The sequence below is a fragment of the Desmodus rotundus genome, chromosome 5 (genome assembly GCF_022682495.2).
Source record: "Desmodus rotundus isolate HL8 chromosome 5, HLdesRot8A.1, whole genome shotgun sequence".
Taxonomy (NCBI): Eukaryota; Metazoa; Chordata; class Mammalia; order Chiroptera; family Phyllostomidae; genus Desmodus; species Desmodus rotundus.
The window spans coordinates 135,877,441-136,021,619 of NC_071391.1; the positions used below are offsets into that span (position 1 = coordinate 135,877,441).

General features: G+C 45.4%; 1 protein-coding gene across 24 annotated transcripts; it reads right to left on the minus strand.

Annotated features, from left to right (window-relative positions):
* Window positions 1-8,861: 8,861 nt before the first annotated feature.
* Window positions 8,862-106,117, minus strand: BCL11A (BCL11 transcription factor A). 24 transcript variants are annotated; one of them, XM_053923720.1, is made up of 6 exons: window positions 104,962-105,002; window positions 104,316-104,488; window positions 97,168-97,497; window positions 24,693-24,794; window positions 18,951-19,093; window positions 8,862-9,369 (listed from the first exon to the last, which is right to left on the minus strand). In XM_053923720.1, exons 2-6 carry the CDS (start codon window positions 104,368-104,370, stop codon window positions 9,268-9,270), a joined length of 732 nt encoding a protein of 243 aa, XP_053779695.1. In that variant the 5' UTR covers window positions 104,371-104,488; window positions 104,962-105,002; the 3' UTR covers window positions 8,862-9,267. The 24 variants fall into 24 exon arrangements, with proteins under 24 accessions (XP_053779695.1, XP_024408535.1, XP_045045345.1 ...); XM_024552767.4 differs by lacking the exon at window positions 104,962-105,002 and having other exon boundaries at window positions 17,351-19,093; window positions 104,316-104,858; XM_045189410.2 differs by lacking the exon at window positions 104,962-105,002 and having other exon boundaries at window positions 17,199-19,093; window positions 104,316-104,857.
* Window positions 106,118-144,179: the final 38,062 nt, after the last annotated feature.

The following is a 144,179-nucleotide window of genomic DNA, read 5'->3' on the forward strand; positions in this document are numbered from 1 at the left end:
TAATGGTCTCAAGGTGCAAGAGTAGTGATGCTGGCAATTTGAACATGCCAATGAGAAGCCATGAAGTGCTTCCTTTAAGTGAAATGGTGAGTACAGTACAGTAAGATTTTGAGAGACACCACATTCACATAACTTCTATTACAGTATATTGTTTTAATTATTCTGTTTTTAGTAATTGCTAATCTTTTCCTATGCCTAATTTATAAATTAAACTACCATAGGTATATATGAATAGGAAAACAACAGCATATACAGGGTTTGGTACTATTCACAGTTTCAGGCATCCACTGGGGCTTGGAATGTACTCCCCCCCCAGATAAGGGGGGGGTCTTCCATACTTAACTTTTTCAGCTGTACTTTACTGTATTTCAGTGCAAAGGAAAACATGGACCATATTATCACAGTGTATAATGTTCACACCTCAGGGAGCATCTCCACTCGTGTTGAAACCCTTGGGCAGTTCCCAGCCATTTGCTTATGACTGATCCTTAGCATGCATTTGTATCCTAGACAGCCCTCCTAATGGGAGGGGCCAGTGCTGAGGTTTGTGGCTGTGGGCATCACAGGAATGAGGAACGGGGCTCTGGGAGAAACTCAGAAAGTAATTATTAATGTGCCTTAAATGTTCTGACTTCTGACACTGGACACTCATAGACCAGAATTCCTTCCAGGAGAAAGAGGGTGATGGGCAGGGAGAAGGAAGGTATAGAAGGTTACCAGATGGTATGACTGCAATACAAAAGTCCAAAGGTCTCTATTTTTGAAACAAAAGCTCCAAGAGAGGGAACCCAGGCCCGCTTAGCCTTATTTTGTGCAGGGAAACTTTCTCTAATACAGTCTAAACATGATTGCTTACTTTCAGTTCGTGCTTTTGTGATGCAATTAATCTGATGCTGTGGCCAAATGACAATAAAATTGTGTTATAGGACCTGGAATGTATCAATAAGTATACAACAAAGAAGAAAGCAACATAACATAACTTTTACAAATAATCAAGAGAATTAAAAAATTCTTAAATCTCCCACCCTCCAAGAAAAAACTGGAATCTTTGGAGCCCATTGACCTACAAAGCTCTAGTAGTTTAATGTTCTTTTTCCAGTTAAGTTTATCATTATGCTTGAGACTTGATGCTAAAGTGTTAAAGGCTTGATGAGACAGGATGTTTTCCTCTGTACTATAAAAATAGTCAATCTCTAGGAACTAACTGACCTGTTTGGGCCTCAAGGTTTTTATCTTTAAGCTCTTTATTGTGTGGGCTTCTAACAACAGTCAATATGTAAGGAAGACCTTTTGTTGGCTTCCATAGACTGTCTGGGATTGGATGTGGACCAGGGCAAATGGGGAATTTAGACATACCATCGAACAATGGAATCATTGTCTGCTTGAATGTGGTAAGGGTGACTACATAGTCTGACCCAAATATTCATAGCAGAACCCTTTCTGCAGGAAATTGCTAACACCTGCAAGGGGCAGCCTCCTATTGGTCTCGGTCTCCTTTGAGTTTGCCTTCAATCCATCGCAGACCCTGTTATGTTCTTCCTAAAACTTTTCTACTGACATGACTTTGAAAAACTCTTTCACTTATAATCCCAGCCCGTTAGCTTATCATTAAAGGGCCTCCATAATATGGCTCCAAATTACTTTTCAGCCTTACCTTCCGTGATTTTTGTAGACAACCCTTTTTTTCCTGCCACACTGGGTTGGCCGTTGCCCTCCAAGCCCCACAGCGCTGCTTTGCACTGGTTTGCCCTCATGCTTTCTCTTTATCATCTAAATCCTAGCCTGCCTTGGGTAACCAATTAAAAGTCCAAGACGTGGGCCCCCGAGTAATTACCTTCCTTCACATTCCTACAGCTTGTGCCTCTCACTTCTGAATTAATCTATTACATCCTTTCATTGTGAATTACCTACTTTTATGCTTGTAATCTAACCTCACCCCATTAGGACCAACTATAATCCCTATGAGGACAGGGGTTGGGTCTCACACTTCTTTACAGTTGCCCACAGTCCCTAGAATAGGACCTTTTTGCACACCGTAGGTGGGGGAGACAAACCTGGCTTATGCTGATGATCTGAGAGAACTCACAGGACTGCACATAGAAAACGTAAAGGGTTTTTTTTTGTCATGTTCCATTTAGATTGAATTGGCAGCAGGTAATCTGTTACAGATCAGGTCAGGGGTTTGAAATACATAAGCTTATCCCCTGTATATCTCACTTACTTCGACCATAGGATAAGCACTGTGTTTCTATTACTACCCTCCTTCTAATTCTAAATCATCTGCTGTTATTTTTTACAAGAAGGACTGTTCCAAATGCACAAGGAAACATCAATGTATACGCATCCCCACCATTTGAGAAACAACTTGTGTGTGTCCTATGGATAAGATATAAAGAATAACATCCCCCCCCCCAAAAAAAAAGAATAACATCCCCATTCATTCAGGAGCTCCAAAGGCCCTTGCCGGAGACTGCTATCTACATTGGCAAAGTGAATTATATATTAGCATTTTAAAAGGCCCACTGTTCTCACCACATCAGCTTAACTGAGACTAGTTATTTAGGAGGATTCTAATTAATTTAATTCTCCACTGGTGGCAATTTCTGATGGGCAATGACTGTGCCTTTTACCTCTTTGCATTCCTTCCCCAGCACTTAGCTCAGTAGGTTGCATATAGCGTGGACCTAATAAATATTTGTCGATTGAACAAATGAAGGAGCCTTACTGCAGATGGAGAAGATGCAGGAGTGAACGCAGACATGCCTCACAAAATCAAATTCCCAGCGCCGAGGATACACAGAAATGCAAGCACTATGGGAAATACTGACTCCAGCCTTGCTCAATAGCTAACAAGAGCAGAAGCCTCAAAGCCAAGCCAGCCTGAGTATGCTTCCTAATCTGCTTAATTAGCACTGTTGTCATTGTTTTCACATGGTACCCTCAACCTTCACACTGCGTATGGTGACAGAATTCCTGAATGAGAACAATCCTGGAAGTCAACATGTAGAGGTTAATAGTGAGAATTCTGGAGTCGCATCACAGTGGTAGTACCAGTTGTATAACCCTGGACATGTTGCTGAGTCTCTCCAAGCTTCAGCGAAATGGGAATAATCATAGTACCTACCCCACAAGATGATTACAAAGAAGAAATAAGAACAAGCATGGAAAACTCTTACCACTGTGCCTAGCACATAGTAAATTCTCAGTAAACATTAGCTGATATTATTATTTCTACTTTAACCTATATCTTGCCCTTTACCAAGCTCTAGGCAGTCTGCCAGCTAAGGATGGGAAGGGTTAGGCGTTCAATCAGAGATCACATTTCAGACACCTGCTGACCCTCACATCTCCAGGCAGCAGATGTGTGGGCAGTACTCCCGGTGGGATGCGCAAGGCTCTGTGGCAAAGGGCCGTCCCCCAGGGCTACCCTCCAGCAGGGAGGGGGTAGAAGGGGACCTCCAACCTGAAGGTGCTCCACAGTAATAAAATGTACCCCGTGTACTACAGACGCAACGTGAGCATTTTTAAAACATGATAACAGCATTAGATTCCAAACAAAAATCACTGCTTTTTTATTCTGTGATGCAAACTTATAAAGAAAGTGGGTTTACTGACCAAAAGCAAAGGAAAGTTCACCCTTAAGATGGGCCACAACCTCACTTGCCCACAGCCATCAAGGCTGGATGTCAATGACCTCAAATCTTTCGTGGGGCCCAGGGCATTCGAAGGGCTCATGCTGTTTTGACTGTTGTGTCTGCTATTTAGTAGGTAGGCAGGAAGCAGGGCGTGTCTTTCCACTTTGGGAGGGAGTGACAGGCCTTGAATGGGATCAAGTACCAACACAGGGGCACGAGGTGGATGAGCATGGCAAAGACAGAGCCAGCATTACAACCCCAGGCTGCCGGCTCAGACACGGCACCATTCGCCAGTCGGGACTAAAAAGCCCCAGAGTCCACCCCCATCACAGCCTGTCAGAGAGGAAGAAAGTGTAATCTCAAAAAGGCTGAAAAATAAAAAGCACTCCACAAATAAGGCAATGTGGCTACAGGCAAATCCACACAAAGGGGTGCACTTTAAAGGCAAATGTCTTGCATTCCTGAGTTCTGAGCTGTGGGTGAGTTTCTGAAGAGGAATATTTGCATTTTGGTTTCTCTCCTTTGTGTGGTGAAGTAAGCAACAGGTGAACGAGGGCACTCTGAAATAGGGGTGTGAGCAGCTCCGCCAGTCTTAGAACCGAAAGGCAGATAATCTCCATGTGCTTCTTCACAGGGTTTCAAGGTATCTGAGCAGAGAGGACACCTCAGCAGGGACCAAGGAGCAGAAGAGACAGCGAAGGCAGCAGGCACTGCCTGTTTGCATTGCTGTCTCAGGAAATTCAGGGAACTATCACTAGGGGGAAAAATCAGGCAAATGACTTCCTCTCAGACCATCCTCAAAAGGAATATTTATTTGATTTGCTTTTGCCGTAGGAGGCTTCCCGCCATCCTGCTCCAATTTCAGGAATGACTTTGCCCGTGCAGGCTCTAAACAACTGCTACACGCAGCAAGTACAACCCTGTGCAGCCCCAAGATATTAAAAGTCAACCCATGTCCATACAAAAAAAAGTACACGTGAATCAAAGGGTGGCTGGCAAGAAAAGAAATGGCAGCAGAAGAGCTGAACACAGCAGATCTAATAAGGGTGAGGCCAAATCTGTACATTTCTAAACAGAGCCAAGGACCCGATCAAAAGGGAAAATGAGTATGATTTCATTTTGCTCAGAAAAAGACTGTGCAACCTAAATAGGATGTTAAGTGGAATAATTCCCACAACTGAGAGTTGTATACCATTTCGATCAATCCTCCCTTTAGTTCATTGCTACTCAGCACCCTGGAACTCAGAATTAAACATCTCCAGTAACAAGATTCAGGTCATGCTATTGGCTATATGGATTCTCTAACAGGATGGGATACAGCCTCAAAATTCATATTAAGTGGGAGCTCCTCTTAAATCCTGACTGGAGAATGGAGCAGATTGTGAGATCTATTTAAGTCATTTAAGATGAATTTGGTTTGATGAGTAGTTGGGTTTTTTTTTTTTTTGTAATGTCCTTTTAACTTTAAAGTTCGTCTCCCAGCAAGTCCTGGTCCCTAAGTTTATTTCTACCATCAGAGGGTTGAAGAAAAGGAGGAATCCTCCCTGGTAGTGACCTAAATGCTTGCTGTCATTGGGATGCTGCTTAAAGACCCTTGAAATATGGGATATGCTTACACACTCTCCACTAGGACTATCATCCAAACAAGCTTTCGACTTCATTCTTAAATCCTTCTATAATGCACACTTTTCTGCCATGTCTGCTTCCAAATTTAGTTGGCCACGAGGGAGAGACCTGCAGCTTGAATTCCTTTGTACAGGAGCTGGAGGCTTGGGTTCCAGTTCTGGATCAACCACTAACTGTGATTTCAAACTAGGCTCTTTCTTTCCCCACGCCCCCCCCCCCAAGCTGTGTGATCTTAGGCCCTTCACTTACTCTTTGGGCCTCTGTTGCTCTGACCTGTAAAATGAATGATTGCTGTGTTTCCTTTCAGCTTTAGTCTCTCCTTGTCCCACCTAATTTCTAGAATTACTAGGAAAATTGAGGCTATAGTGTCTATAAAAGTGCTCTATAAATCTTAGGTATTTCCTGGGAGAATTTTTAAAAATATAAAGCAAGGGGAAAGGTAATGTGATTTAACAAAAAGTATCTTAATTTGCACTAAGATGTGAAGGAAAACAATTGCTGTTTCTGGATTTTGCTGGAAATGAGAAGTTCTTTGGCTTCATACGATTTTGGGGGAACTACAAACTGAAGAGGTCTGTCTCTACTAGGGAGTCAGAGAAAAGAAACATAATTTATTGTTTCCCTGTTGGTTAAGAACTCAGACAGGATGGATCCCTTGAAGAATGTGTACTTGCAACATTCGTTGTTTGTGAACTTCCCATGGAGCTTCTCAGGGACTTCGCAACCAATATGTGAAGTCCTCAAATCTGTTCCCTCACAGTATAAATACCCCTATAGAAGCCAGAGCTATGAGGCACGTAAGACGAGAAACAACAACCTACAAAATACTTCAATTCTGAACCTCTCTACCTCTACTTTCTGGGGATATTGATTTGTAAAATAAGAATTCTTGACAGTAGTAAACATTAACACTGAGAGAAATATGTTAATGTTAATAATCATCTTCTTCGACATTAACCTCACTATCTAGACCTCAAAACAAACAAACAAACAAAACACGTCAGTACACACAAAACTTGAAAGATATTCCTCACCCCTTCAAAAGCTTGGCTCTAATACAAATGTTCTTGAAAACTCTAAGCAAAAGTGACCAGGAAACATTCTGCTAAGATTGGGGCCTCAGTTAGGCCTCAGTAGATTCCAAGTTTGTTCTCCCTGCCTAAAATTTTTCTTTCAATGACCAACAACTTTTGGTGCAATCATTTATATTCAAAAGGCTGAGTGCTAGGTGCTGCAGAAGCCACTGAGTCTCTGTCATCATGAACCCAGAAGTCCAACAGACCTTTGTATTTAGTGTGACAGTCTGGACAGACCACAGAATTAAAGTTCATCTGCCAGGCTCGGTGGGATAGGAGCAACAGCCTGTATTTTGTCCCCACCCTCTTGAGCAGCCGAGACTGTGTCCTCCAATCTGTGCTTGGCGCACACTAGGCAAACAATTAATCTCTCTACAATGGAAGTTCCAGTCTCAGGAGAGGGCACAGTGAGAGCCCCAACCAGATTTGTCAGTCCCTTCTGCTACTTCCACCATTCACAGATAACCATGACCTTGACATATCACACAGGGAAATGTCTTCAGTGATCATCAATCCTGTGTGGGTTTTCAAAAGCTCTAGCCCCAGGACAACCCCAATGTTTCATATGAATTTCGTAAATGAATCTTTATTTTCTTTCTACTAAAAAAGGTATGGGGGGAGAGATGGTCCTTTTTAAAAAATGACGGGTCTTTTTTTCTACAAAAGACAAAGGGGAAAAGAAGATATCCTCTACCCACTCTCTCACTCCTCCCCCATTCCCACCCCCCTAAAATCCCACTTCTAGAAATATCCATTTATTTACAAACTGACTCTGAGAGGAAACAAGAGGGGGAAATGGAAACACAGACCAGAAATGAAAGTGGAGTGAACACCAAGTGCATTTGCCAAGGTGAAGTTGTCCCCAAACCCATGGTTATTGTTTCAGTAGGGCCTCCCTTTTAAAGTGGCATCACTCTAGTTAAATCAGCAAGGAGCTTAGAGCATTCAGGGAGGAAGTCATCACAGAATCCCTTTCAGTCTTAGGTTTCAACAACACAGGCAGAGTAGGGGTCAGGGAGAGTGTTCCTCCACGAAATAACTTGTCTGGAAATACCCTCTTACCTAGGTTTGGGGAACTCTAAAAAACTCATGAAGGCAACTTAGTCAATCAGGGTATTTATATGTCATGGAAAAGCCACTGGGGAAAGATGGCAAGAAGGGACCCTTATTCCCAGATCCCTCTTGCAGTACACACAGCTGTTAGCAGGAAGAGACAACTTTGCATGCTCTCACCAATGGACATCCTTGATCTGTGTGTGTGCGCGACAGCCATACATGCATGTGCTCATGAACACTTAGGGCATGTGTGCTAACACAGGGAGAGCCATGCCCTTTGATCATTTAGAGTTCAGTGGAATTAGCTCTGGACTAGATACCAGAACACCTGGCTTTTCAGTTCATGGGAGTGGCCTTGGGTAAGCCCTTAACCTTGGTAAGCCGCACTCTCTTCATCCTAAAGCGGAAGTTGTGAGCTATCCCAATGAGGATCAGATGAAATGATGTACATGAAAGCACTATATAAAGTATAAGGCAGCACACTACCGGAAGGAGTCATTGTTCATGATGCATAAACAAGCAGGAAAGAACCCAGATGCCAATTATTTTATCTTCTCACAAGGCTAGGTAATCTAGCCAGAGGGTAAGTGGGTACGATTTTCCCCACTTATGTGCACAGCCAATGTGTAAATCTACAATACACAGGTTTATTATTTATAAACCTATTTTAATATGCTATATTGTTTCTAGTTTTCTGGATCTCCAGGCAATGGAAAACACCCAATTGAGAGAAGTTCTTCGCAAATTAACTGGGCCAGAAGGAATTATCCCGTCTGTAGACACAACGTATTTGTGTCACTGATTTCTAAGGAATGGGGCGATACTATGATTACAGTAGTATGTTCTGATATGAACCTCTTTCCTCCTACAATTTTCCTCCTTGTAAAAGCTGCTCCAAATTTCTTGATGTAAGTAATAAAGAAGTTTTGTGTTTGTTTGTCTGCATTAAGATATATTTGCCAAAGGTTTGGAAACCTAAAATTAGAATGTTTAATAAGCAACTACTGACATTTATCACCTTCCTTGGGATTTACCACTAACCCAGTGACATTATCTTTCTTGAGCTAAATTAAAAGACAAATTCAAGTCCTGCATGGTAGCCACCAAAAGCATATATTTGAAAAACAGAATTCAGCGTGCCATATTATGCATTATTTAATGGTATGCAAATTATCAGTCAGACAGGAAAACCACACTTCAGCATTAATAAACAGCAATACTACTACTACATTAATTATGATATTGCTATGATTTATTACCAAGTTTTGCATTTTGATTCTCCTTGAAAATTTATTCCATCTGATAAGCAATAACCTATTTCCCCTCCTACACCTCCTACCCATTCCTCAGATCTGTCCCTCCGGCCCACCCAATGGGTGTCTGCAGGAAATGGGTACAGAAATACAAAGTCACAAGCAGCTGCATTGTCTTATAAGCATCAATAATTAAAGAACAAGCAAACACCACCTAAAGCTCCAACATTTATTGTGTCAATGTTAAGCACACTTTTTAAAAGACAACATAGAATGTATAGAAACAAGGGGTCGGGGACTCATGCTCATTTCCACAATACGGGTAATTAGGTTGGCTGGTTTCAAAAGGGCCAGGACGTCACTCGGGACAGCGGCGGTCCACGAGCCCTCTCGATGGGACTGATTCACTATTCCAATGTGGGTCTGTTTTTTTGTTTTTACATTTTATTAAAAAATATAAATAAAACGGCACTGCAGGCCCAGGCAGGAAGGACTCTGCAGGACTCTGTCTTCGCACACGGCTTCTTGGAGGCTACTGTCAGGAAACATCACAAACTAGCAGGGTGACAGACCACGCAGATGTCGGCCGGGCGGCACGCGTCCACCCCGCCCCTGGGGGCTTCAAATTTTCTCAGAACTTAAGGGCTCTCGAGCTTCCATCCGAAAACTGCCACACATCTTGAGCTCTCTGGGTACTACGCCGAATGGGGGTGTGTGAAGAACCTGGAAAGAGAATGGAGACAGAGGAGGGGGGAAAAAAAAGTACAGGTGTGACTTGGCCCAGTGATTTTCTGTTCTCTAACTAGCTTTTTACAATTATAACTTAAATCAACCACAGGTTGAGCCACTGGCATCTTAAACATGATTTCAAACTTAATCTCCCCCCCCAAATCTCTGACCTCTGAGTGCCTTTCCCATGAGCTCCCTCCCTGCCTTCCCCCAAAGGACCCAGGCCCTCTACCCAATCATATGATAGTCCTAATAAACTCGGGACACACCTGGAAAGAAACACTTTCCCTTATGACTGAGAAAACTTGAGTAGGAAACAGTCCTTTGGTTGAGGAGAACAGGGGAGGAAGGAGGGAAGGGGGACGTTTCCTTAAAATAATAATAAAATTATAAAGAAACAAAAAATCAAAATTGATGTAAAAGCAGCACAACGAAAACATGAAATGTCATCAAGTTCAACGTCAAAGCAGCCAACGATTTACAAGAGGCGAACAAATCTCTGAAGAGGAAAACCAGAACCCAAAATAGTTGCTCCCAAATTGCACCAAAAACTGCCTGCAGTCTCTTTCAAACATGCAGTTGTCTTTTCTTTTTTTCTTTTTTCTCTTTTGTAAGGGGGAAAGGCAATGGTGAAGGGAAGAAGGGAGTGGTTATTTTCCTCCGGGGTTCCTCCCTTGCTGTGTGTACATTGACTTGAAGCAGCAGAACTGGGAGTCCGGATGTGCCGAGGAAGAGGGCTACCACTGTGGCATTCCAGGCCTCGTTGCCATGGTGACCTGAAGCAGGGGCCTGGGGCCTCCTCTCCCCTGACTTGGCTCCGCAGGAGGCCCAGGGTCTGGAGCTCAGCTGCTCTCAGGAATCCCCCCCTGAGCAGTGGAGACCTGGGCTGAGGGGCCTGCTGTGTCCAGGTGGGCTCTGGGAATCCCGTTCCCAGTCCAGCCCTAAGTCATTGTCGTTGAGGCCCCGTTAGGTGATAGCTCATCAAGTCCCTTTGTGAGGCCTGCTACCAATATTGAAAAGCCTAACAGACAAAGCATAGCACGGGCATGTACCACGTTGACTGTTATTTAAAAGCACAGCCCCCTGTGGGTTTGGGGGGTCCTGATTTAAAGGACAGACTTTGGAAAAATCACTTACATTGCCTTTTCTGCTGTCTCGTAAAGACCTGATACATGCTCCCTTTAAGTAGTCTTTGCCATTTCACAGAAAGGAAAACCAGTGTTTGTTTCAACCACCGCGTCGTGATCAGCCGAGTTTCAGTTTTGAGTACAATGACCCGTGTGAACTACATTGGTCTCCTTCCCCATTAGAAAGGGGGAATTAATCGCATCCTACGACCACAGATGACACTGGGAAATAGAGAGAGAGAGAGAAACAGGCCCATCCCCCTAAAGGCTGACTCACTAGCCATGCGTTTTACTAAATGAAACAACGCGCTGATGGGATAACGAGATGACAGCACGAAAACGTGCACCCCAACAATCCCCGTCCTCAATTTGTAGCTGTAGCAGCCCTGGAATAAATGTATGTAACCCCAACTCTGCCTATGTGTTCTCACGTCCATTTCTCTAAAAGTGAGCTAATTTATTCTTAACTGGGAGAGCTGCAGGGTCTTAGGAGACACTTAGGAAAATTTGCTAAGTGGCTCCTGCTCTTTCAAAGTTAACAGTCTTTTTAAAAAACATTTTTCCAAGCAGGTTTAAAGAACACCGCCAATCCCATCCTCATACCGGCAAAATTCTCAGAATTTTTCTTTTTTAAATGGGAAGTTGTCTGAAGAAAAAAGCAGAAAGAGAGAATGGGATGGGTACATTCCTGAGCACACCAGGTCGGGCACAGTGGAGCAACAGAACAGAACCGTCAGGAACACACGATTACAACACAGTCCTAAGAAATCATGTTTGTGTGTGTGTATGGAGCGAGGGAAGGAGATTTAAAGAAAAGAAAATATTGTGTTTCCTTCCTCACTCTCTCTGAGTAAAGTGTTTGAAACAGGACAGAATGGGGCCTGAGGCTTCTCCGATCCTTTTCAGGAAGGCTTGCAATACCCCAGTACCTTTTAACAAACTTCAAGTGTCTGTGAATAAACCACCTCATTTCCTTATTTCTCCAAATGAAATGATATCTAACCCTCACCGCCACTTCCTTTCAAATTCTCACCTCAAGTATTATGAACATATACAGTATGTACTTATTACATATACAAAAATGGTATTTAAATAAACAGTGCTGTCACAGAAGGCCCTGGGGAAAACTCAACTACTTCACACTTCCTGCCATTGCTGGCACAAATGCAGAACCCAGCGATCACCTCACTTTTTAGCAACCTTTAACACGTGTTCGTCAGTCCCGTAGGTCCTAAACACAGAGACAGTAAATGGTCTCCAGGTGGAGGTAGTCCTTGCCCTGGGAGAGTTCCTGCAAGTCTGTGAGAAATAGCATTTGCTGTATTCCTGTTTAAGGTGTTCTCAAAATGAAGATGAAGAGGAACATTTTTGTAAGTGGCAGTTCAGGTATGTAGATAACATTGCATCAACACATCAGGAACATCATAAAACTTTATTTAAAAATTTTGAAAAATGTTAATGTTCTTAGCATTTCCTCATTTTTAAAGGATATCATGAATTCATCCTACTGTTGAAAGTGATTTTTGTTATTTTACATTAATATTTTTAATTTTAGGGTTCCAGATACAAGATGTCATCTATAAGTTATATTCTTGTTGTCTAGCTTTTCATGCTTCCATTGTTCACTCAGCTTCAGAAATAATATTTTACAAGAGAGCTTCGATAAGCCAGGAGACTAAGTACCCTGAAGAATCTGTCTCCCAATAAATTTATTTAACTTTGGGATCTTGTAAATCAAACATAATCTGTGATTTACTACCAAATGTTTGCACCCCTCCCTATTCGCCATTTGATTTAAGAAATGTGAACATATAAGTATACAGTATCTATCATTAATTCTATCAGTGTGAAAAAAACCTAATTACACTAAAAGCATCATATACTGAGAAATTAATATGAATACTGTATATACAACTTACATAGCAGCACGCTAGCTCTTAAAAGAGTAATAGGGACACACAGCAATTTTAAAGACATTTAATAGAGTGGAGCATAAGTCACCATGTCTAAAATTGGCCTGGCACTGGGGAATATTTCTATCTGTCTTAAACAGCATTCTGGATTCAGTTGTGAAGAAACCTAATCTAAGACACTGCTCCCCTCGGTTCACTGCCAACTGTCAAGTTCTACAGGTTACCACCCTTGCCCCATCCCATCCCATCCCAGCTCTCCCAAGACCCCTCTTACCAGATTCCTTTCTGCTTCCCACCCAAACGGGCTTTAAAAAAAATAAAGCCTACTAGTTTCTCTTTATTTTAGAAAGATAAAACTATTCTTGCCTCAGATAAAAGGCTTTATAAAAGGCCACCTCATAGGCACCAGGGCATAAGAACTGAGCAACAACAACAAAAAAAAAGCTACCACAAGAAGAAGACAACAGAACAACTTTTGTTTTGGTTTATACAAGAATAAAAACAATGTTGTATCCATTTGTCTACACTGGGAACAGGGAGACAGAATCACAGAGGTAGGTGTTATAATAAAGCAAAGAGATGCTGCAACATGCAGTATTTGTAAAACTGACAACACAGATTTCTGAGGAGGGGTGTTGAAAATAGACCTAACTTGCTTTTCAAAGATGATGATTCATTTCATAAATCGGTTGATTGGCCAAAAGTTAATTAATTTAAGGGGTATTCCCACCCTCATTTGCTATCTGCCAAGAAGACCCTATAAAAACACCTAAAAGATCTGTCCCGTCTAGGGTCCCTGGCATGTCCGAATCACAAGGCAAACCACCACACAACTCAGAAATCAGTGGCCAGTTCCACAGATTGGGCCACATCTGGCTAAACTCCCGGTTATTGCTTTCTCTCTTTTCTCTCTCTTTTTTACCTGATGCCGTCATTTCTGGATTTTTAGATTTGAGAGGTGTGTTTATTTTTGACATGAGGAAAGATTCTTATATGAAAATGAAAAAGCTGATTTCTTTAAAAAAAAACAAACAAACCTTGTTAACATTATGCTCTAGGATAGGATGGGGATGTTAGAGTAGAGAAGAACTTTTAGACAGCAAGAACAGCAAAAAATCCAAAGGAAATAAAAGCTTAAGATGCTATTACCACTAAGTTTTTCATTTATATCCAAATGGATTACTGCTAAGAGATGGAGGGAAAGTTTTTAACATCAGACTGAAAATTATTCTAGAACTATAAAGTCTGAAAACTATTTGCATGATTTGAGATATAGATATTTTAATATATAGTAAGTACTTTATGTTCCTTTAGGGTATAATACATACATCAAAATGCCCATAGAGATAACCCTGAAAAAGACTGACTGGCCTTCTCTTAAAAACCTGTTATTTTCTTGAAAGTAATTTACAGAGTGTGTCAAATGAGGACACAAGAAGCTTACATCGTGTACTTTAATTTTTTTATTTTTTTCAATAAAGGGACAAAATGGGTGTATGAACAGGTTAATGCAGACAACTGCCAAAAAAAACACAGACAGTGGTTTTTCCAATAGAACTTAACAAAGACCAGAAACAAATACAATAAAAAGCCAGGTTGTAATGACCTTTGGTCATCCAAATAAAAAAAATAAAAACAAAGAAAAATAAAAGATCAAATTAAGTGCCTCTGTTTTGAACAGGGCACATAAGCAATAATAAATAGTGACTCCCATAGTAAAAGATAAAATTTCAAGTTACGACAAACAGCTTTCATTACAGGAATAGAAAAGGCCAATAACAAAATATTCTGCATTGCCATTTACAAAAAAGTATTGACTAAAGCGGGCTTTCTCTTTAATATGCTTTGCATATGAAATTCTTTCCAATCTAAATATAAAGCACCATTTAGTTTTTGGCAATGAAAAAAACTGCAAAACATTGTGGGTTTTTTTTTCCTTTTTTTCTTTCTTTCTTTTACTGCATATGAAGGTAAGATGCTGGAATGTAAGGGTGATAGAAGGAAAGGGACAAAAAGCACACTACATAACAAACCAACGTTATTCGCTTGCAGTACTGCATACAGTATGGCAGCAGGAAAAAGGAACAAAAAAGGATATGTACAACCCCTATGACAGCCATCCGTGTGACATTCTAGCAGGCTCCCCCAAACCGCCATTATATGGCTTCTCATTTGTACAATGTCACACTTTTTTGTTTCTCTCTCTTTTTTTTTTTTTGAAGCATACAAATAATTTGCACTATATTATCCTGCCAAATTAAAAAAATATACTGTGGCAGCCTGTCTTTTTTTTTTCCACTACCAAAAAAGGTACATTGATACCTTTTAAGAGAACAAGCAACAGTTAAAAATACAAGCTTCAATATAAATACTATAGTGCCTAACACTAGATGAACATTTAATTCAAATACCATTCTAGAAATACAGAAAAAAGACCATAAATGTGTTTTAGCATAGGAATCAACATGAGTGTGCATTTTCCTATATTTAAGTACTATATAATCTTAAACCTTTCCCCAATGTATGTTTTTTTTTTTTTACAACCTGAAGAGCGGTGTGTATCCAAGGCATAGAATTTCCACTACCATTTTTAAATGGATAACAAGTCTTGTAACACCACCAAGACAATAGAACCCTAAAATGCAGTTCCCCCCTAAACATAATGAAGTGTTTTTTAAAAAAATTTTTTCTTAACATTTATATTTAAAAAAGTTTTGTACAAAAAAATCCTTGCACTGTAGAAGCGAAAGCAATCATTCATTTCTATGTTAAGTGTATTCTGTTTTCCATTCACAGCGCTTGCAATGTTGAGTCCAAGTAAGTAAGCTCATTAGTCAAGTAAATGGCTGGCAATGTTTTTTTTAGTTTTTTTTTTAAATGCTCATCAATGAGATTGTGTTCAATTTTTTTTCAGCATTCTTGCAACTTTTCCCTTAAGTATAGACCTGTAAACTGGGAAAATTGTACAGTGCACTTAATTGTCCTATCTGAGCAGGTTTATTTTATACTCAACCTCTGTATCTCTGATTAGAGAAAAGATACAGATATTACAGGCAGAGTCAAGTGCTATTTGAACACCAACTGGGGCAGATGCTAGCTTAATAAAAAGAAAAAATTTAAAAAATAAAATAAAGACAATGAATCCTCTTCCATGTTAACACAAATAGCACACAGTGTATGGAAAAGAAATGAAGTACAACTTTTAGGGAGCACAGACACATATACTGCTACTCTTAAAATTCTTTCTCTTCTTTTTTTAAGAATGTCACATTTCAACGCATCTTAAGAATTCATAGTTAATCATCATTGTATCAATATTAGCTTATACACCTGTTCTAGTTTAAAATGGCAAATAGTACTATGTTGTGCTAATAAATCACTTATTTTTTCCCTCTGTTACCCTCTGTCAAGCCTGTTGTCAGCCTCTTCTCTTCAATATGGTCTACGAGGTCTTGAGGTTTGTCATCTGATTGTCCCTTTGACAACCAAGTGGATCTGGATCTATTTCTTTTGGTGCCAGAATTTTTTTAAAAGACATTATTTAAACAAGTATCTTCATGAAATGAATTCCTTCCTCATGTATTTAATCACGTTCCAGGGCTTTTGCACGTTGCACATTCAATGTAATCATCATTTTTTTTTAAACAGCGAAAACAAAAAACTTTGGGCAAAACAGCCCATTTCTTTTAAGCTCTCACCAGGAGCAAAACAGCTTTTATACTGGTATAATCAGTTTTGCTTACAAGCTTAAACTAAAGGGGAAATGATGATTAACTAGGACAGAATGGGTCATATTTTAGGTAGCCATTGTTGTGAGAAATACAATATAGAATTATATGACAGGTCCTAAGGTTTATTACTTTACCCAATGCTGAATTAAGCTACAAGTTTATAACAAGTAGAAAGAACCATCAACGTGGTTTTAATAGATCCAAGGCACTCATTTTAAAACCAAATGATAGAATAAACTTGTTTTGTTTTTCTATTAATTTGTCAATTCAAGGCCTTTTTTTTTTCCTCTCCAATTAATACATTTTAACCCTTTAGAGACAGACATTTAGCTCATAGAGATTTTCTTTCAGCACTACCTATTCTGTCTATAGAGGGTTAATCCAAAGACTCTTTTTCCTCCTCACGTTATAAAATAAAACTGTACATGATATGTATTACAGAATGTATGCAGCATGGTCTTTTTCTCTCTCTCTCTCTTTTTCTCTCAGAACGAAACTGGAAACAGCAACATTTTTGCCCAACAACGAATTGGGGACAATTTAAAATAGCCATAACATACCATACATGCTGTCTAAGTTTAAAAAAAAACATACACAACATGTAAATTATTGCACAAGAGAAAAGGCTCAAAGTTTGCGTAAAATGCAATAGTATTGCCCCATACAGATCATGCATTCAAACGGTGAGAACATAAAGGAAAAAAAGAAAAAGAAAAAAGAAAAAGAAAAAGAAAAAACAGGTGTGCTGGTGATAAGCACTCTCATATTCTTAGCTTCCGTTACTTGTTTGCTTGTTTGTTTGTTTGTTTAAATCACATGGGACTAGAAAAAAATCCTACCGGGAGTGGGGCTGGAGGGCGATGGGGAAGGGGGATGGTGAAAAAGGAGGTGTCAGGTGGGAGTGAGGGAGGGGTATTAATATACCTCTATTCAGTTTTTATATCATTATTCAACACTCGATCACTGTGCCATTTTTTCATGTGTTTCTCCAGGGTACTGTACACGCTAAAAGGCATCTTACAAATTTCACATTTGTAAACGTCCTTCCCCACCTGGCCATGCGTTTTCATGTGCCTGGTGAGCTTGCTACTCTGGGCACAGGCATAGTTGCACAGCTCGCATTTATAAGGCCTTTCGCCCGTGTGGCTTCTCCTGTGGACAGTGAGATTGCTACAGTTCTTGAAGACTTTCCCACAGTACTCACAAGTGTCGCTGCGTCTGCCCTCTTTTGAGCTGGGCCTGCCCGGGCCCGGACCACTAATATGGGGCGTGCTCCCTCCACTTCCCGTGCCGCTGCGCCCCGAGATCCCTCCGTCCAGCTCCCCGGGCGGTGTGGAGAAGCGCAAGCTCCCGTTCTCCGAGGAATGCTCCGACGAGGAGGCGAAAGGCGATTGTCTGGAGTCTCCGAAGCTAAGGAAGGGATCTTTGAGTTGCCTGGAGGCCGCGTAGCCAGCGAGCCACTGTGAGTACACATTCTCAGTGTTGGGCATCGCGGCTGGGGGCAGGTCGAACTCCTTCTCGAGCTTGATGCGCTTGGAGAAGGGGCTCAGCGAGCTCGGGCTGCCCAGTAGCAGCTTTTTGGACAGGCCCCCGGAGGCCGATTCGCCCGGGGAGCAGCCGCGACCGTTAACAGTGCCATCGTCTATGCGGTCCGACTCGCCGGCCACCGAGTCTTCGTCACAAGTGTCCCTGTGGCCCTCAGCCTCGGCCAGGTGGCCACGCTTATGCTTCTCGCCCAGGACCTGGTGGAAGGCCTCGCTGAAGTGCTGCATGGAGCTGAGCACCATGCCCTGCATGACATCGGGCAGGGCACGGCCCTCGTCGCCCACGCCCACCACAGCGCCCCGCGAGCTGTTCTCGTGGTGGCGCGCTGCTTCCAGGCTCAGCCCGAAGCCGTAGTCCACCCTCTCACTCTCTGTCAGCTCCTCCTCCTCCTCTTCCTCCTCTTCTTCCTCTTCCTCGTCGTCCTCCTCTTCCTCCTCGTCCCCGTTCTCTGGGATCAGGTTGGGATCGTTCTCGCTCTTGAACTTGGCCACCACGGACTTGAGCGCGCTGCTGGCGCTGCCCACCAGGTCGCTGGTGCCGGGTTCCGGGGAGCTGGCAGTGGAGAGGCCATCGTCGGACTTGACGGTCATGGGGGATGACTTGTGCATGTGCGTCTTCATGTGGCGCTTCAGCTTGCTGGCCTGCGTGCACGCATGGTCGCACAGGTTGCACTTGTAGGGCTTCTCGCCCGTGTGGCTGCGCCGGTGCACCACCAGGTTGCTCTGAAATTTGAACGTCTTGCCGCAGAACTCGCATGACTTGGACTTGACCGGGGGCTGGGAGGGAGGAGGGGCGGACTGCAGAGGAGGGAGTGGGGGCGTCGCCAGGAAGGGCGGCTTGCTACCTGGCTGGAATGGTTGCAGTAACCTTTGCATAGGGCTGGGCCGGCCTGGGGACAGCGGTGGGCTAGACGTGTTCCCTGCCAGCTCTCTAAGTCTCCTAGAGAAATCCATGGCGGGAGGCTCCATAGCCATTGGGTTCAACCGCAGCACCCTGTCAAAGGCACTCGGGTGATGGGTGGCCAGGGCCATCTCTTCCGCCCCCAGGCGCTCTATGCGGTGGGGGTCCAAGTGATGTCTTGGTGGTGGACTAAACAGGGGGGGAGTGGGTGGAAAGCGCCCTTCTGCCAGGCTGGAAGCCTCTCTGGATACTGATCCTGGTATCCTTAGCAGGTTAAAGGGGTTATTGTCTGCAATATGGATCCCATGGAGAGGTGGCTGGGAAGGACATTCTGCACCTAGTCCTGAAGGGATACCAACCCGCGGGGTCAGGGGACTTCCATGTTCGCTTTCTAAGTAGATTCTTAATCCATGAGTGTTCTGTGCGTGTTGCAAGAGAAACCATGCACTGGTGAATGGCTGTTTGCAAGTTGTACATGTGTAGCTGCTGGGCTCATCTTTACCTGCAAAACAATACAACACCAACATCAATGTTTAATCACCGAGGAGGGCATCAGCAATTGCTTATTTATGTTCTGCCTCCAGCCTGCCCTGCCCCCAGCCCTTAGCCCCAAGGCCTGAGCCCTTCCTGACCTATCCCTTGTGCCTGGCACATCCAGTGGTTGGTGCCCAATAAATATTTGTCCAATCAGTCTTCCTGCCACTTAATGAGTTCTAAAACTTTTAAATCCAGTCTCCAAAGCAGGAGAATCTAGACCAATTTGAGCTTGAGGATGATGATCCCTACAGTCTAGGGAACCTCAGCAAACATCTTCTAAACTATCCAGTCTTCCACCAGCTGTCATTTGGGGACGCCATTTCCTCTCTGTGCCTTCGTTTTCTCATTTAAGTAAGAGACTTGGACAAGGAGACCTAAGGGAAACTTTTCTGCTCCCTAAATCCCATCGCTCTATTCCCCCCCTGGGTGGCAGGTGAACTTTCTAAATAGGCAATCATTTCACAGAGATATCAAAAAAGAGAAGGTCAACTCATTACAATTCTCTATGGCCCCAGAGATGCTTTTCATCTTAGCCTGAAACACATTAATTGTTGATATTGTTAAAAATGAGAAGGCACTCAAAAACTAATCCCACGGAAGAGAAACTATCAACATTCTCACATCCCAGCCTGTGTAAGGGTCAACGAGTCCCAATTCTGGTTCCACAATGCCCCCTGAGGACTCCCATCTTTATCTCAAGGGATGTTGTGAAAAATCTCGAAAGAGAAATTTAATTCGGATTTAACCAACTGGCCATGTCAAATCTTTAGGAGTTACCCCCAAACAAACGTAAACCTGGAGTTAGGAGGAGAGGCTAGTGCCACCTTAGGCCGGCACCACGTCCTAGTTTAAGGACAGTGAGAGCAGCCAGCGCCGTGACTGGCGGCAGGCTGAGAAATGCCACACTATCCTCCTCCTCATTATTTTGAGAGGCTAACAACGTGAACCAAATTGTACAACATCCTGCACCCTCGGCTGTGCCTCAGCTCCAGTTGAGAAAGAAACAGAAAGATACAGTTCAGCTAGTCAACTCTTTGGCTAGTAGCCAAGCCGTCTGGAGAGGGGCCCTGCTTAAGTCACATTATTTCTCTCTCGTTGAAAAGAACCCGAGAGTGGTAAATGCCACTTTGGCAAAGAGGGGCCAGCTTGACTTCACAATCATTCATATTTGGAGATAGCTAAATTAAAAAAATCATATATACGCCAAGGGAGTAACTAACAGTTTACCAGTCAACTGCAGCATTAAAGAGGGCGCAACTGTCGGTGGCCAAAGGACAGGAGGAAGAAAATAGACAACTTCCCAGGGATTCCCAAAAAGACAGTATACAAAACACAAATGAGAAATAAACTTTCACCCGCCTCTTAAAAGAGGGGCCAGAAAGGTTCCTGAAAGCCTTGGCTAGTAACTTTTTAAAAAGGAAAAAAATTCATCATGAGCTAGAACAGGAATGAAGAATTAGCTCAATTATGATCCCTCTATTTAGCAAGTCCGAAAGAAAAGCTAGCAGGGCCTTCTCAGGAGCCCCAAACACTCATATTCCAAAACAAGCCAGCCTCACTCAAGCATTTGTCTGAATAATGGACTCCCTGCCCTGACCTTGTAATTTACTTTACAGTGCATTTATAATCTCACTCAATATATCCCACTCCTGGGTAAATCTCTTTAACAAGATTAGATGATAAGATACCAAAATTAGGTTTTAAACATTTGCCTAATGTGGAGGCAGGGGTGGGGGGTGGGGGGGAGGCAGAAAGATTTTGAAAGAAAATGCTGACATTAGTATCACATTATCTGCCTATTTTTGTTTGCCTCCTCTCTTCCAAAGGAAATAGAAAGCATCATTGAGAGTATTTTCATAATTTTTTTTTACTTGGGTCCTAAATATAAATAGGCAGGAAAAAAACTATCTGGTTCCAACTACGATGACCCTCCGTGGCTTTCTCCTTTGCCTCTCTAGGACTCTGAGTTATTATCATACATTTAGCCTGACAATCTGAACTGGGTAAGTGAAAAAGGAGATTTGCAGCTGAAACAAGTCCTTAACGCTTTCATCACCCCAAATGCCTTAAAATCACATTTCTCCTTATACTATCCTGTTGAAACCCAGCACGGGACGCATCGCCGTGAACACGGCCCCTCCACTGGTACCTGCTGAGATCCGCAGAGCGCTCCCTCAGGGACCTCGCCTGTACCCTTGGCTCAGCTGAGAAAAGTCCATTTTATTTTGCTGCCCTGAGCTCCCTAAAACTTTGTTTTCGGAGCCCACATAATCACGCTACAGTATGTTAGCACTGTGCTGTTACCCTCCTCTCTCTTCCCCATACATCAGGTCAGAGAAAATGGCATTTCATCTTCTAATGAGCACACAACATACAGTTTTCACTATCACGTTTTAGTATTCCCATCAACTAGATATCCTAGACCATGAGGGCAGCCAGTGTAATCATAATGTCAATGAGAAGGGCTGTTACGATTGAGACTAAAGATTACATGGAAAGAGCTGCTTTGAAACTGGTAATTATTACCAGTCCACTAATAGCAAATGATGCATTACAGTTTCCCCATATAATCTGTATTCACTCAGCTCATGCCAGTGTACCATATTATATTACAGTGCTCACAGATTCTAAATTCCTAAACTGCAGTCATCAATAAATGTGTTGCTTGCCATAATTTGTGAAATTACTTTGTTCATAACATCTTTGATGGTTTAGAAAGACCAGAATTGATTTCCTGCATGGCAAAATTAGGGCTACATTGATTTATTGACTTGTAAAATATAATAATATTCTTCATTTACTCTGATGAAAATCAACTTCTCAATTTGAGAGCCTCATTGGGCAATCACAGGGCTTGTTTTGATTTAGAGCAATAAGCTGAGACCTGGCCCCAAACACAGGAAATCAAGGCATCAAAATGGTTCAAATGAACTATTAGCTTACCTACTGGCTTTTATTTTATTTCACTTTATCATATAGGAAGGAATGATCCCATTTCTAGTTTGTCAGGAGATTAAAAAGTCACATGATCAAAGCCTCAGGATTTAAAAGAACAAGGAGATCTGATGCTGGACCCTGGGCACTATTATTCACTAGTTTGTGGCTCTGGGACAGTCATTTAATTTCTCTGAGCCTTAGGTTTCCTATCTGTAAAACGAGCATAAAAACAGTACCTTAAAGAATCGTGAGGCTCAAATGACAGGCAAATATAAAAGCCCTCTGTGAACTATCAGGTCCAACATGAATGTGAGTTTCCATTACTACCAGGCTTGACCGGTTACCTAGCACGATGACTAACCACATTACACACCCAGAAGGGCACCCAAGGGAAAGCTGGAGTCTAGAATCCAGAATCTGGGTCCTACTGCAGGCCAAGGGGAAGCCAGGTTAAAGGAAGGCCGGAGGGGCTGTTTTAAGAACCATGACTGTGCCCACCAGAAGGGAGGCCTCAAGAGAAGTGCTAAGTGGTCTGAAATCCTGGTGAAGGCCGCTGAGTGGGGTGGGGATCAGCTTGGCTCTAGAGCTTTCCGGAGCCCCACAATCCATTTCCACATACCTTGTTCTGGTCATTCCTAAACTGGTCCTGCCAGCATGGGCTCCAGCAAACTGGGCGCTCTCCCTTTGCAGGGAACACAGGGGTTCCACATGAAGCTCCTACTTTCCCACCCCTCAGATCAAACCCCCTGCCCCCAGGAGGATCAGTGGAAGAGAGAGAACTAAACTGATCCCCAGGCCAGCAGCCCTTGGCTACTCAGCTCTACCCTCGTCTCTACTGCCCTACTTCCCCACCTTCCTCTTCCCTCCAAGGGTGGCTCTACTCCCACAGCCAAGTGTGGGGACCCAGGCACCCCCAGCCAAACAAGAAGCACTCTCCCCACCCAGGACTTAGTCAGCCTATAGGGACTCGAAACCATGAGTCCAACCCCCTAAATCTGCAATCTGTGACCTAAGCAGGCTTAGGCCCAGCTTGGTGTGGAGGGGATGGGGCGGGGGATGGGGACAGCCGGAGGAGGTGACTTTAGCCCCTACACCATCCAGCCCTCAGGACCCAAGGGCTCATGAAAGTCACTCAGTAATTCTTTGTTTCCTAAGATTACCTGAGAGTTAACAAAAATAAACAACTGGCTGTGAATCTGGTCTCAGGTGCACTCCTGCCCTGCAGACCCCGTTCACTGGTCAGATTGCCTCCCGTCTAAAATCCAGGCCCCTTTTGTAGCCTCGACTCCTGCATCTTGCTCTTCGGTATTCTCTCCTATGACACTTTCCTTTTCTTTTTTTCTTTCCACAACAGGTCATTTTTCATTTACTTTCAAAACAAAAATACATTCCTTAAACAAAAACTAGATGTCACACTTGTTTTTTTCTTGAACCTGCTTTTTCATATGTTTGAGGTAGAACGGCCCCCCCATCCACCTTTTTAGCCCTGCATGACTCACACCATTTATTCCCACATAGAGAAGCAAGCTGTGTGACCCCTGGAAACAATATCTTCCAAAAACATTTTTATAAAGATACAAATCTAAATTTCATAAAAAGGTCTCCACTATAAAATTTAGCTTGAACAAGTAGTGGTTGAGGTAGTGATGGTGGTGCTGGTGATGGTGGTGGTGATGGTTGTGGTCGTGATGGTTGTGGTCATGATGGTGGTGATAGTGTGGTAGTGGTGGAAATGGTGGTAGCAGTGGTTGTGGTGGTGGTGGTGACAGTGATGGTTTGTGGTGATGGTGGTGACAGTGATGGCGGTGGTGGTGGTGGTGGTTGTGGTGTGGTGGTGAGAGTGATGGTAGCAGTGGTTATGGTGGTGGTGGTGTGGTGGTGACAGTGATAGTTGTGATGGTGGTGACAGTGACGGTGGTGGTGGTGGTGAGTGACGGTGGTAGGGGTGATGGTGGTGGTGTGGTGGTGACAGTGATGGTGGTGATAGTGGTCATGGTAGTGGTGGTTGTGGTGATGGTGGTAGTGGTGGTGGTTGTATCTCTGAATTTTAGCCACAGTGCTGTGAATTTTCCCTAAAACTAGGAGAAAAACAAGTAGAAATTACATATGTATGCACATATATAATGCACCACATATATATATATAAAAATACACCATTTTAAATACACATGTAAATGCATATATAACATGCATGAAAATAACTTTGGAGTAACTCTAAACTGACTCCCTTTGGTTCCGGCCTCTGCTAAAAATGGATGCCCTGGAATAATTCGAAGTCTTAAATGAGGCCATGGGAGTGACTGTCCAGCAATAAAATGGACTCTGACCATTTGCAGACATATGCAGTCACCAGCCATAGACCAGGCAAGACCCTGGGGAGGAGCCCCACAGGGACAAGCTGCTCTGTGCTCCCTCGTGCCCTCAGTATGGAAGGAAAGAAAAAAGGGGAGGGAGAAGCTGAGTGGAATGGCGGACTGGGTGCCAAGTGAGTAATGGAATAATACATATGCGAATGCCAGTCTATTTTGGAAGTAACTCCTTTCAGTATTTAAAAAGTAAGGGTAATTTCCAGAAACTCTCATTTCTATACACATGTACATTTGTAGAAGAAATAATGCTCAACTTACAAATACCCTGCGGGGCATATTCTGCACTCATCCCGGGCGTGGGGATTAGAGCTCCATGTGCAGAACGAGGGGAGGAGAGGCCCCTCCAGTGCAGAAGTTTATCTGTGAAAGAAACCCAAAATCAAGCACTGAAGCTAAAAACAATGTGTACCGTAAACCACAGGATATCACATTTCAATTCCATTCAAATAAATTAACATCATTACAACAGCCTTGCAGATAGTTAGCAGGCCCAACACCTGTATCCAAAGAACAGTGATGACTTATTTCCCATGGTTTTGTTTTATTGTTAATTTTGGTCTTTTTGACAAAAGGGAAAAGTTCTGTTCTTTTATTTGGGGGGCTTTTGTAGGTATTGGGGGTGGTTCTTTCACTCATTTGCTTGTTGGTTACTGCTTGATGATTGTTTTGTAGTAAGATGTGAAAATAGCAAGGGGAAATTGGTAATATTATGGTAATATTATCATAGGCTGGTAAAATGGGGGATTTATCTGCAAGGCTGGTTTACATACATACATTTACTTCACTTTCAAGACAAGCCCAAGCAAAAACAACATACTAATAGGAAATGAGTGGGTTCATAAATCATTCCTTCTTGGAACAGATTCCCACTCTCCCTTCCATGTCCCAATGCCCCCTCTGTCTGGGCTGTAGTTATGAAGCACCTTCAATGACAGGGAAACCGTAGGCATTTCAGGCCTAAGTTGAGCGGCACTCCAGGCTCCTCTATCAGCGGAGTGCCCCATATAAGCACAAAGCAGTGGAGAACAGAGATTAGACTCGTGAAGTTAAAATAACTTTGGGCAATTCTCACCATGAGGGTGAGGAATCCTCCCATTAAATGATGGGAGGAGAGAACCAATTTTCCGACATAGAGGAACCTAGAAAAAGCGGCTGACCTTCTCCGTTCTATTGTACCTTGTTGCACTCTGGTGAGGAAAAATGACTTCTCCCACCAATAAAACATAAATCTAGCAGTAAATCAAGCATTTCTAGCACTGAAATTTTTGTGAGAAAGGAAATATTTGGTTTGTGCAACCTGGGGATTATATGGTTGATGTGGTGAGTTCCCAGCTTTTCTAAGTCCACCTTGAGCTAACCAGGCATGCAGAGGTCAGCCTTGAGACAGAACAGAGGACAAATGGAGCAGGAGGCGCTCAGTGTGTTCTAGAGGTTTGGAGTTTGTGATGGTTGGGGGAGGCAGGAGAGAAGAAAAACAGACTTTGATGGTGAGTAAACAGAGTGTGTTCTCCATTAGCTTAATATTAAAAGCACTTAGGAGTGTTGTTGGACTCCAGGACAGCGGGTCTCAAGTATAAAATACATCCTGTTCTCCTCACACAGGCCACATCACCGAGAACAGCCCGGGCAGGAGGCACAAGGTCTCCTTTCATGGGGACCTGGTGGCTACCATGGCATGGGGCTCATGGAAGCTCCTCCCCGGATGCGATGGCAGAAGTCTTGTCACCAGGGCTGCGACAGGAGCCTGCTGTGGAGGCTCCACCCAGCCCACGACCATCTATAGAGGCATGTCTTCCCCTCCAACCCCGGACAAAATAAGTGCCGCAAAATGAGCCAGCAAAAGTAGGAAGACTGGACTCAAAAAAATAACTATGTCTCCACTGACTGTTTGTGTTGAATGAATTGAGAGTATAGGGTAAAATTAAGTACAGATTTTGTCATAGTGTTTTTCAATGAGAAATCTGCAAATTCATTTTTCCACTTGTTCTTTACTCAGCTATTTAATGTTTGTCTCCAAAACTAAAACCCTTTTCTAAGGTGACTCACACAACTGAGGTACCTCTGTGACCCCAGCATGAAAGCAGCAAGGTACTTGGACCTTGTAGGGACATTCAGGAGAGTCTGATTTCAAATTCTCTGCCACTCACTCTGGGAAGAGACCTTGAGGTGAGTCAAAAGGCCTCTAGCAAGAAATGGGAGAACTATTAACCTAATCCAGGCCTGACCACTTGCACGTCTCTCTGGTTGGCAAACCTGCCCACAAGCCTGGTGGCCCTGAGCACACTGAGCTTCAGGGCCAGCTACCCAGTTCTCCACAGCACCATGAGGGCTCATCACGGACAGTGCTGAGTACCTGGCACCATGATTTGGTTTGGTTTGGTTTGGTGTGGTGTGGGTTTTCTGAGTTGTAAAAAGCCTGAAAGATCATCAAATCCATGCCTTCATGTTACAGGTGGGGAAACTAAGACCCTGAGAAATTAAGTGACTGGCCCATGGCTATACTGGTGCCACAAAGCAAAGATGAGAATTAGCCTCCTGACTCCCCATCCAGTGCTCTTTCCTGGGATGTCCATCTATCTCCTTCCCCTCTGCCATTCCTGCCCTGGTCTTCGCTGACTAACAAGGGCCAGGGAGGAGGGCTCTCCTTCTCCTGACCCATTAGGAGAAACAAACTCTTGTAACATCTTGGGCAAGAATGAAGCCCAAAGGTGTTGAGTGGGACTTTCAAAAGGTCCCAGTGAACTGACTTGGTTTCAGAATTGGACAATAACACCTGATCTGCTTCCTGAGACTCCTGGCTCACCCCCACTGCTTTCACCCTCTACCTCTGCTTCCCCTGTAGAGTTAGTCAGCTGAAGAGAAACAAGCCACTCCTATCAGCCTAACGAGCCACTGACATTGTCTTTGTCAGACAGACTCGTACTCGAGTTTCTCTTCCTCCAGGAAGTGTCCAAGCACAGGCAGCGGGGAAGCCCGGCTGACTGCCGCCTCCCCACTGCACAGCACGACCACCGCACTCTCCTTGGTAAGGGGAATCGACATTCCCACAGGAACTGGAAATGCTAAACTGTTAGCAGCCTCCCTAGCATTTAACTTCTTGCTATGATGCTTTCAATTATCTCATCACAGTTTAGGCAAAGTCTCACAATTAATACTTCTAAGCATCACCCTCAAAGTGCAGCTCTGCCTTCCCAGGCCACCCCTGACTGAAGGCTCTTCTCCCACCTACACTGTCATTCTGCCCAGGCAGAGGGGGGCTCAGGCAGCCGGCTAGGAAGTGGGTGGTCCAGCTATGCTCTCTGTGTTTCCTTGGTCATACTCTTAGGGCAGAGGTTCTCAAAGCGCAGAGCCTCGCCCAGCATCAGCATCGCCTGGAACTTGTTGGAAGTGCACATTCTCAGGCCCCACCTCAGGCCTACTGAGTCAGAAACAGGGTGCAGGGTCAGGGGCAGCACTCTGTTTAGCAAGCCCTCCAGGTGATCAGATGCACAACCCAGTTTAACAGGCACCATCTCCGGGTACACAGAAGCATGGGAGCTGGAAGTTCTGATGTTCCCCTGGCAGAGACCCATGGACTGGGAGGCTCTGTCCCTTCTGGCTGGGAATCACCTCCCTGCTTGACCAGCACAGGGAAGAGGCCCTGGCTCTCTCTATCAAGCAGGGAACACTCTTTGCATAAGACAACATCCCAACCAGCTCACACCAGGCAGGTGGTGTCCCCACCACTTCCGTAAAAGCTGAAATGTTGGAGCTGTGGCTCCTGCACAGATGGAGCAAGAACTGGAACCCTGTTTCCCTGCCTGGGCTCTCAGACGTGGCATGGCTCTCTTCTGAATCAACCTTTTAAATGCCTTGACTCCTCTGGTGAAAGGTGTTTTAACCTGTTCTGTATCATAAAGGTCTCTTCAGACCCGGCATATCCACTTGGGCCACAGAAATGCCTTATGCATTGTTAGGCTGCAGTGTTTCCTATAGCTGAATAAAACATAGTGAATTTTTTTTCAGGTCTCATTAAAAATATGCAACAAATTAGGTGGGATTTTGATTTAATGTTACACTTTGGTCCCTCTACAACTCTATACAGATTGAGTACCGGCTTTTTATGCAGAGCTCTATAAGCCCCGTTGAATGTCCCTGGAATTTATGGTTACTCAATCAAGTTTCAGGTTTCCTCGAGATCATCTCAAAGATCCCTTTACTATTGGCACACTATTCATCTCTGAAATTAATCACTGGGTGTGTAATACATCTACATGACTGTCTACTAATCACCGAGTGATACTGCTCACCTACAAATGTGCCCAAACAGCGAAGCATAAGGCATCATTTCCAACACACTAACAACTGCCCTGGGTGCCCAGCTTCCACCAGGTGTTAAAGCCCCAGGCCTCTCTAGGAGTACAGACACGTCCAGAGGATTGCTCTTCACTAAAATGTATGTGTATATACACACATTTTTTTCTTAAACTTATAAATAACTTCCCTGTTTTTACAATGAGACAGGGCACAAAAGAAGTCAAGCTGTCCCCAAGAAGAATGGCCACCTTCTGAAGCTGCGACCTCCTTTCCACCCCGGACCTTCAAGAAGAGAAGGAAGACAACCCACCATGATAGAGAGGGATCTCTACATTGGAGACAGGCCAAATTAAAAGAACATTACCCCTTCCAGCTCCAAGATTCTCAAGTCTTCTCCCCAACCAGACAGTAACTAAGTTCTAGACTGCACTTAAAATGCATCCTGAAAGTTTGTCAAGTTCCCTGAAGGAACCAATTCCAGTTCTAGCAATATGATTGGATCCAGGCCACAAAAATAACAACAGTGCAACTAGTCTGAGCTAGAGGCTTAACTAAAAGCAAATCCACTGAACATCTTTCTAGCTCTTGACCCTGAGTTTACAATAGATGCCAGCTCTCCTTTCTCAGATTGTGACTCAGCAGAGTCTTGGAGAGCACACGCGAGCTATGAGAGTCCCATCAGTCTAAACTGAGCATGTGCCAGCTTCATCATTGCTAACAGACTTCTCAATCAACCTTCCAATGTTATCAAAATCACATTCCCTTTTGTCCTACACATGAACATTCCCACGAGCACTTCTTCCATCATCACTGCTTGTTACTAGCTAAGGTTTTACCAAATCGTGGTGCTCTTTGAAAAGCGCGTCCCGCACAAATGAAAGCGAGAAAGAATTCTAGAGATACCACACTACAGAATGTCTGCACTGAAACTTGGCCGTGGCTCTTACACTCCCTGATACTCACTTCACGGGTGACTTTAATTTCATCAACCGCTCGTTTTCTCTTTTGGCCAATTCTGTCCTCTCGGGGCCTTCATTATCTGAACACCACGTTACTAACCTCACCTCAAGAGTTCTCACCCTACGTATTCACTCTATGAGGGGGGATGGAGAGACAACATCTTTCATGCCCCTTTATCTATAAAAATGCAAAAAATGCACGCCACCAATCTGTCAAGCCTAAACAAAATTCTCTGCAATCTGTGTCTTTAACATAAGCAAAGCATATAATTCAAAAAAAAAAAAAAAGAGCTTGCTTTTCTGAAGAATAACTAAGCCAGAGACATTGTGTTCCATCTTTGTGTTGAAATGCAGATTTCCCACTAAAAGGCAAATACTTCATTTCAAAAGGTTGAATAGGATGCTACTTAAAAAAGAATTCCAGCTGGTTAAATTTAGGGTGTTGAAAAAAGTTCACTCCAATAATATTCTTTGGCTCTGGGCCCAAAGTATTTTCACTTGATCGTGAATTAGATAAATTTTTATTACACATTACACGTTTGCCTTAGAATGGTAGAACTTATTGAAGAGACTGGAAGGGCAGCTGCATAAAAAGACAAATTGTCTTAAGACAGTTTTTTTTTTTCTTTGTTTAACTGTGTACTTTACTATGCAAAACATATGTACCCAGGATACATTCCATTCATTCATTCTTTCATGCATACATTCAACAGTTATTTACCAAATGCCTATACTGCCCCAAGCAGTGGGCCAGCCTCTGTGGTTAGCACCAGGGAAACTCAAACCCAAACTATAGGAGCCTTCATCTAGCAGAGAAGATAAGGCCTGGACAGAACTCTCTAAACTCCAATGTAGAAAGTGTGTCACCAGAGAGGCACAGACAAACTGCTGAGCAAATTCAAAGGAAGAAAAATTACTTCCATTTGGAAGAGAGGAGAGTAGATTTAGGGATGTGGTAACTTAGGAACCATACCTGGAGAGCCAAGAGGAAGGACTTTCTAGACAAAGGAAAACACAGGTATGGATGCCCAGAGAGAAGCAGAGCCCAAAGTGCTCACAAAGCAAGTGAGGCCCAACAGGCAGTGACATTTAAATCAAAATATTGTGCATTGATTTATTCAGTTGACAACAGAGGACGTGGCCATCTACATGGCCCTCTGAGGACTTCTGTGACATCTTCGGCTTTCGCACGCTACTAGTTTCAAATACCACATTTTTCTTAAAATCAGGGACACAGCCATGTGGACTCCTGTGAAACTCTACGAAAGTTCATCTGTCCTGCTTGGTTTTCCCCCACCTCGGTTTTCTTCCCCTGATGAATGGTGGGTGGTATCCAAAGGCGCAATTCACTGTGTTTTATCCCTCTGAGTCAGACAAACAAGTGTTGATAGCCATGCTCTTCTTTGCAATCCTGCCTCTCTGGCTTAAATAATCTATTTCAGATGTATCATTGCAAGTTTAAGATGGGCTTGTACTTGCTGACACATTTTCAACAAATGACTGTGCAAGAAACGTGGAGGTTTTTCCTATACTGCTTTGTCTCTTCAATCATCAACTTGACCTTCCCTCCAAAATCTCTCTTCTTTCTTCTCTTCTCCTCTGGAGGGGAGGTTGGGGGTGGGGGTGGTCACCTTACTGCTGCTGACTCTTTATTTCAGGATTTTGTTTGTGTATGATGAAGTGCGCATGTGTGCACAGGCTTGCCTCTACCTGAGTTATTTTTCAGGTTATTTGGGGGGGTGGGAGGGAATTGGGGAACTACTTGTAAAGATGCCCTTGCCCAGTGCATCCCCCCATGAGTCCCACTGCACCTCACTCTCCAGATTCTTCTCTTCCTTTAGGATGTGAGGGACTCATTCCTCTGGAGAGACTGCTGAAGCAAAGTCAGGAATCCAGTTCTTCAGCCCCAACTCTGCCACTCACCAGCTGTTCGTGACCTTGAGTAAATCTCTTCCCCTTTCTGGCCCTAAGTTTTCTCATCTTTAAAAAGAGAAGACGGGCTAAGGTGAATGACTTCTTTTTTCTGTTCCCCACACCAGTTACAATCTCCTTGGGACCAGATTGAGGGCAAGAGACTTGGATGAAGTTAAGAGACCTACTATGGGCCATTCCAGAAGCCGGCCCTGATGGGCCTGTGTCCCCTTCTGAACTTGCAGAGGTAAGGAGGGACCTACAGACCTGTGTGGGCTGGGGTCTGCCCCCAGGTTCATTCTTAGATTCCGAGTGGAAACCTGGTAGTGGATTTCGGGCACCGTCCTGCAAAGCTCACTCGTCTGAATGTTGAGGAGGAAACAAACTTAAGTGGGTCCTGAGCCAAAGAGGCTGAAGGTCAGAGAGAACCAGGAAGAAGCTTCCCACAAACTCAAGCTAAATGTCAAGGGGAAAGGTGTCTGCTGCTGCTCATGCCCAAAGGCCAGTGGCAGAGCCTGGCACGCACTGCTCACGAAGGCACATGCTGGACTCTAAGGCCAAGAGTTCTAACCCAGCCACCTCAAACCAGGGAGCCAGGTCCCATCGTCCTGTGGTCCTTGCCCTCAATCACCGGGAAGGGTTCCTGGAAAGTCATGTGTAAAATGGGTTTCTGTAACGTGAATCACACTGGCTAACCGACGTGATTCCAGAGATGTTTCATCACCCTTCCAGGCTCATCGACAATTGGCAGGGCTTCTAACAGCTTACCTTTTAAGAGCTTCCTCCACCACCCCCTCCCCAACCTCTCTGTCAAGTAGTTAATGATCTGTAAACAAACACTTTAAATTCAGTGGGGGAGCTCACTATTTAAAGAAACCCTGTGGCGAAACCTTTTGAAAAGTTAACAATCTTTCTGCAATGTGAAAAATCACCCTCTAATTTACCAGTTTCCATTGGTGAGATTTTTGTGTGTATTGGGCTTCCTTCAGGTGGGGCTCAACTTGGAGCACCTTTGCAGTTAGAAGAAGAGGTGAGGGATGAAAGAAGCTGGCCGGGATGGGGTTTTTCACTAGAATTGTCCAGCCTCACACAAATGTTCAAAGACTCCACACACACCTCTCTACCCTACCTCAGAAATGAAGAGAAGGGTGGAAAATCATAGTCCTAGACACCTGGGAAGCTTTGAAAGCCACGTGAGCGTCTCCTGATTTAAGCATTACTAGATGCCTGTGGAATGAGCCCTGTCAACTGTGGGGCTGAGAAGGCACTTGGGCTGTCAGGATGGAACCCATGAGACTGACCATTTGCTTAGCGAACATTTAACTCTGATAACACCACCCAGGGCAGTGGAGGACTTGTCTATCAAAGGCAACAGAACGTGCAACTCCCAGATTCCTCTGAAGGGGCACCCCGAGCCTTTTTATCAGCATCCACTCACAACAAACATAGTTAATGCCTCTGTCTCACCATTTTCATCAGTCTCCAGAAAATACCAGAATAAGCTTCAGAGAACCAAGCTCAGTACTTATAAAAAGACCCTTGATATTTTCAGGTGTTCTCGGTACTGTGGGAGGCCGTCGGCCAGGTGGGGACACTGTGCTGCCAGAGTGACTACAGACGGGGGAAGGTGTGGTTGGAAGACAGGAGCAGACCCAGGTGGCCCTGCCACCCTGTGAGCTGCGGAGTTTCCTGCTCTCATTTCCCAGAATGAACGGTCTGTGCAACCCGTCCACAGCAAAGGGCCCAGGAGTCTGGGCAGCCTCAGGAAGGCTCTGTCAGGCCTCCAAGCCTGGCCCTTCCTGAGGAAGTATGTCCTGGGCTCTGTGGGAGGCTTTACCTGCTGCTTCCCAAAGCCTTTTCCTCACATTCTGGCACCACAGCAATCCTGTGGGTTGAGGTAAGGTGTTATCCTCACCTCTCCAGCCATGATGGGGATCAGGAGCGTCCTACAGAGGTCTCGAGGGCAGGGCTGGAACTCAGTGTCCTGCCCACCTTCCTGGGGACCAAGCTCTGCCCCTCGCCACTGCTCCCCTTGGGTCCCCTTGGGGTGGGCCAAGGCAGAGTGTGCTGCCCAGGCAGCACTAGTCTCATCCTAAGCTCCCTGGGATGATAAAGTGGTGTGTGTGTGTGTGTGCACGGGGGGGGGGGGCGGGGGGCGCGTGGGGAAGGCACACTCTACCGGCCTAATGCTCTGTGACAAGCTTGGCCAAGAGATTCTTAGAACTAGAACTGGCCATTTTCCAGAATGAAAACCTATTATGTCCTATGGTTAACACAGAACTACTCAGAAATTATGAGAACTAATTTAAGGCTTTCAAAGCTCTACACACTTTTAAAAAAATGGTCTAGCAGGTCAGGCTCTGACATTTCTTCAGGAACAAAACTAGGCTGCCCTCTCGCCCGAGGTGAGATTGAATCAAGGAGGGTTCTGGTGATGTGAGGCCAGGCCTTGTCCCAAGGCAGCGAGTGCTTCTTTCAGAAACAGGCCTTTGCCTGCCCACAAGCCCCCCCAGCTCTGCCACCGTCCCCTCAGTCCCTCCACACCTTCCCCCCTCCCAGGCACACAGCAGCCCAGCTCCAGCCTCAGCCCTAACCTCTCTGACAAAGTCCCACAGAACAAAGGCGAGGCTGAGACAGCCTATTTATTTGAGGCCTATTTTCTTGGCTTCATAGTTATTTTCCTGGCTTCTCACCCCATTCCTAGTCCTTCATGTATACTACTGACCAACGTGGAAAGAGTTTCCTGAATAAAAAAGAAATGCCCACAGGTATAATCTGTAAATATTCAAGAGGCCCCAATCCAGCCACAGAATGGGGGCTGCTGGCTATTCTCGGGTTTACTAATTCTGTTGATTCGATGGGGATAACCCCTGAAGTCATCAGACACCCCTCCCCTCAAGCTCCTCTAACCAGAACGCACCCATCTCAGCTCCTTTCCGAGTACTGGACAGGTCCACTGTGAACTCAGCTCACGGGGACAAAGGGTCCACAACCCCCCTTTTCCATCTCCACAGGCATCAAGGGGGCTAAAGGAACCCCACACTACAGAGGAGACCCCAGGATCGTTTTCCATTTTGAGTCTCGCTAAGATTCAATGAGATTCTTCAGTCAAGAGCTCTCACATCTACTAGGAACCGGAGACACTGCACTCTCCCTAACAAGCCCCTCAGGCTGAAATCCTTTTGCTTCCAGAACCTCAACTTTCGACTGCTGGGTAGAAAGGCCCGTCTGTCACTGGCCCCAGATCTCCGCGCCACCGCTCCAACCCTGTCAGGCAGTGGGGAGTGTGGACAGCAGGGCTGACACCATTTCAAAGAGGCCGACCAGGCAAGAACCGTCCTGTACTCCTGCCCCGGCTCTAATGCAATAAAATGTCTTTTATCAGTGTAATTCAAGGCAAAAAGTCAAGGGTCTGTCACCATTTTAAAGAGGCTTATTACATGGCCACAAAAATTTGCCTCAGGCTCAAACCTGGCATGTAAGGTATCAGCGTGGGACAAGTTCTTTTGATTTTATTTTATTTTCTTACAAAATCCGAAAATGAAACGCTTCTGTCCCTCCCTTCCACCAACCGTTTTTTGATTTATGGAGAGGAGGAAAGAAATCTGAAGTTGACAGGTTGGGACAACTCCACTCAGCTTTCTTACTCAAAAGCTGCTTTTGTTAAACCATACTTTGCATTTATGGCCTGCGGCTCTTGGCAGATGCAGGGGCAGCTCCTCCAGTGTGGAGCAGGCTGCGGACTTCCCCAGAAGGAGGCCCCGCTGAGGGTCCTGGGGAGCAATGCAGCTGGGGGGGGGGGGGCTGGGGGCACAAAGGCCCCCCGGTTAGACAATAGCTAGGATGGCAAGGACATGCCACGGTCTGTCTCCCACTCTCCACTAAGTCTCTCTTGGGTCCAGGGCTGCATGCGATCACCTTGCATCCACCAGCACCAGTCCCCCAGCTGAACTCCAAGCCTTCTAAGAACCAGGACTGTACTGTCCACTTCTTAACTCCTGGCACCGTTCTGGGCAAAGAGCTTCAGTAAATACTCAGAAATTGAGGGCTGCTCAGAGGACTTTTCTTCCCACTAGAGAGCTGCTTATTCTAAACGACCCAGCTGGAAGAGCGGCCACGCAGCCAGCAATGACCAGGGAACCTTCCTTTCCTGAAGCCGTTGAGGTCTCTTCAGTAAATGATTCACTAACCAAGGAACCTCCAGATCAGCCTTGACCCAAGACGTGATTACAACGCCTTGAAAGTGGCTGCTGGCCCATCAGTTCACTGCCCAGTCTGGCACTCTGTAATTGTGTATTTACTCAGTGGTTGTTAGGGACGATCGGGTTGTTAATAATTCACTGCCCAAATGCTGTGTAATTACACAGTTAGAAGAGTTACACTAGATGTCAAATTTCCCTGTGTCTTCTGATGAATCAGTCCCAGATTACCTAGTCTGGGTCCCTTTCCTCTCCCTCTCTCAAATTTTTTTTAGAATCCCTCATGCTTCTTCCTCTATTCTTACCCCCCACTACAACCCCATCTTTCTGCCCCAAGAGGAAGAATAGTGTGAGGTCCTTCAGTTCAAAAATCCTATATAGAACTCCTAATTTTGCTCCACTAAAAAGGGTTTAAAACAAGGCTAGAAAGCTATCCACGGCAGGTACACGAAAGGCTGGCTGGGTGATCTCACCTGTCTCGCTGCCTCAGATGCAGGAGAATACCTGAGCCACCCACACCTCATCACCCAAGTTGCACCAGATGCCGGCACAGCCCAGGGGAGGCCCCAAGGAGAAGGAATGCAAAGTCCTGCTGTGCTCTGTGAGGCTGGGGCATCCCAGCAGAGTCATTGGCAAGGGCCCTGGAATATAAAACCATATGGGCTTAGGAGACAACCCTGGCAGAGAGTCCACCTCTGCTTGGGACACCCTGAAAACAATGGGGCAGGGATCCTGGGAAAAGTAAGAACAGTCGGAACCCAGGGCTTCCTGTCTGTCTCCCAAGGGCCCTTCGCACCTCTGCCCTGTGGTTTTTAACACACTACACACCTCGCCCACCATAAGCACACAACCTGCTTTCAAGGGTCAAAACAATTTCTGCTCCCCTGTAGGGCAGTGTGGTCAGCTGACCTGGCCCATCCCAGACTGGAACTGAAGCCACCAGGCCACAAGCTGCAGGGCCTGGCAGAGAAACCCAAGCAAGACAAGGGTCCTTGAGCACAACTGCTAAAGGGAGGAGAGGGGACGAAGGTGACAGGGTTGTCCCCACCCAACTCCTGGCTAAGAATCATTGTGGCTGAGACAGTGTTTATTCTCCATGCTAATGGGCTGGTATTTTTTTTACCCCATTTTTTTTATCTTCCACCCCCTACATCTTTCTCCCACATCCTCCAGCACATACAACCCAGGGCTCTAGTAGTTTTAAAGGTACTGGGATTTCCCACCCCCCGCCCCAGATTAGATTAATTTTCTGACAGGCCCCCAACACATTTTTTGTTGTGGTAGGAAGTAAATTGGGAAAAGCCTGGACAGGGAGCCAGCCACACAGACCATTCTTGAACTCATGAAATCCATCTACATAGAATGTCTCCTGAACCTGTAGTCCATCCTAAGCTTCGTGTCAAAAGAACATGAAGGGACTCACGTTTCCCAGCTGAAGGGTTGGCTGTCACTCTCAGGTCTCACAACCCCACTCACCAGGAGCACTCCTGTTGCTCAGGGTGGGGACAGGCTGGTTATGAGGGGATTTCTACACGTTCAGAACATTTGGGACCATTCTCTCTAGGCTTTAGTTTGGTTGGCATTTTTGTATTGTTTACCCAGGTTGTGGTTTCTTTTCCTCCAAAGAAAAATAAATTGGGAGCTGTATTTGTTTCCTGTCCATGCACAGAAGGAGGGAGTGCAGTGGAGGAGGTGTGTGGGGAGCAGGATGATATGGAACAGGGACAAGAATATCCGGAATTGGAGAAAAGTGAGAAATGGAGCTTTTTCTTGGCTTCCAAACAGTTGTAATTTCTACTGCCACTGCTTAGATCCTGGGCGGGCACCAGGCATGGAGAGTGGGAAAGGGGGCATGTGACAACGTCGCAACAATTCAGGATTTGGCATTTAAATCCACAGGAAAAAGAGAAATAGAGGGACATCTTATTTATAGATTTGCAGATGAGTTGAATGAGATAACCAAAATGCACTTCTCGTGTATGTGAGGAGCAATTCCATTTTCAGACTTGGAAAGTTTCCCATAATTGAGTATCACCCAGCTCCGGCAGCACGCTGCATCCCAAGGTTAAGATCAGCTTCCTGAAAATTGGGCAGAAGGCTGCTGCTTCGGTGGTAGCTCAAGAATTCCCCTTTGAAGGACAGGTTGGTACCATACTACATTTAACTGGATTCAGTTCATCTGGTTATACAGTGCCTCATTTTCTAGAATATGTAATCATCTCTTTCTGATGACATTTTAAATGTCCAAGTAGACAAATAATTGCAGCAATAATTGATAGCAGAGTCAAGCAGGAAGATCACTGATTGGCAGAGTCCCCACCGAAACATATCTTTCTTTCAAACGTTATAGAAATGATGCTTAAATCTAACTTTTGCTAATAAATGCCCCAAATCTGACTTACTGATAAAGGCACTGGAAGAAAACCTGCACCTCAGCCTGTGACTACTTCGTGAGCTGTTGGAGAAGGATCAGGCAGCATAATTTATATTATCTTCTTTCCCAGGAGTAATTGCAAGGATAGTGGGTGTAGTTTGGGGAGAATCAACATGGGCAAGAGTAGCATGTCTCCTAATGCTGCACCTCCTGCACAATGCTGGGCAACCATCAAGTTTATAGCCTTTTCCCCTCCCATGCATCCCTGGGAGAGAAACGGTCTGGAGTGGGGGTCACACAGAAAGGAAGACACGCAAATGATCAGCTCAGCTCAGGTCTTTGAAAACTGGTTTCAATCCATACCTCAAACCAGGACTCAAATTCCCCTGCCCTGTGCAAAGAGCCCTGGACGTAGTCAGGAGGCCTGAGCTCAGACAAAAAACCCACATGATCTCCAGCAAGTCCTGGGAAACAGCCTCCACCTGCTTCAGCCCCGGGTCTGCTTCTACACCCAAGGTAGAACCCAAGTCAACTGTCTCCATCATGTGTTTGATTATAATATTCAAGTTGTTAGCAGTTTGGGGAACTGCTTTCAACAACTCAGACCCTGAGGATGCTTGTCTCTGGGAAACATAGAATGAACAAGGTGGAGTATTCTCAGACATAGATTACAGGAGGTGTATCTGAACGCTTCGACTGGCAACAAAGGCAAGAATTCAGAGAAGGTGGTCTCAGCATTTGCCCAAAGCACTGGGATGAGAATATCCTTTCCCTTTTCTACTATTTTCTTTTTTCTTGCCTTCCCTCCCTTCTTCCTTTCTTTTTTTCCCTTCCTGCCTTTCTTTTTTCCAAGGTGGAATGCTTTTTCCCCCCTTGAATCTGAACCATTATAGGTGAGTTCGCCTCATAGCTTCTGTTAAAAATCAGAAGCTTGTTAGATGTAATGATTATCTGCGGCGTGACACCTACCACATACAAGGGGGCTTGTCAAACAGCTTTGCTCTAATTTAGAGCTCCTCCGTTAATTAGAAAGCCCTCAGATTTTCTGCAAATGCAGGTCACTATCGACAGCTCGTGCTTTTGATGCTTTGCCTGTGACAGTTGTTGGGTTGCCCTTCTAAGGGCTGGCAGCGTTGTCCAAGCTCTGACAGTGTCAGAAAATTCGGTCACCACGGCCGCTTCGCAGGAAGTTGCATGCAAGGTGACTGTCCCTACACAGTCTGTTTCTACACAGCCAACAAACCTGATGAAATTTGCATCACATTCAGCTAAAAATAGCTCCCATTTCAATACTCTCTCCCTTCTCCTTTTTCTTCTCTTTCTCACCTCTCTCTTCCCCCTTCTTCCCATCATCTTTCCAGCATCTCCCTTCTCTCACCTTCCTTCCCTCCACCCCTCCCAGCCATCGGGGCCCTCTGCTAATGAAAATGGTCGTATTCACCAGAAAGGGAAGTAGGTCTCACAGATAAACCAAGTTGCTTTTTATTGAAACAGCAGTGATTGTGGAACAGAAACTGCCCCCCTCCTATAGAAAAAATATTTCCTATTTTGTGTGCCAGTCAGCTGCTGCACCTGGTGAGGTGGAGGTCAAGTCTACACTTCCAGCAATGCTCACATGTTTTTGTCTTAAGGGAAGGGGAACCTTGAAGGGGGGTAAAAAAGGAGGAAGGAAGGGAAGGTTAACAACTCAGGCTGAGGTTGTCCACCCTTATCACTCTTCCAATGTAAGACCTTAAAATTAGAGGAATTCTCACTCAGGAATAACTTATTACGAGATATGTGCTGGGAGGAGGGGGGCAGTGGTGATGTGTCCATGACGATATGTGTGAGTAAACTTGTGTTTATTTCATCAAGTTCAAGCCAAAAAGGAAATCCTCTGTGGCACTTGACTAAGACTTGGCCAAAATAGAGACAGTATTTAAGTCAAAATAAGAAATGGAAGCACTATTTGCACACCGCCTCCCCCCGCCCCACCCCCACACAATTCCCAAGTCAGCTCATCTCACCAAGCCAAATCCCAAGGCCCTCAGCAGACCCACTTCTTCCTTGAGGTCCCTGCAAACAAATGCAGGAGGCTGTGGCGAACGGGAGCCTGGCCTGGCAGTTGTTGGCCTGTGAGATGCAATGGGTTGGGGTCAGGTGGGATGCCATATGCTACAATTCACACAAACCCAGATTAGCTAAAGCCACAGCAACTGGGCAGGGCGGAGCAAAGCGACCCCAACAAGAATCGCAAGGACGGCATCCTCAACAAGGGACTGCTAACCCCACCTCCAGCCACGTCCCGCTACTGACAGCCTGGTCATCAGCCTCCAGACATCAGTCCTAGGAGAGCCCTCGGTACCATTCAGCTAACTGAAAAAAACAAAACAAGCAAAAAACAGAATTATTTAGATCCTGCTTGTAAGGCAAAGAAAGAAAAAAACTAGACCCCGAAGATAATCTGAAAAGTGGCAAAAGCCGATCAACTCATTTCAAAAGAAAAACCCTTCAACCAGCGTCACAAACTGCCGACTATTAGGTTCCTCGGAAGCTGCTCCAGCAACCTAGAGGTGAGAAACTACTCTCGCTGCTCGGAGGTGCGAAGGGAGGTTGCCTTTCACTCGGGACTGTCAAACCTGGTCTTAAATGCAAGTGCTGCCCCTTGTGAACAATGGGTTGGCCTCAGCTCAGAGAAGGCAAGTGTTTCCTTAACGTCACACAGTAATTCCAGGTCCCCCAGATAAACCCCTTCACCAAATAGATTGCTACAAATATATATTGCTACACCTGATCCCCATTTTCAACAGGAGGGCTGAGGAGTAAGACTGTATTTTAGTGTTTCTCTCCCCTACTTTCTTTCTCCTGCCTTCTGCTCTGATTCTCTCCTCCCCCAACACACACACACACACACACACACACACACACGATCTGTTTAGTATATTTAGGGATCTATTTCCATGTCTACCCAATATTTCTAACACCCTTGTTTTGTCAGCTGGCCAAGAGTAGAGGACAGCGGCAAGCTGTTCTCCATTCTGAAACGGACTTGACTGAAAGGCAGCTGAAGGGCAAGACATCCTGGGGAGACAGGTACTTGCACAGGTCATTGCCCTGTGGGTGAACCAGGGCTCCCTTCCAGAGCATGACTTGTGATTTGTTCTCTCCCCCTCACATCAAATGGAGACACCAATCACAGCTGTGATAGCCCACCTAGCCCCACCTCAATTTAGTCGTCTTCTCACACAATGAGAAGGGGACGGCCCAATGTTACAGTCCACTTTATGCACATTCGTGCAGTCAAGTATTGGGGTAAGTGAGAAATTCAAGAAACCTATACTTCTCTCACACACGCGCGCATGCGCACACACACACACACACACACACACACACACTTTCACAGGTAATTTCTAAAGACCGATCTGTGACATGGAAAGAAAGTGGCTACGTCTAGCCCGGAAAAGCCTTGCAATTGTTCCTTTCCACACACCACAAGCCCTACGGTAGACCTGGGGTCCTCGGGCTTTGAAATAAATAGTGCACAGACACGTGCAGCTTGAGGGATTAGCTGGCATATTATGACCAGACACATGGAAACTCCAACTCAACAACGGGAATGGGCCTGGAATTTCTTTCAGGAATTAGACAGGTGGCCAAGGCATCAAGGGGTGACAGAGAAGCAGCACATGCTCTTAAAATGAGCACATCCCTTCACAGAACATTCCACCTGATGCCCTGTGCATGGCGCTCACGGGCAGCCTGCGCCAAGTCGCCCGTCTCCCACACCTGGTCGCCACTCTGGCCACTGCCCATTCCCTCTCTCACATAGTCACCCATTCCCTGCTATCAGAAATGGAATCCGAACAAATTAACATTTAATTTTAAAATTACCATTCTATCAGCATAAAAAAGACTTGGGTAATTCAAAACTAAGGCAAACCCCGCTCCTATAAATCTAATTGAGCTATGCAGACGCTTCCCAGGTCTACGAACAGTTGGGTCTTCTGGCCTCAGTCCGTTATGTGCAGGGGCCTCTGCCACAGGCAGGAGGGGAAAGCCTGGCCTGCTACACCTTCCAGTGTGTGAAGTTCTAACCTTTTACCCATGTAATGATCTACTTAATATAATATTTTGTCTTTAATCAGGGAAAGAGTAAGATAATTTGATATCCCATAAAACTCCCTAACCTATATTTTGCAAGTCAATTACCCAGTGCTTAATGTCAGCACACCCCACACTGCACCTCCAGGCAGGCGTTCAGGTGCCTGCGACCCACAATGCCACACACCACAAGTGTAAGGAGAAAGCGCAGAGTGGGGGCCGGGAGAGTCCTGCAGTGGGCAGCTACTTTTTCTCATCTAAACGGAGATTGGGCAATTGTCTTCTCACATGGAGATTATCTTCCCTTGGGGTCCTTCTGAAGGGCTATAAATACTAGAATATACCAACCAACATTATATATTTAAAAATGAATACAGAATCAAATTGAATTATAAAACTAAGTTATACTGTTATAAAATCCAAAGCAGAGAGGAACATGAAAAAGAACTCTTAGCTAATCCCCTTAAATTTAGCCCTATCCCCTGGCAGGCAACCCATCCTTAATAAGGGTATTTAAAGTAACCATGTCTCACTCCCTTATTTCTGAGCAATAGAATGCAGAAGGCAAGAGCCTTAATTTTAATGCATTTCCAATCAACCACCCTATCTCCAGAAGCTACAGAAAGGTGAAGACCTGAAATCCAGATAAGAATTTGGTGGAAACCTATGAAGAGGAACACGGACATGTGGGGCAAACAAAAAACACAGATTTTCCAACTGCAGCTGTCCAATAACTTCTGTCTCTGATGGTTTTATGACTCAGTTTCCCTTCTCTAAAATGGAATAGCTAACCAAATCTGGGGAAACATTAAAAAAAAAAAAAAAGGATGTTGCCCTGGCTTGTGTGACTCAGCGGGTTGGGCATCATCCCTGCAAACGGAAAGGTCACAGGTTCAATTCCTGATCAGGACCCATTCCTGGTGTTGCTGCTGGTTCCCTGTTGGGGGGGGGTGTATGAGAGGCAATCAACCGATGTTTCTCTCTCTCTCTCTTTCTCCCTCCCTTCCCCTCTGTCTCTAAACAATAAATAAGATCTTTTAAAAAATGTATGTTCCACTCTCTTTGCTGTTACTTTTGACCTGGTTTTAAAAACAATAATAATACTTATACCACATTTTCATTATGCAGACACATTAACATTTTCCCAGAAGAGTCTGTCTGACTGGCTGTTAAAAGAGAATGTTTCTTTCATTCTAGGAACATCAGGAGTAAATCTAGCTACTTCATCAACGCTTGTAAAAGATACCTGAGTCATCACTTTAACGGAACAATTTCTCCAAGAATTCCGCCTATGGGAGGAGGAAGAAGACCGTCTCTTGGGAAGCACCACTGTGTTCTCCCTGATACCTCTCCTCTGTCCTTGGCAATCCAGTTACGATCTGACAGCATTTAAGGATGACAGTACTTGGGGTAATAGGACAATGCCGTAACAGGATTACAGCAAATGTGAAAGAAAGGACACACGTAGGTATTGTCATTTAGGTAATGTCATCTATGATCAGTTTTTGTTTCATTTTTTGCTGACACAGAAGTCAGTATCACTTACACAATTCATTGTAAACCCTGTTATGGCTGTAAATAGTTTGCTTCCCCGATGAAAGGAAACATTTATTATACTGCAGGGGAATTCGGTGAAACTTTCTAGCTTGGCTGATGTAAAAATAGTAACAAAATAATTTTCAAACCAATAACTAAAGATTCAATAATAGCCTGAAGTCGCTATCACCCAAAATAAATTTACCTTCAAAGAAAAAAGAAAAATTTCTGTTGGTCGTAAACAGCAGGGGGCCAGGAGCGTTCTGAACAATGGCTGAGACCCCAGTGAAACTGCTGCTTTAGAGACATTGGGGACGATAAGGTGGAAACACCAACTAAAGTCACACGGGGGGCGCCAGCCAACCCTGGTCTAGCCGCCAACAGGGGCCCTGTCAGTCACCGACACCACTCCTCATTCCATTTCCTTCATGTTTTTTGTGCACAGCACATCCAAATCCACATAATAGGAGCCTTTGGAAGTCAAGTGTACTCTACTCTCTAATTAATTTCTGCCACTATTAGTTTTTCCCAAATCCACCACATCTCCTAGAAACTGTTCTTCTTTTGCAATGAACACAAGGCTGCCCTACATTCAGGTGGCTTCCTGCTTGTCCAGGACAAGCAGCCCGCTGGCTAGTGGAGAAAGGGCCATGAAGGAGGCTGAAGAGATGTTCTGACCATTTCACATCCTAAGGGAGACTCGTTCTCTAGAACATTTTGGGCTCACTAGGCTTTCTGCTGACCTTCTGACTTTGTCCGCATCCCTGGCTCATCTCCTAAGCTCCCAGACCTTTCCTCTCCAAATGCCTATCTACTAGCCCTTTTATCAATTCTTCTCCTACCCCATCTAAAAAAAGTTCACTCAAATTCGGGCTAGATTAATTACCTCCAGGGTAGGAAGGTTCCGTTAAAGACCGTTCATAAGGATACGAATTTTGGTGCCTGCCTTGTTGCATCACAGGCCATCAGAATGACAAATGCCATCATGAAGCACTGCCCATGTCCTGCACAATTCCCCAACACGCATGGTCTGGAAGACAGGGGCAGGGGACAATGTGGAACCTGATCGACTCTTGCTTCCAAAATTCCCTGTCCACTCCCCAGTGAAAACTTTGCAAGACTTCACAGTTCTTCTGCATTCCTAACAGACCCATTTGCTCCTCCCCTACAGTGTTTGGCTCCATTCTGCTTGTGAAGAGAAACCCTAAGGTCAATTAACTCCACCCTCTAGAACATGTATTTCAACAGAGGGGCGAACTTGGCAGGAAGGACATCAGGATTCCAACAGGCCTCCCCATCCCGCCCCTGGGCAGAGTCCTTGATTTACATCTGTGAGAACGCTGCCTCGACCTCTGCTCAGCACAGGTCCACAGACTCGCAGGGCTGGCAGGCTACAGTCCAAATCCTTCACCTATCATTCCGGAGCTCTGTGATCTAGCCCCAAATTTCTATTCCAGCCTTAGCTCCCACCACCCACAAATGAAAATCCTCTGCTCAATTAAAAATCCCTCCCATTCTCATTTCTGGTCTGGCTTTTCTTCTTTCTGCCTGACTTCCTGGGATCCTGTTCACATTGAAGGCCCAGCTAAAGGTCTCCTAGTCCTCTCCACATGCTGACTCGATTTCTCCCCTGTAGAGTACTCGCTCCCTGCACCGCGCTAGCCTCATATCCCCAGCTGCACTCAACTGCTTACCTCTCTCAGCCTCTACCTAATTCCATGATTTCCCCATGTGCTTCGTAAGTGCGGGGATTCTGTCTTCTACTTATTTTTATTTTATTTCTAAGTAGCCAGCATAGGACATGATATGATACACACATATCCTAGGAATCCAACGAAGAGTGGTTACATGAGTGCTTTACCTTCCTAATTTTGGGGGAAGTCATTTTGCCAAATACCACTTCTGTTCAAAATGGTAATTTAAACCATCTCTGTACCCACAAACAGTTCCCTTCTGATATCTGCTTGAACTTCCAGATAAAAAAGGCAAGTGGCAGTAAAATGTTATGCTACCCAAAGATTAGCATTCCTATCCACCCTCTTTAAACAGCCGCCCCACACCCTGGAGAAGAACAGTGCATGCTCCAACCGGAGCGTGTGCCAAGTGGATCAAGTCTGGGTGTCAGAGTTACCAAAATATATATATACACTCTATGTGAAACCCGACTTCAAGCTTGAGCAACTCTCTAGCTGTACTCCAGTCATCTGCAAAGAAGTTAGGCTCAAGCAGGAGCAAATTCTGAATGCAAAGGCTAAGTTCTGAAAACATATTTTTCATATGCTTTTAAATCCAGCACCCCTGAAAAGGACTTCATTTTGATGCCACAGAGCAGTGAACATGGATGGTGTTGGCTCCCTTTAGCTACTGGGTGTGGTAAAGGAAGGCCTAGCAAAAACTAAGGCAGCCGTTAATGTAACTACCATTTGAAAAGTTGCCTGCAATTCTCCAGGCTGGGCTGACTGTTCCTATCAGAGCGCCCTGGGTAGAGGGGAATGAGGCCATGCAGCCAGGTAGGACCCTGCACTATGGATGCATGAAGTTTTCCATGGTGAAGACCCAAACCTACACAGCCTTACCACTGAGCTGGGTTCGGAAAAGGCACCCCACACAAGTCTGCCACATAAATGAGCAAAGTTCAGGTGGTATATTTATGCTGACTAAACTCTGCATGAAAGACAATTTGGAGAGAAAGATGGATGTTAAAAACAAACATAAACTCTCACTTTACAGGAATTCAGCAGGCAGTTACACAGTTGGGATCTCCACACCAGAAGGTACATCAGTGAATAAGACTACCCTAGGCATCCTCCCCCCTTTTTATTTTTTAAAGCCCACAGGAACTCTATGAAATAAAGCCCCCCTCCCTTTACTTCCTCACCCCTCCCGCACTCTCAAGTGCTCACACATTTCTCACCCGGAGACCCGTGCCCGGGTCATGGTGGGCAACACCACGTCCATCTGCTTCTGCCTCTCTCCCGGTCATGGCCAACTTCTATGAAATCTCCTCAAAATCCAAAAAGCATCCAAATGTCCCTGAAATGTACTTTGGTGCCCCCCAAACCCAGCACCCTCCGAAACGGCTGGGGTCTTGAGAAGTCACAAACAGTTAAAGGCTAGAGATAGACAGACAGCCTTCCACGATGGTCCAACCCAAGTGGCTGGTTTTTATTTTTATTTTTTTTTAGCTTTATTGAGGCATAATTTGCATACAATAAAAGTCATTCATTTAAAGTGTACAGTTTGATGAATTTTGCTAATTCTATACAGTTGTATAACCTCGACCAAAATCAAAATATAGAACATTTCCATCACTCTAAATAAAGTTTTCTCACATCCCTTTGCAGCCAACGCCCTCCCCATCCCCTGACCCCTGCTAGTAATTGATCTGCTTCCCATCACCAGTTCTGATTGTTCTAGAATTTCATATACATGGATTCATAAGGCATGTCCCCTTTTGTATTCAATTTCTTTCACTGAGCAGGATGATTTGGAGGTCCGCCCACATTGCTGAGCATATTACTATTTCATTCTTATACTGAGCATCCACCCTACTGTATGGCTCCACTACAATTTGTTTAAACATTCACCTATGATTGACATTGCAGTGTTAACAGTTTTTGGTGACTGTGAACAATGATACAATGAATATTTGTGAATACATGTTTATAAGAATGCGTGTCTTAATTTCTCTTAGATAAATATCTAGGGCAACAAGTTTTGGGAACCCAGAAAGTGTTTTGAGTTTGAGAGTCCAGGGGACCCCATTCTGTCACCCTCCAGTCTGCCCCTTGGGGTTTCACACCAAAGCCTATACACCAGCCATCTGTTTGGCTCGATCACCAAATGCCATCTTACTCCACAGAAATCTCTCCATTACTCTAAGGAAGTGATGGGAAGGGACCCCAAAACTTTAGAATGGGTATTCATTTGGACTGAGGTCCCTTCCGAGTCATGGGTAACTACTAAATGCAGTTTTGAAAGCCCTAAGAGCCCCCACCGGGTTGGAAAGGGGGGTGGTGGTCCTCTCCCATTAGCATATAGTTGAACAGCAGCCAAGGGCCCTAGAGATAACTTCTACTTTGCTGAAAGGCCTTGGGAAGAAAGACAACATCGAGGTCTCTCAGACAATCCCCCCCCAGGGGTGGGGGTGAGCTGGGGGGACAGCTGCTGTTCAGGGCTATAGACAGCAGAGAATCAGGGAAAGAAATGAAGATTTGCCCTCCTCCCCCTCCAGCCCCAAACTCGGGCCTGGAAGACAACAGGAGAACAGGAAGCAGAAGGATCCAGAGCCTGAAGCTGCAGGGGCAGAAGGGGATTAAGGGAAGACAAGGGGAGGGGAAGGGAAGTGGACCAAAGAGGGGGCAGCCATCTTAAATGAAAAAACAGCAATTCAAGGGGAAGAAGCTGAAGAAAACAGAACAGAGACTGCTACAGGTAATAAACTAAGAAAAAGAAAGTAAAGCCCCATGAGGGAGGCACACCTACATTACTTAAGACACCTCAGCAGATTCTTATCCCTAAGGCAATAGATCCTTTGGCTAAACAGACTGGGGAAGCATGAAGCAGGGAGAGGACGGTGTTGATGCAGTGGTATGGGAGTGTGGGAAGATACGGGGCTGGGAATCCCAGCTTCCTGCCTGCATTGCCACTAACTGACCGAGTGACCATGCCAGGTCTTATCACCTTTCTGGACCTCAGTCGCCCCACTGAACACAAGCCGGTTGAAATAAATGATCTCTAATACCCTAACATCTCAAAAACCTCGTGCCAATTCTGCAGGTCGGGTGTATGGGACAGGGGAGTGGGGCTGGTGCCCCAGAGGCAGCTGAGATGCAACACTGAAGTGCTCACTGCAGCTGCCCGACCTCCCAGTGGGAGCGCCAGACTTGGGGAGACCCGGACCGGCTCTGCGATGACAAAGAACTGCTGCCTCACCCCTAATGTTTTGCCACCAAACTTTATGTCTTCAGCTAAAATAAAAAAAATTGACTCATCTGTAAAATGGGAATAATAATAGTGTCTGTGTCGTAGGGTTATTATGAAAGGAAAATGAGTTAATATTTGCAAAGTACTTAGAACAGTGTAAGTGCTCTGTTTGTGAAATAAAACACATGCTGCCTGGTATTTATTAATTATACCTCAGCAGAAATGAGGTCATCAGCCCCTTTCCCAAGAGTAAGTTCAAATCAATAGAAAAAGGAAGAGGGAGAGAAGAGAGGAAAAGAATGTGAGGCTTTGGCAGGTGGGGAGGGTCAACTGGGAATACGGACGCTAGCACAGTAGCTGGCACCTGACAGCTGCCTCTGTGTGACAGAGGGACAATAGATAAAGGACAGCGGATGGGTAGTGATGAGGTGGGGAGAGTGCAGACAGGAGAGCTGTCACCTCCTTCACAGTTTTGGGAGAGATGATCCAGTCCACCTGACATGGCGTACAATTTCATTTCCATCGAAAAGTAAAATAATCCGCTGCTGACCAGAGAGACTTCTGAAAGAGGCCAGCCGAGCAAACCGCCACAGACCCGGAGACCTGCCACTCCCCTTCCACCCACCCCAATCGGAGGCCAAACCCTTCCGTGGGGCCTTTGATAAAAGCAACTGTTAGCTCGCGCCAGACCAATGTGTTGACCTGGGAGTGAACGCCACATCTCTGCTCTGGCCAATGTTGGGAGTGTGCCCTGGAATTGGCTACCGGCTCTTACTTGTACACACCTGGGGCATGGACCCAGCCCTGTGTCTCTCCTTTCTCGGCCGTATCACTCTAGGTAACTCCCACCCCCTGCCCAGCCTCCTTTCTTCTCTCTGGGGTGGTGCCTCGGTACCTCAGGCCAGAACCCCCGGGGAATGAGTCCCGTCAGCCAGCGGGGCAGTCATGTTGTTTGCCTGGCTGGGCTGCAGACATTACGTTGTGGTCCCTGTGGTTTGAGAGTTTGGGGCTTTCCTGAAAGTTAAAAATGTTCCAAAGGAACCCTCAATCCGAACATATACATAAAAGGTGTTTGGCAAACCCCGATTCCCTGCCTGCTCAGAGATGGGCAATTCAACACTCCTCCCCTAACCCAAAGCCCCTACCACCGTGAGGCCGGGGCACGGAGGGCACACTCAGGGCACACTGGAGCTGAGGGCTCTGGATGATGCAGCCGAATCTCTGCGAGTCTGAATTACAAGGATGCTTCATTGTCCTCAGAATACTTTTAAAAATGCCTAAGAAACGTACAACAGATCTGGGAAAGAGTGCCAGAAAAGAGGTGGGGACAAACTGAAAAGGAAGAAGCCAGGGTCACCCTCATAAGTGAAAACTCAAATAACGATGCAGGCTCTCAGGATAATAAGAGAGACAATTGAAAGCTATGGATACACAGAGGAAATGGGTTGGAGAAACAGGGAAATCCCAGACCACTAGGACCAGGGAGGGTCCCTGGTAGCCTGAAAAACAAATTGGGGCCTATACGATTAAATCCCAACAAACGCACCGACAGAATGCCTTACCTGGGGAGGTGGTGCAGGCTGCCACAGCGGGGAGTGGGTGGCGGGACCATCCCAAAGGTGTTGCTAAAGGGGCAATGGCTAGTCCTCTGAGGCAGGTGTCCAGGCCAGAACCAGGGGCTTTTTAAAACCACTTCCCAGGCAGACACAGGGCTGGTGCTGACCCTATGATGATAGGCCATTGTGCCCTGATCAGCTCTGACACAGGGCGAAAGTGAGCCCAGACAGCAGCCCAAAGGAGAGCAGGAAGACAGAGGGTGACGTTCATCTTCCCCTTTGCCGCTGGTTTGAGAACAGACTTGTGCCAGTTGTCTCCCCTCGGGAAGAGCTGGTGAGTACATCTTTCCCATCTCATACAGCCCTCTCTCCTCACCGACTTTGCCGTCCCAGCAGCCCAGCGACCTGGGCCATCTCTGGAGTACAAACCCCGATCCCACCGAATGAAATTCCAGGACAGCCAGCCCTGCAGTCCCTGCTCCCAAAAGGAGTCTTAGGCCAACTCCTTCCTCAAATCCTCCTCACTGTGTGCAAACAGTATACAGCGAAGCATACTGAAGAGCATTATGTCAGCTGCATTTTTGTAAAGCAGAGACCATTTCTCCATCAAGCATCCTAAGAGATGAGTGAACTCTTCTAATTTCTGTCTTCACAAAACCGTCTTCACAATTACAAGAAACATGGATTCCAAAGGGACCGTAAGTTCTCTGAAGGGAGGTAGTTTGCTGCCTGCCTCTTTCCTCCCAGCGCTGAGCACGTGGAGGGTTCAGTAGACACCTGTTGTCCGACAGACTCTAATTCTCTTTAACTAGCACCCTCTAAGCTGGAGCTGTGAGTCTGTTTTCCTGCAGCCTTCCTTGCCTCTATGGAAGCCCTTCCATGGAGTAGTTAATGACCTGTGAACACTTAGGGAGCTAAAGAAACATTCCATCGAATAGGAATAGCACTGCGGATCCTTTGCTAAAGTAAAAAAAAAAAAAACCTCTGGTAAAATGAAGCATCCCTTCTTTACTGCTGTTTGGTAAATTCAAGGTTTTTCACAATAGGGATAACTAGTATTCAAGGATATATAAGTTGCCTTCAAGTCAAACCTAGAAACTAGCCATCAATTTAGTAAGCCAGGGAACTGTCAGAGAGCTGTGAAGTCTAGACTTACACGCCAGCTCTTGAACTGAAGTGGAATGTTCCAGGTAGGCAAATTCATGGCCTCTCACAACAGGAATCAGCTGGAAACTCGATCAGTGCTCGCCAGTTACCACCTACCTCATTGCCATTACCTGTAATGGTGATGATAATGACCATTACAACCATGATGATGATAATAATAATAGCTTCCACTGAATGGCCCTTTGCAGCTTACAGGGCAATTTAACAACTTTACTTCCTTTGAAGGCCTTCCAGGCCAGTCTTGACTCCCACTGTCTCTGCTCTACCACCTGATCTTCGGCATTGACCCCAGAGGACTCCGTGGCCTCTTTTGTCCCATTTCTTCCTTTGCCAATGACAAGACAATGATCTAGTATGGAAATGCTCAAGAGGGTCCTATGAGCTGTCCTAAATGAAACCTCGTCCTCACCCGAGGGCCACCATGAGAACCCACAAAGGTCTGGGCGTCGCAGAGATTGCTGTGCACAAAACCAGCAGGCCCAAGGAGGAGAGACACTGGGGCACCCACAGGCAAGGAAGGCCCTAGAGAACAGGGTCTGGTCCTTTGGGGGAAAGGCGTTGCTCTGAGCAGGGCTGGGCTGATCAACTGTCCCTGGGGGGCAGTTGAGGGGTTGGGAGGGAGGCTGGGTCAGATTCCAAGCAAAAGGGGCCTCTTGGTAGATGGGCGTGTGGCTCTTCACAGGGATACCACAGCCCTGGGTGCAGAGGTGGTGGATGGAGATAATGCCCACACTGATAACCAGCTGGGCCCTGGTAGAAGAGGCCCTGGACACTGCAGGCCGGGCACAGCCTCAGGGGCAGCTCATGGGACATTGGCAGTGTGCTCCACGGAGAACTCCTCCCCACTGGTGACCCCTATCAGTGCGAGCCAAGCACACAAGATGCACACCCAGGCTGGGCTGGACACAGGGGTCCCCGCAAGGTCGCAGGGCGTATACCGAGGAGGCAGGGAGGTGACAGCGTCCAAGCATTGCATCAGCCCACTACCAGAAGCCCTGAGCTGCCCTGTGCTCATGTCTCTTCCCACAAGTGGCCTGGGACATTCATGGCATAGCTACCTCTGGGAGTGCATTTATTTCTAATTTCAGTAACAAATAAACCTACCATACTGAAAGAAATGGGCAGAGGTGATCTGATCTACCCAGCTATACTCACCAACACCTATGGCCAGGAAAGAGAGGGAAGCAGGCAGATGAGGGAGGAGACGGCCAGAAGCCAGTGGGGCTGCTAAGGTCATCTGCAGGTTCAAGGTTGTCCCAGACCCACCCCACTGTTGGCCAGGCTGCTGATGTTCCAAGGAGCCTGTACACTTTGTTGCTAAGAGAAGCCCCTTGGGTTTATGTACTAATGCATATGTACCTTAAACATATATTCCAAACACCCATAAACCTCGACTAGACTCAGATAATTGTCTAACTCGTGCAGAAACTGCATTTCTCTAACAGAACAGGAAGCAAGTAGGGTGAGGGGTATGAGGCAGGAGCAGAGTCTGCTCCCCACTTTCCCTTTCTCTGACTCTCTCTGCACAGACCAGCAAAGGGGAAGAATGCTACAGTGACAAAACATTTATCTTTGCCTTTTCTGAGAGGATGACCCTATGGCATGTTCTCTGGAACTCGGGTTCCTAGGGTTGCCATCATCTTGTCCTATCTTTGGGCCCAAGCCAACGAGCTGAAAAATAATGTCTGGCCACAGAGCCAGCAGAGGCCGGGGCAGCTCGGGCCGGCCACACGTGCTGTGCAGGGTCAGCAGACAGTGCCCCTCACTGGACTGCCAGGGGCCCCGGCACACGTCTTCCCCCACCACAAAGCTCCAGCCGCAATGCTTGAGGCTGAAGTCAAAAGCCCCCCATTCCTTGTGCCTCCAGAACAGTACCCCTGGAGAAGATGCACACTCTGTAACACCTCTGAGTGAGTGGCAGTCAAGCAGAACATTTCTTCCCAGTAGACAAGAAAGGTAATTAGCTCCATTCTACAGTTAAGGAGCCTGAGGCTCAATGGGGTTGATCAACTTGTTTCAGGCCACCCAGAGAGCAGGTGGAGGAACTCATGTACCTAGCTTTGGAGCCCAAGCTCCTTCAAAGCGCAGCCTTCTCAAGACAATGTTTGCCAACCGCCCTGCACCTACCACCCACCAGCCCCAGGTACAGGTGTCAGTGAGCCAGAGGGGCCAATGGTCCCCTGGAACCAAAACGTGAACTGCAATGAAGAAACCTGCTCAGCCCCAAGGGCAGTGGCTGCCGTGAAACAGGTCTAGGGCAACACCTGGCCACGGGCGTGGTGGAAAAGATGCATGCCCAAGTTGTTTGGTACTCTGCTATCTCGGTTCTCTCTTCTCCTCCCAACTCCTAACCTTCAAGACTCCCAGACCCCGTGCTCACGGCCCCACACACAGCACCAGCAGGGCTAGCCAGAGAGAGCAGGCACCGGCCTGTCTCCTCCAGGGCAGGCCAGCCCGGGCCGGCCCTTCCAGCCAGGGCACCCACCCCACTGCCAGACTGTTTGCTCCTGAGCTGGCTTTTGTCTCTCGTCTGGTCTGCTGCAGCTCTCCTTCTCCTCCTTTCACTCCCCTGCCCAGGCCTGCCTGAGGCTGCTTGCCAGAGCGATTTCATGTCAGGGCTGTGCCCAGGGCACTGGGGGTTGGGACTCCCACAGTCTCACTGCTCTGCCCGGGATGGAAAAGCCACATGGCCAGAAAGCTCTGGGGTAAACCCGAGGGTAGAGGGGCTGTGGGCTCGAGAGGTGGTCCTGAGAGTAAAACTCCCCAAGTCCAGCCTGGGCAGGAAGGAGAAAGGAGGGCAGGTGAGGTTCCTGGGGACCAGTTCCCTCAGGCCAGCCACCTCTGACTTCTCCGCCCCGTGAACCACACCCCTGCGGGCTGACAGACATGCCTTCAGAGTGGGATGGGGAGCGGCCATGGCCTGGCCAGAGAAATAATCCCCGGCAGGAATGCACATGGGAGCCGGTGGCCTGCCCAAGAACCAGGCAGACAGTCTCTGCGGTAGGGAAGAGAGGTGAGGCCCTGTGAAAGATGGGGAAAGAGTGGAAAGAACTAGATGTGCTAAGGACGCTCCACTCCTCCCAACCCTTCAGAACCAAGTCCAGGGCCAGCCTGCCAGCTGCCGCCTCTAAAAACAGCACCTGCCAGCCATCGGGATGTAAGGCCTGGGACATCAAACCCAGAGCACGTGGGTTCAAGCCCTGGCGGGTCCGTAGGATGAGCCCTCTGACTCCCAAATTAGATTCTGAATCTTCATCTACCATCACGTCCTGTCTGTGCAACCCAGAGCAGCTCATTCACCTCTCTGAGCCTCAGGGTTCCCATCACTAAAATGCGCCTGACAGTACTATATAGCCAGTCTCCTGGTGTAGCTGTGCAAACTGATTCCAATAGTATCTGTGAAGCACTGAGCCCAGAGCAGGTGAGTTCAGGACCTGCTGGAACTCAGGTACCTTGCTGGGTGGGCTCACAAGTACTTCTGGGGCTTCACTTCCTCATACATAACGTGGGGAAAATCTTAACAGCTCGGCCCCATCACAGTTGACTCAATCAAGAACAGAGGGCTCCAACTACCATGTGAGCCCGTCCCAAATGGCAAAAAACTACCTTCTTTTGGAAGAAGCCCCTGACCTGTCTTCCAAAACAAGATTTGTTTCTGCAAAGGTGTCAGCAAATATCAATTCTGCACTTATTTACAACATCATTCCAGAAAAACTACCTTCACTCCCCGATATTCAACAGCAGCCAATTTGTTTCATCTGTTCCAAACACGTTAATGGTAAGAGAACAAAATGAAATAAGCCTCACTCCTTGCCCTTAAGGAGCTCACAGTCTAGCAGCTCTAATCCTTAATAATCTGTAAATGAACACAGAGGTGTCCCTTCAGGAAAATGAGGGACACTTTTGTAACGTGATGAGTCACTCCCGAATGGTTTATAAATTCGTTCTGGTGCTCACCTGAGTGGCAAGAGCTAAAGGCCTTTCAAAAGCACTACACTGCTTCCTTAATTGCAGCCATGTGCTCACCTCCCATGAAGAGTTAAAAAGGGGGAGCAGGGAGACATTCTGAGACATTACAGCAGCCTCTCTGCGTTCCAGAATAGCCTCCTCTTATAGTTATTTTACTAGTTAATGACGGAACGAACAAGGTAATATTGTGTTTCTCTCTACACAACTTCTGTTTCTTTGGGTGAAATCTCAGACTACCAGGGTTTCAGGGAGGAAAGGCCAGATCAAAAGTGATCCTTACTCCACTGAGAAGCCTCACCACCAGAAGTCCTGGAAACCCGACAGCTTTGCGCGTTGTTAACCATGCAACTCAAAGACGATCAGAATCATATAAATATTTGTACAGATACCTATCAAAGCAACAATCAGGTCCCTCGCTCGAAGTGAGTGGAGGTGCTTACAGTTTATTGTCCTGATTTGTAAAAGCCGGTGCAACAAAGGGACGCACAGCAGACTTGCTGAGCTCCCAAGTCAGAGAGCAGGTAAACCAGGCCACTGTGTTGGCTCCCCCCTAACCCCAGGCTCTCTTCCATGGGCTGTGTGCAAGTGGAAAAATCAACCGCCGGAAACAGTGCTGGCCCGATAGAATTGCACAGACAGAGTAACTCCTTCGTGGAATTCAGAAGAGTAACTCCGTGGGTTCCTGCTGGCACACTTTTTCATTCTGCCATCGCAGGCCTTGTGCGTGAAAGGCCAGATCTCAGGTATTGTTCTGGAACTGTCCACACTCAACTAACTTCCTCCCCTTCTCTTCCTCCTACATCAAAATATTATTTATACCCAATCCCATGCTCTCTTATATTAAAATATGTGTTAGCTCTGACCATGGTAAATACAGTAGAGCAGAGAAAGGACTCCACTGGTAATCAAGAAAACATCAATTCTAGTCCTGTCACTAAGAAGCTGTGTGACCAGGAGGAGGCACTTACTCTCTAAGAGAGTCAAGTTTCTCCTGGGTAAAACGAGACAGGGGACGGATGGTGTGTGAGAGACAGGGAACACTCAGACATCAGGGACTTCCGGAAAATACAGCACTGGGTGTTGCTTACTCTCTTCCAAACACCCACCTGTCTTTAGGGCCCAGGGCCCGTCTAGGATGGATGGCTACTTGCTTGGAGCAAAACCAATGTGTCTGTCATCTTAGTATGCATGGAATGTGTTTAAAATAAGGATCAAAGCCAGTCAAGAAGGTATCTGTGGGGAAGGGAGCCCCAGATCACTCACTGCAGCTACGTTGAGGGTGGCAACAGGGGAGAGAGCCATCTCCCCCAAACCCAGTCATCCTCAGTGCCAGGAGGAGGCCCACATCCCCCAGGGCCTGTCAGCCCCACTCAAAAGCCACATCTGCCTCCAAGCAGGTAGGAGAGACGGAGTCCAACCAAGAGACCCAAGAGAGAAAAGGGGAGCAGCAGCACAGGAACCTCACTTCTCCAAGGATTTGACTTATTTAAATCCTCACCTGTCCTCCCACCCCCCAGCCTAGGCAGTCATTCCAGGGCCCAGACCTCTCCCTGGGAGGCAGCTGATTCTTGCGCTTCCTGTGAGCACCATAACAATTTCCTATGTGCCCTCTCCTCCATCTACTCCCAGGATGGGGCATAAGGCTCCCACCTACCAAATGGACTTGCCACGCACTGCCCAAGGCCAGGAAAGGAATCTGTAGAACTCAGGTCTGAGGGCTGTCCAAGTTCCCACACTAGTGGCTGTTGCGGGGTTTCCAACCGGTGGCTTCCACACCCAGCAGCTCCTACCCCAGGACTGAAAAGGCTTCATTAAGTACTCAGATGGCTCTGCCAGGAAAGGGTGACATTTTGCAAGGACTAATTTAACCTACCTAGAAGATTTGGGAGAAAAAATGCAAACCCAGTGCCCATTGAGGGGGACAATATTCTGGATCTTTTTTCAGAGTTTAATCCTTTTTGTAAAGTTTTTCAATTAAACAATAATTTGCATTCATCTATACCTCTTGAAAATTGATTATCGACTGTTTATTAATTCAAAAATAAAGGAGTAAAAGAAGGGAGGGAGGGAGGGAGGGAGAAAAGGAAGGAGAGACAGAATGAAAGACACAGTGTCAAGACCCAATCAAACCAAAAACCGGAAGGAAGGAAGGAAGGAAGGAAGGAAGGAAGGAAGGAAGGAAGGAAAAGGGACACTGAGTGTTAAGGCCCAAGCAGACCAAAACCCCACATTTCCCACAGCCTGCTGGCTTTGGGTGGCATATTCTGCAAACTCTGAAAAGGACCATTCATCCTTCACCACTCTTGTGCCACAGGGCCCTAGTCTGCTTTTCAACTTCCACTTGCCTGGCAGGACTCCCTGCACAAAACAGAGATGCCCACTGAGCCTTCATAGGAGAGAACAGGGCCGGGGCTCTCCCTGCACAGTAGTCTCCCCAGTCGTCCATGCACAGCTGCCTGCTGGCAGGCGTGCTGGAGCGATGATGAAGACGCTCGGTCTTCCAGCAGTCTGCCTTCCCTTTTGAATCTGCCTCAGGGCTTCACCCAACCCAGCCACCCACTGCAAAGGTAGAGGAGGCCACCAATCTGAATGCCAGCATATTACACACCCTTGCACCTTCCACCCTGCCAGCCCGCTCTCCCCAAGAGGAAGGCATAATAAAACAAACAAGTCAACCTCTGACTACCTGTGGTTTTTATATTTACACTAATGTTCTCCTTGAAATGGGAGCTCGGCATCCTGGAACCCAGGAAAAGTCAAGTCTAAAGCAAAATGCGAATGGAAGGCCAAGTGTGCTGAACAGCCAACTGCACGTGTGTCCCTGCAATCCCTCCTTTTTGGAGCCGTCTCTCAGCACTGCAGCAAGCCAGGAATAAGCCCAAGGAGCAGGGGCCACTGCTCACCGGGAAACGTACCTGCAGTATTTACTGAGAAGCCTCTCCACGTTAACATTTCCCCTGCTGCTTAGGGACTACGGCAATACATTCTTGAAATTATATAGAAAGGCTGAAGGTCAGGCGCAGTTCTGTCCCTGCAAACCCTAAAAGGATAAAACTAATTCCTGTCACCTGCATCCCGTAGCAGTGACCACCCCCAGCAACTCCCCTGCTCCAAGCTTCAAACTGTCTTCTGCCAAAAAACAGCCTCCTGCAGGCCCCGCCGCTCAGCCCCGTGAGTGGCTGTGGAACCGGTAGAGGACAGGGACTGAGGAGTCCTGGGTCCTGGAGCTGTAAGACCAGGCCTGCCCTTCACCTCTCTGGGCTTCAGATACCACCTCTCCCGCCTCTTCACAGGGTTACTCATGAGGTGAGGCTCCAATCTGACAACGCCTATCAAAGGGCTCATTCAAGAACCACGAAAACACACTGTGATTTTATTTCTATCCTCATTATTAATAGCACAATGGATGTTTGAAAGGGATGGGCCCAATTTTTCATAAACCGAAAAAGCTAGAGGGTTGGCAGGATGGGAAGGAGCAGATAGTCAGAGATTGCTTCCAGGTTGTCCTTTGGGGCCCCATTCTTCCAGATTCTTCCAAATGCCTGCCGCAGTAACAGCCCCAAAAGAACACACCACTCTGTCGGGACTTGCAGGTGAAACGTGTTGGAGCAGCTGTCAGCTCGGGGAAAGTCACTCATCAGGTAGTCAGCCGAGTAGGGCTGCTCTCAGCTGGGCAAACACCGAAGCCGCAGCCGGAGTGAGGGCTTTCCTGTCCTCCCCTGCGGGGCCAAACCAGCCCTCCTGTACTTTCTTGTCCCAACCAGCAGGCCTCCTTTCCCTCAGAGGCACACCTCCCCACCCTTCCTTTCCACTCCAAGGAACAGAGACCTTCAGGCCACCTAGGTGAGCTCCTGGTGAAACAGTCCCGCCCACCTGCCCCCACCCCCAGAGGCAGGGGACCAGAGCTGACTGCTCTGTGAGGAGGAGGGGTAATCTCCCCTCTGGGTCTTTAATTTCAGCCAAAGTCATCCCTGGATGACTCCTAAAGGGAACGGCCGATTACAGAGGTCACCAGGAATAACTCTACCTGAGGGAGGAGGGCAGTATCCCCCAAAAGAATGATGGGCAGAAGAATTCGCATCCAGGAGCGACTGCAGACCCACCTGATGTACTGGCCAGACGCGGTGGAGGAGGCGCCATGCCACTTAGTAAGTGACCCACATAGGGTACTGCAAGGCACAGGACACCACACTGGGCTTTGCAGCCCTGGTGAAGCCAGACGGCGTCAGAAGACAAGGAATTACTCACAGGCAAAGGATCTGTCATTAGCACACCTAAAAACCCCTATTTTCTAGCCATCATATGACGCCCACCACACTAAATCCTAGAGAAGTGGGAAAGAGCACCTGGACCCAAAATAGCTTGTTGTCTTATCCAAATGTGGGCACTCCCATTCTGTCCCAGAGCAGCGAGGAAAGGCAGGCGAGTAGGGCTGGGACTCTGGCCTCTTGTTTAACTCCCTCTGCGGCAGAAGAAACCTGACTTGCCTCGTCTTATATCCCAGGGTCCTGCTAGTGGCTTCCACCCTGGTCTGTACAACCCTTGGGAACCCTGAGACAGCAGCCCTCCTCTGATTCCAGGCGGAGCTAGCTTGGAGGGCCACAGAGATACACCCCGGTGTGCCAAGCCTTGACCCTCCAAGGTGACAAAGTAGACTGTGTCTCGTCATTTCAGGCTCAGTGAGCCAGCCCAAGCTGGCAGGCTGCCTCCCAGGAAAGCCCTGGCTGTACAAAACGCACCCAAGTGCCTTTGTGTGTCTCTGCTCTGAGGACGGAAGATAAAGGCCGCTCACGAAGGCAACGGCCGTGCCCAGCAGCCCCCTAAACCGCAAAGGCAGCATTCACCACTGATGAGAGAAACCCCCCATGTCTCCCTCTAAACACCTGATGTATATCCATTTTTCTGTTGGCAACCTCAAATAATGTCTATAATGCTGAGATTTGTACATGGGTACTTACAAATGTTATTTTGTAATAGCCTCTGCAAAACTACCTTTCCGCCGAAACATTCAATTAATGTAATTAAATTGCTACCTGATGGCATTATCTAATTTAACTTGGGGTCCAAACTATTGAAAAGCGTGTGCCTTTTAATACCCTGACTGGTAAGGCATGTGATGAACAGAGCTATAAACATGTTGGCATAACTGAGCTGTTTAAAAATAAATTAGCAAACTATAAAAATAAACAGTTACATACATATGTACTCAATTATGAACTAACTCTAATTTTTGTTCTGAAATACTGTCTTTGACCTTAGTCATAAACAAGCACTATTAAAAAAACATAATATCTCAACAGACAGGAGGCCAAGGATTAAGTGCTCTCCAGTACAGCAGAATGCAAAACAAGGCAAAGGGAGGAAGGGAGGGAAGGAGGAAACAAGGAAGGACAAGACGAAAGGAAAGGGAAAAGGGAAAGAAGAGGGTTGCCTCTCTTTAAAAGCTGGGAATGTATACAACACGCACAAAGACTGCTGCACTCTTGCTGATTTGAAGCGGCTTCTGTTTGAGCCAGAAAAGTTAAAGCCTAAAGTGCTTCTGCATTTTCAGATGTTTTGAGTCTCTCAAGAAAAGAGGGCAGGCAGGCAGGCAGGCGGGCGAGGAGATTCCCACGTGCAGCTGTTTCAACAGCTCACTGTCTGCACAACAGTCTCTGTCACACTGTCACACAGGGCGGCCTCCCCACCTGAACTGAGCTCTCTGTCCTAAGTCTGCTACCACCTTTAAGTCCAGAGCTTCTCTAAGACATATGGCAGAAATGTGGAAACTGCCTTCCCAATAGCACAGGACAGAAAGGGGTGGGGGGAGGGCAGGACAGGGAGGTGCGGTGAGCAAAATCAAGCTGTTGAAACTGTATACAGGACACGTTTTCACACTAATCCAGTGATCCTGTAACAAAGGACAGCATACTATGGGATAATTACTATGGATTATTATTACAGTTTCTGCAGCAAAAGAACAAAAAAAAATTTCACAAAAGACATATTACACACACAGATTTCTAAGGCTTTAAAATCATATGGTCTTCGGTGTTGGGTCCCACGGGGTTACGGGCAATGCCCAAAGTGAGCAGGGCAGATGCAAACACAAAAACAAAATCACAATAAACCTGAAATTCTCCCCTGTCATGGTGCTTATTGCCCTTTATTTCACAAACAAAAGTAGTTGAGCAACAGCTAAAGTAGTTATTCATCTCAAAGAGCCAACCTAAAATGCTGACAGCCCCAGGGCTCTCTACCCCTTCCTCCCCCAAACAGCTACAAAAAAATTATATAAATAAAAAATGAGAAGAAACTCAAACTCGGCCACACTTGTTTTAGAATGTGGCGGAAAAGGCTAGCCATGAAAGAGGAGCCAGAGACAAGCTTCCTGGGACCCAGAATCACGCCCCAGGCCACTCTCCCTGCAGTGGGCAAAGGGGGCCAGCACCGCAGCCCAGTCTGACATTTACAAAAACAAGATGTTTGCCAGTTGCTACAAGAAAAACAGCCCCAAACACATTTTTAAAGAGATGTGGCTACAAGGTTATGGAACAGCCAGTGTGGAATTGTGTTGAACTTCTTCTCCCTTTCTGAAGAAGATGGTATTTTCCTCCAGGATAGGAAGGATATGATTGGTGGCTGAAGGATAGATACTGTTCTCGGGCACTTTGGCAAACTGCTCAAGGAGGGGCGTAGTTATGAGCATGAAGACGTCAGGAACCCAGGTCTGCCTGGTTTAGGGAGAGGCTGGTGCTGGCGTGTCTGGGACCATGGCAATGGCTGGAGGCCTTAGGACTTCTCTGAAGATCTCTCAGACTACAAGGCTGGACCTTTGAGCTGACAGCCTAGACTATTCTATGGGCTTTCCTTTGAATCACCTATGATTCCAGAATAATTTGTTCTACGTGTGGCAAAGCCAGCACTACAGAGTAAAAACCCTAAGTCCTAACTTGAGGAATGTTAAACTCTTGCTCTGTAAATGCTGCTGTTTTAAGGTCTTTATTGAGACTCAAGGGCAAAGGAGCTCCCCCTGTAATAAGGAGCCTGTAGCTGGTTCACCTGTGAGCCCTAAACCCTAGAAGACCTGTTAAAACCAAAGTGCTCAGACAGAAACAACTGACTCCTGTTTCTCATCAGACTCCTAAAATCACCAGTTTCTGATCTAAAGATTCAGGCTCAGGTCAGGGCAAGAAAGCAATTTGTTTGACTCGGCCCCCTGCAAATTACCCCCAAATAATTCACTTGGTCTCAGCTTTGGCTGGCTTGGGTACTATGCGGATTCCAAGAATTATTTTACTTTTCCATTAGAGGGCTCTCCACTCTCCTTTCAAGGAAAAACACTCTATCTGCCAGCCAACTTCTTTCCAGGAATGGGAAAGGGAGGAGGAGGGAAAGTAGGACAACAGATTTCCATGAGGAATTCCAAACCCCAGAATGACCGGCAGGTCAGGGCACAGCACAGCCACAGACACATCTGCAGAAACGGACTCTTTGGAGGTACGAGACAGTGGATTTCTGAGGAGCGGCAGGCAACAGGAGAGGGGAAAGTCCAGAGAAAGACACAGCTGACATACCCACTTCTAGAGCCTATGGTTCACCAGCAGCCCCTTAGGGTTTACCTGAGTGCTGAGAAAACAAGCTAAGGAAGCCCTGGCCGGGTAACTTGATTGGAGCGTCATCCTGATATGCCAAGGTGGAGGGTTCAATCCCCAGTCAGGGCACATACAAGAATCAACCAATGGATGTGTAAATAAGTGGAACAAGTTAGTCTCTCTCTCTCAATAAAAAAACAGCTAGGGGGAAAAAACACAAGACACAACGCACATATTTCTGTGTCTTTGGTATCTAAAGAACAACAGAGCAGGAAGCTGAATAAAACAGTTCAGAAAAACACCTTCCCTAAAGAACTACGAGTTAAAGTTTGACTTATATCATCATCTCAGCCACAAGCAGTCTACTAGGGCTCTCCTAACTGCCCCATCCAAGGGTCCTGCCTGCCCTCCCAATCCTCCCTGAACAGGGCACTCTAACACCCACTCCTGGCCCGAAACAGAGGAGGAGCCCACAGCCTGGGCTGAGTGCTCCCATCCCCTTGAGTACCTCCCAGTGCCGTGCCCAGCCCAGAACACAGCACGTCCATCCTTCCAAGCGCCAAGACAACCATCTTAGGTCTACCTTGACTCCTCGCTTCCTCTCATACCCCACCATCCAATCGGTCAGCAAACCCTGTCAGTCTTACCTTCAAAATATGTCCCAAATCCAGCCCCTTCCCCTATCCCCACCACCCTGAACCAAGCTGCCATCAACTTGCCTGGATTTTGGCACAGACTCCTGACCGTTTCTGCCTCACCTCTCTGCACTGAAGTCTCAAAAAGGAGCCAAGATGACCTTCTAGAAACCCAGGTCACATAATGCCACTGCTCCAGAGGCTTCCATCTCTCTTGGAGTCAAAGCCAAAGTCTGTGCTGGCCTCCTCTCCTTGGACCTCAGCTCCTTTTCACCTCCCAACTACTTCCACCCTGACCACAGGGACCACCACTCCTCCGACAACCAGACAGATTATGCATTTTCCATTCACTCTGCTCAGAACCCTCTTCCCCCAGAAGCCCACACAGCCGACTGTCACTTCCTGGGAGCCTTTTTGCTCTCGGTGGGGCCCTCCCTCACCATTCTACTCAAAGGGTGCCCACCACACAGCCCCTCTCCCTTGGCTCTACCTTATTTTCCTCCTGCGCAGTCTGACCATCTTCTGACACACTACACAATTCATGTCAGATCAGGGACTTCTGAATGCTTTGGTCATCACTATATGCCCAATACCAAGAACACTTCCTGGCACAGGGAATACGCTCAAAAAAATGTGTCGAAAATGAATGAGCGAACCTCCGGAATCCCTAACCGTCAAGAGGCTACTCAGCACCATATCTATAAAACAGTCCAGCAGCCAGACCTGGGGTCACTTTGGCTTTGGAATTTGAGTTCCAGCCAAATTCCATTTTCCCCATGAGCCCTGAGGTCCAGAAAGAAGAGCAATGCGCATTCTAATAGTAATGGAAGGGTCTGGATAGTTTGGAGAAAGGAAAAAGAATAAGGGGCTCCTGAGAGGGGCCAGTCAAGACAAAATTAGAGTTCTTATCCCTAAGGCTTAGGGGGAGCCTCTAGAAGAGGCTAAGAGCCTGGGGAGGTGCCATCCACCAGCCGCTCTTCAGAGCTCCTCCCCCTCGTCTGTTGCACACACACACGCACACGTGCAGTCACCCAGAGTCCAAACTGCGATGCGCACACTCACTCCGTGCTGTGTAAGGGCACTGGGCAGGCACAAAGCCCTGAGATGCCAGCTTCCCCCAGGCATCACTTTTCCTCCTCGTCAGCTTTCGGACTCCCCCTCCTCCTGGTGGGAGGGGCGTGGGAGGTTCTTGGGAAGGGACCAATCCCTTACACCTGAGATCTCAGGATCCACCAGAAAAGCTAAAGTACCTTTCCCCACCCAGGCATACATTTTGACAAGCAAATAAATGCTCCCCAGTAGGCAATAACAAGGAGAAGTCTGAATTAAAAGAACTTGCCAATTTGAAAAGAAATGCCATTCTATGTGACTCCACTCTATTCTGTTACCAATAAAACACTTAAAGATGCTATTCATGCAGACATAAAGTGCTAATGGCCACTTGTTAACATGTTTCATAATGCCAATATTTCCCTCTGATTTCCGACAGTTCTCTTTTTTTCTTTCTTCTTTTTTTGGGGGGCTATTTTAAGTTAACAGAGCACTAATCTGATTTGAAAGTGAAGGCTTAAAAAGCCACACTCTACATAACTGCACTATTAATGACAACCATTGCTTTACGTGCTGCACCGTTTCATGAAAACAATCATCACTCAGTCAACGGACTTTCCAAACCATAGAAACGTTGTAATAAAGTTGAAAATGCAGCAGGCAAAGCAGCAGCTCCTAATGGAAGACAACGGGGGGGGGGGGGGGCAGGTGCCATCGATTCTTCTCTAAGCTGTGTACACTCTATTGCCATGAAGGCCAGAAGAAAAGGAATGGTAAAGCAAGCAGGAATTTTTTCTTTCAAAAACAAACAAATAAATGTGGTAGCTTCATCTGCTACACTCAACTCACCAAGCTGGCCTCCTAGGAAGTAACTGGGATCAGAGTTCAAAGGCAGAAGAAAGGATTTGGCTCAGTGCTTAGTACTAAGTGGGCCAAAGATACAGTAACACTTCCCAGGAAATACAGACTCTCAGTGCCTCTAAAACGACTGTGTATGCAGACCTGGACCTGCAATTTTATCCAAATACCATGGGAGGCTAAGAAAGTGGAGTGGGAAACAGCAAAGGTAGCTTTGTGCTCACCTTCCTTGGAGGGCTGTCCAAAGAGAAAGCCTGCCCACCTAGGATGCTTTAAAGGGGGCAATTCAGAAGGCCCCTAGGGGCCCACCTGTAACTCTGTTGAGGTGCTAAAGGTGGCTGCCGGATGTGCTAAGAAATGCATGGGTTTGGGACTCAGAAAAACCTATTTGGTTTTGTGGTGAAGCTCTTCTAGGTAGCTTGGCAGCCTGGGCAAGTCACTTCACCTCTTCCAGACTGTGTACTCCAGGTTTTCTGGCTCTTGGGTGTAAGGATTTGCCCCTGCACACTGTCCTCCTCCTACCGACCCATCTCCCAGACAAGAAAGTCGGCTTCACCAGACAGAACGTGCCCGGTCTTGTTCACCTCTGCCTCCAACACCCAACACCATGCTGGGCACAGAGTAAGGAAGCGCTCGATAAACACAAGCTGAATATAACAGTGAGATTATATGTCACCTGCTTCTCATTGCAGCTCTAGTACTTTGGTTCTATGAACACGAAAGCCCCCAATAACTTCATGTTGCGTGTTTAATTTAAGAGGCTTCAATAACGCAGGCATCCGGACAGCCCTGAGTTACTTGAATTGGTTCAGAGCCCGGAGACGATCACCATCTGACAAAGACGGTTTATTTCCTCTCGGTTTCTCAACTGACACCCCTTTCAGGATGGAGAGGAGAACGGGCAGCTCTGACTGCCATACACAGCTAACGTAAAGAAAGAAATAAACCTGCCCATGTTGCCCACCCACACGGCATTCATTTGGATGATACAAGGAGAGAGGAGTTTTGCCTATTAGCCATCTTAGAGATGAATCTCACCCAAAAACAGACCCCCAGGCGCAGCTGACAAGTCACATTTGACCACTCCAGCACCTCTGGTTACCTCTCAAAGAAGCAGAGAGAGGAGGACCCACGGAACAGTCACCTTTAGGGAGAGTTTCAGGAATAGTGAGGACTCCCGGCCCCCAGCTCCCACAGGGCTCTAAGGCTCTCTCCTGGGAGGAGGATGACCAGAGTGCGGAGAGGTGGATGGTCTTACATACACATACACCAGACAAAGAGAATGAATCACCATTTAAATAAACCCAACCCAGTGTCGGCCAGAGCTCCCGGAAGGAAAGCAGTACTCGGTCCCTTCTGGAATGTACCAGGCTGACTGCAGGATGCTGCTCCCAGGTTCCCACACCCCCAGGGGAACCCCTAGCTGCCCTCCCTGGTGTTTGCCCAGGACTGAGGAGCCTCCCCCACACTGACTGCGGGGTGAGAAGGGGCAGAAGCTGAAGCAGAGAGCACCCTGGTTGGCCAGGAGAAAAAGGTAAAGAGTGAAGTCCACAAAGAGGCCATCCCCATCCCAACCCCAACCCCTTCTCATCTTGTCCACAGGGAGGAAGGGGGGAAATAAACTCACCCAGCCTCGGCACCATTCCACCACAGGGGGCCAAGGAATCCAATGCAAAGCCTAGCCTCGTAATTTGCTATCAATCAGCCTGAACGAAAGTATGAATTAAATAGCATATGTGAACCGGCATTATTACATGGGGCATGAAAATACAAAAAGTAAAATGTAATCCCTGCCCTCGAAAACTTTCTCGTTTTGGGAGGAGAAATGACCAACACCCAGGAAGCAACATGAATGCTACCGACACTCTCTCACCAACCCAGAGCAGTATTTCCAGCACAGGGAGCAGAGGAGCGGCAGCCACTACTGATGGAGTCGAGCCTTTACCAGGCCCCACTCAGAATTCTTAGTGACCTGGAGAAGCGGCCTTGGAGATCCGGCCCAGGGGAAAGGCACTACAGAAACAGGCACTCGGCACATGGGAACAAGCTAGCTCTTTCTTCCTTGAAACACAGCCTGTCCTTTGGGCAAGGAGGATGTGGAGGGCAATAGAGGGGCAGACAGAAGCAGGTCTGACACAGACGCAGGGGTTTCCACCCGACTCATGATCCCCCAACCTCCCAGCTTCCGCATTTCTCCTCCCGAAGTGAGAGTGGAGGCAGAAGTTCCCAGGCCACTCAGCCCACTGTGAGGTCATACTGTGGGGATTACCAATTCACCTCGGGGCAGGGCAGAACAGAAAGTGAGCAAGTCGGTCCGACCAAGTTCCAATCGGGGGGTGTTCTCTGGGCCCCGCAGGGCCAACACCCATGCAGGGTCCTGGGCTACAAAATACCCTGGAGTCTGAAGGGCAGGTGGCCCCACTTCTCTTCACTTCACTCACATCTTACCTGATTGGACTGGGGTACAGAAGAAGAAGGCAGGGATTGAAAACCCGGCCTTGTGGCTAGAAGCCTGCATTACTCATGCCAGGTTTGTATGCCCTGAAATGCTTTCCCATGTCTGTAATGCTTCTCCTGTCATCCTACACACTCACAGTCACCTCTCCTCACCCCAGCATGCAGAGAAGATGTGCTTCTCATGTGCAGTTAGGTTTTGTTTTACTGTGAAACACAGTGACCAGCTCCTATTATAATTAACAGAGGTTGTGCAGGAAACTCAAAAAAGACTTGGCTTGGCTGGCTTGCGGGAATCGGGGCTCTACGTCTCCAAAACCTATGTTCTCCAGATGTCAGCGGAAAGTTTTGAGCAGCTCTGCCCAGCAGTAAGTGAGGCAAGAATGGCCACTCGCTGTATTTCTCGGCCCCCGTGAAGTTGTCACTGGGACAGGAGCCAGGACGGAGGAGGCACCTGCAGAGATGCGGTCACAACTCGCCATCACCTGGTGAGGCAGAGAGGTGGTCAGGGACTCGGGACAGGAATGGAGAACAGAGTTCAGTATGAACAAGGACACAGAGGGCGGTCTGGGCAGGGAGAGACGTGGCATTGATACGGTTGGGGGTGCAGGTTTAACGGCACTCAAAGATGGCTGACAGGGATCTAGGGATCCCAGTGGACATCGAGCTGAGCAGGAGGCAGCGATGAAGCCCTGGTTTGTAACAAGGCAAGCGAGGTATCTGAGCACGGATCCAAGAGTAGGGAATGTGGACGACACGAAGGTGTCTTGCTGTGGTACTCTGCAGGAATCAGACTAGCATTTGAGTGAAAGATCTGGGAAACCAGGAGGTTCTAAAGAGAGGTACAAAAATAATAAATCGGTTGGAAGATACTTGATCTAGGAGTTCAAGTTCAGGGCATCAAGATTATTGAGGGACAGAGGTAGGGAGGAGAGAAAAGAATTCTAATAGATGAGGGGTTTTAGCCCAAAGCGGGTGATGAGATACTCCATCTTCTCTAGAATGAAGAAGGAATGGGTATAAACTGAAGCATAAGGGATTTAAGGTAGACAAGAGGAAGGATTTCCTGCCATTGAGAGAGGCCTTTAAAACCAGAACCCGTATAGTGGAGGAAGAGGCTGGGGCTGGCCTATTCTCAAGACCCGTCTGCCCCCTGAGAGGCCATGGGCTCCACCACCACCCCGACTCCGCGGACCCCACATCCAAAGGTCTGGATGAAGACGCCAAGCTGTCCCAAGGGCGCACAGTGCAAACCGCCAAACTGCCATACTGTGGGGGCCCTGTCAGGAGCAGGGCCGAGCACAAAGGCAAGGAAGGAGGCGCGACGGCCAGGCAAAGCAGTGCAACCGTTCTGTCCAGCGGCCGGTGGCTGGGCAGGTGCTGTGGGGGTTCCACCACAGGGCCCCTGGTGAGCACCGCCCGGAGAGCTGGGCAGTCCACACCAGCAACGCTCCAGTTCTGGAGAGCAGTCCAGCCGCCCTGAGCACAGTGCGGGAGTAGCACGAATTTCTCTGCAGGAGCGCGGGGAGCCACCCCTGGGTCCTGCTGGGCAAGCAGAGGCTGTCACATTGTCACAGCGAGCCAGGGTGAGAGTGTGAGGTCTGGGCTGTGGGCCATTTCTGCCCCCGCCCAGTGGGCGGCCGCAGGGACGTGGCTGCCCTCCCATCCGCAGCCTTCCTCATCTGTAACACGAGAGGGTGACTGACAGGCCTTCACAAACCCACGTTGGCCGGAAGACACTCGGTGCACACTGACTCCCCCGTTTGTGAAGGAAGCCCCTGAGCTCGAAGACCTGTAACTGTCCACCTGCTCTGACTCCTCGGGGGCCCTGGTCAGCAGGAGCAAGAGCCCTGCCCAAAAAGTCAGTTTTAGGGGAAGGGAGAAATTCTTTAAAAACACTTTAAAATAACGACTAGGGCCTAACTCTCTTAATTTAAGAAAATAATAAAATTAAACCCAGTTGTTCTCTCTCCAGACTTGCTCTGAAAGGCTGGGCCTGAAGTCACCAGGCCTCAGTTCCTCCTGACGGGCTGCGGAGCCCTCCTCCTGCTGCACCCAGCCTCAGAGACGAAGGTGGCTCGGCACAGACCTTCGGTCCACTTAGGGGTGTGGCAGCCCCTCGTGAAGGGAGCCCTGGGGAATGTTGTTCCTACTTAGTGCTAATAAAATGTACTGTTTAAGTGTCTGTCTTAGAGCAGACGCAACACTGAGCCTGTAAAATAACGTCCCCACTCACCTGAGTTTCAATGTGCTGACTCGGGTGGCGAGTAAGAGGGAGGGCCCAGCCAGAAACTGCAGGTGGCAGGGCATCCAACATGGCAATGTCAGTTTCTCACACGCACAGATGTGGCTGGACAAGGCCAGAAGCGTGTAGGCCAGTCTGAGAATGACCCCACGCCGGGGCGGGGCATGCCCATCAAAGTGTGTTGAAGAAATTTTAGGAGCCGCCTTATCATTACAGAGTTCCCTAGAAAGTCCATCTAGAACCAGATTGTAAAGGGAGTGTCCCGGGGCCCCTGAGGACCCAGCAACTATATTCAGGCTCAAGGAAAGCTGGACAGACCCCATCAATATGCTGCTGTTTGATGGACAAAGACGAAGACCTGGGAGCTCATGGGGCTGCTTGTTACTGACGTGTTGTCATTCAAGTTGAGACCCAAAGCCACAGGCTGCACCAAGTCTGCCTCCCTACAATCCACAGCAAAAGGAGAGCCCACTCTTTGAAAGAGCTCTGGTACACATTGCTCAATCCATGAAAGAACATAAAAAGTGAGATTTCTCAATCCTGATAGGTTATACCAAGCCAAGAAGTTTCTGGTCTCCCAAGCACACCAAGGGCCCCTTTCAAATACAGGCTACCAAAAAAGAAAAGTAGGTGTGAAACTGGGGCAAGAAAGGGAACCTAAGGACTGTGCACGGTCAGCATATAGGGATCACATCTTTAAGGCATCTTGTGGCTTCTTTGATTCTATAACCTCCATATTGAGGGACATAAAACACCAGACATTACACCTGTCAGGTGCTGTGTCCTGAACCATCTCCAGGCAGCTAAGAGTCAGTACATTAGCCTTTTAAAGACGTAAAAGTTAAAGATTAAAAACATGTTGGAACACTGACTCTATGCAGTGCCAAAAATGTGTCTATAACCTGTTAGGGGAGATGGGTGTGGAACATCGTCTGAAAAAGAGGACAGCACTCACACCGCAGAGAAAAAACAAGGTCCCCGCTTGCTTTCTTCCCTTCCTTCTATCCGAGGGGAGTTCCTCCTGCAAGCTGACATGCTTTCCAACAGCAGTAAGTCAGCGGCTCCAGAGAGTGAGGTTGGAACCAGTGGGATCTGGGCACATCGCTGAGGCCAATTCTGTTCTGACACGTGAGGTCAAAACCACAAGTTTAGACATTCACATGGGCATGGGAACGTGCTCATTCAGACAAGGGCTCCAAGGTCACATCCTGCATTCTCCTGAATTACTCCAATGACAATAAAAAACTCACTGAAGGCGAAGAGATACTTTTCCTAGCACAATGCCATTTGCCAATCTATAACTTAAAACATTCATGTGTATGCTTAATTAACTCTCTCTTGACATGAACTATTAAAAGTTTGCATCTATTTATTCTCCTTTGGCAGAAAAACCATGTCCCTCATAAGCAATTATTGTACCCCCTTCAAATAACTCAGCTTAAATTTTCATTTATGGCTGTATGTATATATGCACAAATGTGTATCCAATGTAGTGTTAAGGCTTCCTTTTTCCAAAAATTTAAAAATTCAGGAAGCCAAAGATAACATAATATACCTTGAATGGCATGTCCTATGGGTAGAAGCAAAAGAAAAAAGAAAAAAACACCTTGCAAAATTATGCAGGAGTATTAAAAATTTCCTCAAAAGTTTCCTGGCAAATGGGTGCCTCTTTAATTTTCACCCTTACAATAAACTCTTCTGCAGGTTTTGTTTATTTTGAGGAAACATTTCACTTTTTTTTCCAAGACATGAGGTGTGAATGATGCAAAACAGTATTTGGATATGTAAACTGAATTATTTGCATAATGTATTACTAATCAGCGAGTATAAATTCTGGAGTCTGAGGAACTGAAATCAAGTGCCACAGACTTTAAAAATCGAGATGAAAAAGTCAAGAGCATTGCCCTTTGGTGGAATAATGTACACATTTGCATTCCGTTTAAAAGGAGGAGGAGTTACCCCCACAGAACTTCCTGAATAATTTTAAATAAGTGACGTTGATGTACACTGTTTTGCTGACTCAACAGGGTGAGGCATAAATACAAAGGTCCTAAATTCACCGGCAGCCCCACACCAAGTGCCAAGCACCAAGAACCAAGGAGAGCGAAGCTAGTTGCATCTGAAGAGCAGAGCTCAGCCCCTGTCCCCACGATGGTCTGCCTGCTGGACCTACAGGAGTCTGAGATACAGTCAGGACAGGGGCAGCCAAGCGTTCAGCCTACAACACCCGTCAGGTCCACCTGATCACGTGCAGTGAGACCCAAACCATCTACGCCCTTGTCCTGTTGGTTTCGATTGGTATTTTTACGCAAGCTTAGTCCCTTCTTTGCGGGACAACACTGGCATGGATGTGCAAACAGTAGGAAGAATGTTGAAGCTTCACACACTCCCTCTGTCAATCAAGCACCGCAAGTCCGAGTTGGAGAAACTATCGGTCTGAACACAGACTTTTTGGGGGAAGAGATGAAGTGCCGAGAAGAGAAAAGGGGGTGGCCCTGCAGTCAGCCTCAGGCAGTGGCACCTTCCCCATTCCCACAATGGTGGCCGTCAGGTCCCAAATTGCCCAAGAGTCGCCTGCGTGCTCAGAACTCCCAGAGGCCCACATGTGAGCACACATGCACACGCTCGCACACACGCTAGCCCTTGAGGGCGCCAGGTTACATTTCCACAGCAGCTGGTCCTATTGTTTTCTGCCGGTGAAGCCAAACCAGCCTAAAATTTAATTTAATCTGCTGTAAACCCAAGTGTCATGCACTTGGATGGCAGCTAAAAGCGCCACTCTCAGATAACTGAGTGACACGTGCTAATAATAGCCTCTGCAGGAAACGAGCAGGAGTGGACATTTTGTAAAACCAGAGGGACCTGTGCCTGGGAACAGCTCCGCGAGGCTGGTCTCGGCTTCAAGGCAGCAGATACGGCAGACGCAGGCCACTGTGGCTCCCACGAGACTGGCGGCACTAAGACCAGCAACGACCTTGCTTTCAACCTACTCAGCAACAGTCCTGGTTTTTGCTAAAGAGAACAAAGCGCCCCCGTGCAGCTGTGCCGTCACTGCACCGCTCCCTTTCACCTCCCGGAGGCTGTGCCCGGTCCTCCCTCGACCGTGGTCTGATCCCCTTCTTCCTTAGCATGTGGTCAGCCTCCACTCAGGCAAACCACCTTTCTCGAACAGCCAGGGCTCAAATAGCCACTGGAAGGTCCAACAGCCTTGTCTTCCTCAACACTGTCAGGTAAGTGGGCACTGTCCACCTGCTTCCTCCCCGCGTCCACCTGATGAAGAGGCATGGGTGCTGAAACTCAATCAAACTCCAGCTTCAACTCTTCTTCATGCAGTGGAAGAAACCAGAGGACCTCTTTTTGTCCAGGAGAATGTTGCCCGGTGCCCGGTGCAGACTCTAAGGTGATCTCTCATAGTGAACTTTCTGGATACTAGACTTGAGCTCACTCACAGGTACTACTTTTGTCCCCGGTACAACCGCCCCCTCACTACCTCTGGGCCAAACCCTGGGTGGAGACATAACACCCACTGAACAAGACCATTTTGATCTTTCCCAGTCAGATGGCACCTTTAACTTTCAGGAGAATCTCACATATTCAAAAGTAAAGAGAATGGTGTAAGTCAAACCCCGGGTAGGAATCATCCAGCTCCCACCACTAGCCACTCACGGCCAATCTCGCTTTATCCAGAACCCTGTCACCAACCCTGCCCACTAGGTTACTTACACTGATTGTAGACATCCCGTCATTCACCAGTAACTACTTCAGTGTGTATTTTTCAAAAATAAAGACTTTTTTCTTTAGCCATAAAACCATTATCACACCTAAAACAATAAAGTGGCAATGATTCCTTATCATTAAACAGGGGAGTTCTTCTAGACTCAGAAATACTTGTTTCCATCTAGGTCATGGTTCAGAGGATCCCTTCCACCCGGGTGCAAGACTGAAGCCACCAAGAAAAGCCTTCAAAGAATCGCATTTTCTAAACAGGGTCACGAACCTTGTTTAAAGTCACAGTGCACTTTGGCCCAAACTCCTACCCTTTGCAGTCCCTTGCCCTATGTGGGGTCCTGTGCACCAGCCCCCAGAGTCCTCTGTGAAGGTTCTCACTCCTCTCAAAGTTCCACAGGGTCCGGAGTTTCCCTCGCTCCCCACCATGTGTCCCATCACCCCATCGGGCAAGCAGGTGCACTCCCAGTGTTCAGAATTGGTATTTATGTTTCTTCGAAGAAAGTGTTCTCCTGGCCAGTTCTGCACAGAATTCATTCACAGAGTATGTCTTGGATATACAGCTGACTAGATATGTCAGTTATGTTCCAAATGGGTTTTCACAGGTCAAGGTTCTGCAGGCAAGAGCAAATGCTATTTTTAGACAGGATAAGGTCACAATGCTTTTAGAGACAGTGAAGTCTACAATAAAACCTATTGATCAGCCTCTGGAACTGGTACTCCAGAGAGACACGAAGATTGAAACAAAAATTGCCTGGCCATTTTCTCTGTAGACTCGGTGGGTAAAAGCTTGTGGGACTTAATATCTTTCAGGATATAAAATAAGTAAGAAGTAACTGTGTACAGATTACTGAAGTCCATTTAACCAGATGCAGAGGTGGGTCACAAGAAATATACTCATGGCAGAACTCTGAAGAAGGGGATGTCAAGGCAACAAGTGTTACTTACAGCCCCCTGAGAGAGATGGAGACCAGCCTCCTCAGCTCAGTGAAGGCAAAGGCATAGGCTGCATCCCTGCTTTCACCTTCAGACCGTTGTCCCTAAACTTGTAACACTGCCCCTCAGTCCAGGGCTACGAAAAAAACAGACCCTCGGAGACAAACAGCCTGATGGGAACAGGCACGCACATTGATGATTTTTAAAACTTCTATACTGAGAATGGACTTGTGATAAATCGAAACATCTTCCTACTCAATCTCTCTTACACTCTCTCTCTATATATACACACTATATAGAGAGAGAACACACTGTATTTATAGTGTGTGTATACACAATATATATGTGATACATGTATGTGTGTAGACACGTGTGTGTATGTGTATGTATGCGCTATATCTTGTGATAAGTGTTGCTGCACATGGGAATTTTTTCAAAAGAGATAAGTTTTTTACAGGTGTACCCCACAAGACTTTAACAAGAAAAATCATTTCTTGCCAGTGAAACTTGAGGAATGAATTTAAAAATCATACAGACACACAGGCGCCCAAGCAAATGAATCATCAAGGCACAGAAAGCCATTGGAAAGTTGTTTAACTAGCCCGAAGGTTTGTGAATTCACGGAGGTTTCAGCAGCAAACCCGAAATAATGTAAGTCAAATAGGAGCTTTAAGTAAAGGCATGAATGTAACGGACTATCTTAAACTTCAGCCAGAGATCTAAAACTTTGAAATCAATTACATCTCCACAAATACCTCTCCGTTATCAGCGGTGCTTGATGGTTTGGGAGACTCGGGGCCACAGGAACTAGTGTGAAAACCGGAGGGTGTCTCCATTTATCATCTGCTCTCATCTCCCAGCCCAGCTCGCAAACAAAATGTGCCATGGTAAACATAATCCATATATCACATTGTGACACCGCCGACCCCATTAGTGAGCCACGACTGTCCGAGAGGCAGCATCCTATCACACATTAACGATACAGCGGCTGATACATTCGCACAGTGCAATGAGGGGCGGTGGCGGGTAGGGGAGACTACTGGGCTACGAAATCCTAAACTTCCTATCTGGATACATATTTGGTCACCTATCTCTTTGGCATGAGTGTTATCGTGCGTTCTCTTCAGGTAATCACTGGAGGGGAAAGTCGTGCCGCTGAGTGGCTGCCATTCATTCACTCTGCCCATTACCTTCCTTTGGTTCGGGTTAGGACTAAACTTTTTCTTTTCCCTGTTTTTTTTTTTTTAAACTTGTTTTTTGTTTTTACCAGAAACAAAGACCATGCAAACTCTGAAAGAGCCGATTATCATTACACTCCTAATAAAATGACCAAAACATTACAAAGTAAAGAGGCAGTAATTTTAAAAATTACATTTTTATTGAAGCTACAGATCTCAAAGAGTGCCTCTGTCCTATAAGGAACACAGACTTCCTGACTGGTTCATTTCCCCCTCATTCTCAGCACATGGGATAACAAAAGAAAGTTTTAGATAATCATTATCAAAGAATAACTTTGTTGTTTTTCAGCATGCTTCTGCAAACAATTTTCTATCTAATTTAGTGCCACACATAAATGGTACCTGCTGGACAATGTGGAAAACAAACGTCCGTGCTAAAAGTCAACAGTAGATACCAAGTTGAAAAAAGACTGCAAAGATCACGTGTCCCAGAACAGGCCATATGCTTTTACCTACATCAGGAATAAAAAAAGAGCACTTCCCCTCAATTTATGCTGTCTGCAACCCTAACAGAGGGAGAGTTCTTCTAAACATGTTGCATCCGAGGCCTTTAACAAGCAAGAATTTGTAACTCCAAGAACTCAGCATATGTAGGCTATGTCCGTACAGAGAAACTAGCTTTGGGGGGGGGGGGGGGGGGGAGAAAAAGGAAAATATCACTGAATTCAGTCAGTTAATTTAATTTAAAATACCTGGGTTTTTTAATTCAACTGATTTCTTTGTCAAACATATTTCTATTTTGACACAGCTAGCCTGTTGCCCAGAAAAGCAAGCTTGGAGAAAATACACATTACACTACTTAGAGGTGTTTTTTTTTTTTTTAACTTGCAACAATTACAACAATTAAAAGAGAAAGAATTCTTATAAGTCTGGAAACTTCTCTGAATTGTTACCATTCCGTTGTACCATGCTTCAGTTTTGCTTCCAGCAGTTTGAAAGTTGCTCTTGAGCTTTCTGGCACGGGATCATGAGCCCAGGCCTTACTATCCACCACAGCTTCCATCTCTGAGGAAAAGCAAGAAAATATTCTGCCCGCTTTGCAGGTGAACCCTTTCATCAACTAGATTCCCAAGAGCAGGGAATCTGCCTGCCTGGGTGTTCAGTTAGCTAGAGCGTAGCAGAGCTTAGAGACCCACCCAATCCAAGCTACCTATTTTACAGATGAGAAAATGAAAATGCCAGGAGTTGAAGGAAACCCAAGGTCTTACAGCTCAGGGTCAGAAACTGGTTCCCAGACCAGTGTCTGTCCACAATCATTAAACGTCAACATTTAGTTCTAGAAAAATCCCCAAAGATCTCAATCCTTCCCCCAAAAAACCAGTCTTGGTAATTTCCCACTGCCTTCATGGAAGAATACATTGTCTAGTTAATAAGGCCTTTACAAATTTTAATTTTATCACTTTTTTATTTTTTATTTTTTTACTTTATAAGTTTGGTAACCAAAAACAGTTTATCATAATGCTCTCAATTAGATTGTCTTCCTATTACAGGCAGACACTATCAGTTCCTAGTAGAGAAGGGGTAGCAAGGATAGAAATAAGAATGCCGTCTTTACTAAACGTTACAGTTTTTTCTGTAACAACGACTTCACATTCTAGGTACAAAACAGGTATGGTTTCTCTCGTCCTTAACTTCTGCAAAATCTAGACTGGTTCAGATTCAGAATCTGCTGAAAATCCTACATTTTAGCACAATGTGTTCTTAGCAGAAAGCTCTTGATTGGCTATATTTTGCTTTTCCCTCCCCAACAGATTTTTAAATAGTTTTCATTTTTAAAAGGATTTCAACTTCGGATTGTGCTGATGCCAAAGTCTCTATACATCTAATCAATCAATAAATAAGACAGACAAAGCAGCGTGTGTTTACCCTTTACCGTTTGGGAAGTGTACATTAATTACCTCGGACCGTCTCCTAGCTCCTCCCCCCACTGCAGACAGCAGTGCTCAAAAGGGCCCGCAAAATAAAAAAGGATGGGGTAATTAAATGGATATTTATAATTAGAACTTAATAATTTGCATCAGGGACAAATGAGCTCTGATTTTAATCTGCAGTGCATTTAGATTAGCCTGAAGATAGCGTAATTTGATGGTTTGTAGGCCTCCTCTTGGATTAGGAAATAATACCAAGCCTTCCAGGACGGCGCGTCTGTGTCAGGAGCGTGCTAAAGAAGATGCAATGAAAATGTTTGACAACGTGAAAGCAGCCATAAATTACATGACAACTGTGTAAAAGTCACGATGAAACAAATACAGGGCTGACCTATAATGCGTCTGATTCACTGTGACACGCACAACTCCCTGCACTAATCTCTGCCCGGCCGGCGCATTCTTAAGCGGGGAACTACTTAGCACCGGGAACGCTGTAAATTATCACTAGTCAACAGCATTGATTTTTAGTCGACGTTTCCATCAGGTTGAAGTAGAAATACTACCCAGCTCATCCAACAGCCTCTTCACCAGCACGCTGCCCCTCTGCGGTCTCCTCAGTTACGGCTTTGTTAAATTTCCATTGCTCTCGCCATTCAATATTTAGTATAGCATTGCCACATCCAGGCACTTGGCCTGAAGGGTCACCGGCCTGCCTCTGGGGACATTAAATTCGTGCTTACCTTAAGGAAAGCAGAACCAAAATAGAAAGAGAGACAAAAGGTCACTATCAGCGAGTGGACCTGATTTTCAAGGGAACAGAGAGAAAACTGGGGTGGGGTAAGGTGGAACAGGGGCTCTAAAGCAATGGTATTCCTTTTATCTTTTCAGCTTTGCAGTCTAGGAGTCCGAGCAGACAAAACTCAGAACTTCTCTTCTGGGGTGATCAGAGGATACCCCTACAAGTCCTGACCCGGGGTGTGTAGACACTTTATGGAGAACCACCAGAAGCGGCAAGGGGCAAGGAAGCAAGAATGCCAGTCCCAGGGCGGAGTAAGACCTGAAAGGGAAGGTCTGGGATTCTTCCTACAGGTATCCTCAGCAGCCACCTCCACCCCCACCCACCTGGGTCCGTGCCAGCAACAATCTCTTGGTGTTTGTTCTGAAAAACCTCCCTTGGTTCTAGCGGAAGGCCTAACCAAGTGAGCTGAGCTAACGCTTGTCAATGCTGAGGTCAACTCTTCAGCTCCCCCATGGGACCTCTGCACACAGTAGGTGCCTCTGCACACAGTAGGTGCCTCCTAACTACCAACTGGCTGAAATTATGTAAATGGGGGTCTAGGGTGAACCAGCCAATTCGAAAGAATGGGCAATAAAAGGAAAACACTGACATTTGGTTTTGGAATACATTACGTAATCCCCCTGCAACGAACCTCAGGTCTTGCTTCAGCAAATATTAATGGTGTCAGAGCAGCCTGCGGAGTGACTGGGGGAGGCCACCATGCAGTTGAAAACTTGCCTCAGGGAAAGCCACATGTGGATCATATGGAGTTGTTGACTGTAGTTTCCATTCAAATATTCCCTCAAGTCTCCTCACATGCCTTCCGGACTCGCCTCACCACAGCGCTGGTGCGGCCAGAAATGGAAACCTCCTTGAAGCAGATTATTAGCCCCAGCACCCATCGTCCCCAGCACCCCTCTACACACACATACACACCCAGACACACTCACACATACACTCACACACACACATCTCTCCCTCGCTGTATAATTCTGCTTCTCCCTCCCCACCCTTTGAAGGTGTGGGCATCGAAGAGAATGCCAAAGAGACTTCAGAACAGAACTGCTGAAAGCCAGACGTCACCAGCCCTTAGAAGTCCTAGCTTGCTTCCCTGGTCAGCCTACCGCTGTCTCCTAATCAAGTTAAACACAAATAGTAAAACCCCCTCCCTCGTCTTCGCAGGACCCTGACCCCATTTCCAGCTCACTCTGGACAAAAGGAGAAGTGACTACTTGCAAAGCAGAATTCCTTACATTGCAACTCTTTCCAACAGCTCCAAGGCTCCTCCAATGTGCCCAGGACAGCCGCCCAGGGACTGGATGGGAACATTCCTCTCTTTCCCAGAAGACTGAAAAACTTGACCACAGAACCCACAGGAGGGCCAACCGTCCAGCACCAGATTCCCACCCAACGGCCGCCCAGTCCCACTGCAGACAGCTGCAAACCTTTTGAGGAGGTGGCAGAGGGTAAGGACTGGAAGCCAAAGGACTGAATCCTTAATAACTGTGAGCCCTCAGGGAAGTTATTTAACCCTTGGTGAGCCCCCATTTCCTCCTCCACCAAACTGAGCTATTAGGACTTCCCTTCCGGGGTGGCTGTGGGAAGCAGTAACAACAGGTCGGATACAGACTACGGCAATAAAAACTCTTGGAGTGCATCCTGTGTGGCAAATAATTCATGTGCTTTCTCTCATTGATTCCTTGAATCCACCCTATACGGGAGGTACTTTGGTTCGTCTCCCCTTCACAGAGGTTTAAATGGTTTACCCAAACTCTCCCAACCAGTCAGTGGGCGAAGTAGAAATGTGAACCCCAAGTGACCATGTCACACACCCAGGCGCATGCTCCTGGTGAGGCAGCACGTGGAGGAGAGGGCAAGCCTGCGGGTGCTCCCACTGGAGAGAAGCCCCAGTCACCTCACCTCACCAGATCTGCCGAGGCTCCCGAACGTCTCCACCCAGGGACCCCGCCTCACCGGCTCCCACAGGAGCCCAATCAATGGGAGGCAGATGGAGTCTCTCAGGGCTGTAGAACCCTCCCTGCCCTGTTCTCCTCTCCTCCAGCCTGCTCACCCCACCCAGGCAGGACCTACAGAGACCCCAGTTCTGACAGGAGAAAGACGTTCCTATCCACGAGTCATAACCACAACAGTAACTAGCTTCCTCTAGAGCTTACTACGCACCGGGCAAGTGTTCTCAGTCAACACTCCCAACGGCCACGAGGTGGGTCCTGGGACTGCCCCACGATACAGATGGGGAAACCGGAGCTGAGAGATGGAGAAAGCTGCCCAAGCTCACACAACTAGAAATGGCACCACTTCTTCGCCACTTTATTTCATGTGCTCACAGAGGCTGAGGAGGACAAAAAAGGAGACAAACATTTTTAAGGGCCTATTTCCCCTCTTTTCAGCCCCTCTTCCTTTCCTTACCACTCAGGTTACAGAGACACCTCAGTGGGAGAGCAGACGGCACCTGAGGGCTTGGCTGAGTTTTTTGGGTGGTTTGTGGGATGAGCCCAGAGGCCTCCACATTTCCCCAGTTTCCATTGGCTACTAGATAAGGAGGGAGGAAAATTCATCTGCCTTGTGAGGCTTCCACCTGGGACAGTAAACATGATTTTACCATGTTTTATTTGGCTGGTCATATTGGTGCCTTGTCAAGTCTATGGTGGGAAAAAATAGACTTCATTGCGTGAATTGCACTTCAGACAGGCCCCCCAAACCACTGGGAAGCCCTGTGTCCCCCCGGTGAAACTCTGTGAACCCAGCTTTAGCCCCAGCAGCCGCTCTGGTGGGAACCAGAACATGCCCCCTGCCAGTAAGCAACAGGGAAATTCAATTACCTCGCCACTTGTGGCAGGAGGGCAAAGACTGCACATTAAAAGAGCTAAAAATGTCAGGAAGTTATTGGGCTGATGGCTCTTGCTTGCCAATCCTTATAAGTGAATGCATAATGTCACCAAAAAAAAAAACACAGAAACAGAGCAAAGAAGATAAGACAATCGAGAACAAAACAAGCCTAGATACACGGGTTTGCCATCAGCCCTGCACAGGAAATGCTGTGCTTCCAACAGGGGCCCTTTCTCCCCACCCCTGGCCTTTCCTGGGCCTTGCTTTTGTATTATCATTCTCAGCCACCAACAGTTCAGTTCACAGGACCTTTCCAACAAGTTTAACTTCAGCCACCATAAAAAGAAAAAAAATTAGTTTCTACTGATTTCCTACATGCACGTGCAGGCCCATCCACCACACCCCACCCCAGCTTCACACACTTATACTCCAGTACATGCGCTCACACACGCTGGTCTGCTCACACCAAACCCTTCCAATCCCGGGCCCTCAGGTTACTGGCATTATCACAACTCTTTTTCTTCACAGTTGGCAAGCCTGGAAAGATGATAGAACCTGTGTATGTAGCCAAAAGACTGGCCTCAACTGGTTCAGAGGGGAAAATATTGCGCTGTGTGCCTTTTTTTTCTTGCCGTTAGCTAAAGACCTGGGAGCATCTGATGTACAGTCAGGAGGGAGGGAGGGAGGGAGGGAGGGAGGGAGGGAGGAAGGAAGGAAGGAAGGAAGGAAGGAAGGAAGGAAAAGAAAGGAAGAGAAGAAAGAAAGAAGGAAAAAAGAACCACTGAAAAGGCTTGGCTGCACTGGGGCCCTGACACGCTCGCATCTAAAGCTTGGCCCTCGGCCAAGTTCATCTGTTAATGGACAGCCACAACCAAGGGCCTGCACCTCCCCCACCACCCCAACTCCTCTCTGTTCTCCTACCTCTTTCTAGCTCCTAAACACTAGACATCGATTATGTCTGTGCTTTTCCCTTTCTATTCAAGATAAACAAAGTGCTTCAAGTTCAGGGCACACCCTGGGACCCTTGACAAAACAATCTATCATTCTGTCTGCTAAACCAGTCTGGCTACACCGCGGCCCGGGAGCTCCGCTCCGATGTACAATTTTCCCTTTGTGCGCCTTCCCTCTTGCCACTAACCTCTTTTCTTCACCACCTTCTCCAGAGCAGATGGACTTGACCACTTTGCTTACGCCTCCCCCCCTGCAACCTCAGACATTAAAGAAAAGAACAGAGATCCTGGCTGCCCCTCCTCCTGCCCAGGTTTTCCACCTCCTCCCTCGGGCCCCCACATCCCTGGGACACACACACACACACACACACGCACACACGCACGCACGCACGCACACGAACAACCCTGTTAGACCCCCGCAACCCTTTCGGCCCTCTCACAGCGGACACTCACCCAGAAAACAAATTGAATGCAGGCACTGCCCCCTTTTTCTCTCCCTGCAAGAATATTTTAAGTGAGTTTTGTTTTAAATCATATCCATTAATTTATTCTGACTTGCAATTAAATGCGAGTACACTTTTTACAACCAGCACGGAATGTATTAATTATTACTACAAATGGTCAAATGAGAGCACAGTCCCTCCTAAAAATATTAATAAAATACATAATAAATAATATTAATGCAACAAAAATAGATTCATAAGCCTTGGCCAGGGCTTTTATTATTTCGCACAAGGGAAAATCCAGCCAGTGAAACTTGCTATACATACTTTGGCAGGACTCTAGCCAACCACCACCACTGAACTCTGAAGAGTGGGTTTGTGGGGGGTCAGGGAGGGTGGTGCCCTAGATGTCAGGGGCTCAGTGCAGACACCACCCTGAGAAGCTGATGGATGATGGCTGGAGTGCACAGGCAGAGCCCTAAACGTCTAACACAGTTTTCCCTTGTGGGAGGGGAAAGTTACCCACAGGCTGCTTCCCCTTCCAAAGGCCGCTCAGGCTCTCGTCGGTGCTCAGCCCTCCCCTGAAGGAACAAATAGTATCTCCGACACCCAGAGGGCAGTGAGCCTAGCTAAAATTAAGGGCTCAGGATTCAGGCCCCATCAGCACCACTTACTGTACTACACTAGCACTGGAAGCCACCTTCTGGCCACACCACCAGGCCCCCACTAACCTGTCTCCACATCACACAGCCCCTCACATTACCCCCAGCACCCCCAGCTCCCTCCCCTCCCCCCAAATCCAACACACCCACAGCACAATTGAATCTAATTAAGATAGAGAAGAAATTTGCATTTTCTTTTCACTGTACCCCCAGTAATCACAGAAGTTCTTCAAATTTTGAGAATTTTGTTCCTCTGCTAATTATTTCCCTCATTTTGCATTTCAAGGCACAAAGACAGTCTATTTCACTGGTGGTCTATTAATAGTTTGAAGTTTTGAGCATCAGAGGTGGGGTGGTTGGTTTTGTTGGTTTTTTTTTCTTTTAAAACAATTCTGTCATTTCCAGTTTTGAAAAAAGGTATTTTGTTGTTGTTGTTAGTGGTGGTGATGGTAACATTTCTTCCAAAAGACAGCTTAGCTGTGCCGTTCTGTGTATTATGATTTAGTCCCCTCTACAATAGTCACTCTCGGCCTGGTTTACTGATTTACAGAACCTTGGTATGTGAATGGCAAAAAAAAAAAAAAGAAAAGAAAGAAAGAAAATTCCTTGGCATAAGTATATGTTTGCTGATCAAATTTCAGATCATGTGTTGTTCATTATTATGACTTTACTTGAAAAACAGTTTGCCACAGTGAGATGGATTCACTTTATATGCTTTCTACCCCTTCACCCCCTTTAAATATTTTGAAAAAAACAGTACAATTTTTTTAAGGTACATTTAAAGCATGAACTGGTTTGGATTAAAACAATGTTTCAATGTCCACAAATTCCCTCAAAATATATTTTTAGAAGACTTATGCAAAGCCACACATGGTTTGGAGGGAGCAAATGAGATTGTCGCACCAAGAGAATTTAATGGTGATTTAAGAAATTCTAATATTTTTCATTTACTTCCTATAGAATCATTTGTGTACTTGACATTTATACAGTTTCTCCATTACATAACAATCTACTCTGGGTACACTAGATTATGCCAATCTATTAAGAATGAAATTTGTACTCCATATAAGCAGAAGTCTCCAGTCGGTTTTGACTTACCATTATGTTTCAATGTAAAGTGTTATTATATCCGAGTATAAAGCACAGCTACTCCCTGCTCACGGTTTTTAACTCTAATACTGTAATCTTTCTTGCTGCTTCTAGGGCTGTGTCAGTGTTTACATTCCTGGAAGTTAAATAAACCTACATGGCAAAACTCCTGGATAGACTGAATAATAAGGCTTGTGATGACTGAATTGTTTACTTTTTACCTTGTTAGGATCCCTTTCTTGTAAAGTTTGGGGGAGAGACAGAGCGAGAAGGAATGAAGGGGGGCGATATGAGATGGAAAGAGAGATTTACACACTGGCTTCCATATGTCACAAAGCTCTTCCTACCCACAACCAGCGCGAGCGAAGCAGCGTGTATAAGTAAAGTTCCACCTTTTTCATTTTGTTTTGTTTTCTTCCATACCAGGTCATCTGAATACCCCCTTTATCTGCTACCTTCCCCCCAATAAAAAGTATGAAACTTTTTTTTTGCCCATTTTCAAATAGCAAATTATCCATTAGATTTCATCATATCTTAGTAAAGCAATTACATCAAGAAAATGATAGTGCGTGTGGAATCAATTATGCATGCAGTTGGCCGGAGACCAAAGGCTGTGAAGTCGGAGAGGGCAGAATCGCTCGACACACACAAATAAAAAGCCCCTGGATCTCACAGATGGACCCCATCAGTTCATCTTACTGCCTAAAAAGTTCATGCACTTAATAATTTATTTGTGTTCTGGATACTGTTTCCCAGCTGAATATTAACAACTTTGAACTGAAGCATGCTTTTAGCATGGTATGGATGGAAGTCACGGTAGGGCAGTGCTAGGGTCCCTCGGAGGTTAAAATTGTAGTTATGTTTCTTACACACTGTTCATTTTCCACCACCATTTATTTTCTTTCATTACACATTCCTTTTAATCAGAATATCAGTTTCAGTGTTCTGATTCTGCTTGTTAACCAGTGATAAACTCATAAACCAAAGAAGAACATCAATAACACCGCACAGACGATTCAACAGCAAAGGCAAACACCAAAAATCACAGGCTCTCAAAAATCGGAAACCGTTAGTTAGCACCTTGTTTTCACAACCAGGGCACTTGTGTACCTTGAGGGAGGCACCGGGGGCCCAGGGACCACCATTTACTTTAGTGACTGGGGGAGGACACGAAGAGAGCAGCTTGAGAGCAGCAGCTGAACCAGGCCACAGGGAAACTTACTTGAGCTAAAAGATAAAGAAGCCAGCCAGACCCAGGCCCAAGATGTGTAGGTGCCAGCCGTATACTTAAAGAAGAAATCCGAAGCATTGTTAGAAAGATCTGTAGTTTGTAGCCGAAGGAAGAGCCTGATGTCTTAATCCACTGGAATATTCAAGTCTCCCTGCCATCAAACTAACAATAAAACTGCCCAACAACTTTCGTGGGGGAACCAGGCAATACATATTTCTGTACGTATCTGGATGTGTCTCCATCACACACTGAAATTTTACAGTCTTCTCTCCAAATGAGAAGGATTTCCAGCCAACACTTCCACAAACTGTACTTAACGTTAAAAGAAAACGGATAAAACATATGTAATTACTCAAGGTTAGACTTCTAATTCCTCAATTCACTAAAGGAAACTTGGCAAGAAGATGCATCATTTTGCTCCTTTCTACTGGGGCATCTGAGGAGGAGAGCCACTGAGGCAGCTAATACACAAAACATGATCAAAAGTGATTAACAACAGCTTCATATGCAAATTGCATTAATGAAGGAGTGCAAAGTCATCATGTAAATTAAATATGTCAAATCTCTTGGTGAACTTTCAATCTTGAGAAGAAAAAACACTGCTTTAATTTTTTTACATCATCAATTTTGCAAGATTGAAAATCTAAGAATCTTGGTGCTATAAACAATTTTCACCTTTTTTTTCTCCTTCAGCGGCTGACAGGCCAGCCTGATGTGCACCGAATGTACATGTTAATAGGCCAATCAAAAATGCAAAACAATTCGCAATTACTGGAAGGACCTAATGGTCATTAGAATTTACAACTAGGTAATGAACTGAAGTCTGCCCACACCATGCATATTCATAAAGCAATTTAGCCTTTGAAGATTAAAGAAGTGCTTAAAATTCAAATGAGCTTTAGCAAATTATCAGTAAGATTCATCCAAAAAGCAAAGGGTTTTTCTTCCTATGATTTCCTCATTTTTTTAATGCAAAATTGTTATATCTTCCAGACTGAGCTTAAACTAAACATTGAGCTTCTAGTGAAGCCGAAGGGGCTGCGAGACAAACAGAGGCAGCAAACATCGTTACGGACTTTGTTCATAAAACTAAGCCCTGAAGAGCCAAACCTATCTCTAAACATGGTAATTTATCAAAAACAGCCCAGAGTTGCTCATGGGCAGTACCGCACAGTCCTCCAACAAAACAGATTAACATGAGTCCCACCACCCTCCCAAAAAAGCCTTTTCCCCCTCAAGTTCAGTCTCCTGTGTAAACATTCACTATGGTATAAAAACAGCTTTTTCATCGGCTTGGAGTGGCATTCATTTTAGAAGTTTCTGCTTCCAAAGGGAAAAGAGCAAGAAAGGAGAGCATATGAGGCAGGGGAGGGAGATCTGGTTTACTTCTGAAGAGCGAAAATCCTGTCGGTGGATATTTATCTTCCTGGGGGTTCCCCCATCCTGCCCTGGCAGCTTTTATATCAGCTGACGTTCAAAAAGTTGTGGCGTCCACCCACCACCACCCCACCCATCCCAGTTATTAGTATCGTGGGAATTTGAATTTTCATGCTTCCCAATTACCAGTCTACAGAAGAATCTAACTCACCCCTGGAATGTTAACTCATACCTACTAACCTCATGACATTTTAGAAATTCTAGTTATAGAGTTCCCAGGAAAGGCCTCCTCTCCCCCCATCCCAAACACCCAATGCAGGTGAAAGCACCAAAGTGTGTGTCCGTCCTCTCTGTGCAAGTGTACAAGTCAGACAGGGAGCAACACCTCTGAAAGGACCACGTACCTGTGCTTACTGCTCCACTGCTGGACCCAAAGGGCTCTCTGCTTTGGTGACTGTGTTTGAACCCCTATTGAAAATACTCCAGTAACTTCTCTCTGCCGCCCCTCTCCTGCTCCGCCACCACCCCCCCCCCACCCCCACTCAGCCTCAGATGTTATTCTAGAGTTGATCTCACCTGCAATACAGGTCTATGGAGGAAGTAGGAAAGAGGAGGAGGGAAAAGGGGAGAAAAAACTCAGGTACTACCCTGATCCCTTGACTCTCTTATCCGTGGGCCCTTCTCGGAAACGTGCCACATTTTAACATTTATTAGAAAGAATAGGATGCAGAGCTGCATGTAACCCATATCCACAACCATCTGTATGAGCCACAGGTCCACGGTCCTGCCCAATTCCGTTTGACACTAATGTTACTCTACACGAGCAGAGTTCAATGAGGGTTGATATGGGATGTGACAGAGTAAATCAGAATTAGATTAAAAACAAAAGTTTAGAAACCGATGCTACACTGCAGAGCAAATGGGACTTGAAGGCCAAATTTCCCCTAACTGCCTCCAAGTCATTTTCCCTATTAGAGCCGTTCGCCTGCCACCCCCCTGCTGGCAAGGCTGCAGTCACATCAGGAAGTAGAGTGTGATGCATATAGGAAGGTCTGAGATATTCCTCTTTAGATACAATACCTGTATATTTAATATACAGCAATTAACTTCTGGTCAGGAGTCTGCAGGCAGCAAGCTGCCCCAAGCAGATAGGAAGGGAGGGGGCCCAGAGCTGGGACAGGCACAAAAGACAGGTCCAACAACAATGCCTGCTGTCAGCAGCTGAATTATTTTTATACAGGAATTTTTATCTCTATTGTACAAACAAGTACGTGTCTGTGCAGACTTGTTAAGCAATCCACTTGTATGTAGAATAAGATTTTTTTCTTTCTTGCTACCAGTCACACAGCTCCAAGATCAGAAGAAATACATAGTCTTTGAAGCTGCTCAAATGTTTTAGTTAAAAGGACAGCAGTTGTTTTCAAAGATCCAAGAGTATCTTTATCAGAATTAAATTTTTCCTTATTGATTTTTCCCCTTAACATAACAAAAACATAACATGAGAAGGTTACGATTTATTATTAAAATTTTTTCTCAGGCTTTAAATCATTCTTCAGTAGCCAATGTTCACTTTTAAGTGTAAGAGAATAATTTTTTTAATCTTAGGAAGGGATGGAGTAGGAGAGAAAAATCATGAGATTTAAATTTAACATTGGTTAGTGTATTGTTTTAACTGTGAACTCAAAAACTTGGGGCGGGGGCCAAAATGAGCAGGCAGTGCCTCATCACGAGCTGCCCCTTAAAGTGTAAATATATCATGGAATCGTGGTATCACCTGAGCAGGTAAAGGGAAATGTTTCAGGGTTTGTTTGTTTGTTTGTTTGTTTGTTTTGCGGCCCAAAGAGAAATCCCATATTTGAAATGTGAAAGATCAGACGTGGCATATAGTGCCTTGTGCTCTGGGTAAGCTAAGAATCCAAGCTACACCTTATTTCCCTAAAAATTAACAGATCCGATTTTTTTTTGCAGTTTTTATGCATCAATATATATCAAGAAAATGAACAACTGATGAATATAAATTTAAATGCCCCGATGCTTTAGCAGAAGGCTTCCTTGTGTTTTTTAGAAAGTTCAACAAGAAAATAGAAGGGGTGGGACACAACAGCACCTGTGTTCTTTTCAAAAGCACCTTTGCAGGTTTCACAATAATTCCATTCTTCATTTTAATGGGATTTTTTAATCAGTGGACTCGCCTCTATCTAAAACTAAGATCAAATTGTAGGTGTAATTGTTCATTGCCAATGCTAACAAGAGGGAAGATACAAACAGAAACTCATTGTGAGTGACCAAAGGTCCCCAGGTATCCCCTTCATCAACATGCCTGCTCCAGGTTCCCCCTGGGAATTCCCTGGCGGCCCAATTCAACTCTGCATAACAGGCTGCCAACCCTATCTGGAAAAGGGTGTTCAGGGCGCCTTCTTGCCTCCTTTACAGGAAGTTTAAACCTGATCGTCTCACCTTTAGTGGATATAATTTGTTGTTGAGCACTCTAAGAACTTGGTATTTTATCTTTCTAAAGAGATCAAAAAGGAAAAAGGAGGGCGGCAGAGGGAGTGAGCCTGGTCCTTGTGCTCAGCACACTAGCTCAGAGCAGCAACCTGCTCAGGTAGAGCTTCCAGCGGCATTGCATCAGATCCGCTCCGAGAGGTCTCTAGGGTGAGCCCAGAGATGAAACACTCCGGTTCCCTGTCTGCAAACTTCTCATTCGCCAGTTCTTGGCAGCTTATTTTTCCAAGTGTTTTGTTTCAGGAAACGTGTGTATTTTTCTTTGTACGTTTTGTGGATTTACCACAACTGGTTCTGACAGCTGTTGATTCTGTTAAATGAACACATTACAAAAATCCTCTTTAAAACCTGAAGCAAGAGTGAGCTCAAAAATAATGGTAAAATATTTTAAGGGAGCTCCAGTTGAGAGTTGGTTTCAAAAAAAAACTACAAATGAAGATACAGAAGTCCAGCAAGTCAGCACTCGATTTAAACTGAATGTGTGTGCATGTGCCTGTGTGTGTTTAATGGAGTAAGAGGGGTGCTGCAAATCACCACAAATATTTACACTGTACACCCTTTGTTCAAATCACATACTTTTAACAGGAAAAGCTGGAACTGTGGCTATTTAAAATTTTAAATATTCAAACGCCTGTAATTAACCATATGAAACAAATTATGTTGCATTTCTCCATACGAGCACATGCAAAAAAATTCTGGTGGTGGATTGGGAGGTGGCAGAGTTGGGGAGACAACTCCAAGAGGAGGAAAGGATGATGTTTTCATTTTGCTATAGATCAAAGAACAAGAATGGAAACTGTGGCATATAGAGCATTTTTACATCGCTGTCTTTCACACTGGGCTATCTAAGTTTACACAATTCCCCAGACTAGCTGCATATTAAGCTGGCTGTGTACAGCTTTATTATGGTTCGGTGGTGGAAGAAGCATTAATATTCCGGCTCCGCATCTGACAGGGCATTTACATGCGCCCATCTGAGCGGCACCTGAGAGCTCCTCCAAGGTGCAGTAACTCTGTGTCTATTGTAAAGGCAAATGAAGCTCACCTATTCCCTGCTGGGGTCAGAAGTGACCTCACCACCCCCCATGGCCTCAAATCCTTCCCTTGCCAACCTAACTCAATGCCATCACAGAATGACGAATGAGCTCAGAAACAGACCCCAAGTTACGAACCCTGCTAAGAACAGCAAAAGCCTTTGCTGAAATGTTTTAAAAATGCATAGGGAGTGCAGCTGGCCAGTAAAAAAGCAGGAAGACAAATTCCAGTGAACCCAATATGGACTACGTTACATTCTAAAACTGATTAGAAATACAGTCTGATGTTTACTGGCTTCAAATTGAGTTTGGCATCAAGCATACTGGCTTTAATAATGCTGGCATTTTTTTATGATTATTATTTTAAATCTGCCTCTGGTCTCTAGGAGCACATGTGGAGAGCTAGAGCATTCTTATTCGTCAGGTTACATTTCCTGGAAATTAAGTTTGTGACAGAAAATGACTCTAGTAGCAATAATATGGTTCATGCTCAAATTAATTAGGTCATTGTTGTAAAAACTACATGGCAAATTACAAAGGTAAATTTACTGATATTGGCCAGAGCGCTATACCCTGGAAGGAAAGGGGAGAGGCAGTTGGGGGGGGCTGCGGATCTACCTGGGTAGGAGGAAAGAACCAGAGGAGTGAGGGATACAATGGCCAATTTTCTATTTGTATTACAAATAAAAAATACTAGTCATTATCCATTAAATTATATAGTCTGAACATATTTTATGAACTTTATTAATGTCCTCCAAATTGACACATAAAATAAAAACCTGCTTGATTTGAGATGTTAAAAATGGGCACTAAGTTTAAAAAAAAATTTTTTTAATCCTTGTAATAACAACAGTGCTGACATAACCATGACCCAAATGAAATCTGAACAAGCAGAAAGGTACTAAAGATCCTTGGTGATTAAATCTCTTGCTAAAAAAGTGGCAAGGTGCCAGGCTGGGTCCAGCTTGATGCTAAGTGCTTTTTATTGCACAAAGCTGGGACTACTGTCTGTAAAAACAGACTTGGGCTTGGGGTAAATTTTGTCAAATGATTTCTTTGTGCAATAAAGGGAGTGAACAGACCAACCACAGTAGATTAAATTAACATCGAATGACACAATCTCGTTGCATCTCCCTCGCTGCGCTACTTCAGTTAAATTTCAGATTTTCCCCCAAAGAACAGCCAAACTTTCTTCCTTTCTCCCTGACTAATGTGGGAAGCTACCATTCATCTATTCTCCTTTAGTAAACACTTTCACAAAGAAATCATGAAATTCTGAAAAATGCTTCCCTAGGATTTGCATGTTTGTTATGTCCTCCAATTAGTCCTCCCACATTAGTCAAACTACGTTGACGCTGCAGTGTGAAATTAATGATTTTCCAGGACTCTAAAATGTGCCATTAGTATGCATCCAACTCGCCTCTTCCCTGAGCTGAAGGTTTGCTGTCCTGACGTTGCCTGTCCGTTTCCACACCCAGTTGCATTCTTCCAGCCCATGGGCAGCTCCACCATTAAATGCCACATTCAGCAGGAGAAAGGTGTACAAAACAGATTTCAGATCCTTTAAATTAAAAGTCACAACTTGCAACACAACAAGGAATGGGGTGATTTAAGAAATTACAGCACTGTTTTTTTTAAGTTTTCACTGAATAAACACAGAGAATGGGAGGGAAACTTTCTCCCTCTGCTCCTGTTCTTGAAGTGAATACATATTTGTGTTTCCAATAAAAGGCCATTTTTACATTAACTGTCTGTAACAGCAGGAGACAGAAAAACTAACACAATCGCCACATCACACACAGGATGATCTTCATATCACGTGGCCCTATTCTCAAAACGATTATTTATAAAAGACAACTAGGAAAATACACAATGCATCTTTTCTGTGTCACCGAAAGGATACTGTCTGAAGAACTTGGGATCTTTGGGATCTTCCACCTTTTAGATTTTTTTTTTTCTTTTTGGCTTTCCGAAGTAAATTTAGCAGCCATGTGGGCCACTGTGTTTAATTAAGCTTTCAAAAGTCCTCTGACAATGCCAACAATTGTAAGACACTTCTGCAGCTCAATCATGCAATCACTGTGACAGTTCTATTTACAATTTGTCTTAGAAAGAGTTTCTCTGACATTGCACTTTGACAAAACATCCAAGCTGCCAGTTCACAACCTTTCTCTGTCTTATTTACAAATACAGCTTGTACATAGGACTCCTAGTCTCATGAACATGAGTCTGGGTAGTGGTCCCACAAACACAGGCTGCCAGTGAAAATCCTCGGAATTTACTAGGAAACAATATTCTCTGGTCCGTGGGTTCTGAAGGTAAATAAAATGTTAATCAGTATGTCAGAGGGGGGAGATGTTGTTGTTGCTGCCATACTAAAAATTCACTTCAGCAGTCAGTAGTTTTTATTCAGAATCACACAAATAAAGAAAAGTGAAAAATAAGGAGTCATAATAGGATACTATAATTTATGGTCTCATTTACAATTATACTGTAAAGCATGCAAGTACATCCTCCTGTTCAGTCTGAACTAGGAAAGAATTAGAATGGGCACAAAGAGAAAAGGCAAGTTGATTTCCTAAATTCTGAAAAGCCTAAGTATGTTATACTTGATTTACCTTTAAGTAACATGCTAGTGTATTTCTGTTCTGAATTAGTATTTCTCCCTTCATTAGATATCTCTCTGTCTCACATGTTACTGCCTAGATATGAGTGTGTTGTCTAGACAAATAATTTTTAAATACCCTGATATAAATATCTCTGTTCATGATTTTAAGGAGGAAAAAATGGTAGTAGTAGACTGTACTAAATTTTATAGAACTTATCATATTTTCTCCCGTTTTCTCAAAAATCCTAATTTATGACAGCCCAATCCTAATTTAAAGATTTCCATGTGCAATAACCCAAACCCTCCATTCTGATACTGTGGGATAATATTTTTTGGCCTTTTCTACAAGTGAACAGCAGTTTTACATTCACTAATCTCCAATGAATATTTCCCCCATCAAAAAATAAGAGAATAGAAAACAAAACCGAGCCCCTATTAAAAGCCCTGGCTGCCAGTCAAAAGCTGCTGATATCTGATGGTGGATATTTGACACACAAATTGATGAACTGGGCCCCACACAGTGTAACCTGCTCATTTCCAGTTAAATTAACACTATTTCAGTGGTCTCAATGAATCACAGTCATATAATATTTTGGCTATTTGAATAAAGTGATACAAGCAACCTGATCATTGTATATGTGTGTAGTTAACATGTGTACATGCGTGAAGTGATGGGCACATACCCATCTATTTGCCAGGTAAAAATCATCCTTTCTAAAAAATACTCAGCTTCGAGAGGCCTATGGACAGTCAAAATGCATACCATTTACTGAAGATTTAAAGAGCTCTACCTTATATTCCTATTTGAAAGCCCCGAATTCTAGGCTTTATTTATCTCAGGAAGATCTGTCGCTGTTTTATTCCTGCTTCCTGCCTATAAAATGGCACAGAGCACACAGTGAGCTCAAATCCAACTTCCATCACTTTAATAAAGCCTTTCCTACACAGCGCACTTAAATGACTACCTTTTATGTGGTTGCCAAACATATTCTTCTAGAGATTCATCAATATATCTCTTTCCTAATACAGGGCATTGCTTCTCCTTTCTTTTTGTGACACAATTCAAATATCTACTGAATGATTACTCTTATTGTTTCCTTCCTCACCATAAAGAGAAAAGCAGACTTGGAATTCTGAAGACGTGCTTGAGAGAAATGGGCTGGGAGTACACAGCCACCTTCCAGAACTTCGCTTCAGAGGCACCTGAGGACCAGGGCACCTTAATTTACGTGCAATGGTAGAATGTTAATTTCACCATAGGAAACTCTTAATTCATTACTGTGAATTATGAGAAGTCATGATGCTAGTTACTGACATCTCGCTTTGAGATGTGACCATGCTATTTATGTTCAGCCAATTCCATGGTGGGAACAGTTGATTAAACACAATGAAAGGAATCAAGGTTTTGTAATTATTCACGCATGCAAGGTTTACCTCACCTGGGCTGAGCACTTGTGCACCCATTGAATATCTTAGATACCTCACTTGGACAGCTTTTTGTCTCAGTGAGATTATTTCGTATCAGCCTTATAAAACATATTTTAAAGTTGCCCTTTGTTTTGGCTTCTGTGGCTCTGTTTTGTACTAGTTCTTTAAAAAATAATAATAGAACCTTTATGACAACCAGAGAGTTAAGGGAAATATCTTTTCTTTCCCTACACAGATTCACAACTGTAACAGCAAAAAGCCTCTACTATCGGGCCTTCCCTCAGCTTTTAGATTCTTCCTCTAAGTACAGAAGCACCGAATTTCCGAGCTGCTTAATCTGAGACTGAATAACCTATCTGGGACCTCAGTAAGAAGTGTGGTTTTAATTCTTGCTTGACAGACACTGTGTTTTGTCTTTTAAACGGGCAGCTCGATATGTAAATACGATGTTACATCACGCAAGTGTTACTCCATATTTGGTGATTTAGAAAGGCTTTGGATCTCCAAAGATGACAAATCCCCTTCCGCTTGCTCTTGCTTCATTAATCATGCCTTACACTTCTGTTCATTTTCCTTCCAGTCACAAGACAGCACATGGAAATGGTCATTGCCATATCCTACTGGGGGATGGGAGGAAGAGGGGAAATAGAATCTTAACCTACACGTCACATCAGTTAAATGTGGTGGGTTCGAGAAAAATATTTTGTAAATGCAGCTTGCCTGGGAGCAGATTTTTCATTTCACTAAAGGAAAAGTATCTGAATACTATTGCAGGAAGCGTTTAAAAGTAAAAGAAAGAAAGAAATGCCACATTTGAGCTTAATGATCAAATTCCAGAGGGGGAGAAAAGAAATAATACGACACTTAATCCCCTCTGGACCACTGACCTACTACAGTTCAACTTTGTGGTCAAACTAGGTCAGAGACACAAGTTCCAGTGAATCAATTGATTATATGCACTATCTTCCCTAAAAGTGAACAAATCTCCTGTCTTTGGAGGAGGGGATAGGGGAAAATAAAGGAAAAGTGATCCACCAACAGGCAAGCCGTTTCTATCACCACAGAATCTACATCCACTTTGCCTTACGTGTTAAATCACTGCTGTTGCACAAGAAGTGTGCTAAGGACCACTATACTGTCTTGCTGTTTATCACTTAGAGCAGGGACGTAAGTCCCTCTGTTAGCCGTTAATTCCTTTTCCCTGGAGCTGCTGAGAAACCCACACACCTAGCTACCTCTCTGCTAAAATTAACCAAATGAAGGAGAGCTACTGAATGTATTGTATTTTTCCAAGAGAATTTTTGCATTGTGTTATAGCAGAAACAGTGGAAGTCTGGACTGGACATTTGTAAGGGTGACATGTGGTTGTGTAAACCACAAACAAAATCAAGATACATCTGTCAAAACCACATCAGAGACAAGAGAGAGCACAGAGAAGCATTTATCATTTAGCTGAGGAGGCAGGCTGCAGGGAGCAGCCGTTCCTGTCAAACCAACCTTTTGAAATTTCCAACATGCCCTTAAACTTTTCGAGTAAGCATGTCTGTGCGCTTCAGCAACTGCCCTCTCTACTCTGGCCTGGCCAGTCGAAATGGCATCTTAAAGTCAAGGTCACGGTGTCATCCCAACACGGGGCTGTGTTTAATTACAGCCCCATACGGGCTGACAGCCAATATGGATCCAAGGCTAGACCTGAAGCTCACTTAACTCTTTCCACCCTTTCCAAAATGCCTGCCAGTCCAGCCCACTTCACAGAAGCCTGCAGAACTAACTGTACCCCTAAGGAGGCCTGGCCAGGTATTCTGACTCAAAACAGGTCATTGGCCAAATTATAAATGCCTATATGGCCACTTCATTTCTGACTTGTCCCCCAGACTAGAAATGAACATTGGAAATTTGGCTAGGTGTAGTATGGTTCAATGCTTTAAAATGAGAAGGGGCGAAAAAAGGAAAGAAATTCAGAATCAGCAGATCCAGAGGGAGGGTATCAGGTGTGTGTACCTATTCCGCCTACATCTGACTCAGTGAAGTGGAAAATATTTATTTTTATATTGTGTTCTGGACGTAAGCAATAGGAACGATTATTTTAACATTACAGGGCTGTCATGGACAGTCACATGGAGAAATACAGAAAGCACTTCACCACTCCTTAGTGCTTGGCTACAGCGCCTCTGAAAATGAAAAGAAAACATGCAAACAGCTTTTCTCCTTGCTTCTCATTTACCTGCTATATGTTCCTGTTTGGGGCAAATTCCTCTAGATGACGTTGATAAACAATCGTCATCCTCTGGCGTGACCTGGATGCCAACCTCCACGGGATTGGATGCTTTTTTCATCTCGATTGGTGAAGGGGAAGGTGGCTTATCCACAGCTTTTTCTAAGCAGAGGCTGCCATTGCATTGTTTCCGTTTGTGCTCGATAAAAATAAGAATGTCCCCCAATGGGAAGTTCATCTGGCACTGCCCACACGTGAGGAGGTCATGGTCCCCTTCTGGAGCTCCCAAAGGGCCGTGGTCTGGTTCATCATCTGTAAGAATGGCTTCAAGAGGTTCGGCTGTGGTTGGAGAAACAAAAGCACAATTATTAGATTGCTGGAAAGGAGAGAAAAGGGGGATATATGTTATCAACCCCATCCCATCCCACCACATTATATAAAGTATATTTCTAGGCTCCTCCATCTAATCCCCAGAAAATGTGAACACCTAAAATGTACAAAGCTGTGGAGGTGGTCAGCAAGAAAGCAAATTTATCAATGAGGCAAATCTTCATGTATTTAAATAAATCATCATATATTTCAAGTCTAACTTTCAGAACTCCAGAAATACGCACAAACACATATACACATACTACCGATGTGTCTGGCTTGTGAGTTTGGGAAGAATGTGTTAAATAAAGTTAACGCAGGGGACATAAAGAACACTTAAATAATAACTACCCCCCCAAAAAATTTTTTTGTAAAAACACAGATGGAAACCAAGTTTCTTTTTTCCTATAGACTAAGTTGTCTATTGTGCCAAAGAATAAAAGGAGAGGTGAATAAACACACACACCCTTTGTGTGTGAACGTATACACTCCTAAGTTATACAGAGACATAGTTTTATAAATTAGAAAGCTACTACATCACACAGAAAATGTGCCACGTTTACACCGCGGGAATAAGAAAACGACTGCATTCACCCGTGAAACGGATCTAAATAATAATCATAACACAGCGTAACTCACACTGCCAAAAACCCTTCTGGTCTCTCTCTCAGCAGTGCCACAAAAATCAAAGAAATCCCAAATTCACTGGCAATTCTTCTTGGACACATTAGCTAAATGGGATACTTTTGAGTACTTAAGGAAATAAGCCAATTAGTCATTTTTTCATTCTGAAGAAAGAAAGCCTAAAATATTCTAAACATGTTTGCACTTGGTGGCCCCCATCACATAAAAATCAGAAATGTGGTCAAGCAAATGCCACATTTCAGAACAAGGTTGAGAAGTCCTTTCTTTTAGACTTGAAATACTTTACCTAATGTTGTCAAAGTTGACTAATTTTCTGAATGAGCTCTAAAACACTTCATTATAGGGCTATTTCTGCACACATAATCACCAGCGATGGTATAACAAGGTAGATATGTCTTTCATTCCTGTTTCCTTTTTTTAAAAAAAACTTTGCACCAAAATATTTCAGCATCTATTTGAGCAGTTTCTATCATTGTTTAACCTTACAAAGGGGAAAAGAGAGTTGGTAAGTCTCTGTTCCTGAAACCTTAAGCTTACTCTATTTAAAAAAAAAAAAATCACAAAATACAAAACACATCCAGGATGCTGCCAGTTTATAAAACTGAAGCAGAAAATGTACAAGTCTTAAACAGTTAATCAGTCTGACCTTCTTTAGCAAGCTGCCAATTTCACATTTAATGAACTTAAAGCCACAGAGAATCAAAAAATAGATTTTAATTTGAGTGTAGAATATTGGAACAGATTTTGATAAAGTGCAAAAATCCAGTGAACTCAGGTTAAATTTATTTCAACCCTACCCAGGCTGAATATTGAGGGGGAAGATCTGGAGTAACTCCCAGATGTGCTGGGTGAAATAATATTGAGAGAGCCCTGCCTAGCTGCACCTGTGCTCAAGTAGGACATGTCATAATTTCTAGCCTCTGGTACTCCTCCTAATTTAACATAAGGTCACCACAGGAATATGAAGGTTATACTCCTACTAATAAAGACAGCAAGGTAAGCACTTATGTTTCTTTGCCCAACACACTGACCAAAAGATAAATACAATAGAGAATCTACATGAATACTTTTCAAATAAAAGGACACGAACGGAAGTGCTTATGCATTATGCCTCTATGTCATTTTTCTCCTACATTTGCTTTCATTTTGACCAAGTGAGGAGCTGAATAGGGAAGTCATTCTCCCAGATCCCTGCTATTTGAATTAAGGATTTTAAATAAACACCAACAAATTTGGGGGGGTTTTGTTGTTGTTGTTTTTCAGCATTAATAAAAGTTCTGAGATTTACAGACTGAAGAAAGATTCAGGAAAAATATTTTATTTTACTAAAGTTAGTAGTACACAGACTCTTTGCAAAAAACATTTTTTAAAAACTCCACTGTTAAGATTCATTTTTTTATTCCCAAGCCCTGAAAGCAGAAATATTTGGAATTAAATGGAAATATTCTCCTAGGTATCAAACAGTTAAAGGTAATGTGGTACAGAATAGACTTGGTTAAAGTCTTCTAAATGTAGTGACTGAACTGATTTACAATCAAAACCAGGAAATGAAGTGGTAATTCAGAGGTTGCTGATTACACCTCCACATTTCACCTAATTAATTTTATAGAAGGCAAAGTTCTTGAAAATAACAAGATGATCAAATGTACAGATATAAAACCTGTAACCTCAACATTTTCTATGCTCTTAAGGTAAATTATTGCTAATTAACAAGAATTATATCCTAATGTATGAAATACGTTTAACATTGGGCTCCCTGCAAAACATTTGGCTGGTGATGTTCAGAGATATACCAAAACGTGTTCTTACTATTGCTGTCATATTATTAAAAATCAGACGAAGTAGGGCACAAAGAAAATATGAAAACACAATTCTCTTGGTGTAGTCTACTGATTTGCATTGACATCTTTTCTCAGTGGCAATCAACATTTTCTTTCTGGGCATCAGATAATTTCTCTGTATTTTAATGCAAATTCCTTTCCCTAAAAATATTCCTAACCTCAGCGATTTTACCCCCTCCTTCAATTCAACTCCATCCTCTTTCGCCCCCCACAATACCATCGTTTCTAAGCTCCGGCCTAAGCAGCGGCTACAAAGCGGGGAGTTCAGGATTGAAGTGGAAGGGAGTGGGCAAATTCTCTACAGGAAAAAGAAATAGAAAATAAAACGCTTCTGCGTTGAAACAGCAAGACAGTCTGAAATGTCTCAATACGGCTGACTGAGATCTCTTTCCTCTCTGCTGTTGCAAAGGAATAAATTTAAAAAGAAAAAAAAAATATCCTTAGAAGAAATGTACAGAAGGAGCAAGGGAAACAAGGGCCGTTGGGGGAGGGGAAGGGGAAAAGAGATCTGCCTTCAAGTTTTCTTTCCAAGTCTTTCCCTTTGATTATCTTAACAAGGTAAGGAAGCAAACCAAGACTGAAATGCTGAGAGGAAAAGCAAAGAAACAAAAGCGGTGGCAGGGACGATAGGCCCGGAGCAGGGGGCCCGGCAGGGGCGGGCTGTGCAGAAAGTGAAGTTGGGCACCGGGACTCCGAGGCACAAAGCGAACAGCGTGCTGGCTGCAGGCTCCGGCCGCGCTCCCTGAGAACACGTGCAGCAGCGGCTTTGGGGCCGAGGGGCCGGGAACCCGGGGCCGAGAGGCGGCGGGCGGCCAGGGGCCCCGACTGCAGCCTCCACGCCCATCCAGCTCGCCCGCCGGCTGCTGAGGTTCCGGGGGGCCCGCCAGTTGGGAGAAATAGCACGTGAGGCTTAAAAATCTCGGCTGGTTAACCTGGTGAAGTCTTGGAGTCACCGCGTACACCTCAAGCCCGGCTCCTGAAACACATTTTGTGTCCTCTGGCTCACACTTTACTTTGGGAGATCTCTGCGAAAGCATTTCTCCCGCAATACTGGGCACCGATGTGCGCAGCGCTGCGGCGGCTGCGGTTATTCATTATTAATGACGCTGCTTGCCCGCATCATTATGATGATAACTATTACTATTGTTGTGATTTCGGGCTCCGAAGCGAGCGCTGTAGGAGGCGGGGGAACCAGGGGTCAGGCTGCCCAGTCGCTCCGAAAGCCCGCGGTGGCCGCCGCGGTCCGTGCTTTGAGCGAGGGGTGAGGGGGTGGAAGAAGTGAACCTGGAGCCTAAGAGCAAACTTGCCGGATCCTGTCCTTTGGCTTCGCCCCGAAGCCGGAGAGGGCGCACTCCCCTTTCCTCCCTATCAAAAATGCCCGCCCCGAAAGAAAACGAGAACTGCACCCCGCTCCGCTCTCGGCAGCCGGGGGTGTCGACGCACCGGGGTGCTTCTCCGCAGCCCCGGCCTGAAGCATTTTTAAAGTCGAAATGAAGAACAAAGACATAAGGGGTGATGGGGGGAGAAAGGGAACGCTGCCTAACCGTCCGGTTCCCCCCACCCCCACCCTTGCAAAGCTCTTCCCTCCCCGGCAGAGAAACGCTGGGCGGGGGATGGGGGGGGTGAATGTGGTACAGGTTCAAGTTCGCTGAGCTTTCTTGATCTTGTTCTGCCTCCTAGCGACCGAACGGCTCTCATTCAGCTCAAGGAGCGGAGGATGGGGGGAGGGGGGCGTCCAGAAGAACCGAATGTCTCCCGCCCCCTCTTCGCACCCAGTAAAAGAAGTGACCCCCGCACCCCCTTCCAAGCCGGTCGCGTAACCTAAAGCCCTCACTGAAACGGGGGAAGAGGGAGGTTAACCCACCCAGCCAGGAGTATCCCGAGATGGACTCAGGAAGGGGGGAAAGGTGCAGCCAGGACTGCAGGTCTCAGTCCATCCTTTGAGCCCCCAATGCATCCTTCCAAAGGAGGGCCCGGCTTTCCCGAGTCCTGCGAAGACTGCCCTTCCTCCCCGCCGGTACCTGGCCGGGCTGTAACTTCACACCGCCGCGCGCCGCGTCTGCTCCGCATCCGGCGCAGCCGGGGGAGTGGGGGGCGGGGGAGAGCGGCGAGCGAGGGATGCGCGGGGGTGGGGAGAGGGAGGGCCCCGCAACGTGCCGGGGCGGGGGAGCTTCCAAAGTGTGTGACAAGTTCCAGGGCCCAGTGAAAAATTCAATTCACTGTGCGCAGCACTCCCACCCCTTTAAAAAAATACAGAACTGGGTTTAGGTGGTCCTTTAAAATTACACCAAAAAATAAAATAAGGGTCATGAGTGAGGAAGGGAAAGGATATGGGCCCTCTCACGTCTTTCTTTCTCTCACTAACAAACTTTCCTAAGCGCCCACCGCCCGACTGTCCAGACGCGCTCTTTTAGCCAGGAGACAGCCATTCACTCACCCCTTAGAGAGGCTCACAAGGATTCCCACCCCCCAACCTCCAACCGAGCCAGGCCCGGGATAGAGGACATGGTGTACGCATACTCGAATATACTACTCCCTTGCCGACCCCCACCCATCCACCCCACCCACCACTACCTGGCTTAAGTGCTCGGGAGCCGGGGGGCCGGGGGCCAGACCCGGTGGGAGGGAGGCAAGGAAAGCACGTGGTGACCTCCTCACCGTCCCAAGCTGTGGACAGGAGACGCGGGGGTCGAGGAGGGGGACAGAACGCACTTTTTCAGTAGCTTTGCAAGATAAAAATGCTTTGCGAAGCCGAGTTTCTCCCCTGCCAATTTCGAAGTCGGGTTGGCTAGGAAGAGGTCTGGGCATTGTACTGGGGACGAGAGGGCACTGTGGACCTGTCCGGCGCGGAGTCGCGGTACGGCCTGCCGCAGTGCCGGCGGGCGGGCGCCAGGAGCCCGGTGGGCGATCTCGGGCCGGGCGGGGGCGCGGCGAGGCTCGGCGAGGCCCCGGCGAGGCCCGGCCGCAGCCACCGCCCGCTCCCAGGCTGCCGCGCCGCGCTCGGTCCTCTGTCTGTTTGTTGGCAGGAGGCTCCCGCACACGCGGTGCTTGTAAACATTCAGACACGAGATTTTTCCCAATCAAAATCCACTTCCACTTTTTTTGAAAATCTTCCAAAAAATAGTAAGAGGAGGGAGTTCCTCGCTCCCTCTCCGTGCCGCTACTGCTCTACTAAAGGGGTTTTGGGAAAGGAGTAATTGTAATTTTTCCCCCCACTACCTAAAGAGTATGAAATTTTTGCTGGGGGGTGGGGGGCGGGGGGAGAACTGGGGGAGAGTCAAAGAGGAGAGCGTTGCAGAAAAAGGCCGGCGGAGCGTTTGGCTTCTCCGTTTTGGGTGCAAGAAATTTTACAATCTCTTGCCCTGTTTTATTTAATTTTTAATCTAATTTTATTTCATTTTGCACGTCTTCTCGCTGCCGCTAAGGTTCGGCCGCGAGGGGCGGGCAGCCTCAGCCTCGGCGGCGGCGCCCGGGGCGCCCGCCCTCCCTCTTCAGCGCGCCCCCGGCCCTAGCTCCTGCCCTTCGGCGGCGGCGGCGCGGGAGGGCCAGCGCGAGGAGCCGGCACAAAAGGCAGCGGGACAAACGGCCACCTCGGGCCGGAACAAAAGGCGGCAGCGCCGACCGCGGCTCCGGTCCTTCCCGGTCGTCCGGCTTTCCCTGCCGACGTGACCCCTCTCCACACTCGGCAGACTCCCGAGTGCCCGGGGCCCCCTCCCACAATCCCACTTTCTCACTATTGTGGAGATGACTACTTTCCTCCCTGCGCACACTTTACCGTGAGCGCGCCGATGTCCGAGGGCCAGTTTCACCTCTTTTCTCCCTGGGAATATTTTTTTAGGCTTGGGTTCCCTATTAGCCGCCCCCTCCCCCGTTTTCCTTCCTTCGACGAGTGGAAGCAACCCCCCTTTTCCTTCCAGTTCCCTCCCCTAGGTTTGCATGAGAGTTGTTCGCATCCACACATAGCATTGTTCATTATTTTGCAAAATTAGAGGGGAAATCATTACACTCCTTTTCGAAAAGCGAAATAAAGCAGCGGAAAGCAGGAAAAAGGAGTAAATTTTTGTAAAAAATAAAATTAAAAGGTGCGTGCTATCACAAAAGTACGTACGGCTATGGTTCGGGATGGAATTAGGGTTTTTTTCCCTCCCTTTAATCTCTTTCATCCCGACTCTCGGAGGTTTTTCTAAAGAAAATAATTTTAAATTCATGCACACACCCCTCTCTCCCCCCTCGCTCCTGCTTCTCGTCCTGCGCGCCCTCGTGATTATTAATAATTATTATTACTATTATTGGGTTACTTACGCGAGAATTCCCGTTTGCTTAAGTGCTGGGGTTTGCCTTGCTTGCGGCGAGACATGGTGGGCTGCGGGGCGGGCGGCGGCGGCGGCGGGCGGCGGCGGGCGGACGACGGCTCGGTTCACATCGGGAGAGCCGGGTTAGAAAGGAGACTCCAGAGAAAATATCTTCATCAGTGCCTTTTGACATCCAAAATAAATTAGAAATAATACAAAGATGGCGCAGGGAAGATGAATTGTGGGAGAGCCGTCATGGCTTTTTTTTTTAAGCAAAAAAAAAAAAAAAAAGAGAGAGAGAGAGAGGAGAGATAGAGGGAGAGAGAGAGAGAGAGATGAAAAAAATGGCAAAAAGCCCCCCTGAGCTGCAAGTTCAAGTGCGGACGTGACGTCCCTGCGAACTTGAACGTCAGGAGTCTGGATGGACAGAGACACACAAAACATGGGCAGGGCGAGCAGGAGAGAAGGGGAGGAGGGAAGGGGAAGCTCACACCAATGGACACACATCAGGGGCTGGACATGAAAAAGAGACCAGGACAAGCCAATGGCCAGTGCGGGGCGGGGGAGGTGCGGGGCGGGGGGCTCCGCAGACGCCAGACGCGGCCCCCGGGGGAGGGGCAGGCGGAGGGGAGGGGGCGCTGGGGCCGCAGGCTCACCAGTGGCCGCAGCAAGCACCGAAGCAGTGGCGTGGCCGGGGAGGAAAATGCGGCGGCGGGGGTAGGGGTGGAGGGAGCAAAACGTGCTCCCTTCCCCCCCACCCGCACGTGCACCCCAAAGTGAAAGATTTTTTTTTTTTTTTTTTGAGCTGGAGTGTTCGGGGAGGCTGCAGCCTGGGGCCGGGGAAGCACGGGCGGAGGGAAGCCAGGTAGAGTTGCTCCCGGACACCCTCCTCTGTGCGCACACCCACTTCCCCTCACCGCCGCCGCCGCGCTCGCTCCCCGCGTGTGGACAGCCGGGGCCGAAGTGAAAGCCCTGAGCCTGTGGCTGAGCTCGGGAAACTTTGCCTAAAGAGAGGATAGCAAAGAAAAATAACCCGAAGTTGAGAGCTGAGCCTCCAAGTTACAGCTACACAGCGGGCGAGGGGAAGTAGGAGGGAGCGCGCGGCGAAGCGGAGTCCAGCCCAAGTTTGGAGGGTGGCAGGTCCGGGAGGGCAGCGCTGGGGCCTCCTGGAGCCCAGGCAGCCTGGAGAGAGGGGAAAAGGGCGAAGGAGGCGGTGCAGGCCTGGGCTGGAGGGGCTGGAGGGCGCCCCCAAGGCCGAGCAGGGGGGCCTGGGGACTGAGCGCCCCTACAAGAGATTGGGTCTTGATGCAGCTAGAAGCCCGGAGTCGAGGCTCCCAAAGGTTGGGGAAAGAGAGGCCGAGAAATAAGAACGAGCAGCCAACCTGGGAGCACGCCCCGGCACCCGGAGGGGAGCTCCGGGTCCCGGGCGAGGGAGGCGCCGAGGCGTCCACCTCTCCGAGCGGCCGCGGGCCAGAGGACAAAGCACGGGTAGTCCTGAGAGTTCCAATCCCTGGGAACGAGGTCCTGGCGCCGCGGGAGGTCCCGGAGCCTGGTCCTAGGGATGGACACACCCCCTCCCACTCCAGAGCAACTGCAAAAGCACAGAGGAATGAAAAGAAAATGTTTCTTAGGGACAGAGCACAACTATTCCTGTGCGTTACCCGGGCAGAGAAAATGCGGAATGGAGAAGAGAGCGACTGGCTCGCAAGAGCAACGGGAAGGCCGTGGTGGTGGGGTGACCGCCTCGGGTCAGGGCCGCGCTCCCCCTGCTACCCGGGCCAAGGCGTACACCGTGAAGCCCACAGCCCCCCCACCCCCACCCCAGCCTTTCTGCAGACGTTCTCAGGAAATTAGGGAAGACCTGTTGGAAATAAACCCCTGTCTCTTTAATGCACACGCGCGCGCGCGCACACACACACACACACACACGCTGCCGCTGTCAAAAAGCTGGCTTCACTCTGGCGTGGGATACTTTCAGTTTTACGTAAAATGTACAGCAACAGCACCCCCTGCGATTGGAAAGTTTATTCGGAAACGTGCCTACAAAGTCCCCCGGCGTCTCCCGCCTCTCAGCCTCCCTGCCGGCCTGCGCCACCGTGTAGCCTAGGCGGCCGCCGCCGCCCACGCCGCCGCCGCCGCGGAGACCACGCTGCTCTGGCAAATCCGGAAGGGCAGGGTGCGAGGAACGGGGGCTCAAGTCCGAGGGAGGCGCGGAGCGTGCGGGGCGGAGGCGGGTCGCCGCGGCCCGCGAGACTCCGAGCTGCAGGTGGACATGTGTGAGTGTGTGTCTGCAGAGCAAGGAGCCTCCTTCCCTCTCCTCCAAGGGGCTCCACACCCCGTCGTTGCTTCTATACCCCTCCTCAGTCTAAGGGCCGTCGTTTTCGTAAATTCGCCCACCCGGCGAGGCGCTTTATTGTTTTAAGCAAGGGACCCGGCTTGCGCGGGCGCACCCACCTCCCAGCCGCGCAGGGAAGCGGCTGTTTATTCATGTGTTGTCTTAGTAAAAGTTTCAAACCTATTAGAAAATGACTGGCTTGCCTAGCTCGGCGAAGCTTCGGGTTCCTCTAAGGAAGAAAAAGAGGTTTTGATGCTTAACATTAAGAGAGATGTGGGCTGGAATGCATTTGTGTAAATGTGGTTTGTTGTTGTTTCTTTCCAGTTTGGGGGGGGGAGAACCTCAAATCCTGTTCAAGAAGCAGGAAGATTCACTTTCAGTAAAGCTCTGTAGCGTGTACGTTACACCATTTCCCCTTTTTCATGAGTTCTTCGGAGCAGGTCAGCATCTTTCTTCCACTACTGTCTTTTTTTTTTTTTCCGGTCGTGTTAAACTAGACTTAGAGCGACCAGAAGAATATCCTTGGGGGGGGGGGTCGGGGGGGGGGAGCAAGGCAAGGAGAAGAATAGTTGGAAGGAAGGTGAGGAGAAGAAAGAAGAAAGTGCAACTGGGAGGCCTTTGAATAATAAGTAAATTAAATAAAAGCCCCTTCAGGTAACAATAGTGAGTCAGATTCTTTCGGAACCGAGCTTTTCAAATTTAAATATTTTCCCATCCATCCATAAAAGTCCATATATAGAGAATGTATATAAATGGGCGAACGTGTGTTGTGGAAATATATATGTATGATTTATATATAATGGTGTGTATAAAGCTTTTCAGGGTTGACTGTAGTGTAAAAAGTAATGACTTTATTACCTCTGAAAGGTTCTGTGGTTCACATTTAACAGTCTTCTGAATTACAATTCATTACCCAGTTGTGTGCTCTCTAAAACCGGGACCCTGTCAGGGCCGCTATCTGTGGTTATTTCCAATAAATAACTGGCAACGTTTTATTGATTTTCTTTTTTAAAAAAAAATAGGAAATTAAGCACTTAGTTACAAGTAGGTCTGCTATGTTACTGCACTTGTTTCAGATTCTAGGGGGTTCCTTCTGAAACCACATCTTAAAACATACATTAAAAACCCAATTTTGCAGCTGCTTTCCCTGGGTGCCAATGGAGAGGTCAGCAGCAACGTTTCCACCATTAACATATATTTAATTTCACCATCATAAAATGCCCACAGTGAAATAGGAACTGCCCTCCACTCCTGCCCCTCCCCCAGCCTGATTTCACCCAGTCCAGAAAACTAGGGTTGTGTATAGGTATTTGGTCCCTTCTGGTCTCGGACCCCCCACCCACAGGACCTCGCGATCGCCTCTAAGAGTGACGCCTTCTCCCTTACTGCGGCTGGACCGCTGGGTGCTCGCTAAAGCGCCCAAAAGTGGGGGATGGGGAGGGCTTGTACGTGTGTTTAAAGAAATAAAAATGTGTTGTTTTAAGAGGCTTTAAAATATTACATAAGTATTGATTAATGATGCAGGTGGTTTTGTAAAGGAGCAAAAGGTCACTTTAAACGAGCACACTTGGATACACAATAGGTATATTTACCTTTCCAAAAGTGGCTTTTAGAAAGTAATAAATTATGACAGTGTTAAAATTATTTTCTGCCCGTTCAGTTAACTTCATTTGGAGCTGTAGAACCTTTGCTGATTTCACTAAAGGGGTAATACTGTCCGTGGGCTCTTTACCAAACCTTTGGTGACGACACTGCGTGTAAACTCCCGGCCAACAGACGACCCCTCCCCTCCCCTCCGCCCCCTTTTTATCTTGCCCGCGGAGGAGACTCCCCAGGACTTCCTGCAGTATATATTCTGCCTCTGATCTCCCTACTTAATAGCCAAGTCCTGGTTTATGCTTTATAATGTGTTGACAAGTTTTCTAACAGACTTTCTGAAATAATGCACATATATTCACGTCGGTTAGAAACCCACTGTATTTTTAGAGTAGAGTAGATCTACACCCTAATGCAGTGAGAGAGTGTAAATCATAGAGGATTTCATAGTCTTTTCAGTAGTTTTCGGTATGAAGTATGAGCCGCGTGGCCTCCAGACATAACCTTTTAGAAAAAAAGACAGTGCTTTTATTTTATGGTGTAAAGTGCTTTTAGCTCCAGGGCTCTGAACGTGAATGTGGTCAACAAACAGCTCCAAGAGGGAGACTTAATACAGTCCCAGCCCTCGTGCCATGGATCACCTGGCGCGGGAGACTCCGGCTGAGCCAGAAAATGAAGGGTTAAAACGTCTGTCTCGATGGAAACTACAAGATTAAAATAAAATATTCACTGTCTGCCTTTAGGAGGGAAATACCTTTACAGACTTAAAGATAAAGAAATGAATGAATGAATGGTTAAAAATACAGTCGATCCCATCTTGCTTTTCACTTTTTTTTCCCCCTAAAGGCAGTTCAGAAAACAGAATGGTCAATTGTCTTCATAAAAATAAAACCTAGGTATGGATTCTGCACTTAGCATAGGTTTGCATTTGGGGTTCTTGCAGGTGGAAGTGCTAGGGTGTTGTTAGGATGATGGAAAATTAATTAAAAAGAGGAAGGGGATTGTGTGTGAGGAAGGATGTGGGCACCCTAATTTGAAAGGTGAGCAAAAGGGCCACATTTTCTCCTCTTCTACTTCCAGTGTGATCCAGAGCCTGGGACCTGAGGAGGCCCCTGGAGGGCAGTGTCTACACCATCTGCAAAGGCAGACTCCCCGCCTCTCCCAGGTACCTGGGACAACAATTGGTCTGGTATTTCTCCAGAGGCTCCCTGGGCTTTTGGCTGGCTGGCAGGCCGGCCACCTCACATACCTGGATGAACCGATCCAAAAAATAGGAAAAGAAAGGGAGGGAATGAGGAGGAAAAAGCTGAATCTGCTCTAAATAAGTCTATACATGCCTCTAAAATGGGCAGCTGTGTGCTGAGTCAATAATGTGTGTGGGGAGAGGGGAGCAGTAGTCTCACCACTTAAGTAAGGGGCCCCTTTGAAGACAGCAAGGAGTTCTGCCTGGCCCACTGCTAGGGGAAATACTCAATTTAGCTCCCTAACATTGTCATGGAAGACACACAGCTGCTGGGCAATGAAGCCAGTCCAGTGTACTCTGTTAGGAATGTCCTAGTGCAATATCAGCACACAGTAAATGCTCAGTAAATGGCTTTTGAGTGAATACTGAATAAATACTATCAGTACATAAATGAAACCAACATAACCATCCAAATTCTATTCATATCCCCCCAGAGATCAATAAGGCTTTGATCAGGCAACCCTATTAAGAGTGCATTCAGCCTAAAAGTGATTTCCACCAAGGATGGCGAAATCAAAAAGGTTATCCCAAATATCAGAGCAGCTGAACAATTAGGAACACAATATAAGATATTTTTATCAACTCAAACAGACTATATTATCAAATACTTTCAAATCAACCAGTATCCGAACCCAGTAATAAAAGATCTATTTTTTTAACATTGCTTTTTAGGTATGTACTGAAATGAGAACAGTTCCAAAGGAAAAAAATACGATATAAACAAACAAAAATAAAACATATCTCAAACTTCAGTCTCTGTGCACCCCCCTACCATGAATCTTTTGCTTTTAACAAGGGAATAATTTTTTTCAATACATGTTCTTCACACCTAATCCTGAAAACAAGCTTCACCTATTTGCATCTGGGGGGGGGGAGGGGCGATGTAAATAAAAGGAAAAGCAACACAACACACATACACACACACACACATCTGGTCTGACATTTTGTACAGTAAATTTCAGCCCAATGTGATTTAAAACAATGTGAGTTCAGAAAACCTCTTAAAATTTGGGTTTTTAATGGAAACGCTGACAGACTCTTAATTAAAGAAACCCTGCCAGACACTGCAATAATGAAATAGTTGTGCTTTCATTACTATAGAGGCACTATAGTTAAGGGTCTGTCAGTGTTTCTATTATAAACCCCAACTTTAAGAGGTTTATAACTTGGGCTATTTAAATGGCACTGGGTGGAATTCAAGTTATCAATCCAGATGTGAAGTTGTTTTATAAAAGACAGAATAACTCAGTTGAGGAAGGTGAGATCTCTCTCTCTTTCTCTTCCTCCCTCCCTCCTTTGCCTTCCTCCTCCCCTCCCCTCTATCTTTCTAAGAAAACATCACAGAAATGAATTTCAGTTGTTTCATATAGTCTTATTGCCAACTTCTAGCTATGATTTCACTGTCTAAAAAGAAATTTTATAGGCAGTTAGTCCTTTATTTAGACAAGTATTCTTTGCCATTATTATAAATTATTATTATTTTATTATCTTGGGAAATATATAAATGAAAAATATTTTAAATATATATACAGAACGAGACGGACGGAGAGACAGAGAGAAACAACTAAAAAATCAAGATTATATGTCAAGAAATGTTGCAACCTCATATATATACACTGAGGTAAACATTTCATGGTACATTCCAATGAAAATGTATAAGCTTACTGAAAAGGAGAAATAAAACCCCTCAGATCTTCTCTATCTTGTCTACCAACAGTATGGTAAAAATGAAAGAGGTATTAACATCTTCTTTCAGAAAGTTGTCGCTTTCCTGGTACCACTTGGTTTGTTCAGAAAGCAACAGCTAGTATGGTGCAGCCAGCACTGAGCTACCCAAGCAGGATACACAAACATCATATATTTCTCTGCTTGACTTTGATTATTGGCAGATGGATGAAGAATTTACCTTGGATTATCTAATGGACTGGATTTTTAAAAATATGTTCTATTAACCTGGCCTACAACCATTATAATATGTAATTAATGTCTGCTAGTACTAATGTGGCTGATGCTGATTCTATCATAAGGAAAACAGGATGGTGATGCAGGTGATGATGGTGGTGATGGTGGTTTCTCTAGTTAACAAGTTCATCAGAGGAGAGGAGAAATAGGGTGAAGATGAAGGTAAAAGGCTCAAACCCTGGCTTCTCCAACACTTCTTGCTGTAGACAAGCTACTCGATAAAAATCAGGTGGTAGGCGAGGTAAAATGGAGTTTCAAATGTATGTCGCTCTGTGTCCTGCCACACTCACACTAAGATGTGGCCTTGGTGGGGTTGTGTTGCCAGGCCCTTAGGTCACTGATTTTGTACAGAAAGACCCTCCGAGAACTGTGCAGCAACCATGTCTGCATTTAGAAACTTTTCACTTCCAGAAGAAGAGCAGTTATTTTCTGTTCTCTCTGACTAGAATCAAACCACCAAATCAGGCCATCAAGTTACCATGTGGCCCTGATAACTGTCACTTCACAATAGCTTTAGTTGGTCTCCTCTAGAATTAGCTAGGTGACAAAAGAGAAGCAGCCATCAAAATATGTCACCAGGCTCAAGTTCCTTCTCCGCCAGTTTCTCAGAAACCCCCGAAACATCTAGCGCCACACCCACTTCAGATGTGTGCCGACCATTCCCAGAGATCGCTGAGTAGCTGGGACTATTCTCGTTCCTTTTCCAGAAATTAAGACACTTTTTTTTCCTGATAGTTAATCATCAGTACTTTTTTTTCTTGCCAAATTTAGCAAAGAGATCTTTTCTGGTAGAAAATGCCTATTCCCATTTCATCTTTCTTTGGCAACATGGTAGTTGGATAAATCTCTCTAGCCCCCTATTCCTGGTTGTATATACAATTTGAATATTTTCTCTTTCTCTTTAAAAAAAAAAAAAAAAAACCCTGTAGCCCTGGCTGGTGTGCCTCAGTGGATTGAGTGCTGGCCTGCGAACCAAAGGGTCACAGGTTCGATTCCCAGTCAGGGCACTTGCCTAGGTTGCAGGCCAGATCCGTAGTGGGGGGCTCATGGGAGGCAACCACACATTGATGTTTCTCTCCCCCTCTTTCTCCCTCCCTTCCCCTCTGTCTAAAATAAATAAACAAATATTTTTTTAAAAATCCCTGTACAAAGTCAGCTATCTAATCCTCCAGGTTCCTACAAAATGGGGAATCTGGTCCTAAAAACTATTATTCTTTCTTTCTTTACGGAGCACTGCCCTGGGCAGACATGAGATGTGGTGCCTGCTCTTGGATGGTTTTTGTTTTTAAGGCATTAAGATACACATACACAAGCACAGCCTTTATGTCACATAAAGTTCACGAGTCACACATGCCAAAGCCACACAGATAGATGCACATTACTATCCCTGCTTTATACAGACCTGGCTTCATGATGCTGATTTCAAGCCTTTAGCAAGGACCTGTTTGAAGGAACACAGCTCTGGTCACTTCTGAAAACAGATTTTTACTTTCTAGAGAAAGAGCTTAACTGACCAGCAATTAGAATGGTAAATTAATGAGCTATCTGTGATAATCTGTTGGGTTTTTTAAACATTTTTTTGATGTTCTTAAATAGCTTAACTAGTTATTTTTGAGAAATGAGCTTTCTATACATGTTTTGTAGACAATATGATAGTATTTCTAGCATGCATTTGTGAATGTATCAATTTTAATGGCATTGTGTCACTCGCCTAACATACAGTAGGCGTTCACTACATTTGTTGAATCAAGGAATGAACTCCACAAATGTGTTTTCAGTTGTTACTGCAGGTGAAAAATACATAGGTATTTGTGCCTGCTCACTAATAAATTAAGTATGCATATAGTGGAAAATTACATTATTTCACTTTTTAAATAGTTAAGTAAGGGTCACTTGAACTGCTATCTAACCTGAACGTTATAAACTGCAAGCCCGTTTGCGTCAGGTAGAAACAATTGCATGTTTTTCTGTGTATGTGTTCTATGCTAACTTACGTCATGAAAGCCACCACATGGGGCAAGTCCTGGGTCATCAGTGCTTATAAGGCAGAGCCTCTGTCATCTTCATCTTTCTCCTCTCTCTGCACTGAGTAGGGCTCTAGGAAATGTCTGGTATGTGAATAAAAGACTTACAAAGTAGACCACTTAGATTCCCAGAAACTTCAAATTCCTATATACTGTAGATAAGATGTTCTTTTGATTGTTCTCAGTTCTCAAATTTTGAATTGCAATAAAATATTTAAACAGCCAAAATCCAAGTGCCTTGTAACACAGAGGAACTCTGAGAGGTTCATTCTGGGAACTGATTCTCCAGATTCTACCTTCTTTAAATATCAAAGCCTGTTCTAACTGGTTCTAATTTGAAAGAGGCAAGGCTCATGGAGCCTCATACAGGCAATTGCCCCCTGCCCATCCTCAAATGGCAATTTTTGTGGCCTTGCTCAGGGAGTAAGGGACATATCAGTTTGGGCTCTTCAAATATAATGGGGAAGGAATCATGACCCTCTCTTTTCAAAATAGTCAATCTTGAACTCCAAGCTTAATTAGTAGAAGAACACACAAGATTCGTGAATTTTTAAAACAAACTCGGTTTCTGACAGTAAATTAACCATTTGAGTATTACGCACATAAGGAATTTTGCTAAGGATTTTAGATCTTTTGGATGTGTTGATTTAAAGATTCTAGAAAGTTAATACTCATTTTAAAATACATGCTTTACAGGAAGTTAACTCTCCTTAATGGGAACTTGCAACTCTCAATATTTTTCTTTTATTTTAGCATAAGTAAATCAAAGTGAGAAGCAGTCTCAAACCAAAAAGGAACTACTATACAAAAAAATTATATGATTTTAGCTTTAGTATAATATCTTTAGATTTCCAAGCAGGATTATTTTATTTCCACTGATCTTCACATTTAAAGGTTTCAATCTCTTGAGATGAATGTGACAATGAGAACATTTTAAGTGCTGAGCTCAGGCTTCTGTTTTCAGTATTTTACCCGCAGGAAGAATGACACAATACCCAGTTTGTAGAAATGTTCGAAATTGATCTATTTCTGACCATGGTAAAAAGTTGTAATTCCTTACTTTCAATTCTAAATTTTCTACAAGGAAGAAGCTTTTTTACTATGGGAGCTGAAAGGGACCTAACAGCCCCTGATGTCAGAGGGTATATTTTCTTCATTTTTTAGGAACCAGAGATGGACCAGCAGCAAGGAAATAAATGTTAACGGTGAAATATATATATTTCAACCTAACGGCGAATGCCCAAACACTGTGGGTAAACTTGCACTGAAATGATAAGATGATGGTAGTAATTACTTTAATGAGAATTTCCCTAGCCAGAATAACAAACAGCTATGTCACCCAGTGTCACACTCAAAGGTAGTGCATACGCACACTTACTGCTGTGGGGACGGATGTGTGATAAGAGAACCCTTCTGCTTGCAGTTTGGACATTTATGTCCCCACGTATTATTGATGGCACATATTATTTTTACTACATGGTGTCTTTATTGTGTACAGTCTAATTGCAGGAAAAATTATTTTCATCCCCTTGATTTTGATAGGAATTTCCCGAGAAAGCATAGGATATAGAGAAGGCTGCATATTGTGGAATTCCACCAGCACTAAGGATGTTCGCTGACGATGGCTGATAACAGTTCTATGAGCCCTTTACCCTGGCCTTTTAAGAAGGAAGGAAATTAAATACAACAGACGTGATAAAATAAGGATGAGGTTCTGATGAAGATACTTGAAAACTGGACAACTGAGAATTAAAGCTTCAGCACCATTCACCCCCCCCCCCCCCCCCCGGTTATTCCTGTGTTCAAGGATTGCCAGCTAAAGAGTGCACGAAATCTCTCCCTGAACTAAAACCCTGATAAAATATCACATGCACCACACCCTGGTCCTGAGGTGGAGATAAGATTAGATTTTCCTGGGTTAATTTCAATTATGATGCTTACTTTGGTGGAATGCTTTTCAAGAGAGCAAGCAGAGTAACAGAAATCTGGCATCCAGAACCAAACAAGCCAGAGTGTCTGGCCCATGTACAATTTCCACAAAGAAGGTCAAAAAGGGCTGAAAGTAAAGGTGTATCAAAGGTATCCTTGGAACTCAGAGCCAATAAAAACGAAACTATTCTCTTCTGAGACCTAATTAAGTTTTATATCCAAAGCTACACTGCACATTTGTTCATTGCTGATGACTAGGACTAAAAAAATATATGTGCCATGAAACTAGGCTTTTAAATGATCTATTGGGTGGCTTTTTTCTGTCTGTAAGACATTTTCTGTTCTTTAGAGGTATTCGTTCAATGAATAAGTAAGCCTACGCTAATCTTTTTTCTCAAAATGTTAAGTAGTTTCTAATATCTATTTTCAAGGAATCAGAGACCTAGGCCCTGAAACTTCCAAAATAGTCCCTTCAAATCCTAGAACAAAACCAAAACAAAAATGTTCCAGAAACAAATTTCATGCTAGAGGCTTTGCAAGGATTAGTCTCCTATTAGAATCACTGTTCCTATATGATCCTTTTTCATGTTTTAAAGGAGGATATATATTTTTCTGTTACCTTTCCTGACTGTAAAGCAATCACAGGAACCTGCGGGAGGCACCATAAATATGCAAATTTCTGAGAGATAACTGTTTTCAGTGGTTATGCCTCCAAGTAGTAGGGGAAACAGGAGAGCCAGAGCTTCCTACTTCCAAGTAATTCGTATGTTGGTGGTGCCCCCTGCTGCAATCCCACGTTGTCCAAGAAAGGGAGAATAAAATTCGGAAGCATTTAGATCTGGTTAATATGTAAAATAAAAGTCCACTCCCCCCACTCCAGGAGCAGCCATGCCTGAGTCCAGACTTCCTCCTGCCAGTTACAAATTCACTTTAAACACTGTCCCCAGCCTAAAATTCAGAGGATTCGCTTTTATCTCAAAACCTTTAACTATGCAGGTTACGCAGAGATAGATTTTACTTCTCCAAAAAACATAGCACACCAAGATTTGAAACAGCGTTTTTAAAGAATGAAATATTTTTAGAATTTTCTAGAGGTTATCTAACAGTAGTAAATTCTGAATTAGAAGAATATCATGCTACCCAGTAGGACATTAAGGCTAGAAGAAAAAAGTTAAAGTGTTAACAGCGTGTAGAGCTATTATTCAGTTTTAGATGGCTTTATTTATTAAAGGAAAATTTTGTGGGCCATTAGCTCATCGTGTGGACTGGACAGTCTGATATTCAAAAATAAAATGAAATAAAATAAATAAGCGAAACAACCAAGTTAGAACATTGGAAAACTGATTGCATAGCTCTATAGTCATTCTATTACAGATTTTCATATTAAGACTTGGGGAGGGGGGATTGATAGGAGAGAATAACATGATACAATTCAGACCTGTGCCGGTCTATTGAATACATAATATGCATTTTTAAATTGCCTGAAAATATATTCACACGACAGAATCTAATGGGTTTAGAAGGAGCCCTTGCTCTTGATCAAATCATGAAAACTGTTATAAACTTGTCCATCACATCAGATCACATGCACTTCTATTAAGATAGGTTTTGTCTTGTTTAAATACTAGAGTTGGAACAGATAAAGGGAATTACACCTTTCATTAAAAAAAAAAAAAAAAAAAAAAGCTCAGTTAGGTATTAGAAACTCTAGCTAGAGCCATCAAGGTAAGCCTTGATGACACAGATACTCAACTTTTTCCATTAGATCCACCTCAATCTTCCAATGCCCAGGCCCCCACTTTTTTAACATCAGTTTCAGAAATGTAAGCGCTCTCCTAGTGTAAACAGCTCACAGTGGCTATGTACTAGAGTTTGAATTTCAACTTAGCTCTGCACCTTATTTCCATATTCAGATCTTCACAGCTAAAGCAAAGTAGAGGACTGAGGAAATTACCTATATAATTTCAGCAACGACCCTGCCTTCACCTGCATCATCCAGGAATCTTGTGCCCTGTCTGCCTGTAGAGCCCTGGCTGTGAGGAGAGAGAGGGAGACTGGTGAATATGAGTTGCCAGGCAGAACTAATTAGAAATAGATCTTGATATTAAAGGTATCCATCTTCTCCTTACTCAAAACTTAAACAAGCTCCCATTACTCTATGTGATGAGGAGAATTTTTAAGCCCCTGCTCTGGGTTTTATTGCCACAGAAGGTGAACTGTTAGGAAAAGAAAACCAGCGCACAAAGCAGTTGGGAATCGAAGCTCCTCTTTACCAGAACCCCTGCCATATATGTTCTGTCACTCACCTTCCAGACACGCAGTACAACCATTCAATCTATTGAATCAAGAGACTGTTTGATCTTATCTGCATCTGTGAGCTGACTGTCAACCTGCTTAGGCTGCATATTAAATCATCTATAGTAGCTGTATCAAGCTGGGATGATCTGTTAATTCTAAATTTATTAACCCTTGGAGTGCAGTCATCATGTTTAATCTAGTGTAGCCCGCATTTATTTTACAAGACTAAATCCTTCTTTAAGATATGGCTGTGCTGTAGGTTAAAAACAGCTAATGTGGGTTTCCTATGATAATTGGGGGGAAGAGACTGTCTGAAAAATACTTGTGTGGCTACCCCAAGAGGCTAGGTATGTCTTGTCTCAGGCACTCTCCTAGGTTGCGGTATGCCTGTGAAGGGAAGAAACACTTCTGTCTCCAAAAGAATGCAAATGCAAAAGAGGAGGGGGAAGAAAGAGAGAGAGGAAGAAGACCTCTGACAGATTTCCAGTGGTCCAAAGCCAGAAAGACTGATTTCCACAGCAGTGTTAACTGAATGACTGAGGAACAAATATCCAAAGGCACACACCTGGCCAAAGATGCTAACAAAATTCCTTAAGTGAATCAAACTTCTTGATCAATAAAGATCACCTTTTTCTGGACTGAATGATTTCTTTCACACACACTTGCCCCACCCACCAAAGAAAAATTCCAAGGTTGTCCTACAAAAAGAGAGAAAAAAATGTTCATTTAATATGTTAATCTGGTCTTCAGACAAAAATAAATAAATAAAAGATACCCATCTCTTCTACTTGCTTATTACTGATGTTATCAACATATTCATAGCTTTTCTTCCAGACACAAACTGCTAGGCATGCTCCCTTTTTTGGTAACCACGTGCCTGATATCTCTCTAATGTAGCCTAATAACAATTTTAGCATTCAGATGAAGCGATTTCATTCTGTGACTGCCTTTTCTATTAGATTTGATTTTGAGAAGCCCCAGTGGGTGCCTTCGAGGCAGAGATCTATCTGTGAGGCTGCTACCGACTCAATAGCAGCCTGGGCTAACCTTGACCTTTCCCGAGACCCCGCTCCATCTGGTGCCAGCCTGCTTTCCACCCCCACCTCCCTCCTTTCTTGCTTCATAGTCAACATTGATCAAGGCAGAACCGAGCGCCTCCTCTCTTGGAAGGGCTGGGCAGGCTCAGGAGGACAGCACATTTCAGTATATGGAAATGATCAAGCTTCTTATGCAATCATAAATCTACATAGGAGTCTTGTGATTTGATATTTCATTCACCTCCAAAGATTTTTTTTCTCCCTCCCAACAGGGATTTATAAGCCCTGTAAGAACTCCCGGACAACGGCTTTCCTCAACACCTGGAAATTATCAAGCTTGCTGCTTGCTGAATGATGCTAACAGCTCTAATGCTGCAAATTCATTTTTTAACAACTCACTGGCTTTTATCTAGGATTTGTGTGTGTGTGTGTGTGTGTGCCCGCACGCGCGCGCGCGCACGTACGCTTTTTTTTTTTTTTAAGACAAATCTACCAAAGCAACGGAGAGTATCAAAGACACCCAAATGAAATCTGATTTGAATATCCTACATCTCCACCCCACCCCCATTATGTATTTGTAGACAGATTTCTGTATCTTTGTATTCTGTCCCCTTTCTTAATGGTTAAGAGGGGAGAAGAAAAGAAGAGTGAAGAAAAAGAGAGAGAAGAGAGAAAAAGATGGAAAGATTCCAGAGGGAGGTAACTGGGTGTAACACTTTAATGGAGCAGGGAACCTGCCTCTCCCCTTCCCAGGCCACATTCCTCCTTTCCCAAAGACCCACAGAAATGTCTCCTCCACACCACCCACTACAGGACACAGATGCCTCCTCTGCCTCACTCTCTTTCTTCCCTCCTCTTCTGTCTGTTTCAGGGGCTGGGTGGTAAAGAGGCTGACTGAGGGGGAGTCACGTGGGCAGCCCGTGGGCAGCGGCGGCAGCAGCTCAAAAGAAATTGACTGACTGGCCGCTTGGGCGCATTTCAATATATGGAAATGACCAGAGGCTTCTGCAATAAATCAGCACTCAACACTTTGTCATTTTTGTAGTTCTGCTTCATTTTCCTATTTTCCTCTTCTCCTCACGGAAGCCTCATTTCTTGCATTTTACCCTGCTGCGTCTCTTCCCACCTCCAACCCCCACCCTCTCCAAATCTTGCCCCATCCATGCCAAACGCCCACCCCCTTTCTGTTCTCTGGCTCCCCTGTAATTGGAAACATCCGGTCCACGATTCTTTTCTTTCCTTTTACATTTTTCCTCCTAACAAAATCGGGCAATGTTTGCTGTCGTGCCTCAGATTTCCTTCGACCAGAGGCGCCCGGGTTGCTCGCTATTAATCCCCAGGACGTGTACCTCAAGCTCCTTGTGATGAAGAAAAATGAAAAAGACCACGATCTTCGGTTCACCTTTCCCTGTCCCAGCCGCGTCTCCCACCCTCCAGGAGTTCCCTTAGCAAACTTAAAAGAATTATCAGAAGCAACTTGAGCCATGAAATGCCCGGGATAGCGCCGGGTGGGTAGGGAGAAGAAAAGAGAGGGCTGCAGTGGGAATCTTCGTGGGGTTGCAGGTTCCTGCTTTTCTTTTGCAGATCCTCTGCTGCCCTCCACCTAACCCTGCCCCTTATGCCTCGGGTCTTTTTTGAACTAAGGCTGCGCGTCCTCGCAATCTGCAATTACTCTGGATGTTTCTCCGGAGCTCAACGCAGCTTGAATTTCTTGGCGCGTGCAAAAGCGAAATTAACAAACACCCCATCACAGCGCTGGGGGGGGCGGGGGGTCTTTCTTTTTTTAAGTTCGTTGCAGAAGCAAACATTACCTAGCTTTCCCCACCCCCTCTTCCAGCTCCTACTTGAGATTCCTAATCTTTCAACTTGAGTCTCTCTCTCGTCGACTGGGCAGCCTCTCTCTTTTCTTTCGCTCGGATCTGGGAACAATAGGCATGTAAAGGGTCAGTGGGCATCACCCTATAAAGCTCAGAACCTAATTAATTTTATTAAAGGAGGATCTGTTTATGCAATATGACAGCCTGGGGGAATTAACCATTTGAGGATGCAGGCGCTGTCCAGACACCAGAGATTCCCCCCTTACATCCTAAGCTTTTACTTCCTGCCCCATTTGATTCTGGGCAGCACCGTGATCCGGGTCTGATTTTTTGTTTGACCTTGTGAAGAGCTTGCCTAAATCCTGAAGTCCTACAAAATTTGAGAGACACACACAAAATCCATATATTCCCCTTGCCAGATGACAGTTGAAGTGCCCACCCATTCAGTTTGTTGCAGTGACAGCTCAAAAGGTCTCACTGTTGGGAATGGGGGGTGGGGGGCAGCTGAAGTGTCCTACAGTGGATATCCGGTGCTTGGAAATACTCTACTTGGAAATCACCTTGTATGAAATCCAATATGCTTTCTCAAGAGCAAAGGAAAATGTAACTGTTTTAAAATTATTATTTTTTTATTTTTTCCTGCCACTCTGGTAATTTGAAATACATTTTTAATAACCTCCTGGAAAAAAACAATTTAATAGTTCAGACATATTGTTCTTTGACTTAATATCTGTGTATTCCTTAATTGCCAAAACAAAGTTTATTACATTTACAAGGGCTAACTTTATATCTCCTAGGAATTCTAATATCATAGGTTTTTTGTTGTTGTTGTTTTGTTTTTTTATCATCACCTTGGATTTCGTTCAACAGGGATCTAGAAATGTATAGCATATGTATAGAAATAGATATGATAAAATATTCAAGAGCTCTCTGAAGGAAAATGTGCTTGAAAATAACCCCCTCTTTTATGGAATTTGTTTTGATTTAGATCTATAGATAGTAGAAAGAATGAAAGAAACTGTGAATTACACTGAATATAAGATGTTTATCACTTTAATATTACACTTCCTAGCTTCCATATTACAGAGCTTTAGAATCCTCCCCAAACTTTCAGATTGAAGCTCTGCCCTGTACCGTCTGAGGTTTGTCTGGGAAGACCTGCCAGCACATGCCAGCTAAAAATGAGTGTCAATTAATAATAATAAAAAAGCTCCCTTATTTCCACACTCATGCAATTTAACAGGCTTGCAGAGGACACAGGATGACAACAGTTGTGAGAACATTCCAATATATGCAGTTCTAACAGCTTTCGTTCTGAGACGCCAAACCTTCCTAAAATAGAATGGCTTAACATTTCTTTTTTATATTAAAAGTCCAATCTACACTTCACATAAAATGTTTTTTATCACAAAAATATTTGTCTCTAACAAAATGCACTTTTTGTTCTACCAAAAAAAAAAGCAAACATTTTGAAACAGATTCTCCCAGCTTTTTACAGCTCCCCATTGCAATTTTCTGTACTATGTCAACTGCCCCCCACCCCCATGTGAGATACTCTGAACACAGGAATGAAAATAATTACAATGGAAATACTGAACTACAATGTCCTCTTTCCCAATATTGTTAACAAAATCTCTAATTCTTAAACTGCTCTCTGATGGAACTAGGCAAATTGGGGGACTTACACTGATATTTCTAAGTGCAGTTTGTTGTTTTAAAAACATATTGTACTGATTAATAAAAATGTGAAATAATTTGAGTTACAAATTTTGAACTACAAATCGCCATCTGCTCAAATGGGGGAAAACCAAAAATTGCCGAATATATTTTCTCACCTCTTTTTTTCATGATAACATAAACAACATTCCTGAATAATTAAAAAAAGAAACTGACTACACTTCATGCATTTTTATAGTTCAACAACTGCTTGGTGAGTCCACCTTCTCAAACGTGCAATTATTTTTTTTCTTAATTACTTACATATGTTCTATCAGAAGAGGCAGGTTCTAGTGCTTTTCCTCTGTATTGTGCAAAACTGTTTAGCTCTGTCTACTAGATTCTAAGCCCCCTGGATTGATATGATAAAGGAGACCATAGTGTGCAGTAACCCCATCTTGGTCATAGGTGTCAACTATGTCAGGGACCTCTGAGAACATTCAGAGTACCCTCTGGAGGCGGAGGGAAAAAAAAAATCATTTTTTTTTGTAAAATGTTTTTTACATTTCACGAACCCAGGTTTGGAAGAAAAAGCACAACCCACCAAATGGATGCATAGATACAAAGAAGTATGATAAACAACGCAGCTTAGCATTTGTACTAAAGAAAGTACATAGGCAGATCTGCCATCCTCAGCTACGAAAAGCAGTTGTTGATGGCCTGGCAAACAGGATCCTATGGAGTTTACTATTCTACCAACAGAAATAGTGAAAAATCATCTAGGAGGTGCCAAGTTGTTGGCATTCAAGCAAGGAAGAGGCCAAGGCAGGAATCATCAGCTCAAGGAGTCTAACGGGAGATCCGATGCAGTGTTGAAGGACAGATGACCACACTGACTTTTAGTCATCCTACGAACAAAGAATTCCAATTCTATTCATTTAATCATAGACTAATATGATGCATCCTTTTCTTTCCTTTTGTTTTTTTTTTCTTTTTTTTTAAGCCTGGCTGTTCCCAGGGGCAAAAGCTCCCTGTACTTTTGTAGAGAGACATTTGCACTATGATCAAAAAGCCGAAACTTCTTAAGATGTGTCTGCATTGATCAGGCTGTGCCAAAGATAGGGAAGAGTGGGCCAAGTCAGGCCAAACTCTCACATCCGCCACCATCCCAGTCCAGTCTCAGTGCCAGTGAAGTCAGGGTGTGGACCCCCAGGCCCCGGGAAGGATGTGAAAGTGGCTTTCATCATGTTGGAAAGGGGTAGAAGGGAATGAAAACCTGCCTGAAAAGTGCTTCCGGAGGACCCTAAACATGAACTGCTTTCACTCTCTTGCTACTCAAAGTGTAATTCTTTTAACATGGCAGCTGTTGCTTTTGTTTTGCTTTTAATGCATAACCAATCTCTCCAATTTATAGAACATTGAGTACTGTGTATAACGTGAAGTAGGAAGATCCCATGTTTAAAGCCAGTGTAATTCCAGGTGCCCCTGAGTGTCTACCATGCCCGGAGACGTGTACCAGGTGTGGAAGGGACTGAAGGTTTAAAAAAAGTTCCGTGTCCCTATGTCAAGAAGTTCACGGTCCACACATCTGGCTACAGAACAAGTCAGACTGGGGATAGGAAAAAAAGAAGAAGAGGCCAAGGAGGCACCCCAAAGCAGATTTCTCAACTGCTGGGGAAGGATGAGAAGAGCTTTGCCAGGCGGGGAGATGTGGCAAGAGCACTCAGGATAGAAGAACTTGCCTGAGCCAAGATCAGATGCACAAATGGGCTTGGTGAGCTTGACGACTGCAGTTCGCCTGGTGTAGCGAAAGTGTAGAGTGGAGTGGCGGGAAGATGTCTGGAAAGAATTTGGGGCAAGTTTAGAAAGGGCATCGAATGCCATGCTTCACAGCCTTGACCAAATTCTGTAAGCAGTGAATAAACATTTGAGGCTTTTGAGCGGGGGGGAGGGGGGAGGGATAACATGCTCTTTTTTAAAAATGGAAACTGGAGGCAACTTTGAGGATGAATGGAAGCAAGTTGTTCTCTGCCATTGAACTTATTTTTCTGCTCGCCATTCTGCAGAAGCTGTCCCTAGGCAAATGACGCAACTCAGACCCACCCAGAATGCTTTCTCCTTCATAACTGAAGATGATACTACCAACAGTGATTTCTATTTACATGCACAGGATGACTGGCTTTCAGAATTTTTTTTTAAGATTTTATTTATTTGTTTTTTAGAGAGGGGGAAGGGAAGGAGAAAGAGAGGGAAAGAAACATCAGTGTGTGGTTGCTTCTCATGAGCCCCCCACCAGGGACCTGGACTGCAACCCAGGCATGTGCCCTGACTGGGAATCTAACCTGCAACCTTTTGGTTTGCAAGCCCACACTCAATCCACTGAGCCACACCAACCAGGGCAGAATTTTCACATATAAAAAATAGATTCTTTGAATTCTTCTATATTCAAAATCTTTATGTTAATGAATCTAATATGCCTTTCCCTGTGTGAGTCCCAGTAAGTTTTACCCCCAACCCTTACCCCTCCCCCTGGTCCAATTTCTCAAAAGGTAAGACCCAAACTCAGGAAGGAAACCCCTTCTCTACCTCTAAGAATGGATAGTCGAAGATAGTTAAGCTTTCTAACCACACAATCATATTTATTCAGCATCCACCATATGCACAGCCCTTGTCAAACCCACTAAAAAAAATGAACCTAAATACAGATATTAAGGAAACAAGGATGATAATAATACATGAATAATACAAGGATGAAATTATAAATTTAAAAAACCTAAAATCAAATAACCGAAGGGTAGCAATTGTGATTTGTTAACTGGCTGGGTGGTGATCTGGTTTTTAGCACCACCTCCTAGTGTGGCAAACCTTCTATAAATTAAAAACCCTTTAAAATTAGATTCTGTCTTTACAGGGCTGGAGAGACCAATTCGTAGAACTTTGACTAGAAGGCTTCATGGCTTTTGTTTCAGTTCTCTAGTTCTGCCCAGAAGAAAATAACAGTACGAAAAATGGGACACCAGGCTGCATTTCAAACAGCCTTCTGCTAATTAGAAAATTACCCTGTTTCATCATAGGGGCTGCCACCATTGTGTTAATGCCGGTCTGCTAATATTCCATTCTGAAGGCCCCAATTTAAAAATCTTGTATCTTGGCTGCTAAAATCACTGCAGGCTGAATCTTGTCAGACAGGAGGAGACTTTGCTTTCCAGTCCTGGATGTGGAGCATAATGGTGTCATTTCAAAATGCCCGGAATGTGTGCGTGTGGAGGTGGGGGAGAGACAAGAAAATCGTCCTCAAATGCTTTCCTCTCAGCGCACCTGAGCTGTGGTCTCGGATCAGAACCTGGCTCTCTGGAGAGTGCAGACTGCTTTGGCACTTTTACTGAGGAAAATCCCAAGTAACGCATCTGGATTTCTCACACAGGATTTAGTCAAAATATATATTTATATGAGATTTAAACACCAGTAGCTCCTATTATAACACTAAGAATTACTATGTTACTTTGTTAAATTATTTTGGGGGTTTAAATTAAATCTATTCTCAATAAGAATGAGCAAAAGGTAGATCCCAGTTATGTGAACACATGTTCACATAAGTATGAGCAAACTCAACATAATGCATAGAAATATACAGTATGTCCACTTTAACCAACATCACAAGCAAACACTTATGGTCTTACTTTAGAAAAATGTTAAGAAAATCAGATTTACACCCATAATTCCATTCTTAACTAATCCATTGTGACTTGATATTATCTTTATATGGTTCCCTACTTCAAATATCAGATAGTAAAAGACTTCATTCTCCTTACATTATCATATACACCACAGTATCAAGGCCAAATTCAAAAGAGTAGACGTGAGAAAGCATTCAGCTTGAACCCTAAAACATCAGGTTTCACTTTATCTGTGTAGGGTATTATTTTATAGTAGATTGGTATATGGATATGATATTATTCAAAAGAAGTGATAATTATAAAAAAGCTATATCCCTTGGTGACAATTTAACGCAGAAAATTAGTCTTGGTCTTTTTTTTTCTTTTTCTTTTCCTAGCTGTACCTTCAAAAAGTGTTATATATTTTAAGCAACTTCTATTTAAATGTAAAAAATGATTAAACCCTTGAGTTATTCTTATTTAAATTACAGGCTCATAAGCGTTGCTTTTCATCCTTGGCAAAAATTAAAAAGTATCAACTTAAAATTTAAACGCATCTCTATCTAAGAAACAAGTTTCATAGTTTACAGGATGTGGCAATTTGAGTGTGATGACTACTTCTGAGCTCTGTAAGCATTCATTAGCTTAGTTCCTCCCGCTAGTTTGCAATAAAAATATTTGCCATTTAGTAGGAGTTTTTCACCCTCAAAGTACTTTACAAGCATCAACTGGTTTATTTATTAATAATCTATGTTTCTGCTTAATAAACTAGATTTCTATTTATAATCAAAGGGAAAATTAGAAAATGTTCTGCATGCAATAAGTAAAAGGAGTTGCTAACAGACTATCAAATTACATGTTTATTTTGCCCTGCCCATTATTTTTAAATAACTTTCTGCTAGCCAGTTAAAAAATTCAAGGTCCTAGGTAATGAAATATAGAAGTCTGTTTCATGTCTGTTTGTTTTTCTGATTTGGGAAGAAGTAGGTTGTTTTCAAAGTTTTAACCTTCAATTTATTTATGCAAAAGGAAACTTGGTTTCAGATACTACAGATTAGACACCAAAGAGGTTTCACTTGTGTTTATAAGAACATAGCAGCAGCTCCATGCTGGAGTGGGGGCCCCACTGGAGCTCCTAGGACATCAGCTCAGAGACCCTTGGTTGGGTTCTGTTGCATCCAAAGTAGGAATTGCAAGCAAACATTTTAAAGACCCGAGGCCTCAGGACCTTTGGATGTTGCCTCCTGGGCTCTGGCTTCACTCAGGCAGTGGGTTGCTGTGGGCAAGGGTTCGCGTAGCTCCTCAGTAGGTGATCTCTACAGGAGAAATCAGATAAACTGGCCTGGGGTGATTTGGGGGGTTTAAATGACATCTGCAGACTAAGACATAATGCACCCCTAACACATCCCCACCCTGTTTTTCAAACTGACCTTCTCATCTCAGGATATGCTGTTCCCTAAAAACAAGAGTTTACTTGGAACTGCTTATGTTTCTGTTTTGACCTGACGGTCCAGAGTTCTCTAGAGGAACATCAGAAATGTTTGCAGGTTTCTGGAAATGCCTTTGAGAAGGCACGACAAAAAAAATGAAGGTACAAACGAGTTTCCAAAGAGGATTAAATGGCTCACTGTCCTGCAAGTCAAGTATATAAACACACCAAACATCAGATGGCTCCGGTGCATTCGGAAGGAGGTTTGTTCATGCGTGCTGTGTCTTCAGGCTCAGAGATCATTATGATAATAGGATATTACCTCACGTGTGCTGATACTTTACAAATTTTTTACAGTATTTTCACATATATTCTTTTTCAATTAAGCATACTTTCGTTTCCTTTCACACTGCCTTCGTCGCGTTTGCTCCTTGATATTTTGTTGCATTTCTTCTACCTACCAAGAATGGGGTACTGTAAACATCATCTTACCATGTTTGCACAATGCTGCCTTGTTATAATTAAGTGTATTTTTTCAAAGGTCTTTAAAGCCAGTCATAAAAATTTGCTCAGAGCTGAACTTGGAATGTTAGAGTCTGATCCTGCAAGCGAATTCCTTCCAACACTCTAATAACCTGAACTTTTTGTCATTTAAAAATAGAGACACGTAAAACAAACTCTCTGAGAGGGGTTCTCTTTGACAAAGTGATTTGGTGCGCCTCTCACTCTTATCTGTGCAAAGAATGTGTCTAAAGCTAAAAGTCCATGTTGGCCCCTTTAAACGGTTGAACAAAAGCCCTTGAGGCAGAAGTAGGCCTAGTGATTCACCTTCAGTTTAAAAGCACCGATTCCTGCCTTCCAGGTGCCTTGATAACAACTTATCCCAATCTTTGGCATCAGAAAACAACTTTCCAGGGAAAGGAGAGGAGCGAGCCATCCCTCTTAACCGGTAGACAGGCCTTCCCTCTCACACTGTCCTTGAGGGAGGCAGAGAAAAGCCATTGGCAAAACCTCCACAGGCAGGCTGGAAGTGAGGGTGCCTCACCACTTAACACTTCCTCCTGAGGGACACCCAGGGAAACTCCTCTCGCAGGAGGATCTCAGCTCTCCTTTACCAGCCCTGGAGAAACAGAAGACTTGAGTAGGCAAGAGGACTCACCTCTCTCTATAAAAAGCCATTTGCTGTTTGATTCCACATCCCTTCCCCAAAGCAGCATTCATATGAAACAGAATTGTAGAGCTGGCCAGGAGTGGGAACAAAATTGCAATTCAAATGCTTTTTTACATTTTGCAAAATAATGGCAATAAATTAAATAATCAAAATATTTAGCTGTGTAAACTGGCTCCTGCCACTTGTTCGACTACTTCTTTTCATGGGGAAGGTTGCTTTACATACAAATAGGTGTTTGTAAAATTATCTCAGTGTCTATTTAGACATGCTGCTCCGGGAAGGTCTTCTGGTTTTTTTGGTTGAAATTAATATTTGCTAATAAAAGAACTGTCAGGACTTTGAAGTAAACATTCATTTATGTACCCAAAAGGACAGAACATTTCCAGAGCTTTCACATGCCTAGTGGCCCCTACTCCAGTGAGTGATGCAGCATGGCGGCAGCTCTGGTCACAGCCGGACATCAGGCTCAAGACCAGGGAGAGCCACCCCTTGAACTCGAGGCATAGAACACTAAATTATTTCATTTTACCAGCCCAGTATGCTCCTGGCAAAAACAAAGGCAGTGTGTGGGCTGGATTCTGCATTTACTCATAAAATGGAAGGTGTTGGCTCCAGGAGTGACTGTCAAAAGGCTATTGTCCCATAACCCATGAGGATACAGGGGGAGACTCCAGAGGAAAAACTCAATCTCACACCTACTAAATTTTCATATCTATTTCGGGCACAAATGGATTTTAAAATTTTGTGGCTTAAAAAAAAAGTTCAGTGAATGCAGCAGAAACTGCAAAGCTGAGACATTTCAACGTGGAGATGTGGGAGCACAATTTGGACCGCGGGGCCACCCGGCGCACATTTGTGATCGGGGTCCAGATCAAACACCAGACAGGCTCATCAGCCGGGAGTGGCACCCACAGGAGCCTGCACCTCAAGTTCTCTTCCCAGGCTTTCTCTTCTGCCTCTGCCTTCCTTCCTCGGGAAGGCCCACGCAATAATTGAAAAAAAACTGAGATTCTGTAATACTTTCCAAGGATTACCAAGTCAATTACTGAGAGGAAGAAAAATAAAAGGGAAATAGTTGAGCGTCGCAAGCTAGAGCACATTCAATTCAAACAGCTCCCAGGGAGTTAAAATTCTCTCTATATGGTGAACAGTGGGTGCCCACATGTCTCCAGCAAGCCCATGGCCATGTAAGGTAATATTTGGTCAGCAGGTGTAGACCCCAAATGAACAGTGGTTTAAGACCTGGATTGCAAGAGGCAGACCTGTGCCGAAGTTAGAAAAGCATTCTCCAGCTATTATTTAACATTCTACATATGTGAGATACAGAATGAAAGAATGAGAATTATCTTAAAATCCCTGCTAAGGCAGGGCCTGCTTTCTCAAGGCAATCTCAAGCTTTAGTAGTTCAGACAGATTCTCTGGCTGACAATTAATATTAATGGGTAGATTTCACAATGTGGCATTATCACACGGGAGATGGGTGGGCACACCATCTGGGTTTTGGCAGGTATTAGATGTAATCAAAGGGATTACTTGGCTCAGGGAGAAATAGAAAACCTTGGGTTTGTTTAGTCTCTTTCCTCTTTTGTTTGGACGCAGCTCTAGGTGTGCTTAACTATTTTCCCCCTTGTTCTTTATTTGTGGTTGGGAACATCTCCAGGGGAAAACAAAACAAAACAAAACAAAAAGGTATGGACAACCCGTAAAGATAGTTGGGAAATGAAATCATGGCCCGTTCCCTTCCCACTAAAAATTTACTAAATATTTATTGAATGCCTACTATGGGGAAGGAACCCTGCCAGGACACCTCAGTCAGCTTTAGCGGCCTGAGCTGAGGATGTCAGTGTTCACAGGTCTATTTCTGGATACTTTGGAATAGGCTGAAGGACACACTGGATCTTTAAAGATAATACAAGATTTCTTGGTCCATCTTTGCCTCTTTCCCACACTGCTTACCACCACCACCACCACCACCACACGTTATTAAAAAAAGTTAAAGGGGACATGCACCTTGGTTTTTAGAAAATAGTCACATAATTGAATTGGAAACGTTCGATAAACTAGACCTACAAAAGTGTACATGTTTATCTTCAGTAAAAATAAATGGACGTTGCTGCTTGGTTTGTACTTGTGCAAGAGATAGGCGATAAGCAGTCTTGGAGTACCAGAACCCTGCTGATTTCTGCTGCAGGAAACTTGTGTATTTTACACTCAACTGCGCTTTGATGAGTGAGAGGTCAGTTTGCTGTCTAAGACATTTCGGCCCCGGAAGAAACACTTCCGATCCTCTGGTGTCCCTACCCAGGATTGTCTCGAACCCCACAGATACGTGCCCTCCTAACCCACAACCATGCTGTCTTTGCTTAATATTTATCCCACCATCAGGGAAGACAGCAGTGACATAACCCCACCTTCCACCCGCCAGGGATGCAGACACGGGCCTCCTCTGTGCCTGGTCATAAGCACACAGAACCGTGGAAGAGCCCAAGTTCTGCCATGGTGTTTCTGGGTCTGATTATCTTGACCCGGGAACCCTGGCATATATGATGTGCATACTTAATCACTTAAGAGATGATGGTGATTATGCCCCCAGATTTTCTCTGAACATAAATTAAAGCTGGGCAGTCTCCTTTGCAAGAGTAGCAAGACATTACAAGGGCCCATTTCCTCTTAGCCCTCTTTCCCACGCCACCTAACCCCGTCCACAGCTCACCTGCTGCACTCATCTCCCCGAACAGCCCAAATAAACTCAGCTGACACCACTTCTTCTTTCTCCCCACCAGCTACTTGCAGGCATCTTTTCAGGTGCTACAGCCACATGCTCCATGCTTTGTGTGAATCTTTATAAAATGTTGCTGTTAACAACATAACTATGTGTTCAACTGTCCAGATCAACTTTAGCCCTTAAATCTGCATGGTCCAAGAGGACCATGGACCTATATGCTTGTAAACACATGTGGCTACTTAAAATTCGTTAAAATTAAATGCAATTAAGAATTCGATTCTTCAGCCACACTTTAAGAACTCAATAGTTACCTGTGGCTAATGACTAACGAATACTGCACAGTGAAGATACAGAACATTTCCAGCATCACAGACAGTTGTATTGGACCTTAGGACGTGGGGGTGTGAGGACCCAAGTCAAGTTTCCCTGCGCCCCCGCGAAGATCAGCTTGGGAGGGAGAGCCGGGCCCAGGCGCTCACTAGTTCCCCCTCAAGTCTAAAGGCCAGAGTCTTCTCCGCGGGCAGGACGCCCGAGCCCCACAACATTTCAACTGGGGTCCACGCAGTGGTGAAAAACCTCCACGGTGAGGAATTCTAAGGTAAATTCTTTGCGAAGGGGTAGAGGGGAAGGAAGCTTCCTGGGCAGGCATTTAGAGGCTGTTTCCGTTCCCGCAAGCCCAGCTTCTTGCCTTTAACCGAAGCTCGCGCGGGGCCGAGCTTTGGGGTGTGGGTGGGAGCCGGTCGGGACTGCGGTGGGGGTGGGATGCCCTGCTGGCGCCGCCTGCGCCCGGCGTCCTCTCGCCGTGTCCTTTAGTACAAGGGCAGACCGGGCAGGACAAAGGCTGGGGCGGCAGCTGCTGGGCTCACGCGTAGGGGCGGCCGCGGCCACCCGGGGCGCCCGCCGCCTCCGCGGCCCCGCGGGGGCGGTCTAGCTCCCGCCTTTGTCTGCGCTGCCGCCGAGGGTCGGGTCCGCAGGAAGCGGGCGCCATCGTGCGGCCGGAGCTGGGCACTGCGCGCCCTGGAGGCGCAACGCGACCCTCGCGCGGCCAGAACCGCTAAGCTTGGCCGGAATCTTCGCGGGACCGCTGTGTCATTGGAGTGGCGACTGCTTTAACTGGCACGGTTCATTCCATTATGCCTGCTATGTGTAATGAAAACACTTCATATTACCACTTGTAATAAAGGCAACGGAGACAATACCAGCAGAAAAATCAGAAGTAGACATACTTGTCTATGTATAATGAATGAAAATATCCACACAACCATGATCTAGAATATTTACTAATATAGTTGCTTGTATATGCGTGGAATATCTCTGGAACATCACAAAAGAAATTGGTTACAGTACGTGCCCTGATGACCTAAGAGATCCACGTGTGTACTTAGGGGATGGTGTGAGATTGTGGTGAATCTTTATACTTTTGTACCATTTGCATGTATTACCTGTTCAAAGCTAAAGCATTTAAAATTTAAAGATATATTTAATAAAATGTGTCTGTGGCATGTATCGTGTGTAAATGTTGCTGGAACAAAAGATAAGTACATACTTAAATGTTCCAGATCCTGCCCTCTGGGGACCCTGCATCTGCACAGACAACCAGACAAGTCTCAGAAAAAGAATGAACCCACCTTTCCTGTGGTGGTTGGTGGGGTGGGTGTTTTCCAGCTCGAATGACCCTGGTCAGCAGGGGAGGCCCTTGCAGTTTCAGCGAGGGTGCAGAATGGGTTTGCTGTGTCCACGTTGTTGGCCAAACTCCTTACCTAGCTTTCGCCTCAGAAAATGCTCTCCCGGGGAAGATGTGCAGCAAAGAGCATTTATCCTCTGGCTCACTTTAGAAGACAGAAGTAGAGTTGAAGCTCTCCCAAATGATGCTCCACCATGGCTGGTGTGGCTCAGCCGATAGAGTGCCGGCCTGGGACCTGAAAGGTCCCAGGTTTGATTCCCACTCAGGGCACATGCCTGGGTTTCAGGCCAGGTCCCCAGTTGGGGGAGTGCAAGAGGCAACTGATGGATGTTTCTCGCCCTCTCTTTCTCCTTTCCTTCCCCTCTCTCTAAAAATAGAAAATAATAAAATCTTTTTAAAAAAGAAAAGAAAAGAAATTATGCTCCATATCCTTCCAACCTGATCTTCTCTCTTTAACATCCAACCCCATCTTCCAGGATAGATTCCAACGAATTTAACCTATGAGGCCATTTACCAAGTTAGAATTAATTACAGTTAACCTGCTTTGAATCCACACAGCCTTGATTCTGTGACATGTTTGCAGAATTGGGCCTCGTGAGATGGACCCAGTCAGGCCTAATTCCTGAGAGCATTAGATCTGGCCAAGCTGAGGAGTCAAGTCATGTACACCAAGCAGTGGAGCTCCTGCAGGCGGGACAACACCACCGTCCTCTTTGTGATGGCAGGGCCTGGTTCAACTTCGTTGAACTGAACTCCAAACTTGCTATTTACTTAACCTGAAAGTGCTCTGTGGGGTCACAGAAAATAATGGGGCAGGAAAGTCAGGATTATTGGGGTTGGGCTGGAAAGAGTATAGACAGCAGGGCAGGTCTTAGGGCCAAGAAGAGAGTCCACATGCTACCTGGAACAGCTGGAGTCTCGAGAGCAGGGAGAACAGAGAGCCCGGGAAGGCCTCCCGAGGGAAGAATCTAGCTGGGCTGGAAGGGCGTGGCCTTCAGATAAGAAGAGGGGAGTGTGTGTGCTTTGCATGTGCATGGGTGGTCACATGCGTGTGCACGCATGTGTGTCTGGGCAGTGAGCATTCGGGAACCTTGCTTACCAACCTGCTTGGAGCAGCAGATGGTCTGATTTCAGAAGCAGGTGAGTGAGAGCTTCTTGAGTTGCAGTGTCTACTGCTTTATTTCCATTCCCTAGATACAAGTTCCAAAAATGCAAAACCTAACCTCCATCCTTCTCTTGGAGTTCTGACAAATCTCTGAAACACAGGCAGGAGGGACTTGGCAGGACAGCAAGAACATGACCAGCATTTTCTTCACAGAGAGGCAAGAAGGCACTACAGGTGTATCCAAGAACTGCGCGAGGCATGAGGTGGGTCAGCTGGCTTTCCTGTTCTCTCTTTAGAACTCAGAGTGGGTGCATCCTTCCACATTTTCTGCACCTGCCTTAGTCCTGCTGCCAATGAGGTAGACAAAAGGAAGTAGTAACTGTAAGGAGCCTATTGCCTGGAAAATCTGCCCGGCCAACTGGAATGTATTTCTAATCTAAATCATCGCTTGGGAAAGGGGACCAAGTCAACACGCAGTGGATTCAAACTTAGTGTCCATTTCTTGAATATGCTCAATGTCCTGCAGTGCTCCGAGTGCTTGCAGGCAGGGTATTGCCTTCTATCTTGTTTTATTGGGATTCCTGTGACATAACAAGGGTGACAGTCGACCCCACTGTCTCCATAGCCCCAGAAAAGACAGCAGTTCCACAGCACAGTCAGTGTTTGGATGGACGGTGTCCTTGGAAATTGCTTATTGGTCAGATCTTTGGACTTGGTAAGTGGTTAAGATGCCCCTTGCCTCAAATGAGGCTGATTGGACATGTCAGGAGCCAGAGATATCCTCCAGCTTCTTAACCATGCCCATACCACCTCCCCTTCTCTCTTCTCAAAAAAGATGGTTGTCGTTGGCTCCTCGAGGAAGACTTGGGCCTCCCTGCCTGCTTTCCCAGTGGGGAAGCCCTTTGCCCTCTCACTGGGGGAGCCATGAGGCTTCCAAGCCTTGGTGTGTGCTCCCCTTGGGCTCCTGGCTCGTGGGAGGCAGAGGTTGGTGAGAATTAATTGTAAAGTGCATTGAGAGGCACAAATGAAAACCAGTCCCGTGGTGGAGAGATTATTACTGTTGGTAATTTGGGTTTTCTGAAATAGCTCTTAGGATATGACTGTGGCAGCCCAAACCCCAGAGGTGAGCTCAAGGCTGATGGATTTTCAGAGTGGCCCCATTTCGCTACAGGCTTCACGCTTCCCCTCCCTTCAGGGCCTGGGGTGAGCAAGACCAAGAGGGGCCTGGGCTGGGGAGCGTTGTCCCCTCCAAAGGCTGCAGATGCGAGGGCAGCCGAAGGCTGACCCCCGTTCTTGAGAGAGGGTCCCCAGACTTCCCGGAGTAATTTCCTTCTCACTTCACTGTTCCCTTCCCTGTCTGAAATGGCAGGTGACCTGAGTGGGAGCGGTGTGCAAATTGATTTGGAGGCGATCAATGGCTCGGGGCGCAGCCCTGGCTCGCTGCTGTGTCACTGATCCTCTCCAAATCGATTCACACACCGTTCCTTCTCAGCACACCTGCCATGTCAGATGGAGAGGGATGAGTGAAGTGAGAAGAGAATTACACGTTCGTTAGGACTCTGTTGCCGTCGCAGCCGCCGCCGCCCCCACCGCCGCTTGCCTTCTCCTCCCCACTCTCCACCACGTTTCAGGCCACCACCACTTGCCTCGGAAATCTGAAGAGCCCTTTTCCACCCACATGGAGGAAGAATCCAGGAGGCGATGGAGCTACAAGGACCCTTGCACCGGCACCACCATGTTGAGGACTCCAATCCAGGTGATGAAGAAGTTCATTGTCTCCCGCACACCTGGCTTCTTTTAAGGCATTTGCTCAGAGCTTGTTCATTCGTTTACTCTCTTTAAAGACCATTGTGGACCAACTTGTAAACAGACCACTTACCTGGTAGGTCCAGAGTCATTTAATATTTGAATTCAATTAATTTGAATTCATTCATCCACTCATTGACTCACTCAGTCATCCAGCAAGCCTCAGCAGAACCCACACTGCGTGTCTAGCACTGACCAGGGACCAGGCCTGCTCCTCAATATTCTGAATTATCACCAAGGTGATCAGCCTCCCAGAAGACAGAGTATGCTCCCAGGAGCACCCAGGAATAGCCCAAACCAGAGTAAATAAAGAGAACAGATAAAATCATGGAAAGATTCCTGTAGCTATTTAAAACAGACATCATCGACGTACTGCAGTTCTGTCCGTCCCTGTTTCTGGTTTGCTGGGAGGTGAGGAGCTTGCACCGGCATGGAAACACCATGTCATTAAGTACGGCTTTTCCACAGCAAGACTTTCTCATGAAGGAAGCAGTGCAGTTTTACATTCTGGTGCAAAGTGTTCCCAGATTGGTACTTGGAGTCAAGACCACCTTATCCATTAGTCACAGTAGGCACAGTGCCTCGGACCCACAATACTCTCAGGGGCTGTGGTAGATTGAACGTGCCCCTTCTCCAAGATGTCCACATTCTGATTCTCACAACCCATGGACGTTACATAGGAAAAGGACTTTGCAGGTGTGAGTACATCATGGATCTTGAGATGGAAAACTTATCCTGGATTATCTGGGTGGGCCCAAAATAATCACAAGGGTCCTTATAAGAGGGAGGCAGGAGGGGAAGGGTCAGAGAAGGAGATGTGATGGTGGAAGCAGAGTTCAGAGAGTTGGAGAGAAGTTTGAAGATGTTACCCTGCTTCCTTTGAAGATGGAAGAAGGGGCCATAAGCAAAGGCACGCGAGCAGCCTCTAGAAGCCCAAAAAGGTGATATGGATTCTCTCTTGGAGACGAACCAGGATGAACCAGACCTGCCAACACCTTGAGATGGATTCTGGACTTCTGACCTTCAGAATGGTCAGATGATAAATTTGCGCTGTTTTAAGCTGCTAACTTTCTGATAGTTTATTAAAGCAGTGATAGGAAATTAATGTGAGACCTACAAAAATATTCTAATTTCATTTCAGAAAAAATAAACTTTTAGGTTAATAAAAATATTTTAACACATCTTAATATAGCTATTTTTATATTAATACAGTTATAAAACAGACTTTTTATTTACTTATTGCTTTGATGGAGAAAGGGGCCCACCGAGGGAAATTGCCAAGGGTGCACAGAAGTCAGTGAGACTCGGCTTCAAGGAGGAGTGATCAGGAGGACCTCCCCTCCTTAGCAATTCTGGAAGGGTATGGAAAGCACAGATCTAATGTGGAACTAAACAATCCATCTGACCACCAATCTTTAAACAGCCATTCTGGCTGCTTACTTTAAAACCTTCAAAAACCAATATTTTAAAATAGGATTTAAGAGTCTGCTAAATTTATTTGCCAAAATATATCCAATAACTTATTTATATTTATTATTTATAATAAGGGAGGCTGGGTCAGCCTTCTCTCTCATACAGCCTTCTGTGGTGCAGAAACTGGCTTCCCTGATAATTAGTGGTGTTTCTACATTTATGAGTGAGGATTCCTTTGTTTGAAAAGCCTCTTTGGAGATTTCTGGGTTACATGGAACTTAAACAAAGTTTAAAAAAAATTTTTTTTTAAAATCCTGCTTCTGCCTGTTGTTCAGCCACTAAAATCATGATTCGCCCGCAGGCACAGAACCAAAGTGATTTCTTTCAGCAAACTCTCTGACTTGCTGTCCAGGTTCTGACACATTCCTCTGCCAACAGCAAATAAGGGAGAGCACTTCCAATGAGCAGCGGCACCTTCTCTCATTGGTAGAAGGGAGTGTCAGCCTGAAAATGGTGGCCAAGTGTTTTGACGGAAAAAGCAAGAATTTCAGGCCAACTGCAGGCCAAGTGGGCTATTCTTAGATGTGCATAGGAGGCTGAGAGGTCTCTGTGTAGGCTGTTGAAAAATGGCTGGAGATTTGCAACTTTTAAGTGGCACTTGAAAATATTTGGAGATGAACAAGCCCCTGCAGATTCCATTCATAGCAGATGTTTTAATTCCACCTGATCTTCAAAGTCCTTCTCGAATGTCAACCTGTTTCTGAGGTCTTCCTCAGTAACTCAAGGATCAATGTGGAGTGATCCTCCCTGACCCCTTTATTCAGTACCGTGTACTTGGATGATGTCTTAGTTCGTTCGGACCATGATAACAAAAGGCCTCAGACCGGTTAGCCCATAAACAACAGAGACTTGCTTCTCATAGTCTGGAGGCTGGGGCATACAAGATCATGGCACCAGCATGGTTACGTTCCAATGAAGCCTCTCTTCCTAGCTCATAGCTGGCGCCTCCTCTGACCTCACATGGTAAAAGCGCATAGGGAGGGATCTCTCCAGAGCCTCTTTGGTAAGGCATTAATCTCCTTCCTGAGGGCTCCACTTCATGACTCAAGCATCTCCCACAGGCCCAACCTCCTATCACCATCATCTTTGGGGGTTTGGATTTCAACATATGAATTTGGTGGGGGGGGGGGGCGGGGGACATAAAGCTTCAGACCATAGCAAATGCCATCCAAAGTAGCACTTGGTTCTTACCTTAGCAGAGCCATATCGACAGGGTCTTGAGTTTCCAGCAATGTTTGATGGACCACTCTCTCCTCCTTTCTTCCCTAGACCTCCGAGCCACCATTCTTCCCAAGTTTTCTTCATACCTCACTGGCTTCTTCTCATTCTCCTTGGCTGACTCCTCTTTCTCTAACAAACCTATAAATGTTGAAGTACATCAGGGCCCTGTCTTTTGTTCTTTTCATCCTCTCTCCACATTCTCTTGCTGCCTTATCCACATCCTTGACTTCATGAGCCATGGTGTTATGGTGAGTGCCAAACACCTACCTCCAGCCTGGACTTCTTCCTTGAGTTCCAGACTCATATTGCAAACCACTCACCCAATAGCTGCACATGGATGTTGTGGGGGCTTTGTACTGTGTCACTAAGACTAGACTAAGCTCCATTTTCTGGGGTTCAGTGAGGGTGGGCCTCAGAAGAACTTCTTGGAAAGGAGCAATGCCTGTGCTGTAGCTCACAGATATGGTTGCTGACCTGCTGAGTCACTTCCTGGCGTGAAGCAACAGCAGGACCTGCAGCTGCTTTCCCTTCCCCTGGATCTTCCTTTACCTTCTCTGAATCCTGAGTCAGGTATGTGTTTAGCTCTGAGACAAAGGGCCCCAGCTTTTGCAGGGTACTCACATTAGACTATACATAAACATACATATGTATATTCTAGTGGTTTTGATTCTCTGGTTCACCTCTGAGTGATACTGATGTCTAGAATTCACCTCAAATATCATGTGACATGAACACAATAGTTCCATGACCCCTCTCCAATCTGCTCCCCACAATTTTCCCACCCAAGTCAATAGCAAAAGGGAAACCACAAAACGAATTCATCGGCTGGTCCTATTAGCTCTATTTCCAAACTACATTGCCAGTCCAATTGCTTTTTACCACTCTCACTGCTAAAACCCTGGTTCTAGCTAACTCCACCTCTCACCTACAATTGTCCCTCACCTGCACTCTGAGCTCTGTTTATGGTAGTCCATCCTCCACACAATGACCAGAGAATCTTTCTACAGCTTAAATCACAACCCTTCCTTTCCCTCCTTAAAAACCCCAATAGGTTCTCATTGCAATCAAAATACAAATCCAAAATCCTACAAGACCTTACACATTTTGGACCCTGTGCTCCTTGGGCCTCATTTTCCCACACTCACCCACTTATTCTCTATCTTTAGGTGCACACCACTCTCACACATGCTGGTGCGCACCCCTGAGCCTTGGCACTAGCCCTTTCTCATACTTAGAATGTTCTTTCCCCATATCCTCACACGGCTTCCTCCTTATTGTTTAGGCCTCAACTCTTATGTCACTTTCACAGATAATCTCCACTCCTTCTTTTGTCTTCATAGGAGTTCTCTGTACATAGAATTATTTTATCAATATATTACTGGCTATACAAGGCCTGTTTGGAAAAATGTCCAGCTATTGTTAATATAACAAGAACAGTTTGCATGACATCAATGTAACCTGGCAGCCAAGGAGAGTGGACTGGAATGCACGTGCATGGACAATGATGACTTCACTGTACTAGTCTGTGGGGGTGGTAGATGCCATTGAGTGAGCATGTGTACTGTGTGACCATCATATTCAAATGACTGGGTGCGTAGAGCAATGAATCTACATCAAATTTTGCATTAAGTTTGAATATTCCTCTGCGGAAACAGCTGATTCAGAAGGCCACAGCTATGGGCAACTGGTGATGAGCAGCTCATTACAACAACGCGCCTGCTCATATATTACATCTCGTGCAGAGTTTTCTGGCAAAACATCAAATCACTCAGGTGACTCAGCCCCCCTACAGCCCAGATTTGGTGCCCTGTGACTTCTGGCTTTTCCCAAAATCACCTTTGAAAGAGAAGAGATTTCAGACCATCAGTGAGATTCAGGAAAATATGATGGGGCAGCTGATGGAGATTAGGAAAACTGTGTGAGGTACCAAGGTACCTACTTTGAAAGGAATTGAGGCATCATTGTCCTATGTAAAATGTTTCTTGTATCTTCTTCAATAAATGTCTTTTTTTTTTCATGTTATATGGCTGGATACCTTCTGGACAGACTTTGCATATTTCTGGAGCATCATCCCTCTCTGTAATGTAAGGTCTCTGAAGGCTGGCACTCGGTCTGGTTCACTGATACACTCTAAAGGCCAGAAGTAGGAGCACAACAAATACCTGTTGGCTGACTATATCTTATGTTGTTCTCTAACTGGTTCAATCTTTTTTCCTCTCCAGTGATAGTTCATGTATCTTGGAATCAAAACCATCTTCAGTATTCTCCACACAGCCTAGGAACATGGGTGGTTTGTTCCCAAAAGAGGTCAGCAGAGAAAGAGTGGGGATAACAACAGAAACCATTGTGGGTACCCCTCTCCATGCCATGCCTCCACGTAGCTCTTTCTTTTCTCTTGGATTTGCCTTTCTTGCTTTTTAAAAGTGCCTAAGAACAATGACCAGAAAGACAAAATTCTAGGCTGAGCTCCACTGCTAACTAGCTATGTAACCTGGGCTAGTGGTCTTTTGTGGACTTCAAGTCTTGTAACTCTAAAATGGGTAGAGACATTTGGGGCATGTAAATGTAGAACAGTGGCCTGGTACAAATCAAAAAGATATGGAGAGGACCAGTGGACTCCAGAGACTTCCAGTGCCCAACTTCCTTTATACCATCTCTTCCATCCATTCTGGCTTTTATTTTCTTCCCTCCTTCTGCTTTAACTAGACAGAGCCCTTTTGCCATATCGCACTTTAGTTATCTTCTCCAGCAAGATTCTGCCAGTCCCACTTCCTCCCTCATGTTCTCAGGAGCTGCTGGAACCCTCAGTTAATGCCTACTCTTGTGAACGGAGCCAGCACCTGATGTCTGGGCCACCCTTTTGAACACCTGCTTCTCTACTCCCCTGAAATGTGGCTTGTAGTTTATAAAAGGCAACAGAGGGTGGAGAGCTGAGGACTTGGGCACTCTCCAGACAACTCAGGGCAAAAGCACCGTTATCTCTGACTTAAACTTCTCAAATAATTACTCAACTGCATACTTCAGAATATAACAGCAGAAGTGTTTTGTCTTACATCCTTCAAGACATGGCTGTGAGATCATCACAGCTCAAAGTCCTTCAAAACACTATTTGCTGAATAGAGGCGGCAAGCTGAGCAGATTAGGGGTGTGGGGTGGGGCAGGGAGTGCTGCTACTCTATTTTGGGAACTCTTGCATTCACAAAGAACCGGGTCTCTGAGAAGCGGCTGTAGATCTGATGTCCTGAAGCCTTTGACATCTGAGCAGGAGCTGTTGGAGTTCTATCAAACTGAAGAGTCCCTTGAAAAAGGCCTCATGGTTTGGGGATATTGTGCTTCCTTCTACAGTGACTACTTTCAGTCTGTCTGAGGCTCACGTTGGCATAAGGGCTATCAAGCTCCCTGAAGGTATTTTGTCAGCCTCCCCTGGGATCAGTCCCTAGCAGACTAAGCAGGGAGAAGAGGAAAGTAAATAAGCATAGTAAGTAACCAACCAAGCTGCTGGTTGGTGTCTCAACCAAGTTGCTCGTCATAAAAATTCTGGAAACTGTCTCTTTGGACAGGCTGGGCAGAGCCGTGACATCTTTTTTGTGATGGGGGTCATTGAGTAGTTCCAAAGTAACATAATTTCTGTAATTATGCAGACTACCGCATACTGTTAAGTTCATGATGGGTGTTTACAGTAGCAATAAGGACAGGAAGACAAGCCTGGCAAGGATGGCCCATCACATTCCTTGGGGTCCACATTACTCTTATCTGCCAGAGACTGTGGAGACTAGCTGCACCTGAAGCTCCCATTCCTTCATCACGTCCTCTGAAATTCATCTGAACTCCAAATGAATGAGTTGCTCAAAGAGTGTCCAGAGGTATGACTGGTACAAGAAGAAACTCAGGAGAAAGAAAGGAATCTACACTGGGGTCTAATATTCCCTTTCTTTTATGAGGATTATAGAATGTTAGAATTCATGGGGCATAAGAGATGGTCTTATTGGGTTGAATTATATCCCTCACCCACAAACGTATATGAATTCCTTACTCACAGTACCTCAGAATACAACCTTATTTGGAAAAAGGCTCATTGCAGATGTAATTAGTTAAGATTACACTGGGGTGCAGTGAGCCCCTAATCTCATATGACAAGTGTCCTTATAAAAAAGGGGGGTTTGGATACAGACAGATGCATAGGGGGAATGCCATGTGAACACCAATTCAGAGATCAGCCAAGAAATGTCAAAGAATGCCAGCAAACCACCAGAAACTAGGAGACAAGCATAAAGTAGAGGTTTTTTAAATTACTATTATTGATTTTAGAGAAAGAGGGAAAGGAAAACATTAATTTGTTGTTTCACTTATTTATTCATTCATTGGTTGATTCTTATATGTGTCCTGACCAGGGATTGAACCTGCAACCTTGGCATGTCAGGACAATGCTCCAACCAACTGAGCTACCCAGCCAGAGCCAAAATAGAGGTTTTCTGAGAGCCCACAGAAGGAACCAATCTTGCTAATACCTTGATCTTGGACTTCTAAAAGCCTCCAGAAGTGTGAGACAATAAATATCTAGTGTTTAAGCCTCCGGTCTGTGTCACTTTGTTATGGCGGCCCCAGCAAATGAATACAGATGGCCTGGTTCAACTCCTCAACAGGGGAATGTTGACCCCACCGGGGAGCATTTGGCAATGTGCTACAGGCATCCAATGGATAAGAAGCCAGGGATGCTGCTAAACGTTGCAAAGTACAAAACCGTCTCCCACAATGAAGAATTACCTGGCTCAAAATGTCAACAGTGGCAAAATGGAGAAGCCCACTTTTAAAGATACTTTTAAAGAAACTGAAGCCCAGAGAGTTTAAGTAATTCACAAGATCACTAAGAACATTAGGGCAAAACTTGAACTAGGATCTAAGCTATTGGCCCAGAGAGTGAGTAAGAAGAGATTGTGCTTAGCGAGAACCCTGGGGGAAAGCATGTTGTAAGATACAGGCAGAGGAGGCAGAGAGGGAGGGAGGCGCTAGAAAGGAAAGAGGAGACCAGAGAGGGTGTCATTTCCTAGGGCAGCAGGAGAGGGGCCTCACTGCGGGGAGATCCACGGAGGCCAATGCACAGGAACCTGAGCAAGAACTCTGCAAAGGGCTCATGGAACTTAGAGGCAAGGATATTGCTGAGTGGCCCTGAGGAAAGCAGCTCTATTGGCCCAAGAATGGAGCAGTGGGTGGACAGAGTGAGACGTCAGTCTGACTGTGCCTGAGATGGAGGAGGCAGGGGACTCCGGAGCAGAAAGCACTTAAAAGACGTTGGTTGGGGAGAAGGAAAGAGAAATACATGGATAGCTGCAGGAAGACATAGGGTGGAGACGGGGTGTCAAGAGGACCCAGTAGAGAGGTGAGGTTGAAGATGCTGAATAACATCAGGGAAGAGGGTTACTGAGGGGGATGCAGGGGGTTGAGTCCAGAGCCTGAGTGGGGGAGATTAGCTTAAACATAAGGAGGAAGGCAGAAGATGTTAATGGAAAGTGACTTTCAGAAGGAGTAAGTTTTTCCACTCTATTTTGCCTTAATCTTATCATATTAGACCTTGAGGATAATATTTGGTAACAATGACTAATGTGGTGGAGAGCCCTGGGCTCCTGGGTATCTTTAAAGCTATGATGGGAGCATCATCTCAGGAAGGAAGAACTGGAAGTTCCTCTGTTTTTCCCTGAGAAGCTACTGC

Bases quoted from the DNA above. Each gene is read 5' to 3' on its own strand.
- BCL11A (XM_045189409.2), bottom strand. From the start codon at position 104,370: ATGTCTCGCCGCAAGCAAGGCAAACCCCAGCACTTAAGCAAACGGGAA. The intron at 97,498-104,315 runs GTAAGTAACCCA...CTCCAACCACAG, and splicing joins AAGCAAACGGGAATTCTCGC to CCGAACCTCTTGAAGCCATT. The intron at 24,795-97,167 runs GTAAATGAGAAG...TTTCTTTCACAG, and splicing joins CAAACAGGAACATATAGCAG to ATAAACTTCTGCACTGGAGG.